Here is a 144179-nt window from a genome sequence, read left to right on the forward strand (position 1 = left end):
AATAAACCTTAGAAATTGCTATATTTCCTGCCTACTAAGACAGTATAATTAATTAAATTCATTTCAAGCCTCCATTCCATTTAAGCAAGCAAAGATATTTTCCAGGGTCATTATTTCATTCTCTCTGCTTTGTTATCGCTTGACCTTGAAAACTAAACACAAGCTCTGCAGCTTCATGTAAACAATCTTTCTCATCTAAAAGCAAGCTCAGTTAACCATTTGCACACATATATATACATATATACACATATATACATCTATATTTACCTAGTATTATACACCTTTAAACAAATAATGTGTACATACTTAACTTTCTCTGACTGTCTCTCTCTCCTCCTCACTCCAGCACTTTCTAGCAAACCTTGGTCTTTCAAGGCACGCTTCTTGGTCCTAAAGACCTCCTAGTCACCATACTGTAATCTACCGTGCGGGTCCTTGTTACACATTTTCATAAGAGTTTTCTTACATTTTACACATTGGAACTCCTGTCTCTCCTCCACCAATTGATCCGCACGGCGGCGGCCCATAAAGGGCTCCGTCTTCTTTAATAAGGTCTTACGCATATTAGAACAACAACAATAATAATAACACGCTCCATAGAGTGCATCCCTCTTAATTCCAAATTGTCAGCCCCTTATATACCGGCAAAACAACCGAGGGTCCCTTCTCCTATGGAACCAGCCTCACAGAATGCAACTCTCTGAAATCAAATCGTTAGCCCCATATATAAGGCAAAACAACCGAGAGTCCCTTTTTCTATGAGACCTATCTCATAGAGTGCATCTCCTCCTCAGCTAAACCATTAACTAACTAAACTAAAATCGAGGGTCCCTTCTTCCATGAGACCTATCTCATAGAGTGCATCTCCTCCTCAGCTAAACCATTAACTAACTAAACTAAAATCGAGGGTCCCTTCTTCTATGAGACAAAATGAAAAGTAAGAGGAAAAAAAAATTCTGCAGATACAACAAACAACCTTCACTATCGTTAAAACGCTACGGACTTCAAAGTACAAATAGACTACAGACTAGTTCCTGGGTGAGCGATTGGTGCGCATATCATGGTCAGTGGTCCATGATGGCAAACCCGAAGCCCACACGAGTTACCGTGTAGAACTCTTACCCAACCCGTCCCGTCACAAAACACAGATAGTCCCTCCTGCTGCAAGACTCGCAGTGTAAAACACAACATAAATATATGCTGGTCTTACCTGGAGTTCTGTAAATTGATCAGGCTCGGTTTGCAGCCGGACGGCTTCTCCGTGGCGTGGATCCGGGTGGACAGGGCTGCACGGCTCCGGTTTTGTCGTCCCGGGTTTCGGCACCAATTGTCAGGGTAATTCTAAGTACAGCACCAATCAGGCCCACCCCACTTGCCCCGCTGCCGGCGGTAAAGAAGAAAACACCACACGGAGGTCTGGTATAGTTCCTCACACGGGGACATGACTGCGCTGCGCCTTTATTACAGATTACATGAGATCTTATACCCTTTGGTCTCATAACTAGGAATGGGTGATGGGCTCATTGGCTGAAATTCACCACATAACCATATATGGGAAGTCCGGATTTCCAGCCTGAGACAGTGAAAGTTATGTACGTAGTTTAACAGTCGTTATCTTGATATGGCGCTTCTGGGAAAACGGCCAAGTACACGGCCTTGTGTCTGGTTCTTCTTTGCTGTACATTTTGTCTTCGCCTGGCAAGGCCTTTGGAATATCTGGTATAAGGCGAAGTATTAAGTTTTTCATAGAGTTAGTACATATGAGAATAAAGTTAGTATACATATAAAAAGAAAGGCACATAACTATATCTATATAAATGTATATATTCCAGTGTTTTCTTTTCTACCTACAAGGATATATATGTATCCTTCTCAGTAGGGGCGTCCCTGGTTCCACCGTAGTAAATGTTAAAGAGTGGTCACATCTACTCAGTCTTGTCACCTACTGTCTGTATACCATGTCCATCTCAGTAACTCTTTCACCTGCTCAGTCTTGCTTCTCTCTCTGCTCCACTGGGTATGTGGAGGGATCTCTGCGGTGGTGGGCAACTGCTTCTGAAGTTGCTGAGCCTTCTCTGATGTCAAAAGAGATGCTGAGCAAGTGATAAGAGATGAGATAGTATTAATATGGAGAAGCAAGACTGAGGAGGTGTGACCATATTTATTAAGGTGAACGGACACAGAAAGGTTTTTCAATAGAAATAGCAGGTGGTGCTATTCTAATATTAGTTGTGTAATATGTTAGGATAGAAACATTTTTTTAAGTGTAACTACAAATTTTTTTTATAATTTTGGGCTGGATTTAACTAGAAACCCCTTTTTTTCAGCCAGTAGCTGGTTGTGACCTTTTACATGGGACGACCTGTCGGGTGCAGATGCCCGATGGGTCGTCTCAGCGATGATCGTTCCTGTGCTTTTACACAGGAATGAGCATCGCTAATAAATAGAGGCGGAGCGGGCAAGAAATCGTTCTGGCTGCCCGTCCCCATTCACAATAAACAGGCAGTCATTCAAAGATGAACAACTGCCTGTTTACACAAGCTGATCCATTGTTCACTTTACTGCATGCAGAAAGTAAGCGACAAACAAGAAGCAAAAAAATTCTCGTTTGCTTGAATGATTTGTTTAATTGTAGGTGTTGCAGGGGGTAAAGGATACCGTTAAGGCCGCCTGCACACTGGCGGATTTGCATTGTGGAATCCAGAGCTGGCATCCACCTCCAGGTTCCACAGCAAATACCTTCCATAACATGTTAGTGCAAACAGATTGTGGTTTCCTCTTGCGTAGGAAAAATCACAGCATGCTACATTTTTGCGCAGATTCTGCGCGGATGGCTTCCATCGAAGTCAATGGAAATCGTTCGATCCACAGCCCTTCTGCTATTGACATTGCGGAAAGGTTGCGGATGCTGCCTCATGATCACTCAGGAAAGGAGTTTAAAAAAAAAAATCTGTACTGCGCATGTCCGACAGCGAGCTGTGCAAACCGTTCCCAGTACAAATGAAGAGAGAAGAAAGCAGGTATGTGCTGACATGCAGCTTTGGCTCCTTTTACATGGAGCAATACATTATTTGCAAGAGTGAGTGAATGATGACACAGTTAGCCCGTTCACTCGTGCAGCCTGTATACAGGCATAAAAATTGTTCGAATTGGGTTCACATATCGTTCAGTTGATTAAACGATCGCTGTTCACCCGCAACAACATGTGAACAAGCGAACGCTCTTCACAGTGTGTTAATACTGTCCAATGCTGCTTCCATCTCAGTTTTCCGTCCGCTATGCAGAAAACTGTATCAGGACAGAAGGTAGGATAGACACTGGATAGCACCATAGGGTTTAATATGTGAGATAGAGACCTCTTTGGGTTGTCTCATGCACTTTCTGTCCCAGTCAGTCTCTTACACTGCACAAAAGTGCACCAAGCTCAGCACTTTTTGGTACAGTATAAAAGACTGACAGCGAGTCTCACATATTAAACCCTATGGTGCTATCCAGGTTCCATTCCACTTTCCACCAACATACACTTTTCTGCATGGAAGATAGAACCCAGGGCAGATCCAGTGCTGCATTGGAAATCACAATGTAAAAGATACCCTAATTTGTTCCTTTGGGTGTTGTTTAGTTAGGGAGGCATCACCCCCAGCCGACCCGCACAGTTTAGGATATGTATCAACTGCACATTACAAATTAAAGAGCTTTGCAGTTATTTACACATGAAATAATTGCACAATAAATATGTTACAGGCATGTCTTCCTACACTGTAAAATTATAATTACACTTTGGATAATTGCAACAGTACATCTTTCCCTAAGTTCTCATTCACATCATCATTGTGTTACAATTGTGTGGGCAAACTAAGCACGGGGCCCACACGATCGTGACCAAAGAGGACTGGGTACGCACACAGGTTGCACCAGGGTCTTTACAAGGGTTTCATGCAAACTGACCCTGTTCTACATGGGAGGATGACATGGCCCTACCTGAGCGGGGACATTGCCCCAATAAGGGCAGCCCAGCGGTCTTCGGATCTCGGACCTAGCTGATCCTAGCAGCCACACACCAGAACAGGACGTATTCAAATGCCACATGACAGGGACTGAACAACAGGACACACAGAGCCAGAATACACAGCATACAGCAGCCACAATGCAAACACTAATAGCAGATGATAAGCTGAATATAAATGCGAGGTGTTAGTTGACATTTTGCACAAAACGTGAAAGCTAGCAGGCCACTTCACGGCTCCTGGTTATACTGCTAGTCTCTACACTAACCAGGAGTCCAGCAGCACTGGACACAGTTCCCACAGAATGCTGCAACAGGACAGGACACAGATAGCAGGTCACACAGCCAGCTAACACAAAACTGACAGAATATAAACGAACAAACGGACATGAACCGCAAGGCACAGATCACACAGCAAGCTGCAACAGCACACAGATAGCAGGTCACACAGCAAACTTCAACAGACAAGGATTCATGACTGCTCACCCTGAACACCAGACAGAGACTGACCAGGAGCTGGGTTTATATGTGAGCACAGACCCAGGAGATTGGCCAGCAGGAAGTACCACACCTAGCCAGCTCAATCAATTAACCCTGTGAGGGCTGTGCTGCTAGGAAGCTTAGAACTACAGATCCCAACAGCACACGTAACACATTGCCATTTTGCATTTCTGCCAGAGGAACTGCAAAATAAAAAAAAACAATTGTTCCATTTTAAGTCCAATTGATTCCAGTGGGATTTTCTGAGCTTCAGTTCAATTTCGTTCTGTTTGATTTCAGTTTTTTCTGCAGAAACAATAGCGCAGCAGTCTGCGTTATTACCATTTTAAAGCTTATTTAGACGTCCATATATCAGCCAGGTGTTCATACCCGGCCGATATACGAGGTCCCTTTCTGCAGTGGGAGGAGTCAGGCTGGGTCGGGAGCAGTGCACTGAGCTCCCGCCCTCTCTCCGCCACTATTTGCAATGAGAGGGGCAGGACGTGGGTGGAGCTAGGTTCCGTCCCATCCCTCCTCCCATTGCAAATAGTGGAGAGGGGGAGGGAGCTCAGTGCACTGCTCCCGTCCTGTCCCACCTCCTCCCCCTGCAGAGAGGGACCTCGTATATTGGCCGGGTGTGAAAACCCAGCCGATATACGGATGACTAAATAAGCCCTAAAAAGCATAAATCAAAAATGGATCATCTCTTTTAGCATTATAATTTATGAAAGGTTCTGTTTTTGATGCGAGTTCAACAGATTCTTTTTTCAATGCGCATGTGCAGAAGGTTCGAAAAACAAAAGAATAATAGACAGATCATTTAAGAACATGTAAACGGAAGCAAATGGAAACACACTAACAGAAACGGATAAGTTCTGTAACGCATCCGTCCTTTGGATCTGCTAAAGAAATGCAAACTACGTTTTCCGTTTGTTTCTGTTTAAATTTCATTTTGTAACCCGTTACATTAAAAAAAGGTATCCATTCAAAATGAAAATCAAAACACTGATTTGAACAAGTCCTAATATGTAATTTCAGTATGGAGCAACAAAGCAGATTTGTCACTTGTGTTGATTGTGGATTTCAATATGGTACCCAAGCTGTCTGAGTTCAGGCCTTGTAATAAACATGTAACTTACTCTGTGTGCGAATATTAACAAACAGCCACCAAGTTATAAACACCGAACATAATGTATAGAAATTTAAGATCTTTGCTAAAATCCTGTATAAAAACAACTAAAACAGTTGTGAAATACCCATGTACTATGGATTGGTGCAGTGTTTACATGACCTGATGCATTATCTTCATTTAACCCCTTAGTGAGCACACTTTTGAAAAAAAAAATCGTATCTCCTTATTTATCTATCGACGTCGCTGTATGAGGGCTTGTTTTTTGCGGGCCGAGTTGTATTTTTTAATGAGACTATTTAATGTACCATATAATGTACTGAAAAACTATTAAAAAATTCCAAGTGGAGAGAAATGAAAAAAAAGCAAAAACATTCCTCCATCTTTCAGTGCGTCTTGTTTCTACGGCGCGCAAACTGCAACAAAAATGGCACGGTAACTTTATTCTATGGGTCAGTACGATTACTACGATACCAAATTTGTATAGTTTTTTTTTTTCGCTGTACAGATAGTCTCCTACTTGAAAATGTTCGAGTTACAAACTTCGCAAGTTGCGAACAATCTGTCCTGCACAGTATAATGTAATGCTATGGCATTATATCATTCTGTGCAGGGACCGGACAGGCTTCTATTAAGTCTGTCCGGTCAGATAGGCCCTCTGCATAGGCAGCCGTAGGGCCTTTCAGAAGGCCCTCGGCTGCCTAACAACCGCACAGTGTCCCGCGATGTTATCGCGGGACACTGTACGGGACCCCTGAACGTTGGGTGCTGGCTGTTTCTTACAACGTACACTCAGCGGCCGCAGTTCTAACGAGCCGCACCGCTCGCCGGAACTGCTAACGCTTTAAATACCGCTGTCTATTTTGACAGTGGAATTTAAAGTGTTAACAGTTCAGATGAGCGGCGCGGCTCATTGGAACTGCTGCTGCCAGGTGGCCGCTGTAAGAAACAGCCAGCACCCGACATTGTATGGAGCCGGATCCACCCACGACCCCGCTCCATACAAGCATTTGTTCGGACATAGGAACAAATGTACTTGTGAAGAGGCTCCTGAAACGGAACCTGTCTGCTAGTAGGGGATATTCTGTACTACTTTTTAAAAATTATTTTCTGTCTCCATCTTCTGCACGCAATAACTTTTTTTGTCGGCATAGTTGTGTGCGGGCTCATTTTGTGCGCTACATCCTGTAGTTTCCATTGGTACCATTTTGGAATACATAGGACTTTTTGATCGCGTTTTTTATTAGATTTTTTCTTGGCAACAGGGTGACAAAAAAAAGCGCATTTCCAACGTTTTTTTCCGGACGACGTTTACCGTGTGCAGTAAATAATGCATTACTTTGATTTATCGGACTTTTACGGACACAGTGATGCCAAATATGTATTTTTGTTTTATTATTGAGATTTTTTTATTGTAAATAAGGCAAAAGGTTTTTTTTTAACATTTATAGCTTTTTTAAAATAATAATTAATAAAACTGTATTGTTCTTATTTTTCTTTTAGTCCTCCTTGGGGACCACAGCTAGCGATGCTTAGATCGCTTATGCAGTATGATGTAATACCATAGCATTACATCATACTGCATTCTGACAGGCAGCCTACCAAGCCACCCCTCGGGAATAGCTTTATAGGCATTCTGCCATGACAGACCTGGTGCCTTTTAGAAGGACCCCGGCTGCCATGACACCTGCATGGCTTTCCCGATCTCACTGCGGAGGGGCCGTATGGGACCCCCGAACATCGTTCGGGGAATTTAAATGCCGCTGTCAGATGACAGCGGCATTTAAAGGGTTAACAGTTCCGATCTTCCGCGCTGCAGAACGGGGCTGTTGCATGCAGGTGTCACCTGTAATAATCATCTGATACCTGTGATGTATGGAGGGAGATAGCCGCGCTATCTCCATCAATACATGTCCTGCAATGGCAGGACGTAAAAACACCATAGGGTGGTCACTAAGTGGTCAACAACATAAACTAGTAATGTGCAGTCGTACATATAAGCTTAAAGAGATTCTGTCAGCTGCTTTCACTATTTTAAGATAAGCTGTTGGCCGCTTTCACATGGGCCAGAAAATTGTGCGATATTCTCTTACGATGCGACAGCGCTACAAATCACATGTATGTGAAACCCATGCTTTTTTTAATGGGTTCCTTCACATTAGCAATGTTTTGTAGGCTGCTACATTGTGGCATGCTCTATACAGCCGCGATTTACTATGTTTTGTAGCCCATGTTTCCCTATGGAGCCTTCCTTTGTGTTGCATCACATGGCGCAAAAACACGGTTTTTGTGCGGTGCGATGCAAATTTTACAGTAGGAAGTCCTACTTAATGCGATGGATGCGATTGGTTTATCTAAGGTTGTAGTAATTGGCAGAGCCGCTGCACTCGAGAACCAATCAGAGACAGTTTTCTAGAGGCGGGGCTTTTGAACCTCTGACCAGGAAACATTGGTGGAAAACTACAGGCAAGTGTGCCGGAGCTGCAGAGAACAAGTGCGCCGCAGCGGACAGTGCCTGTTATGTGATGTATTGTTGTTTTTTTTGTTATTTTTTAAAGGCATATAGGTCTTATTTTTAGAATAGGGCTTATATTTCAAGCCCCCCTGAAAATCCTGACTCAAAACTATGTTATCGCCGCGAGAAAATGCTGTGATATCGCACAGAACACAGCTGCGATATCGCTATTTTCTCGAGGTACTATCGCTGTCGCCCACGTGAAAGAGGCCTTTAGGCTCAAAGTAGGTGACCTGCTGAGTCCAAGGATGTAATTTTTATACTTCCTTTCCCGACCGTTCACCCAATGTAAGCACTGAAAGCCACCACTGAATGCATTGAAGCACGTACTAAGTAGTCCACCCATTCTACGTTTATAATGGGCGGGCTACTTAGCACACTTCTCAAAGCATTCATTGGTGGCTTTCAGGGCTAACACTGGGTGAATGATGGAAAGGAAAGTATGAAACTTACATCCCCGAACTTAGTGGGTCAGTTACTTGGAGCCTATGAGCTTAGCTTCTAGGGCTGAAAGTTGCTGATAAAGTCTCCTTTAACCACACAGAAAGTTAAATTACATAGAAAGGGCAAATCCAATGACAACTAGCACAGACAAGTACATATTATACAGACCACAGAGCATAGAGATACGCTGAAAAACAATTTATAGGATTACTGAAGTCATGATAAGTCCCATGACAATAGGGCTCAGCAGATGTTACTTGGGTAAGGCTTGTAACAAGGTAATGGGCAAAATATTAGTGGACAGCTTCTCAGTTTTCCAATTACGAAGCCACTGTTGGGATCTGCTGAATGTTCCTGCTGTTTCGTCATCTCTTCTTGCTAGGTTGCTGTTGGGCAGTTGTTATGCAACTTTCTCACAGCTGATCCAGTAGTGTTTGCTCCAGAAGTGTGTTGCCCAGTAAAGTATATTCCACCATACTACCCATTCCATCAGTCAATGCCCATACCCTTCAATCGTCACAGCATGGGCTATGTGAGTCTTGGGGGAACATAGAAGCCTTGGAATTGTGTTTGTGCCTTCACTAGAGTTGTGCTTACATTTGCAGAACCTCTAGAGATGAACATTCATTTGGCTTTTTGCCATGTTTGCATCATGCTCAGCATATACTACGCTACGGTGCACCATGTATCTGTTGACAGTTGTAAGACAGTTGTCATGATTCTCTCTCATTTGTAGAAATTCCTACAAAGCTGTCCTACAAATGTTGTCCAATTTGGAACAGAGCTGTAATAGAATTAAATTTGGAAATACTCAAGTCTGTATATAATACTTTAGTGCTTGAGCTCAGCTATCTTGGGTCACTCTATTGAAATAGATGGAGTAGTAGGGCCCGTGCATTCATTCCTGTGAAGGAGCCCCTGGATGGAGGTCAGACCCTCTGGCAGTTTTGGAGATGGAAGGCTGGCAACTGCAAAAAGGTCTGGATTTGAACCCATCGGTCCTGGTAGTGGCGGGCTATACCTGGCATAATAGGCCTTATCACAGGAGTGTATCAAAATAGCCAGTGGCTTGCAGCAAGTAACAACCTGGAGGCCTGACATCTTGCGTCATAACCAGGGGCGTAACTATAGAGGATGCAGGGGATGCGGTTGCACCCGGGCCCAGGAGCCTTGGGGGGCCCATAAGGCCTCTCCTCTCCATATAGGAAACCCAGTACTATGAATAAAGCATTATACTTGGGGGCCCCATTCCAGGTTTTTCATTGGGGCCCAGGAGCTTCAAGTTACGCCTCTGGTCATAACTTTAATAAACAGTAAAACAAGTAACTGATGCAATCTCTGAATCTGCTGTATACATCTGATAATTCAGAAGGCGCGTGCTTGTAATGAACAGTCTGTTGCAAATATAACTCAAAGTGGATCTTGAATTCACAAAGGATTCCTTGGCTGCGACTGACAGTTCAACCAATACTAACAGTTCCTTGTAAGACAAGCAAACAGCAACTAGAGTCCTCCAGTATGACATCACACATGGCCACCACAAGTCACAATACAGACGGGGTGCGAAATTAGATGTACAATTTGGTAAGATTGCATAGAAACTTACTTAACTCCTCCAGACACACCCTTGCAGCTGTCCCTGCTGATTAGCACACAGTCAAGCCCCCCTAAAGGCTACTTTGTGTACTGCACTTCTACTATATGCGGCAACAGATTTGCATAACTCCTATTTCCTATTATTCCTTCACCAAAGAGATTAGCAGTAAGTAGTGTACAATAAAGAAAGGCAAACCTCTAGATAACTGTTCTCAATCAGTGCTTCTTTAACTCTAAGGCTGCCTGTCCATGGGCGTTTTTGAATTGCGTTCCCTGTGGCGATAATCCGGCACCCCTGTCCACGAGTTGAGAATCATAGCGATTCTCCACTCGTGGCCGGCAATTCGCAGCATGCTGCAAATTGCCGCGATTCTCCGCGGTCAGCTTATTTGTCACATAGGCTGATCGCAGAGATCCGCCTGCCGGCTGCTGCTCCTATGTGAGTAAAAGAAATGAAAAAGGAGGGTGGAGCAAGACCCAGTGAGGGTAGTGGAATATTTATGGAGTACAAAGAGTTTTCAATGATTGAGTATTTTGAATGGTGGAGGTGCTGCCAACCAGATGACGCTCCACCAGTGTGGGCGTAAGTGTAGCGAAAAGGATGTGAAAAGAACTGGTATGGAGGCGCAACACTCTAAGCTACTAGAAGATGTAGATCAAAGTCCAATGTGTGATGGTGAAAGCACTTCTTTTTTATTATTTTTTCAGAAATTAAAAACCAGCAATGGAATACGCGTTTCGGGGAAGAACCCCTTCGTCAGTTCGGCTGGATAGGACAACAGGATGCCTAGGGGTGACACGTTAAAGCATTTTTTTTCTCCCCTGTCCTCCTGCACACAGGACCTCCGACACATTCTATACATCTTTGGAATCGTGTCACCCCTAGGCATCCTGTTGTCCTATCCAGCCGAACTGACGAAGGGGTTCTTCCCCGAAACGCGTATTCCATTGCTGGTTTTTAATTTCTGAAAAAATAATAAAAAAGAAGTGCTTTCACCATCACACATTGGACTTTGATCTACATCTTCTAGTAGCTTAGAGTGTTGCGCCTCCATACCAGTTCTTTTCACATCCTTTTGGCTGCTGCTCCTAGGCAGCGTCTCCCGTGGCGGAGATTCGCCGTGGGATTTCACAACACCCCTGGACAGGAGGCCTAAGGTGGATCAAACAGTGAGGTGCCCCACAGTTTCTTGATGCAGTTGAGTACATCTCTCAAGGGTCCTAGAGAGTACAGGATAGACACATAGGAGGCATATCCGCTTAGACCGATATTTCACACGCATAAGTGCAATAAATGTATTAAGAGACCTTTGACACATCTGGTGGTACCTCCATCTGCCAGACTGATATCTACACCAACTTGAAGCAAACTGGCATAGGTTTGAGCTATAATTTATGCCAAACTTGGCATAAATTACAGAAATTCTGGTAATGGTCTGCATGCTCATGTCCTTTAATGCTAGGCCATGCCCACTTTAAAAAAATGCTCAAAAAGTTGCAATTTTTGGGAAATTGTCATTCTTTATGCCACAGTTCTGGTGCAGGCCACATAATAATTATGCCCCATTGTCCCCAAATGTGATTTTTTTTTCACAGATTTTTCATCTGTGAAGTTTGGCACAGGAATAGGAAGTTACACATTAATTACCTTCTTTCTGGGGGCACCTTAGCCAATAGTAGGGGACTGTAACGGGTAATCCACATACTCCTTTTTTAAATAGATATCGACTGCCATTTCAGCCCAGAACTGCACACTTTAAGAAACTAGATTGTGATTCTTCACAACAAAATTTTAGGTCATTTTAGCCATTAGCTAAATGCCAATATCAATGCAAATATGAATTGTAGTTATTTTTGTGAATGTAGAAAACAGATAGAAGACCAATAAATAAGACAAAATAATTTATTAACATTACAAAGTGAAAAAAAAATTAGTTTGGTACCTTTAGCCAATAGAGTAAAAAGTTACACCAAGTAATCTTGTAGCTATGATACCTTGTCAAAGCCTGATGAAGAATCTGAAGTAGATTCAAAGCTCGCTGTAACATCATTCTTTTTTGTTGGCAATCAAAAGGTATCACATCTACAAGATTACTTGGTTTAACTTTAAACGTAGTGAATGCATATGTAAAAAATGTATTTCTGTATATACAACAGGAATTCTGGATAAATAAAGAAGATGTTATGAATATTTTAGGACAATACATTTAATATCATTGGCTGTCAACGTATAGCAGTTTAATAAGTATAGTGTTGCAAGTCTGTATGTTTATTATATCGTGACTAAGGCCAGATTTACACAACCGGATTTCAATTGCGGAATCTGTGATCGTCAGCCACGCGGATGATATGCGGTATTCCATGCCTATTGAAAAAACAGACCATTCACGTGTCCGCTAAGATGAGCGGATAGCAATTGTGATTTCCATGAGTGGATTTAAAAATCGCAGCATGTCTTTGCATACTTGGATAAATTATTAACCAGTATGTAGCAGTGAAGACTTGGTACAGCACCCTTAAAGATCTTCAATTTTTAAGATATATCTATAAAACATTTTAGATTTTTTTATTAAATTGACCAAACTGATCAGAACCAACAACTGTGCTTAGAAGAATTGATGTAAGTGAGTATTAGGATGGCAAGCACCATAAAGGATGGATGATGTCACAGAAATAATGAAGATACCACTGATAAACCTGAGAAACTTACATTACTCATGAGTGCCTTAACTGATGTGATGCTTAAAGGCCTCAGTAGCTCCTACTTAAAAGCTTTATTAGCTAAAGGTAAAATCCCCTGGTGCAAGCGCCGAGTCATGACTGACATCACATTGTGATGTTTTCTTGTCAGATTGTTTTTGTGGGGTGGTTTTTCAGTGAACTTTACCTCCCAGCAAGCTGGGTACTCATTTTACCAACCTCGGAGTCAACCTTGAGCCAGCTACCTGAACCACACAGGGATTGAACCCGCAACCTTCAGGTCATGAGTGAGAGCTTTGGACTGCTTTTCTGCTGCCTTTAGCACTCTGCACCACATTAGGCTCATTAAGACATATGTTCTTCAGACAGTTTCATAAATCTACATTTTAATGTCCTTTGATTCCAGAAGCGGCTTTTTGCATGTAATTCTTATTTATTACTGCAAAGGAAGGAAACATTTATACAATTCGGCCTTCCAGCAGGGATATCTAGCTATCAATTCCTGGCTAAGCAGAGTCGCACATTGAAGACGATCAGAACTAAGCTGACTTAACCTTTAATACAACACACTAGAGTATCTTGCACACGAGCTGCGTGCGTGGGGAGCACCTAGTGGTACACAATGCGTTGTGTGCTGCTGCGTACCGACAATGTTTGTGTGAGGGAGCCCTAAGATAACTTACGACTATGCTAAAGATACTTCTGCTACAGCGTGTCTAACAGTATAAACTGTGTCCTTAGTACTAATGCGGCTTTTGCACAAGTGAACGAGCCAGTGACCTCATCGTTGACTTCCACCAGAATCGTTCAGTATCGTTCAGTATTTCATATTCGTTGCATGAGAAAATTGAAACACTGAACTATCAGGCCTCCTGCACATGAACAGATTTGCATTGCGGAATTCACAGTCGGCATCGGCAGCAAATACCGTTTGTTACATGCTATGGAAAAGTGCTTCTTCCTGTACATTTGCGGAATCAAATTGCAATTTCTACGAGCGGGGGAAAAAAAAAAATCACACAGTGTTCCATTTTAGGGCGGATTGAAGTCAGTGGAAGCCGTCCGACCAGCAGCCCTTCTGCAATTGACATTGCAGAAAGGTCGCAGATTCCACGTCATCGCCTATAAATGGCGCGGGAAAAATAGACAGTTAAAGAAAAAAATCTGTACTGCGCTTGTCCAATGGCGGCTCGCCACAGCCTTCTGCGGTAGAGATAAAGAAGAGAAAAAGACAGCTACGTGCGGACGCCGGCTGGGCACAGGGGTGGATTCAGCGGTGGGCATCAATGTTTAAACTGAACGATAAGTGAACGAGCCAACGATGATTTTTATGCCTGCAGGACGAATGAGAAGTGAACGATTTTTGTTCGTCTTTCAACAATTGGTTTGTGGTTAGACTGAATGATTATCAGTCACTTTCGCTCGTTTGAACGATAATCGTTCGATCTAAAAGCACCTTAAGGGCTGGTCTATAGATATATATACCAACTACCATTGATAGGCTGACTGCGTTAACAAGCATCCCAGCCAGCCTAGCAGCACTAGCACCAGGGAAAAGTTACTCCCTTGGTATCCAGCACTGAATGACACAGAGCATGCACCGCCCAGCGCATTACATGGCCCGGGGTGATGTGCTCATGTCACCTCAGACAACCAAGAAGTGATGGCACAGCCGGCACCAAAGAGAAAACGTGACAGCATCAGTAGTGCAAAAGACAAAAACTTCTTCTGTATTCCATCCAGACGAACAAAATAACAGCAACGTTTCGACTGACAGGATATAGACTCATGCAAGTTATTTTGTTCATCTGGATGGAATAAAGGAGAAGATTTTGTCTTCTGCCCTTTCTGATGATGTCACCTTTCTTCTTTATTGCTTGCATATCGAGCCTTGGATTCAGGCTCGGTTGTGGCTCTTCATCCTTGCTGCCCCACTGGCGATGGCTTAATTGACTGTGTTGTTGGCATCCTTTCTTTTCCATTTGGGCACAGCCAGCACTCTGACACCAATACTTCCAAATACATTGCTAGCTCATCTCATTCCTCACCTTTCTTTGGTAGAGAAAATGGCATTGTGACTATTGGGCCTCTAACAAAATAAATTTTTTTGTCTTACTGAGAGCAAGAACATTTGGTTTAAATATGTAATGTTGAGTGTTCCATTGAATATTATCTGTAGCTAAGGGTTTGGATATGGATAACATTTTTGTCCTGTATTCTAGTATGCATTTGATATGAATTTAATAAAACTAAATGTTTTTATTCATCACAGTTTGGGTGCTGGAGTCACAAAAAAATCCAAAAAGTTCCTGACATAATGTATCATCATGTAGGACGTGGCATGCTTACTCATCTCCATTTAATGGCTCACAGGCGTCCTGAACACAGTGTACTTTACATATTCCAAATGGCAATTTTCAAATCTTTCAAGAAGTAAATGTTTTACAGTTGATGATAATGTCCTTTTTGTTAATTCTTTGACGGGTTAAAGTCGGCCTTTCCGAAGCACCGGGCTTAAGATCGTCCGATGCCAACCAACAGTGATATCAGAAAGGCCACATTTCCACAAATGAAGATTACCAGTGCCACAGTCTCAGCCTGCATCTAAAATGGAAAATGATTTGAGTATTTAGTGTATATGCAAAAAAGGTTTTCGACCTCAACTTCAACATCTTATCTTAAAGGGAGTCTGTCATCAGGTTCATGGCGCGTGAACCACGGGCCACATGAACAAGGGGCAGAATGTAGGTGTTTTATTCTGAAAGGCTGCAGTGTCAGAATAAATACACTTGGAGAGCTGAGCTCTGAGTCACAGAGGCGGACTGCACCAGTCTTTCTCCGCCCACTGCATGAAGATGGACTGCTCCTCTCCCAGTTTGTGCATCGGGAGAGAGCTGTCCCTCTGCCTGTAGCGGGCGAGGAGATGCCAGGCTGACCCACTCCCATGACATGGAGCTCAACTCCAAGTCTAACTTCAAAGTGTACTTTTTTGAAATACTGCAGCATTTCAGAATAAAAAATCCACGGGAGCAAAAGGCACCCCTGCCTGTCCCAGGTTCATACTGCCCGTAGTTCAAGCAGCATCAACTTAATGACGGAATCCCTTTAAATATATGAAGTAGAATGCTCTTATGGAGAGGTTATAACTAGGGATGAGCGAGTATACTCGCTAAGGCTAACTACTTGAGCGAGTAGTGCCTTAGCCGAGTATCCTCCCGCTTGTCTGTAAAGATTCGGCTGCCAACGCGGGTGACAGGTGAGTTGCGGCAGTGAGCAGGGGGGGGGAGGGTAGGGTGGGAGAGGGAGAGAGAGATCTCCCCTCCATTCCTCCCCGCTCTCCCCCGCTGCTCCCTGCCCGCCGCCGGCCCCCGAATCTTTAGAGACGAGCGGAGCGGGAGGATACTCGGCTAAGGCACTACTCACTCAAGTAGTTAGCCTTAGTGAGTATACTCGCTCATCTCTAGTTATAACACATTTAATTAGATTTACATATGTTCATATTTTTTAAGTACTGAAGTTTACTTATATATTTGAAGGGGATTTTTTGTTATTTTTAATTATTTTTTGTTATTTTTAACTATCTTCCAAGGATATTTTGCTACTGTGTCAATGTATGAAAGCCTGCTTTTCCATACAGGCCACGCCTAAGGCCTTATTCACACCACCATATATACATGGCTATTTTAGCTGTGTTCAAAACCCACAACCATCTGAAGCATTGGATTCCAGTGTATCCATTCAGTTGAGCAATTATGAGTGCGTAAAAAGATTGCATCGGGAATAATAGGACATCGGCGGCTGAAAATGTTGACCAGTTTTATACGGTGCGTGAAAAGATAGATCTTGCCCTATCTTTTGACAAGATCCGCTGGAGGCTTCTATGGGAGCTGAAAAAAAGGGAGGGGGAGGGATTTTTCCGGCGTCCAACACTGGGAAATGTTTGGAGGTTGTATAGAGCCTTAAAGGGGTATTCTGGCATTTTTTAACTGATGACCTATCCAGAGGATAGTTGATGGGTGGGGGTCCGCCACTCAGGATCCCCATTCATCACTTGATCGTCTGGCCTGCTGGCAGTGCAAAGTTGCAGGACATGACCATCTGCGGACAGGGAAGTGCTGTGCTTCTATTTCACTTCCTGCTTCTGTTTTGGATGGGACTGGACATCCGACTCTGTCTGCATGAAAGATCAGGAAGCAAAATAGAAGCACAGATCTCCTATTGATTTCAATGGGAGTGACGCCAATGTGCCTGCTTACTCTTCTGTCCACTGATGATGACTGGCCCAGCTGCACTGACCGTATACCAGACGATTAGTTGATAAATAGGGATCCTGACCAGTGGACCCCTTCAATTACTGTAGATCACCTTATGTATAGTACTGTCACAGTGATCCGTCAAGTTACAATGGCATCAGGATGCAGTGTTTTCCACATATAATGGTCTTTCTTGGGCCAATTAACTTGAATTCAGATTCAACATATAATGTCACACAGTCCGGATCTGCGGCATGTGCACTTTACTGGAAAATCTAGCCAATCAGCATGAGGATTTCACTGATAAAGCATTATTAAAGTGCATGCACTGATTGGCTGTCTAGTAGCGCCTTTCCACAATATAGTGCGGTAGTACATGTTATCTACTGCCCTTTGCTTGTGTCTTTGGTGACTCCATTGTATTTTCTGGTATACTGTGCTTTGTAATGGGCCCTGAAGAAGCTCCTCTCTATATAAAGGGATTTATGGCTTCTGGCAGCTTTTTTAGACCATTGCATGTTAGGATTATTTATCTGCTATGATTTCTTTCATCTTCATTTTGTATTATTTATAGTTTGCATTTTGGGGTCACAGAATGGAAAGCACTGACTTATTGTACGTGTAGGTTAATCTTTTGGATAGGACGTCTCAAGAAATGCACAAAGACTATGGTAAAATGGCCATAATATTAATTATCATGTAGCTTACCTTTTTGCCACTAACTTCATATGTCTCTGCAGGGAAGAAAAACAGAAAACTTGACATTATCACATTAATGGTTAATTGTACAATGTTAGATTTTAATGACCAGGGTGATGAATTCTATAGTTGAGATTCCACAGTACAAACTGGATTTTGTAGATGTTTTCTTTTTCTGGAGGTCGCATGATCAATGGCCAACCATCTTCCATCGGAAAAAACTTAAGAGGAAATTTACTAAGCCCAGCATTTCCTGTGCCTGGCTTAGAACAACCCCCCTGGGCACTGAAAACATGAAGAGGCGCACGCCTCTTCATGTATACAGAGCATCCCAGGCTCCATTATGCGCCTTGACAGAGAGATGTACACCTGATCCTGCGATGCTGTACATTTCTGGTATAATTTATGTCAGGTAGTGGCACAAATTATACATAAACCTATCAGTCTGGGGCGCCCATGCTCCCTTCTGACAAGCCCCACCTACTTTAAAAAAATGCCATCAGAAAAGTCATAAAATTTCTGCGCAAGCGGTCCTTCAACAAATTTTACAACTTTTCTACACCAGAAAACAGGTGTAACCTAGTATGATAGGCCGAAAAAAGACAAACGCCCATCCAGTTCAGCCTGTTTCCACCCCCCCTTGTTGATCCAGAGGAAGGCAGAAAAAACCCAATGAGACAGAAGCCACTTTGCCTCTTATTTTTTAGGGAAAAAATTCCTTCCCGACTCCATAATGGCAGTCAAACTAATCCCTAGATCAACATTTGAAAAGTTCCCATCTGACTCCATGACTGTCAGTCGGAAGATACCCAGGTCATCAACCCTTCTAGTTACTTAGTGTCTAAAGAAGTCTTCGGAAATGTCTCCCTTGGTTTTTCGGCACCAATCTCAATATTAAAACATCTTTTATAACCATAAGTCTTAAGTAGGTGGTTTAGCAAACGCAATTCCTTTTCAGATTGAAATTGCCAGCATCTCGCTCCACCAGAAAACAGTTGACTTTGCTGTTAATTATACATTTTCCCTGCAGAGGATATTTCATGGGACATGCAGTATTACATGTGGCCAATCAGATGAACGACCCACAATAAGATATATGCACAATTTGAGGGACAATGACTGTTAGTGGCTCTTCACTTGAGCTCATAGAAAAGGGGTTGCAATGTCTATGAAGATCTAATAGTACTGTGTTGTCTTTGAGAAAGAATCCCTTTAAGAACAGAATAGGCATTTTAGTACAAGTATTCCAGTATCAGTCCAGAAGCTTTAGCACTGATGTAAATCAGAGATTAATGTCATTACTAACCTTTTCTGTTTAGGCGCATGTTGATTTCTAGGATGATATAAAACAGGAGTTCCCAAGCAAAAAATGCTCCCATCACCTTGGGCATCCATTGGGTTGGAGTTGAATCCACAAGTTTAAGACCAAGAAAGATAGCGGCCACTAGTAGTGATGTGAATATGGCATGATTAGTAGTAATAGAAATAGTAACCTATTTCTTATATGGTATGATCTTGGCCTATTATATTATTCTCTTACCTGCTAGGATTTTGATCACAACTGCATTCATACGATGTCCCAAGTTGAAGATGAAACGTCTGTAATTATAATAATACACATACAGTTAAAAAGGGTCATTATGGGTTACAGATTTAATTCCTAAAAGGGCTACATAAACAAATGTTGCAGTAGCTACATATCTGCGTCTGACCCTGTTAGTACTGATTGGACAGTGTAAATAAATACCCAATTGGCAAGAGATATGGTAATTTCCAGTCCGGTCAAATTACTCATAGATTTCCAGGAGTGATAACAGAAGAAGAAAAGAATTGTTCTAGAATTGTTATTTATTAAGGAACACAAATATTTACTAAAACTTTTCAGGAGAGCTGATTGGTCCTCACTAAGCATGGGCATCTATAACACTAAACTTGGTGTGCCAGGAGTTCCCACTATACATTTCCCAGAACCAGAGTAGCATCTGGCTTCCAGCTAAAACAGATATTTGGAAACCTCATTGCATCTTGCCGTTTGTTGGTCAGCTGAACTCAACCCATCGGCATCACAGGGTGTGGTCTCAGCCATACTATTCAGATGTGGGGAACAGACAGACTGGTATCTCACAGTGTTCTTCCTATGTCCCTTTCAGATAGATGAGTTGTAAAAACCCCAAACTTGGGAGTTCTTATCACACACTAAGTTAATGGTGCCCATACACTGTTCTATACATGTGTGTGCATGCATAAAAATCGGGATAATAAAATAAATCACTGCAAGAGGAGTCATCTCCTGAAATTGAATATGCCTGATCCTCCTTTGCCCAATATCTGCAGTCAGGGAAAAGTGGGGAACCCTCATACATACATGATAGCCGACTGCTGTCACCGAAATTGGTGGGTTTAGCGGGCAATTTCCTGTAACGTGTACGGGCACAGTAACATAAAGGATGGTATAAATGTCCTAGTTTACAGTTCCTCTATCATGACAGGTGCATTTCCTTTCCAGTTTGTTCAACTTTTTCATATTCCAGTAATCACAGGAAAATTGTAAGATAAGCCAGTTTAATATAGTATAGAAATGGGATGACGAGCAGTTGGCTAGAAGGACTTACCTTTCACTCTTAGGCTCTGGGCGGAAAAAAGCAACAATGGGCTGCAAGAATGACAATGTCATAACGATGCAGCCAAGGACTGGATGAGGTCCCTGTAAAGAAGAGGAAGAAGAATGAAGGCTGCATGAGATTCTATCATCGTAGTACCTCTCCTAGAATGATAACCCCCAAACATGGTCTCGAATTTTGAGTTATGTCTATTTATATTTCACTAAGTAGCCTGTGCACAGTGAGCAGGGGATTGAGAGTTTTATAAAATTTTATAAAATTATTGCACGCCCCTTTAATATTATATTATAAGATGTATTATTGTGAACATGATGGTAACAATAGGCACCTTAACTTTTGATAAAGGACAACTATGTCCAAATTTATTGAGCTCTGACTAGAGATGAGCGAGCATACTCGCTAAGTACAATTGCTCGATCGAGCATTGTCCTTAGCGAGTATCTCCCCGCTCGGAAGAAAAGGTTTGGCTGCTGGCACCGGTGACAGGTGAGTTGCGGCCATGAGCAGGGGGGAGTGAGGAGGAGAGAGATCTGCCCTCCATTCCTCCCCGACGCTCTCCGCCCGCAGCCGAATCTTTGCTTCCGAGCGGGCAGGTACTCGCTAAGGGCAATGCTTGATCGAGCAATTGTCTTTAGCGAGTATGCTCGCTCATCTCTAGCACTCACCAATCTTCATGGGAACTTCTTGCGAAGGCAAACCTTAAACTGGATATGGTTTGTGCAAACTGGAAGAAAAGGGGGTATTTACTTGTGGTTCTGGGCACAAACCTTGGCAGAATGGGTGGGACTTAAAATCTTGCTTTCTGGAATTCAAATGCTAGAAGCTATGTATTTCCATATCTCTTATTTCATTACACACAATGTAAACATTTCTCAATGTAACTTTAGATAGGCTGCACTGAATATGTTAGGCAAATTCTATTCGCTTTTGTTATTAGTTTTGGTAGAAAATACTTACACTTCGCCATGCAGCAATGCTGGCAAACACCATAATAAATGCTATTAGGGTTAGAATCACTGTTAATATCATGAGATAGAAATGAACCTGCAGACAGAAGAAAAGAGAATGATATATAAAACTTCTTATAGAAAAAATCCAAGAATTTACTGTATATAGTAAAGCCCTTTAAATGTGTACTGAATATGTTAAAAGTTATCATATTACTATGTAGGTTTTCAGAGGTCGATTACAGGTTTCAAGTCTACCATACAGGTTTCATTTTTATCATAGTGACACTGAGCGTTGTAGCAACCAGTCAGAATCCGGCTCTCTTTTTCATACTTCTTCTCGAAAAATGCTCAGCCAATCACAGACAGCGCTTAGCTGTCATTCAGACTAGACGTGCCTGAGCCCCGACAGAGGCGGAGAGGTGAGTATATATTTTTTCACACATGCTAGGGATGATTTTCAGGGAAGGGCTTATATTTAAAGCCCTTCCCCAAAAATCACCGCAGGCAGGGGCGTAACTATAGAGGATGCAGGGGATGCGGTTGCACCCGGGCCCAGGAGCCTTAGGGGGCCCATAAGGCCTCTCTTATCCATATAAGGAGCCCAGTACAATGAATAAAACATTATAGTTGGGGGCCCCGTTACAGGTTTTGCATTGGGGCCCAGAAGCTTCAAGTTATGCCTCTGACTGCAAGGGTTATCGGCAGCCTATTGCCATCAATGGGGCCACCGGTAGCAGCGGCGACCCCATTTAAAGCAATGGGAGAACATCATGATCTTCTGCCACAGCTGTGGCAGAGGATTCTTTACTCCCCGCTGGGAGTGACATCATTACTGAACACTGTGACAATGCTGTCACAGTGTTCAGTGACAAGGGGACTCCCCACGGGGAATATTTACATGCATCACAGACCCATGCGGTGCACACATATTCTATCTTTTGCAGGTACGTGCGTTTGCACACCTGTAAAACACAGACATGTGAACACACCATAGGGAAGCAATGGTTTTAATAGACGTGCGGTTTTGTGCGTACCTATGTATGCACATAAACACGTTCGTCTGAATGAGCCTTTTGCCTGAGACTGCACCAGTTGTCGATGTGTCCACAACATGTTTGTACCTGATTACCTGCACTCTTCCTCTTGTACTATTATTTGCTCAACAAAAAAAAAGGTGAAGAATAAAAAATACTCATTTTTATAAATTGAATGAACACTTTATTTGAGACACCTGCCCTCTAATGTAATTCCAGAGTGCAGCATAAAATAAACGAACAAGTTTTCTATGGATCAGTTTCAGTGTAAATCCAGATTACAATGGGAAAATTTAGCGATGTGAGCAACCTCAAAAGAGATTTAGTCATCGGTGCTAGACCGGCAAGGGCCAGTATTTTAAAAAACCATCAGACATGTGGAGTTTTCTTATGCAGCGATGTGGAGAATAAACCAAAAAATGGTATGACTGAGGAAAAACATCAAGCAATAGGGATCCTGTGAATACAAACAACCCATTGACAAAACAGGACAGGGGAGGATGTTAAAAATCATTCTGATGAACAGGCAGTGCACAGTTAAGCAAATTGCAGCCAAATGTAATGATGTGCCCTATCCAGCATATTTAAACACATGACTCGTCATTATTTAGCTCAGATGGGCTATAAATGAAAGCCCTGCGGAATAAGTTGGCGCTATGCAAATAAAGATTATCAACAGAGGATGACCAGTTTGAGTGCATTGCTGTTTAAGAAAAACACAAAGGTAAAACTCCAGTGGGCAAAGCGACAAACAAAATTGGCTCACTGAGCAATAGAAAAGCATCAGATGGACAGATAATTCCTGAAGTCTCTTGCACCATGCCAATGGAAGGGTCAGAATTTGTTGCAAACGGCACAAACCGATGAACCCTTCCTGTCAGGAGTCAACAATTGAAGCTTGGCACACCTTGGCATACCTGTAGAGGGACGTAAGAATGAATTGCTGCAGTCCTGAATGCCAAAGAGGGTCCAACATGCTACTAAATGGGTGTCTCTAATATGTTAAATGTAGCTTTGGATATGTATAGATAAATAAAATCATTTATTGCATAATGAAATAGTTAGTACCTGATATAATTAGCATTAAAGGGGTTGTCCCGCGGCAGCAAGTGGGTCTATACACTTCTGTATGGCCATATTAATGCACTTTGTAATGTACATTGTGCATTAATTATGAGCCATACAGAAGTTATAAGAAGTTTTTCACTTACCTGCTCCGTTGCTAGCGTCCTCGTTTCCATGGAGCTGACTAATTTTCGCCGTCTAATGGCCAAATTAGCCGCGCTTGCGCAGTCCGGGTCTTCTTCTTATCTCAATGGGGCTCCGTGTAGCTCCGTGTAGCTCCGCCCCGTCACGTGCCGATTCCAGCCAATCAGGAGGCTGGAATCGGCAATGGACCGCACAGAAGCCCTGCGGTCCACCGAGGGAGAAGATGCCGGCGGCCATCTTCAGCCGGTAAGTAAGAAGTCACCGGAGCGCGGGGATTCAGGTAAGCGCTGTGCGGATTTTTCTTTAGGTCCCTGCATCGGGGTTGTCTCGCGCCGAACGGGGGGGGGGGGTTGAAAAAAAAAAAACCCGTTTCGGCGCGGGACAACCCCTTTAACATTATACTGATAATTATCACCTTGGTAATGTCTTAGTGCAAGTAAATATATCAGTCATTATGTTGTACACGAGTGATATGAAATCTAGTCCATCTAAGAATTTATAGTCTATTTGTCTGTCTACACATTGTAATTTGCAAACCGTTTGCTGCAGAATTCATTTATGGCCTCTATCTCAGGTGATGATAAGATTGTTGGATACAGCCAGTAGTTTACACTTCTGTTCAGGTCATTGGGTACAATTATGTGCAGAACAAGTACACAATAAATGAAGGAGCTGAGATGGTGCCAGTCGATCATAAAGCCAGAGGAAGAAACAGTCATGAAACCAAGTAGGAATAATGCAAAACTGGCCCAACCACATAGTTAAACTTCAGGATAAGTTACTGTATTCAAAGTAAGAAAGGATATGATGGAATTTCTAGCTGTCATCTCCCTTTATTTCACCTGGAACCATGCAGCCTTCCCAAGGAAAGGTTTTCCAGCTGCATTCTTCATATAACGAGCCATAATCATCCCGATGCTCCCGGTGGTCATCCAGGCTATCAGCATGAGTGCACCTACAAAACACATAGGCCATTGTCTCACAAGTTTGGTTGCATTGATATAATTATTATCTGAGGCCTATAATTATCCTTATTTTTTCAGCAAATATTCCCATAAGATTCTTTCCCGTGTTTGCTCTGCTGGAATTGATTGATGTTTTGGGGCAAATAAGATGAATACTTCAGATTCATATGTAAATGCGGCTTTGACAGTCATAACCAGAAGTTCCTGGATCCCAAAGCAAACTCTGTAACAAGTCCCCAACATACCATGTCCTATTTATAATATTGAAGTCATTTGTGCCCTTTGGGCCCCATCAAGCACCAGGGTCTTGGTGTTAATGCCACACAATGGCATAGCTATAGGGATCCTAGCAGTCACAGTTACGACCAGCCCCCTAGGCAAGGGTAACCCACTGCCCCTCCCTGGGGCAGCCGTAACTGGACACTTACCATTTACACCAAGCAATATATTCTTATAATGAGCAAACAATGTCATTATTGTTCGCTTGGGCAGCCTGTTTATACAGGTAGATACATCGTTGGCTTGTTCAAATTAGAAATCATTCAGTCGTTCACATTCACTGTATAAGTGAATGAGAATGACTGAAGGATCGGTATTTATATTGAATGATTAGTGAACGAGCCAACAATGATTTTTTTGGCCTGCATAAAACGAATGATGAACAAAAAGTTTCGCTTGTTTGAACAATTTTTTGAACGATACTCGCTCTGTGTAAAAGGGCCTTAACCCTGATCATCTCTTCTACCTACATTCTGCCCCTTGGTGTGTACCCCTGTGGCTCTGACTTCGGCAGCAGAGTGGTCTCTGCAGTGCTACTGAGGTCACAGCAGTGTCCTATTGCTGCAAAGTCTACGAGCGGCTAAGTGGGGTGATCGAGGAGTGCTGCATCAGCTAGTGCTCTTCAGAGTTCAGTACTGATGCGGTACAGAGATGTCCTTGCTGATGGTGCGCTGATTGGCAGCCTGGCCTGAAGAGCAAGCTTTAGAGGAGGGACAAACCAACATGAAGAGGGACATTGTGGCCAAGACCATGAGCCCTGCAGCAGGGGCATGTTTGTTCTGAGCAGTAACATACATAGTAACATAGTACGTTAGGCTGAAGGGAGATAATGTCCATCTAGTCCAGCCTGTTTCAAATTCCCCCCCCTGTTGATCCAGAGGAAGGCAAATAAAAACCCACGTGGCAGAAACCAATTAGACCATTTAGGGGAAAAAATTCTTTCCCGACTCCATAAGGGCAGTCAGAATAATCCCTGGATCAACGTTTTGATAGTTTCTACCTGACGCCAAGACTCGGATCAACAACCCCTGTGGTTATTTAATGTCTATATCCTGTAATATCAAAGCGCTCTAGAAACACATCTAGTCCTCTTTTAAACTCCTCTATGGATTTTGACATCACCACGTCCTCGGGCAGAGAGTTCCACAGTCTCACTACTCTTACAGTAAAGAACCCCCTTCTGTGTTGGTCATGAAACCTGCTTTCTTCCAGAGGCAGAGGATGCCCACTTGCTACCATCACAGTCCTGGGTATAAACAGATCATGGGAGAGATCCTTGTATTGTCCCCAAATGTATTTATACATAGTTATTTGGTCACCCCTTAACCACCTTTTTTTTCCAGTAAGAGGGTAAGACACAGAAGTAGGGATGTCTCTGCTTGAACTGTGAGTGTGCCTGGCCTAGAGGATCAGGAGTCATCGAGAGTGTGACGGCATCATTCAGCTTCTAGTGTGTGGCCAATATTCACCAGCATAGTGTCCATAAAATACAAACCACTTGACTCCCTGCAGGAGTTCATTCAAAGTCTTGAGTTAGGAGATGTGTTACAGATTACGGTAGTGAGGGGATCGTGCAGCTTTCACACTGTATGCTCCCAGGGATTATGGGAGTAGGCCATGGATATGTAGGGATCTCCTAGCCTGAAACTTTAGACCCAACTTCTGCAGAAAGTTAGGTTATTGTTACATATGTGCAGGTGTCATTATCAACCCCCTTTTTTAATTGCCCATATTCACAGGATTTACTCTTTTTATGGGGACTAGCAATCTTTTGTAACAACTTATGAAGGTGATTGGTCATCTTTAAAGATACTTCTCATACTGTATTTAATAGAAATCCATTGGGTTACTGTAAAGCTGTGATTGCACTGTGTTATAAAGTTAATGTTATGTCACAAGAGCGGCTAGCAATACTATTGCCCTGTACTGTCCTTGGGTTGGAAAATTTTCTAGCTGCTGAGTACATTGGAAAACAAAACATACAAAAGGCAGCCTTTAAATCCCCACCCTAAAGTTTTGTGGTCCTCTGCAGGTCTCTGCTAACATTGCACCAGCGATCCCTGTAACAGTCATGTGCCTTTATGGCATGTCATTACTTTGGTGACATTAACAGAATCTGGAAGGGCACCAAAGTAGAATTGGTGTTGGATTGATGGAGAATTAAATCGGTTAATATGATCATGTTATTGCAACACATTCAGCTGGCAAAAAGTTTTACAACTTTTTCAATTTCATAATTGTCTATTAGACGCGGGTCCTATCTCTGAGATCTGTATGGAGAACAGGTGGCCACCATTTTTTTTTTATAACGCTGGGGTGGGCCCAAGCTGATTTGGACCCAAATGCCTTTAGCTACACCCCTAGTATGTGTAGGAGCTTTATAATTAGAACCAAGGAAGGAATTGCATTCTGTCCTGTCAGACTAGGAAAGTCTTTCCTAATGCTTTCTTTGGATAAGACTTTTCCAATCTGATAGGATGGGATCCAATCATGTCCTTGGCTCTACCTATTTATGGTATGATGTTGAAATGTGCTTATGTGGAGTCAGTAGATTAGCAGGTTTCTTTTATCATCTTTTTGCAAAGATATAACAAGGCTAAATTAAATTAGTCTGAACTAACGCAACCACAATTAACGTAGATAATTGATACATTCCCGGTATTAAGATAACTAGTAAAGAAAAGTGCAATGATACACTAAGTCCTAGTAGTCTATTGACCTCTCCTCTTATCTACAGTAGACTTAAGCTGCTTTTGCAGGAGTTAGAGATGAGCGAGCACCCAAATGCTCGGGTCTGCTTTATTCGAGTCGAGCTTTTCGTAAAATTCGAGAGCTCTACTTGAGTAACGAACCCCATTGACTACAATGGGAGACTCGAGCATTTTTGTATGTGGAACGCCGGGTCCTGAGCTTTTTTCTCTCTCTCTCTCTGTCTCTCTCTCTACGCTAATACTCGAATGAGCATCAAGCTCGCCTGAGGAGTACGTTCGCTCAACTCTAGCAGGAGTCAATCCGTTCAGATTCCTGCGATCCAGAGAGAACCTGAATGATTTCCGTTCAGTGTAAATGCAGGCACCGACTGAATGACGACGAAAAGTTGTTTGCTTCTCATTCGTCGATCCGATTCTGCATGCAAGAAACCAAATGTTGAATCAGCCTGGGAAAACAGGCAGTTGTTCACTTATTAACGACTGCCTGCTCACTGTGAATGTAGGCGGGCCAGAATGATCTCCAGCTCGCTCCGCCTCCATTTCCTAGCGATAATCGTTCCTGTTTAACTCCTTCCCGCAACAGGACATACCGGTACGTCCTGGGAATAGCGCGAGATCACATATGATCCCGCGCTATCCCGCAGCGGGAGCCGGCTGTCAGTCACAGCCGGCGTCCCGCTGCAACAGCGGGGGGACATCGGAGATGCGCCCCCCGCTGTTAACCCCTTCCCTGCCGCAATCTAAGTAGATCGCGGCAGGGAAAGCGTTCACAGAGGGATCGGACACGCTCTGTGTCTCTGGCCATCTCTCGCGATGACATCGCGAGAGCCCGGCCTGTCACCATGGCAACAGGATGCCAGACACTGGCGTCCTGTATTGCCTATGCCTATGCTCACTGTATAAGCCATAAGGCATTGCAGAGCAGTAGCTCTGCCATGCCTTATGACAGCGATCATCGGTACAGGGATGTAAGTCCCTCAGAGGGACTCAAATTATGTAAAAAAAAGAAAAGAAAAATGTAAAAAAAAGAAAAATGTAAAAAAAAAGTAAAAACCCCCCCATTTTTTATTCCTTTTCTAATATTAGCATAAAAAAAGGTAAAAAAAATTTAAAACCCCACATATTGGGTATTGCCGCGTCCGTAACAATGTGTATAAATAGTTGAACACACTTTTTATTTTGTACGGCAAAAAGCGTAAAAAAAACGCTACAAAACAGAGGCAAAATGCTAATTTTTAGCATTTTGCCTCACAAAAAATGCAATAAAAGTGATCAAAAAAGCCATACATTCCCCAAAATGGCACCAATAAAAACTACAGCTCGTCTTGCAAAAATAAGCCCTTATAGAGCTCCGTACATAGGAAAATAAAAAAGTTACAGGACTTTGAATGCAGCTATAGAGAAAAAAAAGATTAAAAAAAAAAAAGGCTTTTTATTGCAGAAAAGTGTAAAAACCTTAATAAAACATAAGAATTTTGGTATCGTTGTAACCGTACCGACCCGCAGAAAAAATTTAGTATGCTGCATGATTAACGCTGTAAGAAAAAAAAAAATCTATGGCAGAATTGATGCGTTTTCTCTCCCTGTTATCATAAAAAAAATAATAAAAGTTTTACGATATAGCCTATGTACCTAAAAATGGCACCGATAAAAACTACAGTTCGCCACGCAAAAAACAAGCCCTCATACGGCCGCGTCGACGGAAAAATAAAAAAGTTGTGGCTTTTGAAAAATGGAGATGGAAAAATACCAAAAATCGCTTGGTCCTCAACGCCAAAATAGGCCGTGTCCTTAAGGGGTTAAAGCAAAGGACGATTATAATTTGAAGAAAGTAGTAACGTTTAATAACTTAATGAAGAGTTAAATACTCACCGTGACCAATCACTGCCGAACTAATTCCACTCTGCGTACCAACTGTCACAAAACTTGTCAGGTCAACTTTAGTGCTGGATATTAATGTCCGTGTATGTTTCTGGATTTGTCCTGTGCACAATACATTACATTTATAAACATTTATGCCTTTTATTGAATATACGTTAAAGAAATGTATCTCCTATATTTTTTTTACTAATTCAAAGCAGATTCTGAAAGTTATTTAAGGGGTTGTCCAGGTTTAGAAAAATATGACAAATTTCTTGCAAAGGCAGTGCCACATTTGCTCGCAGGTTGTCTGTGGTATTGCAGCTCAGGCCTCAATAGAGCTGAGCTGCAGTACCAGATACAAACTATGGACAGGTGTGATGCTAATTAAAAAAAAAACATGTTTTTCTAACCCTTTACATCCCTCTAATTTCTTCTGATCTTCTAATTGCTCCACAGTCACGATAGCTCGATAGTAGGTAGCACTGATGCACACACTGGGTCCACAATTTTGGTCAAGATTATGTATCTTTTATATATGAGTGTCAGACTGATACTTTGCATGTCTTATGTATTGACTATTTATGCTTTTACCATACTATATTGATTGAAGATCATAATCAATATGCCTATGCACATATGAACCAATGACTTCGAGCTTGCTCGTTTGTTTAGGAGCTCCTCCAATTATCAAGACCTAAATATTTTAGTGAAACAACATAGACCATGTAGACCCGTGAAGGCGAACCTGTGACACGCGTAGCCATTGTCGCTGACACGCTCTTCATTGTAGACTAGTTAGAAAAGGTTTTTATTTTCCTCACTCACCAGTTTCATCTGATGGGCCATGGACCAGGAAGACATAATAGGTTGGATGGCCAGTTGATTGTTGTTGTATGGAGATTTCGCCTTCAGTAATGAAGGAACATCTTAATACGCCATCTATATAGGATGAGATTATTGGACCAACTGTGCTCTGCAATATGAATAAAGTGTCATTATAGTCAGCATTTTCAAAGATACTATTAATTGAATAGTCTTTCTCTTCAAGTGTAAGGTGAGTCTACACATTACTGCTCTATCACAGTTTTGCTACAATTTTCAAAGGAAAATGTGACTTTATATGTGGTCTCACTCTAAGGCCTCTTTCACACGACTGTATGCATTTTTACGCTCGGCCGATCACGGCTAAAAGAAGTATAGCCGTGATCAAGTCCTGATCATAATTAGCGTTTTCTTGTCCATTCACCTGGGCGGATGCAGCATATTGACGAAAAAATAATCTGCAGCACGGAAATCACTCGGTCGGCAGAATTCCTCGGAATGCCTATTAATTCTTAAACAGAGGATCCTGCATTCTTTTCTCAGTATTGGAAGCAGCCAAACTCCCTCCCTTTTTTTCAGCTCCCATAGAAGTCTATGGGAGCTGAAAAGATTATTTTGTGAAAAGATGGGGCAAGACCTATCTTTTCACGCGCCGTATAAAATCAGTTTCCATTTTCAGTTAATTTTTCCACGCACAATTTTTTTACACATCTAAAAATCATTCCTCTAAATCACATGTGTCAAACACAAGGGCCGCGGGCCGAATGCGGCCCGCGGCCTCGTGTTATGTGGCCCGCGGCGTGCCGACGCCGCTCACCACTAAAGCGATTACCAGCTGGGGTGCCGCAGCTCCTCGTGGGTAATCGCGCTGTTACCGCTGATCCCGGCTCACACTGACGTCAGTGTGCAGCCAGGATCCTCCTCCCCTGGGTCCCCTGCTCATCAGTTCCGCAGGAGAGGACTTAGGGAGGAAGCGTGCCGGGCGCACACACTGGTGTCAGTGTGCATCCGGGCTCAGGGCAAGCAGAGAGGGAGCGATGCTGACAAGAAGGAAGAGGTAAGTATATGGGTTGGGGGGGGGAGCTGCTTATTACTGAGTGGGGGCTGCTTATTATTGGGGGGTTGCTTATTATGGGGGGGGGGGCTGCTTATTACTGGGGGGAGCTGCTTATTACTGAGTGGGGGCTGCTTATTATTGGGGGGTTGCTTATTATGGGGGGGGCTGCTTATTACTGGGGGGTGGGCTGCTTATTACTGGGGCGGCGGCTGCTTATTACTGGGGGCGGCGGCTGCTTATTACTGGGAGCAGAGGGGCTTATCATTATTACTGAGGTGGGGGCTTATTATTACTAGGGGGAGCTTATTACTGAGGGGGGGGGCTTATTACTGGGGGGGGGCTTATAATTATAACGTTGCTATGGGGGTTAATATTACTAATTGGGCCACTGTGGGAGTCGTTATTTTTACTGATGCCACTATAGGGGTTACTATTAGGGCTCGTTCACACGGGTGTAATTGTATTTCGGTTGCACAAATACGCCGCGTATTTGCACAATCCAAAATCGCTTATTCCTGTATATTTGCGTACGTAAAAAGGAACGCAGATGGGCCCATTGAAATGGTGCACAAATATGCAGCGAATACACAGGTTTCCTGCGCATTCACAACGTATTGGCGTGGCCCATTCACTTCAATGGCTTATTGGGGTGCGTAGTACGCAACAAAATAGGTCAATCTGTGTGAAAATATACATCATGTGAATGAACTCATTGAAATCAATAGCTTCTATTCACTGCATATTATGTACGCAAATACGCTTGTGTGAACGAGCCCTTACTGTACTGTCTTAGGCCCCCTGCACACGGGCGGAAATTCTGCGTCGGGATTTCCCGCAGAATTTCCGCTCGTGGAAGCTGCCATAGGATTGCGTTAGAAAACGCAATCCTATGCAGACGACTGCGATTTGTCTGCGCGAAGTCTCGCTCAGAAAACAAATCGCGGCGTGCTCTATAACTGTGCGGGGCAGCCGGCACATCACAGAGCCAGAGCCGTTGGAGCAGGTGAGTGCCGCGCTGGTTCCTGCAGGGGCTCATGTTGTCTGCAGGCGGCCTTACAATCAGCCCATTAAAGGTCACCATAAGCCTGATGTGGCCCTCGGTGAAAATGAGTTTGACACCCCTGCTCTAAATGAATATATTGGAATCCAATGCTTCAGATGGTTGGGATTTTCTAACGCGGTTAAATTAGCCACGTATATAGGGTCATGTGAATAAGGCCTAGGAGCTCACGTATAGAGCAATCAACTCTAAACTAAGCTTCTACAGGATAAAATGTTATTTTACAGCTTAATCTCAAATATAACTAGTGTTAATAGTTAAGGGTTCTGTGCAATATTACAATTATTTTTAAATAAAATGAAACTAGGAAACTTAGCATTTTATCTTGAATAAAATGTAATACTACCGTATTTCATATACCGCTCCTCTGAATATGGAGGTGACGCAAAAAGCTCATAACTAAAGAGGTTTTCTGGGTCTGTAATATATTGACCTATCCTAAGGGGTAGGGTCTGCCCGTTGGGACTCCCACCAATCAGCTGTTTGAAGAGGCTATGGCACTTGCGTGAACAGTCACATGGCCTGAGTGCAGCTCAGTCCCATTCAAGTGAATGTCATTGAGGGGCCATACCAGGCAGTGCCACTATACAATATATACATTCAATGAATGTCTGTCATTGGAGCATCCAGCGCTGGCTGTGATTGGCTGAACTGGCTGTCACTCAGCTGACTCAGCCAATCAGAGCAATCTCTTGCTGGAGGTGGGGTGTTCAAACACGTAAAAAATCCTCTGTTGGCTTGACAAGTGCCCGGCAGTCAGGTACTATAAAAAAGACTAATTTCTGACCATTCGGCAAGGAATGATACTTTATCCCCTATAGTTCAATACATTCTTGTAGGGACTTACAGTGTTTTGCAGTGTTGGAGGGACATGTCCCGTGGTGTATGCTCTTTGTACCAAAATGTGCTCTGAAGAATTCTTGGTACAAATATAAACATCATCATTTCCCTGGACGATACAAAAGTATATAACTCATTGAACTGATTCTACATAACACCATGTTTAGCTATATGTTTCAGCATATGTTATGTTAAACTTATAGCAAATATATGTAATATTACCAAAAGTATGAAAAAGTTTTGTAAAATCACTTTTTCCAAAATGTTTTTGAATTCAAAGAGTAAAGATTGTATCACATAGCAGTTAATATTTTGGTATTGTAAAGCATCAATTGTTCTTTCATATATTTTAGTTACACAGTGCCGAAAACTTTTCATCCACCCATCTAAGTGTTCTACAAAGCTTCCGACTTGTATCTCTTTTTATTCTGATGATATTTCAGGTGGTCCTGACTTCTGAATCACGCTGTACATTATATTCCAGCAGTTCTTGAATGGAGGTGAGATTGAGTTGAGATTTCTGATTTGGATTCAGGTTTAATAATAAAATAGCAAACCATACAGTATTCTAATATCCTTCTATTTAAAATTCTACTCACATACCTTTCTTATACCCATGCCTTTGTGTCTGTACCACAGAATAATGGAATCCACAGATTAGCCCTGTGTAATGTATTCACAGAGTAACTGCATAGGGCTGGGCCAAAAAAAGTTCAACAACAATATAATATGTTAACTTTGCTAAGCAGAGTCTAGTCTTTCTGGCCCATGGGTTAGATCTCATGCACACCGGTGTATTATGGCTCTGTACAGATTGAACAGTGCTGTAATATAGTACCTATGGCAGTCTGTGATGCCATGCTATACTTCAATATGGCTCTGATTTTACATAGAAAATGGTCATGTGCTCCAATCAATGCCTATTACCGAAGTACTCTTCTCTAGAAGTATTGTTATAATACAGTGCTGTATGGAGCTGTAGGAACTTCAATTTTTGCCATATATATAGTACTTTTTACACATTTGTGTGGCTGGTTTCGTAAATATCAAAGAGATCCAACCAGCTGCATTTGGTTACCTCATTATAGCCTAAAGGCTTATTATGCACTTAGCTATATTATGAATGACCTGTGCAGTGTCCCTCTAATAGATAAAAGAAAAACTGCCATAAGGCCCATTTACACGCAAAGATACTTTTCAAACGATTGAAAGATTAAAAGTTTTAGCAATCTTTTAGCATAAAGTGTTAATGGCCACTGATGGCCATTAACATTTTATCATCTTCATTTGCATGTAAATGGGTCTCCAGAAGCTGTTTGCAGAGCCCAGCATGTGGTTAATCACAAGCCCAGCTGTGAGCATAGCTGCATTGTTCTCCTCGTGGGTGGCAGTCAAATACAATGTTAACTGCTGGCTCCCCACAGAGATAACAGCCTGCGGTCTACTGACAGATAAAGGTGTGTGCTTTATCTCCAGTAGTTCACCTTAAAATCATCGTTCAAACAATAAGTGTTCAATGCCTGCGTTTGCATGTAACAATCATCGCTCAAATTCGGTTGTTTGAACGAATTTGGAACGATAATTGTTGCATGTAAATGGGCCTTTATAACATTTGACAGTATGGCTATAAAATGTCTCTCTTGGTAGAAATATCCTGTAGTGTCATCAATGGTATGTAAGTCACTGCAGACAAAGGGAGGTGGGAGTCCATCATGGATTGATGCTCCAGTGAACTCTCAGCCTCTGGGGATAACCATCGACTCCTGTCCCTCAGATTGATTTTTGCCACAAACCCAATGATAGATGCCAAGTATAATATGATGTTGCTTTTTCGTCTTTTGCTGGTACACTATCTGTATATCCTGTTTATATCTTTTCATTTTACATGTCTTGCATGGTGATATCTTTCTTGACTTCTTGATTGTCTTTTGATCTCTTGCATGTATATCTACTTTTAGCACTTTAAGTAAAACTTGGTTAATATTTGGCCTGTGTTTATGTGAACCCATTTATTCTCGCCATGCAATCCACCATAAAACACCTTCAAACCTCAACAAAACATGTTTCATCACGGGAAGTGAAATATGTAATTTTGCTTCTACTCCAATGAATGTTAAGCTTTTATTGTAATCCATCCAGCTGTTTCCCTCTCCTCTGTACCCCTGTACTCCTTATGTTCTGATAATATTACATATTACTCTGTCACTATGTAGAGCTAATGGCAGAAGGTAGAATATTGGTAGAATGTTTCATAATCTGGGCCCCACTTTTAATTTTGCCCAGGGCCACACCATGTCTAAAGCTGAAATTGCTCCTAAAGAGGTAGATGATCCCTTTACTAATGTCACATATGCATGACTTCTATTGGAGAATATCTCTATGGACCCGGTACGGCAATCCATGGAGGCATTTACCTTTTCAGTTTATTCCATTGTACAGTATTTGTGTTTTTCTTGTGTATTTTATAAAAAAATGCAAAAATGTTAACTCACCATTTGTTGATCATCGGAGAACCCTATAGCTACATATCCAGATGTAGGGCCACTCATTTCAAACACATATCCATTGCTAGAGGGAACCGAGGACATAAAGACACAACTGTTGTCATTAGGACTGCAATTTATTGGAGAAGTGAGGCAGAACTTCTGGGAGCCGCAGGCGGCATTAGACATCTGCAACTGTAAGCAGGAAAGAATTATTGCCACTCCCAGCGCAGACATAACGGGTATGTATTCCATTAGGTATAATACAATGCAGATCCAGATGCATTCAGTTAATTCCCTCACAGTACAGGCTACAATCAGTTTATCGATCAGCCCTAGACAGTAAGTGTCATTCATGTACACTATTGTTTTATTATGAAGACAGTGTTCAATTCACAGGTACAATGAGGCATAACTATAAAACCACGTATGCCAGAATTCTGACACCAAAAGGTTGCAATTTTGCTGCAAGTGCCAAAATTACAACTTTTTGAGGCTTTACATTGGGTCCAAAATTTGAAGTGCGTAGGGCCTAGTGTTCAGGGGCATGGTCGCATGTAGCCTATTAGATTAACTGTAATATACACCAGAAATTGGTGTAAATTATAGCTAAAGCCTACAACAGCTCTTAGTTGGCATGGTAGGTTTCAGGCTGGTGCACAGACATGTGGCCAGATGTAACAAATGTATTAAGAGGCTTACATCGGTCTTAGTAAATATGCCCCAACCACTTTACTTTACCATTCATTCTTGCAACCTGGTGAAAGCCTTGCTCCCAGCTCTATGTACAATATATGGACTTACATTTGCTATAATATCACTCTCCACTCCAGCCCAAAAGGTGCTGAAATCCTTCAAAACTGTTGCTCTGAAATTCAAGAGAAAAGTTCACTTATATCAGTTGTGACATGCAGTGTATGCAGGTTTCTTGAGGTTTTATATAGACTAGTAATTATTAGAAAATTATAGTACCGGTGTTTCTGGTGGCGCAATGCACCACACAGCTCTGCTGCATGCACGTCACTCACACACAGCTCTGCTGCATGCACGTCACTCACACACAGCTCTGCTGCATGCATGTCACTCACACACAGCTCTGCTGCATGCACGTCACTCACACACAGCTCTGCTGCATGCACGTCACTCACACAGCTCTGCTGCATGCACGTCACTCACACACAGCTCTGCTGCATGCATGTCACTCACACACAGCTCTGCTGCATGCACATCACTCACACACAGCTCTGCTGCATGCACGTCACACACACAGCTCTGCTACATGCACGTCACACACACAGCTTTGCTACATGCACGTCACACACACACAGCTTTGCTACATTGCTTTCACATATGGACTGCACATGATTTATGAGCTTCAATGTTGTTGGTCAGTATGCACCGCCAGCTATGTATGTGGACATTTGTGAGGTGTCATTTATTGTAGTCTCCACAGAGGTGTCCAGCTGTCTCACAACCAGCTACAACCTTCCAGACTTAGTACTGCTGTATGCATAGCAACTGAGGGGCAGAGGGTTGTGGGGGATGTAGTTCGCCCATAATCCCTAATTCAGTGCACAAAGAGGATAAAGGACCTGTGATGATGTCACTGTCATGTGATCAGGGGGCAAAGCTAAAAGTCGGTAACTGACATCACAGGTGCTGTCAGGCTCTACATGTAACTCACACAGCACACACGGACTGACGGACAAGTGGTCGCTAGCACTTTGGTAGGAGCGAACCTAAAGTTCATGGGCACTGGTGCAAAAGTTCTGCTTGCAGCTGTCACTTTAGCCTATGTGAAGAGCAGAGAGGGCCAGCAAGGGACATAATGGTATTGTGGAGGGTCAGGAGGAGAATGTGTCATCCACGTCTGGTCCCTGTATGGTTTCACATGATCCCATGGGAGGGTTCCAATGAACATTTTCTCATGTTATCACCCCCACCCTCATCTGTTGGAGAACATGCCCTCTTTATAATTGTCACATGTGAAGGGTCTATTTTTCTTTAGCAAAGGAGTGAAAAGAAGACCATTTTCCAATCTAATCGCTGAAAGAATTTGATTTGGGTGGAAGCACTGGATGAGATACTTTCACAACAAAGTTGCCAGGAGGCAACAACAATTATCCATGTGCTCCATTCACCTTAAAACTTTCACAGGATACACCAGCTTTATCAGAGGTGTAGGACCAAATGACAATGGAAGACAGACAAGGAAGTTTATAAAGCCTAAAGAATATGAAATGCATAAACACACCCGCAATAATGGGTCAAAAGAAACACCCATAACAAATGACAATTTATTAAACTTGACAGAAATGGAAAGCATCCAATAACAATTATAAAGTAGAATCTTTAACCTATTATTCTTGCTTCTCCACTGGGGGGCGCTCTATGATTTTACCAGGAATTGTTTCCTTTTTCATTTTTAATTATATTAAAAGTTAATTTTTAAGGTGGATGCAGTATGTGGCTGATTTATGCTGCCTCCTGGCAACTTTGTTGTGAAAGTGTTTTCTCATCTAATCACTCCTCTGCGCTCAATGAAGGTTATCTATTGCTCTTCATGACCTTGCTGTTTAACCCTTCAGACCCCACAGTCAAGGCTGACCAAGCACCAAAGTGGTTTTATAGAAAGAAAAAAAATCTTTAACCTCTAACACAATTTTTTATTGGAAATTGAAAAAACAATTAAAAGAATTTAAAAAAACCTTTAAAGCAATGCCAGAATAGCAGTTTTCTGTGCATCTCACCAGGCAAGAAAAGTAAAAAAAGGAATGAAAAAGTCATATGCACCCCAAAATGGCACCACTAAAAACGACATGCTACAAAAAAACGAGTTCTCAAACAGCTTTGAAGTAAAATATGACAAACTATATAAAACTCTCATTCTTATAATTTGAATAACCTATAATAGAAAGTAGCACCTTATTTATACTGTACATTAAACGCCCTAAAAATAAAATCACCAGGATCACCTGTGAAGAAAGGGATTCTGCTAGCGGAAATTCTGCAGCATTTAGTGCCTGTGTGAATGAAACTTTAAGGCCGAATGCCCACGGACGAATTATTGCTGCAGAAATCGCAGTCAGACACCCACCGCGATTTCCGCAGCAATGTCCGTCCATAGACATGCTGTGTAAAACGATTCTCCTATGCCCACAAGAGGAAATCAGCTGCGATTTTGCGCTCGTGGGGGGAGAAGCGCAGCATGTTCTAATTTCTGTGGAAAAACGCACAGACGGCTTCCATTGCAGTCAATGAAAGCTGTCCGTCCCGTGATACCCCGCGCTGCGGGCACCGGCAGTATCGTGGGAATCCGCATCATACCTCAGCGCCGGCGCATCATGCGCTGCACTGCGTATGTGCTTTAGCTCGCCAGACGACACCCTCGCTGCACATCTGGTCTGTTAAGTATGAGGTTTCTGGAGAGTGCCAGGTCTGATTCCGCAGGCGAAATCCGATCCGGGCGTGGGCATCTGGCCTAAGAATATAGATGCCATTTGCAGTGCCTAGGGATGGTTGTCTGTTTGCTTTGGCAAAGATAATACAAGGTAATTGCAAAAGAAAAGATTGTGGCTTCTGGACTGTTTTGAAATCATACATTCCACTCGGCCTTCTTATATGCAAAGTAGTTGCACAATGTATTGATACATTTCTTATATCTCCATTTCCTCAGTGCAGCAAAAAGTTTAAATGAAAATAGTTTGGTACCGTGTTAGCCAGTAGAGCAAAATGAGATTGTTCTCAGTGAGAGAAACCAAGTAATCTTGTAGATCTGATACCTTTCAATGGCTAACAAAAATACATGATGTTATTGCGAGCTTTGGAACATACGCAGGGTTCTTCTTCAGGCTTAGTGGAATAGATCCGAAGACTCATACATATATATCCACATACATATGACAAGGCACAGACATGGTGTGATTAATTTGCACTTAAAACAATGCCAGCACAGGATGAGTAGAGGAGTAAATACTTAATTATTCGACTGATAAGGATGTGAAAGCTTTATGGTCTCTCAATTGGTGTTAGGGGGTCACCAGGCCTGTGTGTTATCTGTGGTATAGATTTCTCATAATCTCCAGTGATGCATGAAGCACTCTCTGATATTCAATCCATTTTTGAAAGTGTCAAAGATGATTATAAACTTGTATTCTCAAATTCTTCTATGACTTTGAGATTTGAAATAGCCTTTTAATATAGTAACTTTCATATGTTCTATGTTGTGTCCATGGCTAGAAAAATGCTCAGCCACAAGTAATTCTGTCTTTATTTCTTTAATTGTGTGACGATGAGATTTCATCCTGGTTGTCAGTTTTTGTTTTATGTTCATAGAACATATAAAAGTTACTGTATTAAAAGGCAACTTCAAATCTCAACATCATAGAAGAATTTGGGAGTACATGTTTATAACCACCTTTGACACTCTCAAGAACGGATTGAATATCGGAGGGTGTTTCAATGTTTCATGCACCACTGGAGATTATGAGAAGTCTATAGTAGAGATAACACGCTGGCCTGGTAACCCCAAACATCAATTTAGAGACCATAAAACTTTTAAATCCCTTATCAGTGGACTAATTAAGTATTTACTCCTCTACTCAACCTGTTTTGGTATTCTTTTAAATGCAAATTAATCACATCATATCTGTGCCTTTTCATATGTATGTGTATATATATATGAATACATCTTTGGATCTATTCCACTAAGCTTGAAAGCTCGCGATAACATCATGTGTTTTTGTTAGCCATTAAAAGAGATCATATCTGCAAGATTACTTGGTTTCTCGCTTGCTAAGAAAATTCACTCAGTAAAGAAATGATGAAACATCCTGCTTTACAAATAAAACAGACTAATGCACTGAAAAGTTAACTATGCAAAGTCTGTGTATGCTTAAGGGCTCAGTCACACGGGCTCATCGGCACCCGTACACCGGCGCCGATGCGCCCGTGTGACTGACAGAAGACGGCCGTACCTAAAGACAGCCGTCTCTCTCCAGCGCTGATCATAGAACACATGACCGGCAATGGAGCCGGTCACATGTTCTTCCTCCCGGCGCTGCAGAGAGACGGACGTCTTCAGGTACGTCCGTCTGCTGGTGTCAGTCACACGGGCGCATCGGCGCCGATGTACGGGTGCCGATGCGCCCGTGTGACTGAGGCCTAAAAGTCATGTCAGAAAATATCTATAGAAATCAGCATACAATGCACTCAGAAGGGAAATATATACATTCTTATCATCATATGTAATACAGTTGCAAAATTATTCGACCCCCATTGCAAATTAGATTTATTGGCCACATTTACAGACCTTTAGTTTGTACCAGTTTAAGTACATGTCTAAGGAAGAGTACATGCACGGCAGCATGAAAAGAGTTAGATTTTCAGATAGCGTGCGATCCTCACGGAGGGACACCATAGGAATAAGGGAGTATAAAAATGATTGCTGCTACAACCTGCTGCTAATGTGATGCTAGGCAAGTCACTAGCCTTTGCCAGCATTCCTGAGGAATCTTAACCTATTCCTCATAGGCAATGGGCTTCAGTTCACTAATATTCTTGGGTTTGCATGCTGCAACCCCCTTCTTCACATCCTATCAAAGATTTTTTTATGGAGTTCAAGTCAGGCGATTGTTATGGCCACTCCAATATCTTCCAGGACTTCTTCTGAAACCAAACCTTGCTAGACTTTGAATTACGCTTGGGGTCATTGTCCTGTAATAACATCCAATGACACCCAGGTTTCTGCTTCCTCACAGAAGGCATAATATTTTAATTTTAGGATTTTCTCCTGATATTTGATCAAATCCATCTCCAAAGGGTGCAGGTTTCCAGTGCCAAAAGACACGAAGCAGCCACCAAGCCACCCTCATGCTTCAATGTAGGCAGGGTGCTCTTCTCAGCATATACTTCATTATTCTTCTTCCAGACAAACCGCAGGTATACAGGCCTAAAAAGCTCCCGATTTCTTTTATCACTCCCCATAGTAGAATGCCAAAATGTCTGTCACTTACTGGTATAATTTTGAGCATATTGTAGCAACTTTTCAAATGGTAAAGGTGTATGTCTTGAGGTTGAAGAATGAAGACCTTCAAGTATGTGTTTCATCAAGGCCTTTATTTATGATAAATATAATATATAGTTTTGAGCATGTTGGAGCGACTTTTCTTTTACTTTTGGATTGGTAGAGGTGCATGTCTTGGAGACCTTCAGCATTAAGTATGTGCCTTAGGCCAGCTGCACATGACCAGGTTGGATTCCGGTTGGTGACCCTGTCTACCTGTCAGTTGTTTTCTTTTTTCTGTACTGCGGATGGTCTGGATGGCTTGCCATTGGGCATGCGCAGTACAGATTTCCGTGCACCCACCCTGGCTGGGCGATCATGCGGAATCCGCGACCTGTCCGCAATGTTAATTGCGGACGGGCCGCGGGTCAAATGACTTTCATTGACTTAAGTGGAAGCCATCTGTGTGGACACTGCATTAAAATAGAGCATGCTGCGATTTTTCCTCCACGAGTCAAAAATCGCTATTGATCTCCGCTCATGTACAGGAAAAAACACTTTACTATAGCATGCTATGGAAGGTATTTGCTGCGGAATCGGGATTCCACAATGCAAATTTGGTCGTGTGCAGCCGGCCTTACTTTGCCAAAGGGAACCTCAGGGCCTGCTGCCACCGAATCTTGCTACAGGTTTTTTTTGGAAGTCACTTTAAGGCTTTGCACCCCCTGCTTTCTCAGGAATCTTGTAGCATCTAATGACAGCTTCCTCTTTCTGCCATGTCAAGGTAATGTAGCCAGTGTTACTTTAACATTGAACTTGCAAATTATGCTTCTAAAGGCCCATTTACATGGGACGAATGTCGGGCAAACGATGCCCTACACTCGTCCCCGTGTGTACTCGCTCCCATGCTGTTACACAGGAGTGAGTATTGTTGGCTTATTCAGCAGGGAAGTGGGGCGGCTGGAGGAAATTTCACTACTCACTCTTCCCCGCCCCTCTCCATTCACTTAACACAGCGGCCGCTCAGTACTGAACAGCTGCTGTTTATACTGAATGATCATCGTTCAGGATTTTAGGCTGCATAAAATCCTGAAGTACCGAACGGCCGCTGTGTTAAGTGAATGGAGAGGAGCGGGGGAGAGCGAGGAGTGAAATCTCCTTCAGCCACCTGGCCCCCTGCTGGCCGCTCTGTCAGACAGCCAGCGATACTCGTTCCTGTGTAACAGCACGGGAGCGAGTACACATAGGGCATCATTTGCCCACCTTTTGTCCCATGTAAAAGGGCCTTAAGTGAATCTCTAAGAACATTCAGTGCCTTTTCCTTGTTTGTGCAAGACAATGATCTTTTCGCTTAACATTTTCAATTACTCACTTGCAATATTTCTAACATGACATCCAACATCACAATAAACAAAGCCCTAGGCAGTCCAGGAATTTGATGTGTATCTCAAGTACACCTGATGCAACTAACAAAAGCCATTGAGTGAATAAGGCCTCATGTCCACTTGCACCCACGTTTTCCACTGCTGAATCCTGCAGCGGTATCTATGTGTGCCCACGGACATGGAGAGAAAACGACAGTGTCATACCTCTCCGGATCCAGCACGGGTCTCCTCTGAGCCGGCCAGATCTTCTTTCTTCAGCACAGTGGATACGTCAGGAGCATCGGGCGACACGCCAGCACCATGCACAGTGCTTTCTCTTATGTTTTTGAATCTCCTGCTCTCCAGCAGATCCTCGGCACAGCCACAGTGACAGCTACGGGTGTGCCGCAGATCGGACAGCTTTGGGTTCTGTAGGAGAATGGAGCATGCTGCGATTTCTTCCCGCATAGGCGATCTGCACGCCAGGAAAAAAAAAATCTCATTTGCATGCTTTAAAATGCCCTGCAGATGCTCATGCATCCCTATGGATCAGAAGAGGTGCGGATTTCCCGCACGGGAGATGCGCGCGCATTTTATAATTAAAATCCGCCTGTGGACATAGGGCCTAATTCTATGACTGTAGTAGTTATTCAAAGTAGCAATTTGTGTTGAATTTGGAGAAACCACTTTTTATATTAGTTGTGTTGAACTATTTAAATTGTTCTTGTTTGCAAACAGCTGAAAATTATTACAATTTGGCAAATAAACCTAATTTGCGATGGGGGTTGAATAATTTTGCAACTGTACTTATGACTTTTGCTTATTTAGAATGATGACTGTGCAAAAGCAAATGTTCCTTACTCCGGGCTTTGTGCCAAGTACCCAGTACATACCTGAAGCGCACAGGTCCTGCCCCCTGTGGGGCTGTCCAGGAAACTGTGATGCTGTCTTTTACGTTACGATTCGTATGACTGACAGCTGCACTCTAAACAGACAAAAATAAGTACATGTTTCATCAAGGCCTTTATTTATGGTAAATATAATTATGTCCACATAAAGGAAATTGAGCACCAGTCCTTCTTTCCCACTAGACTTAATCTACCCATACACATAAGATAGCTGTTGATGGAACAGCTACCTCTCTCCACTCCCCCCCTACAAATGCATGCTTACCTCCTTGAGAACAAAAGCATCAAGAAGTTGAAATCTAACTGCTCACCTCTTATCTCCCTTGGACACCCGTCCTTGATAGAGCATTGGGAGACTATCATATACATTAGATGATTGGCTACACCCACCAAAATCGATGGGTTCAGCCAATTGAATTTGAAGGTATATAGCCAGCCTGAGGCCGCATGCACACGGACGGTGCGTAATCCTGCAGCGGGATTCGCCCTGGCAGCAGCGGCATCCGCATGTACCTGTTTTCCTTCCCTTTTTTCTGTACTGCGGATGGTCCGCATGGCTCGCTGTCAGATTTTTTTTAAACTCCTTTTTTACCTGTGGAATCCCTGGAGCATGCTGCGATTTTTCATCCGCTAACAGAAACCGCAATTGGTTTCCGCTTGTGTGCATGAAGAATCACTTTTTCATTGCATGCTATGGGCAGTATTTGCTGCCGAATCCGGAGGCAGACACCCGCTCTGGATTCTGCAATTTAAATCTGCCCGTGTGCATTCACCCTTAGGCTGCTGTCATATGGTAGCATACTGGCCAATACTTTGAATCAGTATTTCTAAGCCAAAACCACAAGAATAACCTACATAGAGAAAAAGTAAAATGGAAAAACTTCCACCTCTTCGGTGTTTTCGACCCACTCCTAGTTTAGGCTTTCAAATATTGATGCAAAATACTGAAACATGAAAACCACTAGATTTTGTGTTTGACAAAGGGGCCATGTTGAGCCCCAAAATGCGTTGCACCCTATACATCTGATGTCTGAGTCGAAGTCTCTAGCTGCCCTTCATTTACTGGAGGTTCTACGGGTTGTAAGGCACTCGGAAATACTACAGTGGCCGGGTAAGTATCCTTACCAGGGTCTTCCCCACGGGCACCAGGTAAGTTTCCTTCCTTTTATGTGATCACAATCACTTGCGCACTTCCCCACCCATTCCACTATAGGCGCTGTCCCAAACAATATACTAATAGTTATAGGATATGTCATCATTATCAGATTGGTGGAAGCCAGACTCCTAGCATCCCCACGATCAGCTGAGCCTCCCATGGAGCTGTGCCTAGTATACTGTGAAGGAGACAGCACTTACCGGAGTGCCATGACCCCTTCAGTAAACTGATTGTGTAACTGGAGTCAGATCCGCACCAATCTGAGACTGATGGCCTACCTTAAAGGTCAGCCATCAATATTAGAGTCCAGGAAACCCTTTAATGCATAATAAATGAACATGAATAAAATGTTTATTCTGATTGATGAACTTACCACTTGTGAGCCACATGTTAACAATTGAGTGTTAGAATCTAAAGTGTTAAAAGTTCCAGTAATCCCATTTCCTCCCACTAATCGGGCTTCAAGGAGGAATCCTTTAAAGTCATCTGACCCAGATTTGGACTTTATAGTCACTGAAATGGAAAACAGTGTAGGATTAGAGATCCGTTGGGGTCAGTAAGGGGTGGACTATTTCTTACAGTATAAGATATCAGTTCTGTATTATAGCTTCATACAAGCTGCTTGATGATATGCTAAAGTCCCTTGGTCACAACTGACGTCACAGTTTCTTGGCAGACTGCCTTCCCCAGTCATCTTTTACCCCCTGCAAGCTGGGTACTCATTTTACTGACCTCAGAAGGATGAGTCAACCCTGAGCCAGCTACCTAAACCAAGTGAGGGTTGAACCCGCAACCTTCAGGTCATGAGCAAGAGCTTAGGACTGCATTTCTGATGACTTAACACTCTGGGCCACATAAGGCTCATATAATGATATGATACAGTACCAATAGATTTAAAGGCTACCATACTGATGTTGTATGCCTCTAGATACGTAATTTGAGGGAAAATTGAATCTTGTGTCACCAGATGATGAAGTATTACATAGCACTGTCCTTCCCTAGAAGCTCTGTACATAAGAGTACATGGAGTACAAACTAGCTGTTAGTACAGAACTGCAGAAAGTTTGTGCAAGATGCCATTATTTGTAGAAGATTTGTTCATTGGTGTCGGCTAGTTTTACGGGTCAAGCAGGTTTATTGCAGCACATTATTAATATACATAACAGTCACATAATGACGGCATGAAAGAATTGCCGTTCTTACACAATGCGACATTACTGTTTTGCTATACACTTGTCTTGACCATATATTTAGATGGCCCCAGTTTCTGTCTGCGGTATATAAACCTGCATTATCTGTCCTACCTAGTAATGATCCAATTACTTCCTGCATCTCTAACAATGTGGAAAATGCAAATCTGATTTTTACCCTCTGGATTTTATTTTCCCCATTAAGGCTAACTTCAGACGGGCGAGCGCTATATGAGGCCACGAATCACCCCCCCATATCGAGCTCGCCACCATGTAAATTCCCCAGGGATGCAAGGCATTTTTATGGCAAAACCGCCTCTCATCACTTCGGACATGTAGCGGATTGCAGAGTTTCTCCCATTGTTGTCAATGGGAGACCTTGAATCGCAACGCATTGCGTGCACCTAGCAGGTGGTGCAATGCTGCCGCCGACTCCTTTGAAGTCAATGGGCGATGCGAGAGAATGCACAATATAGAACATGCTGCGATTTCTTTCCTGCATCATGTGTATGACCTCATTCAAAGGAATGGGGCTTATATTCGTAAGAGATTTGTGCGTCTCACAACACACAGATCTCGCACGATTTTATTGCCCGTGTGAAGCTGGCCCAACACTCAGATATATAAAGTAACCCTGAACCAGCAAAGTCCTAACAAAGTGGCTTCCGTTTTAATCTTCCTAAGGCCGGTTTCAGACGAGCGTATAATAATGTGTCCATAACATGTTTATAAGATGTTACTTCTGTATGTCATTAACTTTTCTTCCCTATTTGCCTCCATGTTTTTATTACGGTGTTTTATATGGATTCGTTTTTACCCAATATACAAGAATACAAATTAAAGTTAAAGTCTCGCATCGCAGTGCAAGAAAAAAATCGGCATGACGCCAGGATATCGGCATCACGACGACATATCACCAGTCTTTTCAATGGGGCCAGCGGCAGCAGTGCTAGCCCCATTGAAAAGAGATGGAGAATGCCGGGGACTTCTGCCACAGCTGTAACAGCTGTGGCAGGAGTTTCTTTCCTCCCCACAGGGACCTCGGGGGTAAAGGAATCCTCTGCCACAGCTGTCACAGCTGTCACAGCTGTGGCAGAAGTCCCCGGCATTCTAGCCCATTGCTTTCAATGGGATCGGCACTGCTGCCGATCCCATTGAAAACACTGCTTTCTGCCAAGCCCCGCGGAATGATTATTGGGGAAGGGCTTGAAATATAAGCACCTCCCCGATAATCTGCCAAAAGTGTGTTAAAAAATAAAAAAAATTATTACTCACCTCTCCTGCGCTCAGCCACGTCCTCCTGCTGGCTCCCCGGCACTGCTATTAAGCTCTTTCAGTAGTCAGGGATTTAAAAATCCCCACCTCCTGAAAGGGCTGTGCAGATTGGCTGAGGGCTCAGCCAATAGCAGCTACTGCTTAGCTATTTGCTGAGCGCTCAGCCAATCACACATAGCTCTTAGCTATTCATTCATGAAGGAAACTCCTGCCACAGCTGTCACAGCTGTGGCAGAAGTCCGCGGCATTCTCCCTATGCTTTCAATGGGGCTAGCGCTGCTGTCGCTAGCCCCATTGAAAGCACTTGCGATATGCCGGTTCTATACCGGCCTCTTTCTTGTGCTGCGATGCGAGATTTTTCTCATGCTCTCGCAGCACAAGAAAGAAAATATCGTCAGTGGGTGGGAGCTGTTAGTCACGATTTGGTTGTGGCTTCCTCTTGTTCATACGATGTTCGGCCGCGATGTGAAAATCGCAACACCCGTGTGAATAAAACTCAAGAAATAATTTAGTTTATCTGAAACTATGTAAAGAGGCAGGGAAGGGAAACCTGAAATTGATTAACCAAATCACCGCCAGTCCTGTCTATATCTAGCTGCAGACAACGGCATGCTGTAGGGGTTGTTTGCTTTAGACAATCCTCTGTTGGAATGGGCCAATAAACTGATCACACAGGGACCTGCGGCAGGGACACCAACCCAAGTGATTAGCTAAGAAGGAACCCGTCAGCAAGTATAAAATTCCCTTGCACTGCTTCCACAGGAGTCAAGATGTATTACATGATTTAACCTCTTAAGGTCCACGGTGTTTCAGTCCTAAAGGACCTGACACTTTTAAGTTATTTTACCCATGTGGTAGTTTTAAGGCCCTATTTTTTTCTTCAGCGGCCAAAATTATTTTTGCTGCATTTTTTTTGTGACATATAGGGCTATTTTTGCAGAATTTTTCGGATGGGCTTACATGGTAAGAGTTTTGGTTGGCGTCGATGGTGGGTAGTTTTCTTTTATATATATTTTTTTGTAACTATTTATTTACCATCTACAACCACATGACATCATGTAAGACGTCTGGGGATCATTCATATTGTCTTTTTGTTTTTCTATTTTCCACTGTAACTGGGGCATCTATAAGAGCCCCAATTACAGGGGAAAATTGGTCCGAATTGCAGAAGAGGCACTTTAACTTTCTCTACTAAAGCCCCAGGACCAAGTGTTGTATATTGACAATATATGGTCCTTACCAGGTTAAAACAATTCAAAGTGAAAATCTCCAGATCCAATGGATGGGAAAATAAGCATGAGGATTTTCTAGAAATGGGAAATTAAAACTTTTGGCTGATAATTTCCAGGCAGAGGCGTAACTTGAAGCTGTTGGGCCCAGTGCAAAATCTGGAACAGGACCCCCAACTATAAAGCTTCATCGATAGCATTGGTTCGCAATATGGGGAAGAGGACTTTATGGGGCCCCTAGGGCTCCTGGGCCCATGTGCGACCGCACCCTCTACACCCTCTATAGTTCTTATTGTATCCATCTGCCAATGATGGTGGCACACAGATGTGTCCTTCCTTACCTTTCCTCTTGGCTAGATATGCTCAGATGTGTGTTATGAAATAACCAGCTTCATAAATAAATGACTTTGTGATACTTTGTCACAAGATCTCTATCCTATATGTGTTTATCATGACTCCCCTCCCAGTGGTTGTGATGTGTATTGCAGACTTCAAGGGTCTTGCTGACATTGCAATGAATTGGTTTAATCAGAAATTACAGTCCTTAACCAAATTAGAGCTAAAACAACATTGGACCCATCTGTATATTGCGGTCAGCATCTCTAAGAAAATAATATCAGGAATCGTATTTCCACTTTACCTGTAATAACGTCCCCTGGAACAAAAGTTGTGTTAGACACAGTGATGATATATGGGGACACAGATGACTGAGGGACATTGGTCCCATGACGAGGAAGCATGCTGTCACAGGCAGCACTTATGGTTCCACCCGGATATCCAAAAACTGTACTGAAGCATCCAGCAACACAAATGAGTAGTGTTCTATAATGCTCCATTTAGACCTGCAGAGACACATGGAGGAAAATGGTCATAAACCAAACCTGGAAAATAATTTGCTGTGCTCTTATATATTATGTTTAGTCAGGTATCAACTTGCACCTATTTTTGGGAAAGAACAAAAATGAACAGAAATCCACACGACAAGCACAGACATGTGAAAGAGTGCCAGAGACAAAAACAGTTATTATAAATTCTAATAATTTAATATTTTGTCAACTTTTCGACAGATTTAAATTGGTCAAATAAGAAAGGTGTTTTCAAAATGGCGGATTAGGAGAACTTTATACTATGTTCGGTCTCTACTTTTTGAAAGGTATTGGAGAACATATGGCCAATTGTACACTTTTTAGTAGACAGTTATATTGAGAGGCATAGGTATCTGTCTTTTTGGCATACATACAATTGGGGAAAGTCTGGATCTAACAGCACCAGCTGTGCAGAAAAAAAGAATCTTTTTGCCTGTGTTTGTCCATTAATGTCTTTGGGTGCATGGCTATATACATGGAGATTTCCCCAGCTCATGCATTGACAGTGCACCATGGATGCCGCCCTAACCATCCTGAAAGTTTTACCTGTTTCCAACACTTTTAGGCTTTCTTCACACAGGGAGAAATTTACTGTGGCCGGATTCATACGAGCGCATTTCTGCTCGTATTTGCCTGAAACAAGTAATTTTGCACATGCTTCTTGTTTCTCTAGGTCTGTCTGGATTTGGCAATAAAGAGAAAGAGTTTTTATTTTACGTTGGGCCTACTTCCTTTTCCCTGTGCATCCGTTGTGGTTTCCAGAAAGTCCTTGCATGGGAGTGATTGCAGAGGAGCCGCTTTCTGGTTTTCATTTCCATTGATTTCAATGAGTTCGCTCACATATAAGTATTTTGCATGCTCATTTCGGTTGCACAAGGAAATACACAGCATGCTCACCTTTCCAATGCATTTGTATTCCCACTGCAGTGGCCAGGCTTGGTATTACAGGCAAAGTACTCATTTAATTGAATGGATGTAATGCCAAGTTTAGTCACTACAGTGGAACGGAGCTGTCTGCTTCTTGCAGAAATCAGCTCCATGCAAGAGCGCATCAACCCAGCAAACAGCTGATTATTGGGGGTTCCAGGCATTGGACCCCCTGCTGACCTACTATTCATGATCTATTCTAAAGGTGCTTTTACACCACACATGTCAAACACAAGGCCAAGTCTGTCCCGCCGCCTCATTTTATGTGGCCTGCCGGTCATGCATTAAATCTTAAAGCAGTTATTGAGACAGCGCCCACTGGGATACACCGGGGTCAGATCGGAAGCACTGCTCCGACCCCTGTGTAGTGATCGGTACTTGTAATTGCAGGCGCAACTCTCATTGAAATCAATGGGACCCCAGCCTGCAATTGCAAGTGCAGCTCCCATTGATTTCACTGAGAGCTGAGCCTGCAATTATGAGCAACGGCCACTACACAGGGGTTGGAGCAGCGGCAGTGTATCCTGGATAACCACTTTAAGGGAATTCTACCTATCCCACCTGCAGCTCCAGTCCAGTGGCACAGTGCAGAGTCTGTGACCGCTGAAGTCTCCTGACCATTGACGTTTGCGCCTAGGTGAGAGGTCAGCAGTCACATATTCAACAGCGGCTGCCACCGCCGGACTGGAGCGCCAAGCAGGCAGAGTGTAAAGCCTGTAGGAATGCTGCCTGGCCAGTGGCCAATAGCACGGTTGCTATTGACCTCTGGCCAGGCAGCATCCCTGGAACTACTTTAGGGGTCACTATTACTACTGGGGCCACTATGGGGGTCACTTACTACTATAGTCACTATGGGGGTCCCTATTACTTCTGGGACCACTGTGTGGGTCACTACCACTATGGGGGTATTGTTACTATTGCAACCACTATGGGGGTCACTATTAGAGCTCTTTCACACATGTGTAAGTGCAATTTGTAGAAATATGCGGCGTATTTGTATAACAAAAAATTGCTTTTGCCTGCACCTTTCGGCGCCCATTCATTTCAATGGCTTATTGCGGTATGTAATACGCACGAAAATAGGCCATGCTGAGTATCTTTTCACGTGATTACACATCACGTGAAAAAATGCACTCATGTAGATGAACCCATTGAAATCAATAGGTTCTATTCACTATGTATTATGCATGCAAACGTTGCGTGCGTAATATGCAGTGCAAATACGCTCATAAGAACAAGCCCTTTCTATACTATTAGCATTGATCATTTGACGGTAACCTTAAGGCTGATGTGGCCCTCGGAGAAAATGAGTTTGAAAGCCCTGTTTTACACAGAACAATTTGATAGAGTTATTACAGGCAGATAAATCATTCCCTCGCAAACTGTTCAGTCGTTCGCATTCACTGAACCTTCAGCCTTCGATTGTTCAATCTAATGCTTTGTCTATTCTCCTTCTTCCTAGCAGGATCAATAAGACCTTTTGCATATCCTCGCTCCCTTAGACATTTGCACACAATTTTCTGTTCTTCTTCCCACAAATACATCTCCAAGCATTTTCTCCAGTCTCTTACGAGCTCTTAAAGAGGAATTACTTTTTTGACGGTCAAGATGACACAATCCCGTATGTAACATGGTATTACCTAAATGCTTCTCGCATTGGGTGGTAGTAATACCTCTGCAATATTCAGGTCCAAGAAATGGATCTGAGTTGTATGTGTCTGCACACTAAATATCAGATTAAGATTATTATTAGAGATGAGCGAGCATACTCACTAAGGGCAATTACTCGAGCGAGCATTGTCCTTAGCGAGTACCTGCCTGTGGGTGCCGGCGGGGAACGGGGGGGGGGGTGAGATCTCTCTCTCCCCCCCCCCCCCCCCCGCTCCCCCTGCTCACTCCTGCAACTCACCGCTCACCCGCGCCGGGACCCCAATCTTTTCTTCAGGTACTCGCAAAGGACAATGCTCACTCAAGTAATTGCCCTTAGCGAGTATGCTTGCTCATCTTTAATTATTATTCTTATCATTGAGATATCTGATAAAGAACGGAACGGTCGCCACATCAATGACCCATATCATGACGAGGTCATCGATTTAACGACGATACCAGACCAGCATCTCTATGAAGCAGCTGTATAATATATAGAGTATACTCTGCAGCACCTCTTATACAGATAGACACTGTAAAAAACACAAGCCATATCGCATGGCAGATGTTTTTGGGAGTCAATGGGCAACATACCGTATGCCACTGTATGGCTATACAGTGCATACATCACAGACGTTTGTCGGAGGTATACATCAGAGAACACTTCTGACATATAACTCCAGTGGTAGGAACGGTAGAAAGAAACCTGAACTAAATACATCAGCGGCAGTACAAGTATTTCTCCTGTCCTACTAGTTTGTCCAAATAGTTTGATACATTTTATCTCCACTGATACATTGTATCAGCCTGGAATCCAGGTTTAGGCTGCATCCATACACAAGCGATGTTCCTGTTTGAGTTCAGTCCAATTCTGAGATGGACAGAACTCGCATGGGAAAAGAACCCATTCATGTCAAGGGGTTCAGTTACACAAGTGAGTTTTTTACCGATAGTTTTTGGGCTTCTGGCTATAAAGAAGATTGCTTTCTTTCATCAACATCAAATAAAGAATTTAAAAGCAAATTGTATTAAAAAGTTGCAGAACTTTTCATTATACAACAATTAAGCTTTAATTACATAACATCAGAAAATTCCTTTGTACCCTGCAATATTGTAATTCCTCGATTTGCTTCCTTATGTTTATCCCATTGTTTCTCCTGTATAAAGTATTTATGGTATTTCCAAGTTTACTCATGTTCAAATACATTTCACATTGTAAAACCTCAGATACTTGTAAGAAAGTAGAGTAAGTGACTTCAGAACACTCACCAGGATGCTCGTCCTTTCTGTAAAAGCAGTATGAAGAGCCAAGAGATGTGATACAGTGTGAGGATCAGCCTCAGGGCCAGAGAAGACGGGCTGTGCTAGATACTATCCTCCACCTCACAGGGAGTGGTATATGGAGAGGAAGCTGCACTACATCCCACTGACACCTCATTTATTTTATAAAGTCTTATGTCTATTGACAGCCACAACTATGAGAGGCTACATCACTAATACTAATATCTCATGTATCACATGGCGGCTGTTAGAGATTGTGTATTGTAACTGTTAGCTCAGGATTAGTTCACGGAGCACTTCCTCATTCATGCGAACATTTAAGCAACATAGTATCAGTTTACATGACTTCCTCGAGTTTGAAGACATCTGCGTTGTCTGATGTAGAAGGCTGCACTGCCCTCTATTCTCTGATGTGTGAAAGACTTGTAGGAAGTCAAATTTCAAAGGCACATGGTTCTGAATGATGAGTCGAACATAGTTATATAGTATGTAAGGCCAATAAAAGACATATGTCCATAACGTTCAGCCTATTACCCCCCAATTTGATCCAGAGGGAAGTAATAAAAAACCCAAAGAGGTAGAAGTCAATTTTCCTCATCTAAGGGAAAAAAATTCCTTTTTGACTCCAATCTGGCAATCGGAATAATCCCCGGATCACCATCCCTTCTGAAGTTATTAGTGACTATAGCATATAATATTGTATCGCTCAAGAGGCTTGTTTTAAACTCTTATCTCGAATTTGCCATCACCACGTCCTCGGGCAGTGAGTTCTATAGTCTCAATGTTCTTATAGTAAAGAACCCCCTTCTATATCGGTGTAGAAACCTTCTTTCCGCTAGCCATAGTGGATGCCACCTTGTTACAGTTCTGTGATATGTTAAATTCGAGCGCCAGGAAGACAAAACAGTGTTTGGCGATCCTGGTCTTTGTGGCAGATTGCCCTCTCTGTCCCCTAATAATTGAGTCTCCCACTACCGGGACATGTCTAGCCTGCCCTGCGCTCCTATTCCCCTTCACACTGTAGCAAATATACCCCTGGCGATCAGATGGCATGTCCTGCTGCAGCAGTGCTAACCTTGTAATGCATCCCCCTCATCTGCCAACTTTGCAAACTTGTTGGGTTGTGCCAGTTCAGGACTAGCCTCCCCCAATGTCTCCTGTCCACCTTTCCTTCTCATTTTCACCCAGCTAACTTCCTGCTCTCCCGAACTACCACTGTTTTACACTTCTCACTTCACATTTCCAAAGCCAAGAGATGAGGGACATGGCTTGTGTTGTGTAAGCTTTTTAGACAAATTTAGGATTTGTGACTTTGTAAAGCGTCACAAAATTTGTCGCAGTATCACTCCAATAGATGGGGGGTGCAAAAAGTGACCGCACATCTCTGGACATATTTAACGATGCAAGTCATTTATCAACAATACGTGGCACTGATATAAGTTTGTCACATATGTGAAATCACCTTTAGAATCTGTTCACATGTGTGTGTTTTTTTTTGCAGTGATTCGCAAGTGGATCCCATGCTTAAGAGCAGAGTCACACAGCTGTGTTTCCGCAGGTATTTGTGCACGTGAAATCTGCGTATGCTAAACTCAGAAAATAAAACCCATTGGGTTTGTTCTCATAAACGCCTGCAAAAAAATAGGTCCTGCTATATTTTCCTACATTTTGCGCAGCAAAAGTGCCATGTAAGTCTATGGGAGGGGAGAAAACACACAAGGGGAAGGGTGTGATGCTGCACAAAATGCAGGGAAAAGAACACATCTGGATCTTATTAGGCTTTAATTAGCCAAGAAATCCACAGAAAGGGTCTGTGATGCACATGTGATCCGGCCTTGCGTGCTGAAAAATGATATTTCAATGCTTTGATATGCGCACAACACGCAGATTATGACCTCTTCAAACCTTGTTCATGCGCAAATACACTGCGCTGTTGCGAGCGTTTTTGTGCATACGCTTGTGTGACGCTGCCCTTAATCAGCATCAACATCCATATTCTTTTTGCATCCAATTGAGTTCTATATAAATCTGCACTTTACTTCAGAGATGCCATTGTTAATGTTGTGTATTCTGAACAGAAGGATTATAAGCGCCCGACTTCCTTAACTAGTAAAATTCAGTAATGAACCAGCATGTAGGGTACAGAAAATCTTCAGAAAGCAGCAGAGTTCATCTCACCAATCCTTGCTTTATTGCCAAGATATTGCATACAACGGCGACGTTTCAACTGAACGCAGTCAGTCTTTCTCAAGCCAATAAAGCCAGGATTGGTGAGATGAACTCTGCTGCTTTCTGAGGATTTTCTGTACCCTACATGCGGCTTCATTACTGAATTTTACAACGTCATTTGTGAATGGTGGGTCCTCATCTGTTGATGCCTGCATTTACGCCCATGAGTGCTCCCCTCTTTATGGGGTGGTTTGAGAGAGTGCCGCATCCATACGTATTGTATGTTCAACTTCCTTAACTAGCATAAGTCAACTCAGATTTACAGCAACTTTTACACTCATTCCCAAATTGTTACCCTGGTTTCCATTAAAACAAGACACGTACACCGACATGGATTTAATGGCAGCTGTTTATTACAGTTATATTCCTGAAATTCCATAACTATAAAAACATACGCAAAAGTTATATCAGTAAGCCGCCAAACAATGAACGAGAACAGGACAATAGGGAAAGTCTTTGGAGCTACAGACAAGCGATACTCAGCATTACCCAACTTATCACCAGTGGTAACCCGGTTCAGAGGCACCAACAGGCCCACCTGCAGATGCCATATATTATTGCACTGAATGCCCCCGAAGGGGTAACAGCCTAAGGCTGGGTTCACACGGGACGGAATCCCACCGGAATTCTCACGGAATGAATGCACCGAAATTTGGTTAGAATTCTGCGGGAGAGCTGCAGCTTCAAAACCAGCGGCATTTTGTCGTGAGTTGTGGAGTGATTCGGCTGATGGTATTCCGCGAAAAAAAAAAAGAATTGACATGCCACGGAATTGAATTCCGTGCCGCATGTCCGTATTTGCCTGGATTTTCCACAACGGATTGGCCACCCCGTGTGGACGAGATTTTTGAAAAATCTTGTCCACATGGCTGGCTAATCCTGGGATTAGGGCCACAGGCGGAATTGTCGCACAGTAATTCTGTGGCAATTCCGTCCCATGTGAATCCAACATAAGGAGTCCCAACATTCTACCCATGACTATAACCATCTCCAATTAACTTAGGAGAATGCATGCCCATAATTCTTTCCCCTCCACAAATTTAAACACCAACTCCAAGAACTTCCACTGCAAAAGCTGCTATGACAAGTACTCTCTCCCTGAGACATTAAAAGAAAACTTAACTCTTAGTACCGAACATCCCATCAAACGCCCAAAAATTGTCCCCCAAAGTTATCGGAACCCTTTCCAACATAAATAGGTCGTTGACAAAAAAGCGGGTGGGTCAAAGGGATGTCTCTGCTACGCTGAGTGAACAATGACATCTGACTGGATGATTTGGATGCCAACTCCTTAGTCAAGTCTATGCCCCCCCCCCCACACACACACATGCCCTATTCCCAACCCACAGCTTCCAGCTTTTTCAAGAATTTTCCCTCTCTTCCCTCCTGCCTCTGTCATGGAGGCCTCCCCTGCACTGTCTCAGGTTCGATCAGCCTCTTCTATTCTTTTTAGTATTAGTGACATAGGGGAAGGTTTGATAGATAAGGTTTTCCTAATTGTTGATGACACAAAAGTGTGTAATAACAAAAGTATCTAATAGGGTTCATATTCCGGGTGGTGTCTGTAACATGGAAAATTATTTAGCTCTAAAAATGGCAAATCCTAGTCCATGTTTCTAAATAAAATAATGTATTTGTGGAGGAGGAATCATCTTCTTGAGTATTGCATTGGCAGTTCTGTGTTAGCTAAGACTTTAGAAAAACAGAATTTAAGGGTTCTGATTTCTGACAACTTAGAATGCGTTAACAGTGAGGATAGACAGTAAGGAAAGCAAGTAGAATGCATAGCTAGAGGTATAACCAGTAGAAAGAGGGAGATTGTGATCCCACTCTTTTAAAGATACAAAAATAGTGCCAGAGCAATACTGTCCATCAGGTCTGAACCGTTTTGGTATGGGGGGCTGTAGACAATATTAGACAGGTGGTTTAATATTACGACTGACCGATGGTAAATAGAGCTTTTGAAAAGAATTTAAAGAAGGTATAACAGTTGTCTCGTTTTTTTAAAAATTGAAGCCAACTGTTACCACAGGAGGGAACCACAGACGTCCGTATACTTCCTCTGTGAATAAACATATAATTATTCACATAAGTGAGTATAACATGCAATACCGTATTGCTCAAGAATGGAGTTAAGAGGGGTCTGGACTCTTTTCTTGAGTGTTAGAATGATGATGATTATCCGTTCAGTTACATCCGACCTTCGGTCACTCTATTGATCAATGTTCTCCACACATTCCTGTCTTTCACGGCTTCTTTCAGTTCGGTGATTGACATGTTGGTGGTGGCCTTGATTGTATCTAGCCATCTTGTTCTTTGTCGTTCTGATCTTCTCTTCCCACTGACCTTGCCAAGCATCAGTATTGTTTCCAGTGAGTTAGCGCGCATCACATGGCCAAACAAAGAGAGCCGCTGTCTGATGGTTTTGCCCTCTAGTGATATTTTCAGTTTGACGCTTTCTAACACTACCTTGTTCGTTGTCATGGCCGTCCAAGGTATCCGTCGCATTCTCCTCCAGCACCATGGTTCAAACGCATCAATTTTCCTTCTGTCTGTTTTCCTGAGTGTCCCACTTTCGCAACCATACGTTGTTATGGGAAAGGCGATGGCATTGACCAGTCTGGTTTTTGTTGCAATGCCAATATCCTTGCTTTTCTAGATTTTTTCCATTCCTTGCATTGCATTCCTACCAAGTGTAATCCGTCTCTTGATCTCAGCTCCAGATTGCCCATTGCAATCGATCCAAGGAAGATGAAATCTTGGACAGTCTCGACTTCTTCATTGTTGAGGTTTATGTTCACTGTCCCATTGCCTACCGCAGTCATGACTTTCGTTTTCTTGCTGTTGAGGTACAGTCCCATGCATTCACCTTCCTTTTGCACTCGTTGGATAAGGTTTTCCAGGCCCCTTTCACTTTCCGCAAGCAGGGTGGTGTCATCTGAATATCGGAGGTTGTTGGCATTTCTGACACCAATTTTCACTCCGATTTCTGAGTCGTCCAGATTGCATCACCTCGTTATCGTTTCTGTGTACAGATTGAAAAGGACTGGTGATAGAATGCAGCCTCGCCATACGCCTTTCTCGATTCCAAACCAATCCGTGTTTCCATAAGCCGTCCAGACTGTTTTAAAGCGACCTTATAAACTGTTCAGTACGTTCTGGGACGTCCATTTGCTTCAGACAATTCCAAAGCTTGTCACGTTCAACATAATCAAATGCCTTGCTTTAGTCGATGAAACACATGAACACGTCCTTTTGATGTTTTCGGGTCTTCTCCATGATCCAGTGCAGGTTCGCGATTTAGTCTCTGGTGCCGTGTCCTTTGCAGAAGCCAGCTTGAGCTTCCGCCATTTCCTTTTCAACAATTGTCGCAATGTGTTTTTGTATGATCTTTAAAATAATTTTGCTCGTTAATTGTAACATTCTTGAGCATCACCTTTTTTTTGGAGGTGTGACGAAGACAGATCTTGTGCAGTCTTTGCGCTATGATTTGAAGCTCCAGATCTTTTGACATAGATCGGCTAAGATTTTGACTGCCACTGGTTTGAGTATCTAACTGGTGTTAGAATACTACATGTTATAGTCAATAATTACTTTGGAAGGGTTGTTGATCCAGTGATTATTCTGATTGCCAGAATAGGAGTTGGGAAGGACTTTTTTTCCCATTACTTCATTGGGGTCTTTCTCAGGATCAACATTGGGGAAAGTGGGGGGGAATAGGCTGAACTGCATGGACATTTGTCTTTTTTCAGCCTAACATATTATGTTACTATGTTATAATCAGTATTTGGACAACAAAAAACACATGACCCTCCAGGGGAAAATATTCTTATCTGTTAGCCAACAGCAAAGTGTATATGCCTACCATAATAGGTAAATAGATACATGAATGGCTAAACGCTGTAAAACGCCTCCATTGATTTCAGTGGGGCTTTTCAGACAATCATTATCAGCATGGGTTTATCAAGGGTCAGTCCTGTCAAACCAGTCTGATTAGCTTCTATTAGGAGGTAAGTTCTAGACTGGACTGGGAAGAGTCTCTGGCTCTTGTGTATCTGGACTTCTCCAAAGCATTTGATACTGTGCTACATAAAAGGTTGGTACATAAAATCAGAATGCTTGGTCTGAGCGAGAATGTGTGTAAGTGGGTAAGTAACTGGCTCAGTAATAGAATGCAGAGGGTGGTTATTACTGGTACATACTCTGATTGGATCAACATTACTAGTTAGGTACCACCAGGGGTCAGTATTGCGCCCTATTCTTTTATATATATTTATTCATGACCTGGTAAAAGGATTGCGCAGTAAAATATCAATATTTGCAGGTTCAGAGATGGACAATTAAAGTAATAAATTGAATTGGCAGACTACAGTACCCATAGAGGTTATCTAATTTGGGGTAATTTAGTTTAGAAAGAATATGGCTGAGGGGCGACCTAATAACTATGTATAAATATATCAGGGGACAATCCAGAGATCTCTCCCACCATCTATTTATACCCAGGACTCTGACTATAACTAAGGAGCGCTCTCTACATCTAGAGGTAAGAAGGTTTCTACACCGTCATAGAAAGAGGTTCTTTACTGTAAGAGCAGTGAGACTATGGAACTCCATGTCTGAGGACGTGGTGATAGCAAATTCAAGAAAAGAATTTAAGAGGGGTCTGGGTGCCTTTCTTGAATGTTAAAATATTATGTTACAGTCACTAATAACTTCAGAAGGGTCGGTGATCCAGGCATTATTCTGATTGCCAGATTTGAGTCAGGAAGGATTTTTTTCCTTTAAATGGGGAAAATTGGCTTTGGCGTGGATGCCTTTCTTGAATGTTGCAATATGACATGTTATAGCAATTAATAACTTCGGAACATTTGTTGTTCTGGGGATTATTCTGATTGCCAGATTGGAGTAAGGAAGGAATTTTTTTCTCTCAAATAAGGAAAATCAGCTTATACCTCATTGGGGCTTTGCCTTCCTCTGGCGCAACATGGGGGTTGGGGGGAGTGGGTGGTAATAGACTGAACTGAATGAGCATATGTCTTTTTTCAGCCTGATACACTATGTTATGTCACCGTGACAGGCGAATATCCCAATAAATCAAACCAATAGATCACCGATGGGAATCACTGATAACTAAAATATAACTTTTAATGTATTTGTTTAAAAAATGCGCAATCAGAACAACTAAAATTAGTGCCTCTTTTTGTAGAAAAAACAGCACTGGTATATTTTATGCCTAAAGCTTAAATCATTGTGTCCTCATCACACCTTATATATTGGGAGTGGTACCCCTACACTAGAGTCCTCAACACGGATCATCCAGTGTTTGGTGTGAATTGAAATTTATAGGTAGTCTCACTTACGTACACCAAATCACACCACTAAATAAATATTAGTTTCGTTTGATCAATGGCCAGTTCTTTGCAGTAAAGTAAGAACTGCAATCAAACGCCCACTTGGGTCCCCCAAGTCAGATATAAGGTTATTGTTGGACACTCAATCCGGACACTCAAATGTCTGGGGCTGCGCTCACCCTATATATATAGCGCTATATTCCCCGCTGCAACATAAATGTCCGATATATTGTTCATTTAGTCCATAGCGGACACATAGACTGGACTAATCCATACGGGACACTACGTAAAGGGTAACTTTGGCAGTCTTAGATCCGCTATTATTTTTTTCTTTTTAGCGAATATTCAATCCCAAGTATACCCCAACAAAAGGGTGATTGACACCACTAATGATGCAAGGGCTCAATTAGCCTGATATATCAATATCATGGATAGTTTGTTATAAGTCCCTTATTTAGCTCCACTGCATCATTGTTGTCACCAGATCATTGGTAAAATGACTCCTATGATGCAGTGAGAGCTGGTCCCTGTATAGATCAATGGAGCTGCTCCCTTATTTAGCTCAACTGCATCACTGTTGTCACCAGGTACTTGGTAAATTGACTCCTATGATGCAGTGAGGGCTAGTCCCTATATAGATCAATAGAGCTGCTCAGCTCTTGTTCATTTTCATTGTTTATATGCTCTCCCTGGTAAGGGTATAATCATAGCCAGCACAGGACCCTGGTTATAACGTCCAGCAGGCTAGAATCCGCTCAGGAGCATGACACTACACTACCTAAGGAGTCCAAAAAAAGATCAGTTATATCTTCCTGCTTCTTTTTTTAAAGTCCTGCACTGGTTCTCTGTGGGAATGTGTAGGCAGAACACAATGCCACAGCTTATGGCATTGTGTCCTGCACGGTCCCATAGTGAAACATAGCCCAGACATCTTCCAGGCTATTTCACTATGGGCAGTGAAGCTAGTCCCGGAAAATTTCCGAACTGCCACTGAAGGGGTTAAATGATAAAATATCATGATGACAAATAGAGGGCTTGTAAAACAATGGTGACTGAGTTTGTATGATTAAATGATCATGATTAAAAAATGGTGCATGACTAAACTTACATTTGCATGAGTAAGCAAAAAACAATAGTGATTTGTAAATGATGATGTTTGAACTCTTACAAACCCCTGATCCATGTTTGATAATAGTTACCTATTAACTAGAAAGTTGAAACCATAGGAAAAATAGAAGCTATGTAAACTTTTGCACTCTTTTTTTAATCAATGTGTTTTTGGAAATGAAGACTTCTTGCAAGTGATTTTCATTAAACATTTCTGACTAATTTTACTGCTTGTATTCTTTTCCAAGGCACTGCAGACTAGAGGACAGAGTAAACTGACAGCTTCTTTCCTATCCTCCTTCCATGTTTGCATTCATTACCTTTCCATTTTACTATTACAGAGGTCTGTGTGACTGTGCCAGGAGATGGTGAAGGAGATCAGGAGGACAGATGGCAAAGAAATATAGTATTACAGAAATATAGTATTACAGAGGGCTGTAATACTTGCTGTAATGGTTTATTTTAGGTGAATTAACTGCTTTTATCAGTGGTGAGGGGGAACCACAGGCAGCTACCCAGAGAGAAGATAAGAGATAGCTGTGTAGTATTGAGTGGGCATGGTCATGCTACACAGCCTCTGAGCTGAGCTATTGTGCATTTATGTGAGAGAAGCAAAGGCAACAAGTTCCCCCCCCCCCCCCCCCCAAAATAAGGCTGCTTTCACACCTGCATTAGAGCTCCGTTCAGGGTGTCTATCTCTCTGCTACGTTTTTATAGGAGAGAAAATGATATAAAATGGGAAAAAAAGTAATCCGTTTTTTTTCAGTATTGGTTTCATTAGGGTTTCAAAAAAGCAGAAAGTAAGTGAAAAAACTTCTCTTTTCTTCCATTTCATCACTTTTCTGTTTATTTGGATGGAAAAGTAATTTTGACACATGGCATGAGAATCTGACTCTTTACAGAGCCCCATATGTGCACTCTCCTATACATACATAAGGCCTCTTTTACACAGGCTACAAAATCTCTCTACAAAATAATAGCTACAAAATGCATGTATGTGAAGCCCGTGGTTTCCAATGAGTTCTTTCACATGAGAGATGTTTTGTAGCCTGAAAGAACCCATTGAAAACCATGGGCGTCACACACATGCGTTTTGTAGCAATGATTTTGTAGGCTGTGTGAAACAGACCTTAAGGTGTTGTACCAAGATTGAAAGGTATCCTCTAGCTGCAGGATTGGGGATAACGTTAAGATGGCTGGGACCCTCACCAAGACAGAGAATGGGGATCCTGAGAGTTCCCACAAGGATGGAACAGAGCTACTTCATGGACTGCAGAGGCCAGGAGTGGCACAGGTGAGGATAACTAGATGGGGGGCCTTGAGGAGAATTAGTACTGATTGGAATCCTAAGAAAAGCATTATTACTAAGTGGGGGCCGTGAGGGGATTTTTATTGAGGCAGTATTTTTATTGTGTCAGGAGCCATGAGGGACAATATATCTGAATGAAAGCCAAGAAAGGCATTATTACAGGGTGGAGGGAATAAAGAAGGCACTGTCATTGAGTGAGGGCATTTTTACTGTTGGAGTAGCACTGAAAATGGCACTTATTATGTGGGGCCTACAGGGAGCGCAAGAATGGGGGTTACTGTTACTATGTGGGGCACTATGGTTGGGGAGATAATGTAAAGTTTTCGAAAACAAAGCCTGATGGCTGGAACATCTAGGAATCAAAAATATCTGTGTCAAATTCTGCAGAAACAAATTGTGACCAGAAGAAGTCATCATGGCGGTCTGAGAGAACGTCACCTGTGATATCCTGGTATTGTAGAGCAGCTGTGTAGAGCTGGTATATACCACTATGTGGTCACTGTATGGGGATACTAATGGTCTTTGTATAGTGTTTTTTCAGCAACACTATAGTGGTATTACGTTGTCATGATCTAGTGGCATAATTTGGCCATTATAGTGCTATTATTGGTAATGCAAATGTTTGTAGTGATTTGTATTCAGTAATAGTATGGTGATATTACTCATGGTGGTAATATGTGATCATGGTCAGGTAGTGGTGTTTGGCCCTTATATAATGTTTCTACTGGTAATGTTGACCTTGGTGTAGTGGGTTTGTACAGTGTGGGAAGACAGCTCGGTAGAGTGCCGGTTTGCAGCAGTCAGAGATGGAGACAAGTATTTAAAGTCCAAGTACAGGCGTGACCTGTGTTTATTTCAGTCCAACAAATCAAAAGCAAATCCAGCCTTAGCTTCAGGCATGAATACAATAGTCCTTGCCCTAGGATAATAGGCAGTGGTCGCTATTGACTGAAGCATCTAGAAAGTTAAATGACAGGGATAAGAGTTTACTTTTCAGTTTTTTTCCTGATCCTGGTCATTACAACTAGAGTTCAGCTGTTAGTCAACACAGGGCTCTCTCGGTGATCATGCAGGTACAGGATCCATGACATAAATGTCCATTATAGAGGCTTAAGACAAGCCAGTCTATGATGTTCATTCATGTCATAGTAGCTTAACAAATTTAAAAAAAAAACAACAAACATTGGTGGCACCTTAAAGGGGTTGTCCCGCGCCGAAACGTTTTTTTTTTTTTTTTCAATAGCCCCCCCGTTCGGCGCGAGACAAACCCGATGCAGGGATAAAAAAAAAAAAACGGGTAGTACTTACCCGAATCCCCGCGCTCCGGTGACTTCTTACTTACCTTGAGAAGATGGCTGCCGGGATCTTCACCCTCGGTGGACCGCAGGTCTTCTGTGCGGTCCATTGTCGATTCCAGCCTCCTGATTTGCTGGAATCGGCACACGTGATGGGGCGGAGCTACAAGGAGCCGCTCTCTGGCACGAGCGGCCCCATTCAGAAAACAGAAGACAGGACTGCGCAAGCGCGTCTAATCGGGCGATTAGACGCTGAAGATTAGACGGCACCATGGAGACGAGGACGCTAGCAACGGAGCAGGTAAGTGAATAACTTCTGTATGGCTCATAATTAATGCACAATGTACATTACAAAGTGCATTAATATGGCCATACAGAAGTGTATACCCCCACTTGCTTTCGCGGGACAACCCCTTTAATATACAGTATATCTCTAGTTTAAAGCTGTTCTATGCTTTGTAGAAAATTTGCTGTGGCAAGCGATTCACACCATGTAGGCTTCTCCACTCCCATCGCCAACATGGCTGTGGCTGGCAGTATGCTGACCTTTGCCTACTTGTGTTCACCCCACTTATTCCCGGATTTGGTCTACCTACAAGGGGGCACTTTGTAATATTTTTCCAATCTGCCCCTGACTGTAACCATCAAGCATTATGTACTGCTATGTTAAAGTTACAGTTATTGCAAGTTACATTGAGCGGGACAATAAAGGGAAAATACCCATGTATAATAAGAACCGCTCAGAATTGTTGTGCCACTGCTAAAAAAGAAGTTATTTGTTCTGTGGTAAAAAAATGTCTGCGCCTTTCTACAGGGGTGTAGCCCTCTTAAATTTCCTACAGGAAACATCACCACAATAAGGCAGGCTTCACATGGCTGAGAAACTTGCACGGGATTTGTGCGTTGTGAGACTCACAAACCTCAGACACATATGAACCTCAGTTATATACATGAGCTATCGTAGGGATGGAAAAAATCATGGCAAGTCCTATCTTTTCACTTTCCTTGGAACGCATCGCTCATTGTTTTCAATGGGACAATAAAACACATCGTACGCCATGTGATGTGAATGCAAGTGCGAGGTTTCCCATTGAAAACAATAGGATAAACTTGCCCATCCTCTAACGCGCCTGAAAACCACATTGGAAGATCGCTATTTCACAAAATTGATGGGACGCGTTTTTGCCAGAAAAACGCCTCACATCGGCGTGAAAATGCATGTTGGCGAGCGCGATATTGGGCCGAGTTTCTTAGTGTAAGTAGCCTAAAGCAACAGTCTTTTTCTCTTTTTAGCTTGCCATGATTTTAAATGCCAGGTTTCATTTTTTGCACCTCTGTTTATTTATCTGTGACAAATCTGTAATGTTTTGCCTATTCGCATCAATCTCACATTCCAAATGTGCAGAAACATAAAAGAAGAATGTTCTTGCAGTAATCACATAATGTTCTGTTTTCAAAGTGAAATGTCTAAATTTAGTATTTGATGTACATTGCAGTGTTAGTTTTGCCTGATTACTCATCCATGTGAAATGTAATCCAAGAGTTGAGGTGACAATACACAAAGCTGATGTAATTTGTAGATTCTTGAAATGGCGGCTAATGATAAGATTGCTGGAACACTTTAGGCTCAGTTCACCTTAGACCTCTTTCACACGAGTGTATATCGGTCCGCCGTTTTCACGGTAGGTCAATATATGCTAAAATCTAGATTCCAATGCATCAGATCACATGGCTGTATTCCCACTATGTAAAAGCGCCTGGCCAGGCCAACATAGCGCCGGGCGCTTTTACATCGAGCCCAAAAGATAGTCCTGGAACTATCTTTTGGGCCGGAATACGTCGGCCGCTGCATGGGCTCCTATGGGAGCCAATGACAGCAGCCGGAGAAGGGAGGTGGGAGGGAGTTTAGCAGCGTGACTGCTAAACTCCCTCCCTTTTCTCTCCTCCCCTCTGGCTGATTGCAATGGGAGGGATGGGGGTTGAGCTAAGCACCGCCCTGTCCCGCCTCCTCCCATTGCAAACAGCCAGAGGTGAGGAGAGTGGAGGTGAGCCGGGGAGGGAAGGGGAGGCAACAGCATAGTTGCTTCGGCGCATGTGTGCCGGGGCCCATGCCGTTTGAACGGATGCACAAATGTTAGATTTGTGCGCCTGTTCACAAGTTTTTACGCCTCAGATCGTAGCGTACATCGGCCGGCCGTGAAAACAGTGGCCAATATACCCTCGTGTGAAAGAGTCTTTACTGTGAGTATAGGCAGTAAATTAAGTGGGCATGCTAAAAAAGCTCCCTACATACACACTAAATATCAATATGGTTAGACTTATTCATATGATGTTTATGACCTCTGTTTAACGTATAATTCAGGATGTATACTTTAAATGGATGCTTCCAAAACATCATATAGTGATATCTGTTACTTATAGCTTAGCTTTGTAAAAAAATCCATTTAAAAAAGTGTGGTCTTCCACAATATGCTACCAATTTTAGCACTTGTATACTTATGTATACTGCCCAGACTACTCTTTTGGCCTCCATCAGGCTAATTGCTGTGACCTTTTCTTGCTGATGGTGAAGAACTTTATAGAAAACTGGTAAATGCAACCCTTTGTCATTTTTTTGTTGTCGCCAGAAGAATACACACAAAGTAATTCCTTAATCAAAGTTTGGACAGAAGTTGACCTTATAGTTGTAAATACCACATATACACAGGTGCTTTGCAGGTGGCATAGGTGATTTCAATACATTTAAATCTAGTTGACTCACAGATGATGTCTTCTTTGATTGGAATTATTCTCATTCTTTTTATTCTCCATCCAATCCAGACTGCTCTGATACACTTTTGTATAGTTTACTTATGAGACATGTTTGGTCTCTTCTGGAGCTATTTTCAACATCTATAGCAACATAAATTCAGTGTCCAAAGGGTACAAATAGGCTGACATTATACCACCCCTCTTTACATCATAAGTCCAACAGGAATAAATAGAAACACCAAGGTCTCACTGGACTAGGTTTCTGGTAATGCTCTGCAGCCCAAACAGTACATAGAACAATACTGCAATCATCAGATATGCCTAACGTCTTTTATTAAATGCATAGGTCTCAGGATGTGAAAGCTAAGACTGTGTACCATGACCTCTCTCAACAACTGCTCCCCGTAACCTCATCTCTCTCAGACTGCTCCCCTTGGCCATCTTCTTTCTCACAGACTGGTCCATACAGCCCCCTATTCTTTCCCAGCCTGCCCCCCATAGCTCCATACTTTCTCAAAGACTGGTCCCCATGGCCCTTTTTTTCTTACAGACTACTCCGTATAGCTCCCTCCTGTCACAGACTACTCCCCATATCCCCATCCCTTGAAGACTGCTCTTCATACCACCCCTCTCTCACAGACTCCTCTCCATACCCTCTGCTCTCACAGACTGCTTCCTGTGCCCTTCTTCTGTCAGGGGTAAGCCAGTGTGACCTGAATTGGGCAGTAGCAAGTAGCAAGAATAGTGAGGATGTCGAGTAGTGCTACAACTAAGTTGCCATGAGTGACTGCCCCAGACCCCATTTGTGTAAGACAACTGCCAAACTTGTGCCCTCTTTTGAGAGGCTGTTACATAATCACAATACATTTTGAACTGTAGATACTCTATTGTGTTTTAACTGTACATATTGGCACCAACGCATATGGTGGCCTATGCACAAAAGCATAGGTGGGCACACACAACAAAGGGGGAGAAACATAACAGAGCAAAAGGTGTGGACGTACCAACGGGGACAAAAAATGACCACAAAGGGAAGAATACAGTACCGTTAGGGGGAAATAAGGGTTGTTCCCCTTAGGCACATACTGTGGTCACTAATGACATCACATGTCTAGTTAAACAATGTTCCAAAAAACATATACATAGCAAAATACTATAACATAACACTAGATTTATTACTTACATGAAGAGCAAGAAACAGACTTGTATCTGTTACAAGAACTCTCACTATCATGATCTATGTGGTCAGTGATGTCATCGGGATCAGCAGTGTTGATGGCATGATGTAATCTTGTCTGGTAGATAATAAGGTGTTGGGTATCTTCCTGTTTACTAGTGGTGTTCTTGAGATTCACAGAGATAAGTCACTGCTTTTACTTGTTTAGTAATTGTTACAGCTACTCTAATTTTAATTTGAGAACGGAAGGGAATATATTCCGTATACTCCTTTCTACAGTGAAGATGGTAGGCACCACAAGATAGGCACTATTTCTTGTAGAGTTTTTACCTATAGGCCAGCTGTACACATTGACTAGCAAATACTGGCTTGGCTGACAGTTACATTCCTTCTCTTCCACGAATGTGTTTAATTCAATGTGTAGAGAGGAATCATTTATAAGAGCGGCCTAGAGCAGCCCACGGACCAGAGTGGTTCGTGGCCAGAGGCTGGTGCAAAATAAGGCTGGCTCTAGACACAAAAGATTTCTGGTGCAACAAATCAGCTTTACTTCAGGCAGCAGGATTGGCGGTTACAATATCTACAGTTCAGAAAATCTTGTGGTTTCTCAAAAGAGGACACAAGCTTAGTGGTTGTGTTACATGAATGGTGGCTGGTGGTAGGTAACTAAGGCCTCCAGCCCACGGACAGATATTTGCGCCCATAGCATGCTATGGGAAATAGATTCTTCCTGCACACTTGCAGAAACCAATTTCATTTCCGCAAGTGTTGGAAAAATCCTAGTATGCTCCATTTTTCTGCGGATTACGCGCAGATGGCTTCCATTGAAGTCAATGGCATTGCGGAATGGTTGCAGATTCTTTGGCATCACTAGGCGATGACACAGGAAAAGCAGGAGTTACAGAAGAAAATCTGTACTGCGCTTGTCCGATGGGGAGTCGTGTGGACTATCTGCAGCACAGATGAAAAAGACAGTAATCAGGTATGTGCGGACGCCGCTTGCAGTGCCGTTTCTTCAAGGAAAACAAAGAGCATTATTGTGGATCCCATTAATAGTCAGTGGGGTCTGTCGGTCCATTGTGTGACAGATCTGGCACCGTGTTAGGCTTTCCATTTTTAAGGGCTTAAACATGTGAACGTGAATTTCTAGCCTTATACAGCCACAATGATCACGGTTGTATAACGGGACAAAACCAAACCATTGATCTCTATAGGAGTTCAGCAGATTCGTTTTCACTGCAGGGATTTCTCAGCTGTAAATACCGCGGACGAGAAAATATAGGACCTGCCCTATCTTTCCCACATGTACTGAACACATGGTGTGGGGGAGATTGGGCAGCTGCTATCTTCCTGCCTCTTTCTTCAAAGTCCAGCGCTCTGGTACGGAGTTTGAACTGCCATGCGCAGCTATGCTCCGTACTGCCCAGTATATTTGCACATACGGCAATGTGTTTTCAGCCTAATTATATGCAACTGCAGGTGTATGAATGGTTGTTTAACAGTATTTTGCTCCTTTGATAGTTTCTCCATATAGCAGTTTGCCTGTCTGCATGCTATAGGGGCGTGCTGCATACCTACCCTTGTGTTTTTGTATCAGTATGTCCGTAAAGGCTCTTTTACATGCAAACGTTGCCCGACACTCGACCCCCGAACATACTCACTCTCCTGCTGCTGCACGGGAGCTAGTATCACTGGCTCACAGCAGGGAGGCTGCAGGAGATTTCTCTCTTCGTGCTCCCCTCTCCATTGACTTAACATAGCGGCTGTTCAGTACTGAACGGCTGTTATTTACACCGAGTGATCAGCCGATCGTCCATCGTTTATGCAACATAAACGATAGACGATGAGCAGGTAACTGATCGTTCAATGTAAATAGCAGCTGTTCAGTATTAAACAGGTGCTATGTTAAGTCAATGGAAAGGGGCAGGGGAGCACGAAGAGAGAAATCTCCTCTTGCCGCCCTGCTGTGAGCCAGCGATACTCGCTTCTATGCAGCAGGAGTATGTGCGGGGATGACGTTTTCCCGACATTTGTCCCGTGTAAATGAGCCTTAAATATTATATGTGATTCTCATGAACTCTTCTAATTAACTACTATTGCACCACAAAAAGGTGGGGGGTTTCATTTTAGTCAAATAGTTTAAGATTCCTTTCTGAATCCCTGCCATCTAAGGCTTTACACAGGTATAAGCATATTTACACACATTTGCCCTGTGTATTTGCTGGACGCGTGCACATGCCAGGTGTATTTGTATGCACAAAAAGAAAAGAGGCAAATATGCTCCCATTAATTTAACCGGGCAATTAGGTTTATTTTTGCGCAACTGAAATGCACTTACAAAAAAACACGTGACCGAATCCATTGAAATCAATGAGTTCTGTTCACTGCGTGTTGCGCACACAAAGTTTGTACATATAATACGCAGCACAAATGTGTTTGTGTGAATAAGGCCTAAGAGTAGTATTAACTAACAATGGAAAAATTTCACTGTGGGTTCAAATCGCATTGTGGATTTTCAAATCCACAGTATGCTTGATATGTTGTGGAAAATTCACTGTGGATTTCATTCATTTCAGCATAAGTGAAATCCTGCAGGTAAAGTTACTTACACACGGGTGAGCGCGATATTGCACTCGCTAGCGGGCTGTTTTATGCCAATGCCAGGCGTTTGCACACGGCCGGGTCGGATTCCGCATATGGGATCCTGCAGCGGAATCTGACCATGTGCCCAGCCGGTGACCCATGCGTACCTGTCTGCAGGCGTCTTTTCTGTATTGTGCCGGCCGTGCACGTGCGCAGTACAGAAAATGCCACGCCGTTCTATCTTGGCGCATACACTCCAAGTGCATGGCAATTGGCAGCACGCAGCAAGTATGCAGTGTCTTTGTGTACTTGCGTAAATTACGGCTATAAGATCTTGGCCTCTTTGTTTCTTTTTCTTTTGCTCTAAACATATAAAACAATCATAAATGAAGACATAAAAATATTGTGAGTCAGTCCACTACTGAACCCTGTGGCACCCTGCTAGCGACGGTGGCCCAATCAGAGTATGAACCATTTATTACCACCCTCTGCTTTCTATCTCTGAGCCAATTCTTTAGCCAACTACGCACGTTTTCACCCAATCCAAGCTGTCTCGTTTTATATATTAGCCTATTATGCGGCACGGTGTCAAATGCTTTAGAGAAGTCCAGATATACGAGATCAATAGACTCTCCCAGGTCCAGCCCAGAACTTACTTCATCGTAGAAGCTGATCAGATTGGTCTGACACGATTGACGCTTCATGAATCCATGCTGGTGAGGAGTTATACTGTTGTTCTCCTTGAGGTATTCTTCGATGGCGTCTCTCAGAAACTGGAATATTTTTCCAGTTACTGAACTGAGACTTACCGGTCTGTAGTTACCAGGCTCACTTTTGGACCCCTTTTTGTAAATTGGAACCACGTTGGCAATGTGCCAATCCAGTGGTACAACCCCGGTCTTGATAGTATCCATAAATATTAGATATAGCGGCCTAGCTATCACATTACTTCGTTCCTTTAGTACCCTTGGGTGTATTCCATCTGGGCCTGGCGACTTATCGATTTTAATCTTCTTTAACCGGTTTCGCACTTCTTCCTGCGTTAGGTATGAGATATTTTGTGAGGGGCTCATTTTATTCCCCTGCATCTCATGTGGCATTTCCTTTTCGTTTGTGAATACGCTGGAAAAGAAACTATTTAATAGGTTTGCCTTTGCCTTCAATGATTTCTCCTGCATTATTTGTTAAAGGGCCAGTGCTTTCGGTGCAAATCCTTTTGATGTTAATATAGTTAAAAAATAGTTTAGGGTTGTTTTTGCTCTCTTTCGCGATCAATCTTTCAGCCTCCTCCTTAGCAGTTTTGATCTTATCTTTGCATATTTAGCTTTTTTCCCTGTACGATTTTAGCTCTTCTTCGCTGCCTTCTTGCTTTAGTAGTTTGAACGCTTTCTTTTTTTCATTTATTGCCCCCCTTACAGTCTTGTCGAGCCACATTGGTTTCCTTTTACTCGAAGTTCTTTTATTTTTAAAGGGAATGAACTGCTCACATGAGGTGATTAGGATCCTTTTAAACTTTTCCCATTTGTCCTCTCTACTGATATTTTTGAAGATGTTGTCAAGTCCTTTGTCTCAGTTCAGGGTTTCACAGTCGAAAGCTAAAGGGCTATATGTGACTCTTGAACCATCAGGAATTTATCAGCCACCAAACTATTATGCACAGACAAAGAAGGGTCAGCGCTTTGTGAGATACATCTCAGTAAATGATCCTTTCAGAAAACATTTCACCTGATAAGACTAAAAAGAGGAATTTCAGAGGACAGGCTCAATGTAGAAATATAAGTAAAGATGCTGCAGAATTATGTTATCAAGAAGACGATAAACTAAAACAGGCATGTCAGAAAAAGTGCAGCTCAGCACCACGTATTTTATTTAAGTGTAGCTCTTCAAATCATGTAAGTCTAAGAAGTTTAAAGAAGTTTTTATTTTGAAAAATACAGAAACCTGATGAAATTTTTTGTTCCATTTAATTTCAATGTAACTAAAAATATCAGAAAAACATAATGAGTTCATCCTAGAAACCTCAATAAGTCATCAAAGCAATAAATATATTTGACATGATTTGGTGATTATTTACTAATGCTGTCTAAAATGCGGCAGATTATCATAGTACCTCTGCTGAAGGATAAATCTGTCAAATCTCAGACCACCAATTAATTGGCTTAGTTTACACCAAAAATTGCACCAGCAATTTGGCACAATTTTGGCGTAATTTAAGCCACACCTCTTTCAGAAAAGTCGGAAAAACTGTCTAAAAACACAGTAAATGTGGTGCAAAGCATGTAGGACAGTTTTCTGGCGTAATTTGCCCCAGAAAACTGTTGTATTTTGAATAGTAAATAAGCCCTACTAGGGAAAATTTACTAAATTTTCGATGCTGGGTTTAGTATAATTTTCCTCTGGCACACCGTGTGCTTAATACATGAAGAGGCATTCCGGCGCCTACACAGAAATGACATACAATAGCGTACATTTCTGGTACAATTGCTGCAAGCTTCTAGCGTAAATTATACATCTGTTGGTCCAGGGCAGCCAGACCCCGTTCCAACAAGGCCGACCACTTTTTAAAAAAATAGGCGGGGCAACACATAAAGGAGAAAAATTAGAAATTTTTGTGAAAATTCTTGAGTGCACAAAAATTTGCAACCTTGTTTACTCCAGAAGCTGCGATAAAAAGCTTTGTAAATATGTCCCATTGTGACTTGTATTGAGTTTCCTTTGTTATAGCTGCTAGGAATGTTGTTATATACAGCGCCATCAAAAATAGAAGAACCCCAATGGAATACTAATGGTCCTTTTGAGATGTCACAGCCTTAATAAGAATAGAGGTTATGGTCTTAGTTTGAACAGAGCCTAAAGCTGAACCTCAAAGCATCTGTTCATTTAATCATAGGACACTTAAAGGGGTTGTCCCGTGAAATCAAGTGGGGTTATGCACTTCTGTATGGCCATATTAATGCACTTTGTAATATACATCGTGCATTAAATATTGGCCGTACAGAAGTTATACACTTACCCCCTCCGGCGCTGGCGTCCCCGTCTCCATGGCGACGATGAAGCCTCTTCTCTGGTCGCACGAACAGTCGGGCTTGCGCACTGAAGGATTCCTCTTCTGTCTCCCTCCGGGCTCACGAGCTGCGTCCTGGCTCCTCCCTCTTCTCAGCGTCATCGTAGCTCCGCCTCCATCACGTGGTGCCGATCAGCCAATGAAGTGGCTTTAATCGGCAGTGGATCGCAAGACTGGAGAAGAAAATCCATGGTGCACCATGGGAGAAGACCCGTGGTGCACCGTGGGAGAAGACCAGCGGCGCCATCTTTGAAAGAAGAAAAGAAGCAGCTGCAGAACGGGGATGCAGGTAAGCGAATTAAAAAAAAAAAAAAAATAACAAAGGGATGCTTTTTAACTCTGCACAATGTGGGGGTATGTTTAAAAAAAATTTTTTTGATTTCGCCGCGGGACAACCCCTTTAAAGGAAAGCTAAAAATGCATGATTGAAATCTATACAGAAAATACTATTTCTGTCTCTCAGCCTTGATATGGCAAGCAGAATATCCATCACTATTTTTAGAGAGCAGGTCCGCCATACTGTACATCAGCTATTCAGATGGTGCGTAGAGCATAGATCAGCACAGTGCTGCAGAGTAGAAGTTGGCTGAAGGTAGGAGCCTGAAAAACAGAATATAATGTGAAGAAACAGACCTTTCCATATGTACGTTAGTACGAGTCCTATGCAATATGCAGGCTTCAGTTAATGTGGGAGTTAAATGGGTTAGCAACATATTTAATAATCATGTGGTGGTTTCCTTATATGCTGCTGTAACACTGCTATTCTATTTACTGAGGGGATACCAGACACCTCTTCAAAAATGTCCACCCCTCTTTAAACTGGCACATTTTAGTACTGGTAGGTATATAATGCAGTGCTGACATGGAACAGTATAGTTGTTGTAACATAGGCTTTGTGTGGCTGGTTGGATAACAGCTTGTAAAGCCACACACAGTTTACTTGAGTTTCATGGCTGGTATTGGTCATGTAAATTTATTTATACCATTTTATAAGGGCTCTTTCACATGAGCATAGCAAATTTTAGTTGTCTCTGTCATGGCCACAGCGCGACTGAAAATCGTGTGAACGGACGCACAAATCTGGCGTCTGTGCGCCCGTTCAGACGGCCCGGGTCCGGTGCATATACACCAAGCCCAGATTGCTTTGCTAAACTGCCTCCCTCTTTCTGCTCCCTTCTCATCAAGGGAAGGGGGCGGGAAGGGGCAGGAGCTTGTGTGCTAAGCTCCCGCCCCCTCTCGGCTGCCAGCAATTGGAGGAAGTGGGAGCTTAGCAACTAGCTCCCGCCTTGTCCCGCCCTACCATTGCAAGGGGTGGAGAAAAGGAGGGAAGGGGGTGAGAGTTTAGCAGACATGCTGCTAAACTCCCTCCCACCTTCCTTCTCCAGCAGCTACCATAGGTTCCCATAGGAGTCTATGGGAGCCGCCGCCGTATTCTGGCCAGGAAGATAGTTCCTGAACTATCTTTCCTGGTAAACGTAAAAGCACCCGGCTGAAATGTGCTTCTATACTCTATCTTGGTAAGCCAGGCACTTTTACGCCGCGGGAATACGCCCATCTATACTGATGCATTGTAAACCAATGCATCAGATGGGCAGCGTATATCGGCCGAGCATGAAAGCGTAAAAAAAAAAAATGAAACTGTATACATCTTTCACGATTCTCTTACCAGGAGATGCGGTCCTCCACTATTAAGTCGGATAGTTTCACTAAATAACTGCGTCCAAAAAATGGTCCTATTTTGCACCACTGTAGCACTAAAAGACATAAAAATTCATGCTTACCAACTTACATAGTTGAAATTTATTTAGAGAATGTTAGTTGTGCCCCAGCTGCCCGTCAGCCATTAACTTCTATAGGAGGTTTGTTTACACATAGTGGAGTTGGTACAGAAATCCGCAACAATTCAGAGACATTATAAATTGAAGAGCCTTGCTGCTTTAGCGCTGAAGAAAAACTGTCCAGTCCTGTTCTTTTCGTTTTAAAGCGACCCACACTGTCCGCACTGCTCTGATAGGTCAATGCTGATCACATGAGCGGCCCTGGCCAATCAGAGTAGGTATAGTGCATTATTCGGCTAACACTAACAATGCGCTGTGGGGTATTAAGTAGTCTGAATACCGTCTTGGATGGCTGAAAACAGGATGTGAAACTGGCGGATCACAGGGGTGGCAGAAGAACTGCAGGTAATATACCCCGCTATCCCTCTACTTCAGGGACGGAATTTGTCAAAAAATCGTAAGGTCACTTTAATGCTGATATAGTGATATTATTTTGGTCCATATATCAATCCTCATTGTAATTTACTTGACTACGGATGGTTATGATGTGGACATTGTTGCAGATTGAATTTTGGATACACAGAATTTCTCAATTGCAATGGTCATCCAAGGTGCAAGGATTATTGGAATGCTGATCAGGTCACTGAGCATTAACTGGAATCGGTGGTATCTCCTTGCCCAAAGAGACTTTTTTGTAGCGCTCACTGGAACTATAGTTTAAGGGTGCTTTTACACAGGACTACATGTCGGGCACAGATGCCCAACAGGTCGCCCCAGCAATAATCGCTCCTGTGCTTTTAGACAGGAATGAGCATCACTGAGTGAATGCAGGAGGAGCAAGCCACAGATCGTCGTGGCCGCTAGCGGCCATTCACAGTGATCAGGAAGTTATTCATAAATGTATGCCTACCTATTTACACTGGACGATCAGTCGTTTTATGCATGCACAAACTGAATGACAAACGAGAAGAGAACAAATTCTTGTTAGACGTCCAATTGGTGCATGCATTTAGACTGAGCGATTCATTGGCCCATGTAAAAGGGTCTTAAAGGAGTCTGTCAGGACAAACATGCAGATGCCTCTTTCCATTCAGAGCTTTTATTGCATAAAAAGTTTGTTCTGATATGCAAATTAGTGGTAATTGCCCCAGAGCTGGTCCCAGACCTTGAAAGTGTTCTAGGTCTCACGGATAAACTTCCCCAGCCCTTTCCCCTTGGCCTTGATTGATAGGCAACATTAGGCGATGTCACTATAAGCTCCATTGAGCTCCATCGCAGGTGCTGGACCATGAACAAGGGTGCACAAATGAAATTTCATTGGAGCTTATAGTTGTGTCATGTAAGTCTTACCCATCTATCAAGGCCGAGGGGAAGGTTTTTGGCAGTGTTAACCAGTGAGACCTGGGGCACTTGACAAGTAATCTGCATATCTGAATAAACCTTTCTTTATGTAGTCAAATTGCTATTAATGGAATAAGAAGTACGTGTAAACATGTCTATATGTGACCTACCAAGAGACTCTTTAAATTTATTGTCATAAGCAAAGGCACCCCTACCATGTGGTGACCTGAGCCTGCCACTTCAGGCTGCAGGACCTCAGAGGGGCAGCGCTGGGCTTGCCACCCAGTTGTAAATCACCGGCCCAACTGGTAATTAAGGCCGGTATCTTTTTTTACTGACCATATTAAGGGCCAGTAAAAAATAACTTCCTGCTGCAAGCAATTAACTCACTCGGTCTGTAACTTTGGTCTGGCAGCTGCCGCTGTTATCAGTCTGTGACACCTGACCCTTCCCATCTTAATGTCTAGATTCCTGTATGCAGTGCAGATGTTGGGGGGAGAGGCACTATTGAGACCACTATGGGGGTCATTATTACTATTGGGGCCACTACTGGGGTGGAGTAAGAAGGACACTTACTAATTTAGCCACTGCAGGGGGCACTTTAACTCTCTCAGTTCAGACAAATCTCAATGGTTCAAATATGTGTTGGGTGTCTTGTGAATTGGCACTTCGGTGACTATAAAATGTGTGTTTTTTTTCTTTTGCTGGGGGGGTTGCCCTTTCACATTTTGCCTTAGGCAGCATAAAGGCGTGGGGTACCTGTGGTCATGACATTAAAAGAATGTAAAACAGGATGCTCCAATGGGCCTGGATATACAGCACATATCTGTAACACTAACCCAATAACAACTACCATTACCTGAATCGTATGTCAGTAGAGGCTCTTTTTGGAGGAAGCCAAATCACTGATACATTTGATTTCGGGCTCGGAGATGTGTGACTCACTGTATCCTGTTGAAACATAACATGCGAGCAAATAAAATATAACTTTAGAATAAGAACTTGTTTCATACAGGGTTATTCAAAAAGGAGCAGATTCGAGGATTTAATTACAAATAAACTACAAAAGACAGATCCACAATCCGCACATCACTGAAAATAGGAAGGTTCAAAGTTTGACATACCATTAAGTTTCTATTTTCTGTCGCAGCGCTGTTTCTTATATTTACAGTTTATAGGAAGATGGCGTTACCACAGGAGAAATAGACGCCAAAAAAACAGACGCCTCGCCACAAGAAAATTTACGAATAGCACAGAAATTTAGTTGAACTTGGTTGCATATGCAAACAGAAAAACACTGGTCACCAGGGACCATAAAACTGAAAACAAGATATGCGGTGCTACAATGTGGCAGAGATGGAACTTACTGGTAGGTCATAAACTTTTAACCTTCCTTTTTTTCAGTGATGTGAGGATTGTGTAGCTGTATTTTGTAGTTTGTAATTAAATTCCCCAAACTGCTCTTTTTTGAATAACCCTGTATATAGTTCCATGATAACTCCTGTATCTTCTGCTTGGATGGCCTTGTATCCTGGGCATTAGAGATGAGTGAGTATACTCGCTAAGGCACATTACTCGAGCGAGTAGTGCCTTAGCCGAGTATCTCCCCGCTCGTCTCTAAAGATTGGGGGGCCGGCACGGGTGACAGGTGTGCTGCAGGCGGGGGGGGGGGGGGGGGGAGGGAGAGAGAGATCTCCCCTCCTTTCCTTCCCGCTCTCCCCCGCCGCTCACCCCGCCGCCGGCCCCCGAATCTTTAGAGACGAGCGGGGAGATACTCGGCTAAGGCACTACTCGCTCGAGTAATGTGCCTTAGCGAGTATACTAGCTCATCTCCACTGGGCACTAATTTAAAAATTAAATACTTATTATTTTAACTCACTCTAGTTTGGTATATCACTATTAGAGGAGCAAGGGACAGTAGTTAATAAAATACAAGCGCATAGAAAGGGTTGGTTGTTCCACTATGACTTATTGTACTTCTAAGAGGGTTGGACATTGAGGTTTACTGTCAGTATGCCCATTTCCCATCGCTGTATCCTTGAACTGTATATATTTATGATTGATGTTCTATTTTGTTGTGTCGCACTAGTACTATATTGCTCTGCTGAGGTAGAATTGATGTTGACATTCCAGTCTTTTCACTTTATTCAGAGGATGTTGGCAGGTAAATATATATTAATATACAATTAAAATAATTGCACAATGAAATTTTAAGGTGTTCGAGGAGCTAACTGGTTGGGACTTCTGGTGAGAGCGAAGAGCGTTTCCCGCTAAGTTGAAGTTAGCATTACAATTTCTAGGCTGTTAAATAGAATTTGAAGAAAGAAGTTAAGCTGGACAGGATAGTGGGCCCCTTAGCATAGCCCCTGACTTCGGGGTCACAGATCTCTTCGCTCAGGGTGGCCTTTAAAAAAAAAAGTTCCAGGATGATACATCATCCGTCTTTCCCCCAAAGGGAAGTCTCTAAATGGTGAGATAAATAGGGAATTATAGTGTGGGAGGAGGCTGCACCTCTGGAGGAAAAATGGGGACTTATACGTGGTAAGGGGAGTGCTGATAATGACTTAGTGTACGCTTATTGTATTTTCTGGACTAGAAGACGCATCCCAGATTTAGACAACAGAAAATAGGAAAAAAATATCTTCTAATTTAAGCTTGCCTGTTGTCTAAGGATCTGGAAAGGTCAATTTCATTAGCTTTGGTGCTCTATGGTAGTGCCTATATTCTTTGTATTCTAGATAGGTAAGGAGTTTAATCACCAACAGTCAACTTCTGTTAAACTTGCTGTGTCCTCATCTTTTGACCATTGAAACAAAAAGCAGTGGCACATGTAGATATCATATTGGATTTAACGATCCATGTAAATATCCGTGCAATCAGTCAGTCCTGCGACCAGCCTGACAACTCCCCTGCAGGAAAAATGTAGTATTACAGAATGGTCATTCACATGAATGGGTATTGTGTAATATCAGGACAGCAGAAGGTCTGCCAGAACGGGAGTCGCTCTTATTGAGTGGGTCTCTGTACTGTGAGAGTGGTCTCAAGCGAGAGACCCTCTATACTGTTTGTATGTCCTAAGAGGAGATACTATTTGGCACAATCCCTTTGAGTATTTTTACTGCCTTTATGACATTATTCACACCTATCCAGGACACACATGTATAAGCACACAGCTCACTTACTGTATATACACAGTACGTGTGCACTCACAACTCTGCTGCACATATCATATGCACACATTGCAAACACAGAGTACATGTAAAAATGTCCACATTATTTCCCAATGTAATAACATTTTGTTCCTGTTCACATGCTGCCCGGTTATGGCTCTTCCCTTGCCAGGCACATGATGGTGAAGTCAGAGAGGTACTTCAGACCTTTCATCTTCTTCACTGTTGCCTACCCGCTGTGTCATGGTCTGAGTCTGCTGACGTTAGGAGGATCTACCCGATAGCAGGTCAGTCTCTCCCACATGTTGTCTTCTGCAAGCACTGATCCAGCAGGAAGAAAGAACTGCAATTCCGTGCTCTGCTCAATTATTAAGGAAGTGGTTGGTTGGCTCTGGCACTGCTGGACACTCCTGACCTTTTTAGCAATATATTTTCAAAACAGCATGTGGTGAACTTAGCAGAAGTTCAAATAGTTCAAGTTAAAAATATTCAGAATCTGGCAAATGGTGTGAACAGTCTAGGGACAGGCTTTTGGCAGGTTGGTAGGCAGCAATGGGATACATAGTTGGGGAGGGGAAGCCTGAACACAAGGTACAGCTTGAGTAAAATGGTTTGAATGCTTTAAAAATGTAATAAAATTCTGCCTCGGCCTTCTTTACCCATCTTCCTGTGTTTGTGTTATTTTCATATTGAATATTGTGTGTTGAAATGCGAAGAGTAACCTGGCAAATTTGAAAATCATGCAATGCCGAAAGGCCAATAACTAGAATGCAGCTATATGTTAGGCTACGTTCACATATTATAGGAACCCCAGTGGGTCCCTCTGATTTCACGACAAGTTTCAAATTGGTTATTGAGAAGTGCGTGCACACCGATAAAGCCAAGGACACACAGCTGTATGAAAGATAATATGCTTTTGTTTTATTAATACCATCATTGTAGATATATACTCCAAATGATGTAGCAATAGAGCTACATACCCCAAAAATCATAGGAACTCAGGAAAGGCTCTAGTTCCTATTTCTAATGATTAACATATTTTAACGCCTTAAGGTGTATTTTACTACTAAAACATGTGATTTCTAATAGACAAAGAGAAACGAAACTTAACAGAGAATAAACTTATTAGCACTGCTTGGCCTGAGGAATGTAAAGGGATGGGGGAAAGAGCAGCTCCTCTTATCAGAATGTAGGTCTCTCTCATGAGAAAAGCCTGTGGGAGGTAAATACAAGAATCTAATACATTCTAGTGTATAATAAGAACAAGTTAACCATTACGCTGCTGCTATTTACCAAGAAGGAGGATATACCAATATTATAAATGTGTGTGTGTGTGTGTGTATGTATATATATATATATATATATATATATATGTATTTGCATAGGCTAACGTGAGAAACATATGACAGCATATATACAATAGAATACATATATTATTACTGTAACAACATCTTCATAGGAGGCTTTGCTCAGATCCTTCAGAGCAGATTTGGCACAAAATCTCATATGAAATAAAGCAGCATGCTGCACTATTATGCCCAGAAAAATGTCAGACCGCATGACTGAAGCCTGACAAATGGCATTAAAGTTAATAGGGACTGTCGGGCACTGTTAGTTTACATCATACAGAAAATGGAAGGCCCAAGCAGATGCAAACTGCTTCTTACTTTGCTTGATACCAACTTCATACTAAGTAATGCATTTGTGTGTGTAAACAGCTTACAATAGAGAAGTGACTTGGTAAGCCTAGACCAACTTACCTCAAAAGCAGAACAATTCAGGGTCTGTGCCAGTCCTTCTGTGTTATTGACCACAAATGTACCCTGGGGAATAGCACTACCTGGTGCGCGAGCCTGAATCATGAAACCTTTGAAGTCAATTTGACTAGGATTTTTCATAAGAGTGACTGCAATAGAAGACATGAAATATAACTATATACCGTATAACAGTGACTAGAATGACATACATTTACTATCAGAAGAATATCTGAGTAGGAGACTCCGGTAGCAGGACAGAAATATATAACTGGTAAATGTGATATAGCTCTATGTACTACAAGGATGAAGTTCAGCAACTAAATGCCGATTTTCAGAGAGCGGCAAGAAAGGATAAGGAAATGAACTGAAATGAGCATTGCAAACAACTAGAAGCAGAAGCCACAAAAGGCCATATGTGAGGCCTATTCTTGATGGTCAAGATGACCCAAAATCCTTTCTTGGCATGCAACAGGACAATTAAAGGCAAACATGGGAAGGAACTGAATGACCAACAGAGTATCAAGGATAGGTGGAGGGAATACTCAGAGGAACTATATGCCTGCAACCACATACCTGGAGCATTGCATGAGGTGGAGCCTGTGGACTTGGGAGCCCTCCATTATGGAGTTAGAAGTGGTTATGGGAATGAAACAACTCGCCAAAAATAAAGCACCAGCAATATATAACATGCTGGCAGAGCTATCGCTGCCAGTACCAGTGAAAACCATCACAGCACTGTGCCAGGTAGTATGGCATGCACACAATGGCCTGAGGACTGGAAAATATCTGTCTTCATCCCTCTACCAGAGAAAGGCGACTCCCAGAATTGCTCCAACTACCGAACAATAGCCCTCATTCCACATGCAAGCAAGATCCTACTCAAAATGATACAGGAGAGACTAAGATCAGTAGTTGAAGCGGCGCCCCCTGATGCAGAGGCAGAATTCTGGCGAGGATGTGGCACCTGTGACCATATTGCAAACCTGCAATGGACCATGGAAAAAGCTTGAGGATACCCAAAGAATATCTACATTGCTTCATCAAATACATCAAGACCTTTGAGAGCTTTGACCATGAAAAGCTATGGCACGCCCTATAAGAGCTGGGCATATCGGCACATCTAACCAAGCTGATAAAATCACTTTATACCAATCAAGAGGCCACTGTGAGAACACAGTAAGTGGACACAGATTGGTTTGGGATCGGCAAAGGCATCCAACAGGGCTGCATCTGCTCACCCTTCTTGTCTAACCTATATGCAGAAGTGATTATGCGTAAAATGAACCTAGATGAATTGGAAACTAGGGTGAGAATAGGTGGAAGAAACATCAACAATCTCCGTTACGCAGATCACACATCTCTACTTGCAGAAACAGAAGCAGGTCTAAAGCAGCTGATATGTAAGATTAAAACTGAAAGTGAAAACATGGGCCTCTGCCTGAATTTAAAGAAGACTAAAATTATGACAACTGCAAAAAATGGCAAAATTTAAATCAAAATCGAAAATGAGGTCATAGAATGCGTGCGATACTGCATCTTCCTTCGCTGAAAAATTGACCAGGTTGGAAAATGTATGCCAGAGATAGAACATAGGATAGTATTGAGGCGAAGCGCAATGCCAAACATGGACGAAATCTGGAAAAGTAGGGATATCGCCATAGCAACTAAATGCAGGATAGTACAAATCACTGTTTTCCCCATGGCAATGTATGGATGTGAAAACTGGACTGCGAAAACAGCTGATAGAAGAAGGATTGAAGCATGTGAGCTGTGGTGCTGGCGAAAGCTGCTGCGTATACCTTGGACGGTGAGAGTAACAAACAACAGAGAAGTCCTGAATCGTATAAGACCCGATATATCACTGGAGGGCAAGATGGCCGGGCTCAGACTCATGTATTTTGGCCATGTAACGTGAGCAGAGTCACTAGAAAAATCTATAATGCTTGGATAGATCAGTGGCAAAAGACCCAGCCGCCAAAGAACACGATGGCCGATACTGTCAGAGCGGATACTGGCATGGATATCACACAATGGAAAGAAGCAGTACAAAACCGAAAAGCATGGAGGGAGCTCGCCTTTAGAGTAGATGAGGGTTGTAAATGGTCAACAACAACAACTACAAGGACCAACACACTGCTAAGACTACATCCGCACGGGCAAAATTGGGCTGAGAAATGTGGCGTAATATGCTGCTTGCTAACGTGCGATTTCCATGGCGATGCAAAGCATTTTTGATTAAAAATTGCATTGCTTTTGTTGAATTGCGATCCTTGACTTTAATGGGAAACATCACATCTCACTCGCATGCACATTGCATGTGAGTTCCATGCAATGTTTTTCAAGGTCCCATTGAAAACAATGGATGACGGAATGCCCAAAGATAGTACTTTTTTTCCCCTTGCAGCGGATTGAATTAATCCATTCAAAAGAATGGATTTTGTATTCGTGCAAGAATATCGTTTGTGTGAATGCGCCTTTAAACCAAGAATTATGCTTCCAAGAGCCTGTTCATGGCCCTCCAGTCCTTCTTGCCTCTGGTGTAATATAAAAAAAGATCTGGTTATAAAACTGATCCCATAGTTTCCTATTTACTCAGTTTTGTGTCCAGTGGCAGTAGTCTCCCAGAGCTGGATATAGAGAAATATTGTGCAGTGACTGAGAACCAGGCCTTCGGCCGAGGGTACGAGGTGGCAGCAGTTCACAGTGGCTCTACCATCTACCTTTTCCAAAGGCTGAAGTATAGCCCAGCCCGGTCACTATCAAGGGAGATAAGATTTTAGCAGACTTGATTACCACAGTTCAGTCCTAGATTATTGTCGCGACCCCAGTGTCCCTAGATAAGCAATAAGTAGCTTGCGATTAATAAATGAATCCACAGACAAAGAGTACTTTTTAAAACCAGGGACACATGGTTTCCTTTTACTCACGATCCAACTTTGGTTTTCCAACACAGACAGTTTACTTGTACTTCTCAGCATGAAGATACATGCTTCTGAATAGATTTTTGAGCCCTACCTTTCCGAATACACTTGACAACAGAGTTATTTTTCCCAACACACACATCCTCAGTTGCTGTTATCTGAAGGACATTCTCTTGTGTTACATGGCCTTTCAAATCACTCTTACTTTAGCTGTCAGCGGTAACAGGTTCTGCGCTTCCCCTCTAGATGCAGATCAGCGGCGGCACTTGCATTCCCATACCAACTCTTATAGCAGCATCTCCTGTACTTGTGTCCCTGGAGGAGACAAACCTTCTAGCAGTAGAGGCATAACCATGGCTTAGCCCTGGCAGGATCATCTCGTCTCTCCTGCGCGCATCTCCTTCTCCAACCACACACAACTCACTTCTTCTCCATCTCTGTTACTCACTCACAACTACTCCCCCTACTCTCAAATTACCAATCACAATGCACTCATAGGACAGGGAGACAAACAAACTGACTTTAAAGACAAACAGACTTACAAATGATGGAGGGACCCTAGTCTGGGTCACTACAATTGCCTTCAACGTTTCTCCTCCATCTGGCTGTGGTGCTGTACATGTACACAAACTGTACATTCACCCACCAGTTATGGTGGCTCAGCAAAAGAGAGAACTGGCAAGACACTGAACGCAAATATCATATAGGAACATGATCTAACAATGATTAGCAAACCTTAATGTCTCACTTCCCTATTGTTTCCACACTTGTTTGTTACAGTTGCACACATGCTGAAGCAATACCTGGAAGGTGTCATAAGGTTTTTCTAAACTAATATTTGAATCTGTGTTTAAAACCTCAAGAAACCCAAATGCTCAATAACAACTTCCTAAATTTTCAGCTCATTAACTTACTCTATGATCAGTTTTGCTCATCTTGGAACCACAGTTTGTAGTCTACTTCTCGGGACTGGAGGAGTGGGTGGTTCAGCAGTCCGAACTAGAGTTGAGCAAACTTTTGAAAACTTCAATTTTGCTGGTTCACAACTTTGTCTAAAAGTTTGGTTTGGTCTGAGTTAGTTTTAACTGAACCAGAACCTAACTTTGCCAAAACCCATAAAACTGGTGCATAACAGTGTCTAAGAGCCATAAAACTTCTTCCTGTTCAAATCTGACCAAGGAAAACATCTACTTGGAGTCTGTATTTTAGAAAAGGAAGAAGCTCAGTAGCTCAGTAGTTAACACTGTTGACTTGCAGTGCTGGGGTCCTAGGTTCAAATCTGGCGAAGCAAATGTTGTCCTTGGTTGGATTTGACCCTTGGAGGCTAATATTCCAGCACTGCTAGACAACGGTGTCAACTTCTGAGCCACATTTATGGAAGGAGGAGAAGATGACTTTAGTAAATTTGGCTGAAAAGAACCACCTGAGGTTCAGGTTTGCATCAAACTGAAGTTTTAGCAAAGTTTGACCTGAAACCAAGGTCGACTGTTTCAGTTCGTTTAACACTAGTCAGAACCACACCAATGAGGACGTTATTCCCTATTCTGTGAATAGGGGATAACTTGCTTTTGTGGGACAACTCTTTTAAAGCCTCAGTGATAGACAATCAGTTCAAGAAATCACTGGGTGGGACCCCTAAAACGTAACCTTTATTGATTTATTTAATGATTGAAGGGTCCTATATTTGGGACTAACATGAAAAGACCACAAACAAATATACTTCTTCAATTTAGGCTACTAGCCAGTATTGAAGAAATGTCCAAAAAAACACAATGGAACCGCCCAAGGCAAAGCGGTCCTGTGTATTTGGATTAGTATTAGAGTGATAAACGTGTGTCAATTTAAGTCACTATAGAGCGCGACCAGACTAATACCCATCAGTGGTAGTTCTCTATCTATGATGCTGTGATAGAAATATGCCGGTTACCACGTAGATAGAGTACTGATATTCGGGTAAAGTTGTGTATACTCTTAGCACAACGGCCTTTGTACATGTAGCTCTGTTCTGTAAACATATCATTTTATATAACAAGTTCTACGCGTTTCATCATGTCTGACTCATCAGGAACCAAAATTGGTTTCAGAAACAGAACTGGTCATAAGAAATGGACACCAAAAGTGGCTCAATATAGCTTATGAGATGCCCACACAGGGTGAACCTCTACTGCTCTGTACTATGGCTAGCTATCTAGGTATAGGTGGGGTTAATCTCTGATAGTTACCGCAGTTGCTAAATTAGCTACCAACCTAACCTGTAGCTAGCTATCTAAGTTTAGATGAAGTTAGCTGAAGTGGCTATCTATGATGAATGTGGTGCATCAAAAGACTGCTTGCCCTATTAACCCCAAAAGCCTAAGGCCCAAAATAACAAAGCAGCAACAGCGCAGAGTCTCCTGCCCAGATCAGTTCAGGAGGCTGATCTCCTGGCTTTTATGCACTGTAAAGCCATACTATCAGTTATTTAGATAATGAATTAGTGAATCCTCGATGTGAAATACTGGTGAGACGCATCATAAACCTTCATCACAGCTAATTTATAAACATATGGATCACTTACCTCTAAATCCTAATATTCCTGTGTGGTTAACGCTGGAGATGCTGAGACTATATGGAGGAATGGAAGATTGCACAGCAGCGCCATGTTGCGGCATCATTGTTGTGCAAGCCATTTCCACCTTTCCATTTGGATATCCATTGGAATACATGGGAAGGAACATGAGCAACTGCAAGGTAAAGATTCTCGCAGACGGCTTCATCTTATCAATACTGTAGGGGAAAGAAATACAAAGTTTAGTACTCTGCATATCACAAGGGAACGCTACAGTATGTGACTCTGAATGTATAAGTTTGTTTTCAGCTCCACCTTTTGGGGCTTACTGCATACAGATTTATTACTGTGTTTCATGTGAGTTGTGCAGTAAACTCTCCCTGGTGTAGCTGCAGCAAATCCTGTTTTTATCTTTTATTTCTATGGCTCAATGAAGGAAAGCAAGAATTTCAAAGTTTTGCCACAGAAAAATAGAATTCTAACTCATAGTATTAGTGTTGAGTGAACTTTTGAAAAGTTCAGTCCGCCCGGTTACCCGCATTTCGGTTCATCCGAATTAGTTCAAACCGAACTAGAAGTTTGCCAATACCCTTAAAACTGGTGTAGAACACTGTCCAAGAGCAATGAAAATTCTCCTGCTCCTACACTGGCATTGTTAGCTTGCAACACCAGGGTTCTAGGTTCAAATCTGACCAAGGACAACATCTACTTGCTCAGATTTGAACCTAGGAGCACAGTACTGCAAGGCAACAGTGCTAACCACTAAGCCACGAGGAGGGTAAGTTTTTAGTGGTTTTGGCAGAGGCAAACCGCCTGAGGTTCTGGTTCGAGCCGAACCGAGCTTTTAGTAACATTCGACCTGAAACAAGGGTTGACTGTTTTGGTTCGCCTTAACACTATTTAGGATAGATTAATCAGCCCAAAATGTTGAATATGAAATTGTTTCTAGCTGGTAACTCCCAACATTTAAAGGACTACAAAGGAGACCCCGTAGATCCTATTAAATAGCTCTGCTTACTAGTAATCACGGTTCAATTAAATGTTTAACTCTGTTGCTTAAAAGTGTGATTTTGTTAGGAAAAGTTCCCACATTACAATCAAAAGCAGGTAGCAGTAAAGCAGCTTTCCAGTATGAAGTATAATCTTATACTATTCAGTACTCCAAAACAGATGAAAAGGTAAAGAAACTAGGTGAAAGGGAGACCAAAGTTTGTACCTTTGGTCTCTGGCTCATTGTCAATGGCTCTATTCAGGGTTAAGTTTGAAGGCATTCATATGGAACCCAAGGACAGAAAGGGTGGACAGGGGCTGTAATGCAAAAATCAGCAGATTTGGAAGAAGTTTGACTGTGTATTACGGGGGCTTGAACCTCTTCCTGCTACAGGACATAAACTTACATCCTGGATGGCAAGCAGTTCCTGCAACTGAACTTAAGTTTACATCCTACAGATGGCGCCATTCAAGGCAGCAGCTGTCTGTGATTAACAGCTGGACTCCTGCTGCAAGAGCGAAGATTGGTAAGAACACTCATCCCCGCTTTTAACACCTTACACGTTGCGCACAGTGTTGGTCACGGCATGTAAAGGGTTTACAGAGGGAGCATGCTCCCTCTGACATCATCAGCCTCCTGCTACATAATCGTGGAGGGCCGATGGGTTGCCATTGCCATGGCAACCAAATGCCAGACAATAGTGTCTATAGGTTTGCCATGGCCTATGAATCATTATTAGCGATAATACATTCCAGTACAAAAGTACTACAATGCATTATCATAGCAATCGTAGGTTCACAAGTTCAAGTCCCCTACAGGGACATGAAAAAAAAAATACTTTTTAGCACACTTTCTCCTCTTTGTTTAAAAAAAAGAAAAAAAAGGTTTAGTATGATCGAATCCGTAACAATCTTAAAATAGATTGAACACACTTTTTTATCCTGCACAGCAAATACTGTGTGGGAAAAAAGGAGCCAAAATGCTGTTTTGCTTATTTTGCCTTGCAAAAACGCAATAACACTCGTAACGCACAAAACAAGATCTGACACATCGCAGCCAATGGGAAAATGAAAACAAAAATGATGGGACTTTAAATGAAATGATGCAAAAACAAAATACAAAATTATGTACAGAAGTGAAGCCTAAAAAAAATCTCTAATTCCGGTGTTGTCACAATCTCCGGTGTTGTCACAATCGTATCAACCCATAGAACAAATTTAGCATCTCATCTATGCTTTCTAATTAACGCTGTAAAAAAAAAAAAACTATGACAGAATTGATGTGTCTTTCTTCCTGCCCTACAAAAAAAAGGGAATAACTTAAACAATAAATCATATGTACCCCAAAAATGCTTTTTTTTGTGTTGCGAACTGTAGTTTCTTTTATTGGTAGCATCTATTGGTGTAAAAGGTCTCTAGGGGAGTAGTTGCTGCTACCACCATGACCCGCAACCCTTTGCATCAGATGTGTGAAATGAACTGTGTTAACCCCTTAGTGACACGGCCTATTTTGGCCGTGCAACGATTTAAAAAAAAAATAAAAAATGATCTACACTTTTCAAGTGGTTCATTATCATATTAGCCAGACAGAATTACCTGTAGCAAAACTTTGTTCTAGTCATGGACATAACATAGAGCAGATGAGAGTTATCATACTGAAAGGCAACTTCAAGTCGCAGCGTCACAGAAGAATTTGGGAGTGTAAATTTATGGCCATTTTTGATACCCTCAAGAATGGAATGAACTTCGGAGTGGGATTCTTGCATCAGTGGAGAATATGAAAGGTCTGAAAGTGGTCAAGAGGGGTGTCCTTAAGGAGAGCACCGGGGGGGGGGGGGGGGGGGTGGAGACACCTGGGGAGTGAGTGGGATGGAGGATGGCATTGTTTTTCCCAAAGGAGAGCACCCAGAAGGGGTGCTATTCCCAATCATTGTTTTAAAGACTTGGTAAAAAGTCATACATTGATTTGAAGAAATGCTGCCATCCAATAGGTATTGTTCCATCTTCCTTATTTGCAGGTTTGAGGGAGAGATAACACACACAAGCCTGTGACCCCCTGTCACACCAATTTAGAGATCATAAAACTGTCACATTCCTTAGCAGTAGACTGATTAAGTATTTACTTCTCTGCTCATCTTGTCTGGTATTGTTTTAAGTGCAAATTAGTCTCGCTATGTCTGTGCCTTTTCATGTGTGAACATTTGTATTTATATATACCCCTTCAGATGTTTCATTATGCCTGATGAAGGATCCTGAGAGGTCTGAAAGCTCGCAATAAGATCATGTAGATATGATACCTTTTAATGGCTAACAAAAATACAAGATTACATGGTTTCTCCGACATATACTAGCACGACAAAGGCCCAAAGGACACTCTTTCTGGCCTCTTCAGGGTTGTCAACCACAATGTTTCATTTTTCTGGCCAACTTATCCAAAAATCCAAGACAACCTACATTTTTTACGAACACTATGGAAAACCGTAAGAAATTACAAAGATTATAAGCAACATGTTTGTAGTCAGATACTGATGTGAACTCATTACCAGCTTTACTGTGAGCTGAAAAAGGATAGTCCTAATAACCGGCTGAAGTACCAAGAGCTTTAAAAATATCACAAATGCATCCTTTTTTTTTTTTGGACACTGCAAAAAATTGCCCTATATTTACGGATTGTCCAGGAATTTTTGGACTATTGACAACCCTATGCCTCTTTCAGGTGAATGGGGACTTATGAATATATGACGTACTTTATAAACCAGCGTATACACCAAACGTAGGCTCGAAACATGACTGCACTGACCCGAGCAATGGGAAAGAAGGGTTACAGTTCTGAAGTGTGCGCTGCAACAATCCTATGAACTGCTGATGTCACAGCAAATGCATAGACATGAGCAGCGAGAAAGCTGGGTTACAGTCAGAGGATGCTAGTTTTTTTTCCAACTCCCACTACATAGTGTTGACCCCCATTTGCAGATGGTTATGTCAGATGGAGCACAGCTCAGCTTATCAGATATACGATTTTTTTTTGTATATCCTATGTAGTGTTGAGTATCGGCTGTAGCAGAGTTTAGTACATTTTACATATAGTAATCCTGAGTCACTTCTACATCTGACTGGACACAAACTCAGCACTGCTACATCTGACATACTCAATTCTCAACTTTCCTGCACCACGGCTAATGGGACACAGTGCTGAGACGATCAGATGTAGCAGAGCTGAGTGATGTAAAAGGTGATTTTATGAAGCTGTGAAGTAGCAATACCCCTGTTCTTCCTTCCTCTACCCTTGCAACTTACCTGCACCAAGTGTAGTCTCCAGGAGGTCGCTGCTCTGTGGACCCAACAGCTCTTGTCACACAAGCAGAGAGAAGATACTGAAGAAGTAGAGAGGATGGCAGTAGGTTGTGTCACATGTGGAGGGTGTTGGTGCAGTGACAGCCTCTGACAAAAAAAGGAGAAGCAGGGAGTGGTAATGTGCCTCAAGTGTGCAATAAAATATTGAATCACGGAATGATACCTTTAAAATGCAACCTTTAATCCCTCAGTAACCAGACTATTGTGTGACTTAATGATATACTATAACTGTGAACGGATCACTGAGGGGCACTACTACTATGGGTGGGTCACTAATGGGCATTATTACTGTGAGGGGATACAAAGGTCCACTTGAGGGAGAAGAAAAAAGTTAAATAAAGTTAAAATTAAAAATAGACCTGACTGAGGGTCTCTATTATAGGAATGTACCATGCTCAGAGTTTGGGTCAGGAGACCTGCAGTCAGATCGGGACGCAATTCCATATTATAGACACAAAACAGAGGCCACAATACTTCACCAGCTTTATAGTCTCGCAAGATAATGCTAAAATTACAACTCCCAACATGTGCTGAATGTCTGGAACCGTCAGGGCATATTGGAGGTTGTAGTTCTATCAAAATCTCAATAAATGGAGGAATACAGTTTGCTACAACTAAACCTCCAAGCATTTCCTGATAGTTGAAGACCAATAGCATGCTGGGAGTTCTAGTAGTTTGAACAGCCCCACGAACAACAGCATTTTCCCCTCTAATCATCCCTCCTCCACTGGCATTATCCCCCTTCACTCCCCTTAGACCTACTCTAGAGCTCCTCTCCTACTTAGAGGTCCTCTCTCACCTCCACTGCAGACTGTCGATGTCTTACATGATGAAGGACCTGTGATGGTCATGTGACTGTGATGTCTTCGCGGGTCCTTCTTCCATTGTAGCCTCGGTAACCACACTGATAATACAGGACTGGTATTATTAGTGCAGTTTATACTGTGTAGAATGGAGGATTAGCAGGCAGTCAGATGCTTCCTTTCTCCTGTATGATTGGAGGGGGAAGAGGATGGGACATGCCACTTGGGACTGTGGGACAGCATCCCAAATCTGGGACAGTTGGGAGATATAGCTATAATGTGGCTTACCTTCCTTTTTATGGTTGTATCAACTCCTTTTTGTATATCGGGTGTCACATCCTTTGATTGCATGTGACCTGTAATGGACTTTATTGATTACTAGACAGTATGCGCTGACATCATTGCTACTTATATGTGCACCTTAAAGGGAGCCTGTCAAATCCTTTGAGCCCCATAAACTGCATTATTGGGCTCAAAGGTGAGGTAATGAGGAATGTAGGGAGCAGTGAGTCATACTCTGAGTCCTCCATTCCAGTTCTGTGTCCCCCCTAATTTGGCATGCGCACACAGTGTGACTCTTTCCAGCTCGCTCGGTACGCGCTCTCCAATAGAGATGAATGAGAGACAGCGCACTCAGAGCTTTACAGGGATGCAGTGCTGGAGCAGGGCTCCCAGTCAGTATGAAACATGCTCCTCAGACTACCTGTTCCCCCACCTTAATGTAGTTTTTGAAGCTCCAAGGTCAGGACAGTTTCCCTTTAAAAGCAACTACTAGCATGCTTTGGCGTTACCCATTTGGCTGGTATCATTGTGCATTTCGTGGTTAGGCATCTTTACCTGTTGGTTTAGCAGCTGTGGCACACTAGCTGGCATGAGGTTGTGTATTTTTATGTGTTTTTAATAAACTGGTTTATTTTTTGTGTCTCTTTCCCCCCTTTTTCGTTAGTAAAGATTTTATTTCTTTGTGTGTAAACCTGCTTTCTCTTTGGTTCTTGTGTTTTTGGTAACCCTGTCACTAAGGCTAACTTCACAGGGGCGAGGGTGATATCAGGCAGTGAATCCCACACTCATATCGCACTCCCCACCATGTGAAAGCCCCATGGATGCAAGGCATTTTCATGTGCAAACAGCCTTGCATCACTTGAGGATACAGGGAGCTTTCCTATTGCTTTCAATAGGGCCGGCGCTGCTGCCGCCAACCCCAATGAAAACAATGGGGCTGCAATGCAAAATCACGCGGCCAGATAGAACATGCCGCGATTTGTTTCTCGCATAGTATCGTATCACAGTGTTTTTCAGTACAATATATAGTACCATAGAGAATTACAACTCATCCCACAAAAGCAAGCCCTTAGACAGCTACATCCACAAAACTCTCTGGGCTGGGAGGCATGCCTGCTCCATACATGGCGGGTATTGACGGTCTTTGACAGCCAACACACGCCAACAAGTGCTGCGATCAGAGAACACTCAGAATGTGGCTGTTAATCCTCTAAATGCTGCTGTGAATTGTGTCCCAAAAATCCCCACTATGATAAAATTGCGGGATTGCCGTCTAGGTGTCACAGCAGCCTCATGCCTTATGAAGGCTGACAGAGCTGCCTATAGCATGTCTTTAACAGACAGCCTGTTAAAATACAGTATAATGCAAAACCATAGTATTGCATTATACTGCATAAGCAATCAAATGATCCCAAGTTCAATTCCCCTAAGGGGACTAAAAAAAAGACTAGTACAAATAACTAAAATATAGATGCACCCCAAAATGGTACCAATAAAAACTACAGTTGTGCCAGCCAAAACAGGGCCCTCATACAGCCCTATCAAGGGAAAAATAAAGGGTGATACGCGTTGTGTATTATATATTATTTTATTTTATTTTATTAAAATCGTGGAACCTGTTCATCATTGTTGATCGGTGCCATTTCTGATACGCCTATTTGGATTAGGAGGCGCCTACCCTAAAGGCGCCTCCTGGAAGTAAGTGACATAACTTCAGTATTTTCAGTACATTCTATTTTCATTTATTCTACGGTGCGAGCGCTGAGGTTTTTTTCTCTTTTATCTCATTTAAGGGAAAAATAAAGTTATGGATGTCAAAAGATGCCGACAAGGCAATTTTTTCTTAAAAGGTATTTATTTATTTTTTTAAATAGTACCACATAAAAAAACTCTATAAATTTGGTAATGCTGTAATCGTATTGATCCACAGAATAAAGATAACATGTCAATTTTCCTCCACCGTGAACCCTGTGAAAACAGTCCTCCCCCAATGTTATAATTATAGATTTTTCCCCATTTAAATTTTTTTACAGTTCTCCCATACATTTATATGGTACGATAAATTGTACCCTCGTAAAATAGAACCTGATCCGCATAAAACAAGCCCTCATGTAGCTTTGTCACTGGTAAGAGAGAGAAGTTATGATTTTTTTGAAAGTGGGAATATCAGAACTGCAGAATAGACCTTGACACAGGATCATCAATGACCCTTTTCATGAAAGGGTTAATCATGCAAACTCAAAAACCATTGAAGCATGCACCAGTGTTTATTGAGTATTCATGCAAACTCACAGTCACAATTGTTTTCCAAACCTTCTTGTTACATTTGTGCAAGGCGCATGTACAACGCCCCTCATGAACGTCATCAACACGTCAGAGCAAGACATAGTAAGTCTCCACAAAGGACCAATACAGGCATATATTATATCACTAGAACATAGGGAAGACAAGGTAAGGTAAATAACAGTAACAGTAATATGGGGATACAAAAATATCCCTAAGCAACTTTGGTGTGGCAGACCCTGCCTAAAAGCAAGGCAATCACCCCACTAAGGATGACCCACATCAGGATCCTGGGGGCCTAGACTGTTGTTAGATGGGCGAAATGGAAGAGGTTAAATGCAGAAGGAAATAGCAATGTATTTAACACAGTATAAATAGCCACAGGTACTTAACTGACAAGAGTCTGCTGCTTCACCAGGCAGCAAAATAACTAGTACCCCTGTAGAGACAAGCCGGAAAAAATACCCCTCTATTATGGCTGATTGGCCGTCTGTGGAAAATGCCTTCATGTCAGCAAATCAGTCCGTACACCGCAAAAGGTGTTGTAGCAGAATTATGGAGTAGGATCCACTGAGGGATTTTTGACAGTTCTCAAGGAACTTCTACAGTGATAGGAAGAAGTCACTCATTGGTGCCCAGCGCTGAATGACAGTGTACATGTACCGAGGGGGCAGTCACATAGACCAGGGATGCCAACGCGATACCAGTTCAGCTCTACCTCCTGATTGCTGCCGAAGCACTGAATAGTACCTCCTTTCCTCCGAGGGGCCTCAGGACCCTTAGGACCTGGCCTGGAAGGATTTAATTTGTGAAACTTCCTAACCAAATGGTCAACATTAACATCACTAGCCAGGACCCAAGTCCTTTCCTCCAGATCATAACCCCACCAATGCACAAAATACTGCAAAGAGTTCCTGAAGTGCCATGAATCAAGAATCCAGCTGACCTCAGATTTAAGACTACCGTTCACCATAATCGGAGGGAGGCAGAAATTCCCTATTACCTTGACTCTCATATTTCTTAATTGCAGATTTATGAAAGACAACAGCAATTGTAAATGGTCTTGGGATCTCTAACAAATGCTTTAGAATCCTATAAAGGCTAATAAAATGTAAACCGAGTTTAAAAAATGGCAATTTTAGCCTGATGTTTTTAGTCGACAGTCAAACCAAATCTCCAACTTAGAAGCTAGACCCCACAGAATGATATTTGTCAATCATTCTTTTATACCCCCTTCACTGACTGCTTGAGATTTTTCTGAACCTCCACCCAAACTGACTGTATATTGGTTGAAAACTCATCGGGTAACTCAGATATAAATTTGAAAAAAGTACCAAAATTCGGATGATATCTGTTAACACAAAAAAGGAAAGGTTGCAGTTGACTTGAAAAACAAACTCTGCTGGAAGCAAAAACCATGTCCAGTCTTCCTAATTGTCACTAGCAAAACATGGGAAAAACTGTTCAATACTTAAGTTACATCTTTCTGTCTGACCATTGGTCTCCGGATGATATCGGGAACAAAAAGACAACTGGGTTCCTAACCGACTAGAGAGAACTAGAACTTGGACACAAACTGAACTCCATGGACTGAGATCATGTTAGACGGTAATCTATGCAGTCTAACAATTTGAGTTATACACAACTTTGCCATAGTCTTTGCATTTGGATGACCAGTTAAAGTAGTTAAATGACACATTTTACTGACTTCTCTAGGTATCTGGCCACCCCCCAAATAACAGTGTTACCGTCTAAGGCAGGCAATTCAGTGATAAAGTCCATGGCTGTAGTGCCACGCAGATTTATTGGTGATTTTCTCCATATGTTCCCCATATTGTATTTTGGAAGCCATTAGTAACATTTGATGTGACCTTTTTCTATTTATAAAAGATGTTTGCCATTTATTGACAATGTATGTGAGATGGGGGTCTATCTAGAGCAATGGGTTAGTTTATTTATGGTGTACATTAAGGTGCGTTTGGACGGAACGATTATCGTTCCAAAAATGGAAACAAAAGTGAACGATAATTGTTTAGCTTAAATGTGAGCCAACGAATGAACTATGAATGAGAATCATGCGCTTCTCTTTCATCGCTTAGTTTTGGTATAAAAATCATCATTGGCTCGTTAACTTTTCGTTGCATTTAAACAGTAATGGTTCACATAAGAGTGTGAAGCACTGAAAGATAAGTGAATGAGAAGTTCACAATTTGCAACAATGATTTGCCTGTCTAAACAGGCTGCCCGAGTGAGAACGAGCTGGTAATGACTCCAGACTCAAAATCTGTGTGCGCTAAACCCAGAGAATAGAACTCATTGATTTCAATGGTTTGTCCTCATAAGCACGTTTTATGTGTGCATTTCAATATCTTTTTGCATTTTGTGCAGCGAAATTGCCTTAGAAGTTTATGACAGGTGCGCAATTATGTAAGAAGAGAGGTGAAACACTGTGCACAAGGCAGGAAAAGAAGACAGCTGGCCCTTATTAAGCTTTACCTGCTATTCAATTCCACGGAAAGGGGGTGTCATGCGCGTGTGAACTGGCCCTGCGCTTGTAAAAATTATAGTAATATATGCAGACACGCCTCTCCAAACCTTATTCATGTGCAAATGGGTTGTGCAGAGTGTATTTGGGCAAACCCCTGTGTGAAGCCGTTCTTAATGTTTGCATGGCTGTCTTGAACCTCTCCAGGTATCTGGCCAATATTTGAAGATGAGCTAACACAGACGGATAAATATTAAGATAAGTCAGCACGAATGAACAATAGAATGTATATGTGCAGGTAGGCATGTAAACTACTTTTGTAAATAGTATAACAGATGGGCTTCAGATTACATGGTTAGGATGTTTGCCAATGATCTGATGAGATGCCTGCAACCTCTATCCTGTAGACGTCACTCTTGCCTCAACTGAAGTCAAGGGCTTTCCCCGTCTGATGTGCCTGCCAGGATGTAGAGAAAATTACATCTAATTGGTGATGTATTCTCTTATGCTTTTCTAAGTCTATATCCATTGTATGGCTCGTACAATAACAAGACTACAATTGTATGATTATAACTGTGCCTGAAACATCTTTTCTACTCGTATCCTGACTTGGCAAAACCATGGCTTCTTAGGCATCAACAGAGGCAGCAACTTCTCAACAGGGAAGAGATTTGGCTCTAGAACACACATAGTAGTATGGGGAAATTCACAGTGTGCAAAGACAAGTTGTGGCTGAAAAGAGTCATCATGGCGGTCTGGACCCAGATAGAGAAGAAACGGGAAAGTGAATAACACCAATCAGTGAAGATGTCACCTGGAAGAGTGACATCCTGGTTGTTCCAAATGTCTTCCTTTTAAAAATTATGGTGTTCACTATGTTCTTGGCTAAATTTCAAGTGTCATACCAGACGGTCTGAATACTTAAGTCAATACAAAATGTTAGTTTATTACTTTCAGAAATTTATAAAGATTTCTAACATTCGGTTGTGACATTGTCATTATGGGGTATTGAGTGCAGAATGATGGGGAAAAACTTTGACATTAATTTGCACAAAGCCACAACATAAATTGCAAAAGCGTCTGAAGATTTTCTGGACCCAATGTATCAAAGATGCTGGTGAGATTAGGGGGTGAATGCACTCACCATCAGGCACTACCTGCTGCAAGTTAACTAGATATGTACTTTCCAGTCACTTTCCTTCTCTGGGGGCTGCTCCTGCGGTAGCCCAGCGCAAGCCTTAGACTGAGGACAGCAGGGAATCACAAAATGGCTGTCACGGATGGCTCTGCTGCTCCGTTCTGAAGGTCGGGCACTGCCCGGCTCCGCTACCCGCCAGTGGTAATAATTAACGGTCATGTCAGTTTGTGACGCCAGTGTCCCAAAAATAAAGAAGAGTCCAGAAATAATATCACCTTTCAAAACCGGGGAAACTCCATTTACTCAGGATTTAATCACCTAATTCATAAACACAGAACAGTCTCTTGAACTTTTTGCAAAAATACAGTTTCTCATTACTTCCCGTACTTTATTAGTCTTGACTTTAGGGTTTTGTAAAACACTTACGCCCTCAGTCGCTGTTATCTGATGGACATTTTCTTGCAACAGACACTTTCAAAATGCTCAGGCTTTCAAGCACATTCACTTTTGTTCCTTGAATTGCGGTTCAGTGGGGAAGCACTTTACACAGACATTCTTGCACTGTTTCTTTTGCTTACCACCCCCAGGAGGGGGAGAACCTTTCACATGGGAAGACATGATCACAGCTCGGCACCAGCAAGAGTCGCCAGTCTCTCCCACATTTCAATCACCTCTGACTATGACAGCCGTCATCTCACTGTGCTCTACAATGTGTCCTTTCTCCTTAACTTTCAGACATCAACTCCTCCTTTCTAACTCCTCCTTCTTCCTTTACATCACACAAAAAGAACACGCCCATGCAGAACGTTACTCAAGACAAATCATGCTCTAAAGCACTCACCAATCATTAACCCTCTCACGACTAGACACCAAAACTCTCTCTCTTTTTAGGACTGGGAGGGCCCATAACTTCGGGCCACTACCCTCCTCATATTGCTGTCGACAAGATTCCTTTTCCTGGAGGCAGGTCCCTCACTGGTACATAACAGACTGGTGGTCAATGCTTGTAATGCTCTCTCAGCACAGCTCCTTCACACTCAGCCCGGTCTACTACATCACACACGGGTGCACGGGAAGCACTTCTGGTTGGGACATGTGACCTTCATGGACCTTTGAAAAGGTTACTATGTACAGTTCAGCCATATGTGCAGCCCATTGTGATCCTGGTTATTGTCGTGACATGTGCTGTCACAGGAAATCACATGACCGCTGCACCATTACTGCTCATTCTCACAGCATTGGCACTCACATCCTGAGTGCCATGATGCCAGGAGTTTAAGAATATAACACTGTAGCCTCTCTTTAGCTGCAGTGGTCATGTGATTTTCTGTAACATTATATGTCACAACCATCACGGGGACTGCAGCGAGCCATGGGGGCTAAGTATACTTCTATTATTTAAATTCAGGCAGTGCAACTGAAATCAGGCAACCCCTTTAACTTATCTATTTAAGCATAAATACAGCACCAGGACCAAGCTCATAACATAAATATAGAACCAGAACCAAGCTCTTAACATAAATACAGCACAAATCAAGCTCAGTAAATAGATACACCACCAGAACCCAGTTCTGTACATATACAGAACCAGGAACTATATTTCTTTCCTATATACCCAGTATCACACAAATGTATAAAGGGCGCATTTTACAGGTGTGTCCCAGCCTGGCCGTTAGTCTACTGATCCGAACTCACAGCATAACAGGAATTTATGAGGTGTATAAGTGTATGAGTGGGCTGAGAGTAGAATCAGGGGTGTACAGGGAACTGTTGGGACCCCATAAAAAATCTCAGTGTTTGCCCTGCTTCCCCGCGGACAAAATATAAATATATGGTATATTATATCTATACATTTTGTATTTGACAATTTTTATAACACGGCAGGTATAGATAAAACAGATCAGCTTTAGTATACCTCTAAATAATACAGTTATTATATAATGTACTCAAATACTGAATCTACACAGTCAGGCTTTTTTCACACAGGCGCTGCGATTTTTGTCTGCCTGCATCACGGTCGAAAATCGTATGAACGAGAGGCAGCCACAACCAAGTCACAGCTGCATCTCCCGTTTTCTTGCCCATTCTGATGGCCGGGCTGTGGGGTATATATGCCACAGCCCAAAATACTGTCGGCCGGGGTTAAAGAATTCAGCTCTGCTAAACTCCAGCACCCTTTCCTCCCCTTTTCTGCCCTTGCCAGCTGTAATGTGCCCGCTGTATTCCCAATAAGTAATAGTACCCCTGCTATGATTACACTATGTAATAGTGTCCCCTCGCTGTGGCCCCAATTAATATGACTCCCAAGTGTGGCACTAATCAGTCTCAGTGCTGAAGCCGGAGAAGATGTGAGGTTTGATTCATTTACATAAATAATGAACTCATAAACACATTCTTATGTGTAATTATATGTGAAGTAATTGGAAAAATAGGTTTATAGTGATCTAGATAGTGTGGTCTTGGCAAGTATCATCCAAAAGAAAAGTTAAAATAATCCGAACAGGAAATATATCCATAGAGCTTGGCTTCCCTTCACATCATCATTGAGTGAAATCCTAAAACACTAATTACTTGCAGTTGCCACAAGGAGGAGCTCATTGAATACAGATGTTTACAGCTCCAAATGGGTTCACTGTGCAGTGGCCCGAAGTTAAGGGCCCTCCATCACTAGATGTGTTTTCTTTTGTATGTTTTGTTGGTGTCGGTCTTGTATTGTTTTGGGAAAGTGAGCTGTGATGTCTGGCAGTGAGAGGATTAATGGTTGATGAGGGTTTGAGAGCATGAATTGTCTGAGTAACATTCTGTGTGGGTGTGTTCTTTGGTGTGACGCATGGAGAGAGAAGGAGAAGTTAGAGTGAGAGAGTTAGCGTCTGGTTGTTGAAGAGAGAGGACATGTTGGAGAGCACGGTGGTGCGACGGCTGTCATAGTCAGAGTTGATGGAAATGGAGGAGAGACTGGCGACTCTTGCCGGAGCCAACCTGTGATCATGTCTCTCCCTTTGAGAGGTTCCCGCCCTCCTGGGGGTGGTAAGTAAAAGAAACAGAACTGGAATGGTCACAAGAATGTTTATGTGAGGCGCTTCCCTGCTCAATCGCAATTCAAGGAACTGCGAGTAACAGGTGTGAACGTGTCTGGAACCCCGAGCGTTTTGAGAGTGTCTGTTGCAAGGAAAACGTCTATCAGATAACAGCGACTGAGAAAGTAAATGTTCTACAGAGGCCTGAAATCAGGACTAACAACCAACTGGAAGGAATAAGAGACTGTGGTTTGCAAAAAGTTCAAGAGACTGTTCTGTATTTGTGAATTCAAGTGATCTAATCTTGAGTAAATGGAAACCGAGTGTCCCCAGTATGGAAAAGTGATATTATTTCTGGACTCCTCTTTATTTATGGGACACTGGCGTCACGAACTGACATAATTGTTAAATATTACCACTGGCAGGTAGCCGAGCCGGGCCGTGTCCAACCTTCGTGACAGCCATCTTGTGATTCCCAGCTGTCTTTCGTCTGAGGCCTGCATTGGGCTACCTCAACTGGAGGTAGTAAAAATCCATATGCTGTAAGCTCCATCTATTAGTGTTACTTTCATAAAGCTTATCTTCTTGTTACATGTCTACAGTAAAACATGTATTTTCTCCTTTAAAACCTGTTTCCCATTACTGTAATGTGAAGATGTCTATCCTTTTATATCTCTCATAACCTATGAAAGAAGTTGGCTAGTCTGCGCATGAAATGATGTGAGCTGAGATCTTTCTAAGTGCTAATATGACACCATCTCCTCAAAGACTGATAATTACAGACAACCCAGTTGTTGCTAAACACAGTTCCATCCAGAGTTGCGCCATCACTAATGTCTTCTTTCTACAGGGTTGGCATGTTTACTACGTGTGTAATCTTCCTGTTAGTAAGAACACAGGAACTAACAAGTAATTGTAGGTCAGATGCAAGTTTTTCCTTTCTTGTGACATCTGGGAAATGTTGTAATTTGCACATCTACTATATAACAATCAGTCTATCCACTGCCGTACATGTCCTCTACTGCACCTGTTTTAAAGTTTCTTAAAAAGTAACAAGATATTGGAAAAGAAACATTTCAGTGTCAGTGATTGCACAGACACAAGGCTTTACATGCTGGAACCAGATGCTTCTAGCACCGATTCTTCCTTGGAAAGCAATAGGTTTGAACATGTTGAAATCTCTGATTGACCTCTTATGCAGTCTCTGTACATGCTAAATAATAAGCTGGATGAAGCCACTAATAAAGTTGCTTTGTGCAATTTTTATATAATTATAGACCGTATATAAACAACACTAAGATGATTCTGACTTCCTGTCCATGTAGATTATTGCGACTCGCTGTTGATAGGCCTCCCCTGCCCCAGACTCTACCCCCTCCAATCCATCCTGAATTCGGCAGCTAGGCTCATCTTCCTGTCCAACCGCTACTCGGATGCCTCTGCCCTGTGCCAGTCACTGCACTGGCTGCCCGTCAAATACAGAATACAATTTAAAGGGGTTGTCTCGCGAAATCAAGTGGGGGTATACACTTCTGTATGGCCATATTAATGCACTTTGTAATATACATCGTGCATTAAATATGAGCCATACAGAAGTTATTCACTTACCTGCTCCGTTGCTAGCGTCCCCGTCGCCATGGTTCCGTCTAATTTCGGTGTCTTCTTGCTTTTTTAGACGCGCTTGCGCAGATGGATCTTCTCCCTTCGGCTCGGCTCGACAGCATCGGCGTTTTTGCTCCGCCCCCTTGTACGCGTCCTCGCGTAGCTCCGCCCCATGACGTGTGCTGGTTCCAGCCTCCTGATTGGCTGGAATCGGCACGTGACGGGGGCGGAGCTACGCGATGACGCGTACAAGGGGGCGGAGCAAAAACGCCGATGCTGTTGAGCCGAGCCGAAGGGAGAAGATCCATCTGCGCAAGCGCGTCTAAAAAAGCAAGAAGACACCGAAATTAGACGGAACCATGGCGACGGGGACGCTAGCAACGGAGCAGGTAAGTGAATAACTTCTGTATGGCTCATATTTAATGCACGATGTATATTACAAAGTGCATTAATATGGCCATACAGAAGTGTATACCCCCACTTGATTTCGCGAGACAACCCCTTTAAGCTCACTACTCTCATCCACAAAGCTCTCCACATCACCGCCCCTCCCTACATTGCTTCCCTCATCTCTATTCCCCATCCAGCCTGCGCCCTCCGCTCTGCTAACGAAATCAGACTAAATGCCCGTCTAATTCAAACCTCTCATTCCTGCTTCCAAGACTTCTCCAGAGCAGCAATAGTCCTCTGGAATGCACCAAAAAATATCCGGGCAATCGCTGACACATTAAATTTCAGGCGTGCTCTAAAAATGCACCTCTTTAGGGAGGCATACCATATCCCCTAAATTGATTCCGCCACTATACGGCCTGACCATTGTCTGTGTATATAGCATCCCTCACTCTACACCTTGCCATACCGTGCACATCTCCAGCCCCTTTACCTTCTGTATCACCCCATCATCTGTAGTATGTAAGCTCGTCGGAGCAGGACCCTCACCCCTACTGTTTCCATCAATTGATTACTTCATGTAACCGTGGTCTTGTTTTATTTCCCCGTTCTTGTAAGTGCTGCGGAATATGTTGGCGCTATATAAATAAAGATTATTATAATTCTTCGTGCTTTATTAGCTAGTCTTACATTTAGGGCTCCCACACACTTGCGTTTGCGTTTTTTGTTAACGCAATTGTCAATGGGACTTATTAATGTTAAAAACGCAACGCAATGCACCAAAAACGCAAGTTGCATTGCGGGGTGTTGTGTTTTTAACATTAGAAAGTCCCATTGACAATCGCGTTAACAAAAAACGCAAACGCAAGTGTGTGGGAGCCCTAAAGGCTTTCTTCCTGAGAAGCAGTTGAGATAGGATGACCGAGATCGCTATCACATAAAAAAACTAAATCTAAGTTTAGAATTTGTTGCAGTATCAGATTTTATCCTGCAGCCTCTGCTGTGCGAAATAAAACTTACTTGGTAAATGCAGTAGTCACAGAAGTTCATCCTGTAAAGTGTTGTGCAAAATAGTTACCTTAGGCCGAAGCAGAATCCGACCTGGTGCTTGGCCGGTGACTTCTGCAGACCCCTGTGTACATGTCTGGATAATTTCTCATCTGTGCTGCGAATGTGCGCTCAGATGACGTCACACTGTCGCTAGGCAATGACGAGGATTTCGCAGCTGTGGACGGGCCGCGGATCAGATGGCTTCCATTGACTTCAATGGAAGCCGTCCATGGGAAATCCACGCCGAAATAGAACATACTGTTATTTTTCCTCCGTGATCGGAAAATTGCAAGTGATTTCTGCTCATGGACAGGAAAAAGTGATTTTCTATAACATGTTTAAGGGCAGTATTCACTGCAGAATCTGGCAGCGGACGCCCGCTCTGAATTCTGCAATGCAAATACGGCCATGTGCATTTGGCCTAAAAATAATTAACGGAGATTTACTAAGAAAAATACATAATAAATTGTGCTCAATAAATATAATACATGACTGCTGCCAAATTTATAATTTAAATTATTTTTAAATTAACCTCAACCATTTTGAAAAGTGTATAGAAATGATCTATTTATCTATCATTGGTGTCTAACATAATGAACTACTGCATTTCCCATATCACATGTGCCTTTTGGAAACATTTAAAACAAATGCCAAAGGCAACAATAACCTAATACTCTATTAAGTACTGTATTATTCGAAGGGCATTAGCAGTCAGCAAATCGAAAACTCCCAATAAACCAATTTACGCTAATAATAGGGCTCAGCATGCCACCTCCCACCAGGGCCTCAGATATTATTCACATGTTTTCTGTAAAGCCTTAAGGGTTGTATGAGTGTCTGATTGTTCACTGGTGGAAAACACCTGCAAGACTTCCGCATTTAAGTCCTGCAGGTTAATACTTTTGGATTGGAAGCCTGGTATTATAACATTGAGCAAAATATATATAAATCGCTAAGTAATCAGCAGGGGGAAAACTTCGGGAAGTGTTATTAACTACCAAGTGTATAGGAGCCAAAAAAAGAGCAAACATAAAAGCCCCTGAAAATTGAACAACTTCCAAAAGCTGAACAAATGGCTCAGGACTAGAGATGAGCGAGCACCAAAATGCTCAGGTGCTCGTTGCTCGAGTCGAACTTTTCGTAACGTTCGAGAGCTCGTTTCGAGTAACGAACCCCATTAAAGTCAATGGGGGACTCGAGCATTTTTGTATGGGACCGATGCTCCGCATAGCTGATGACTTGTCAAACACCAGAAAACATCACAAAGTCATGAAAACACCACAGAAACGGATAGGGAACGGCTGCGGCATTATGCATGGCTGCATCTGAGGCTCCCAGGTCCCACTATTAAGCCAAAATGTGGGCAAGAGTCTGGTGTCACCCCCCTAACAATTTACTTTGGATAAACCCTCATTAGCAAGGCACACCTTAGCTAAGCACCACACTACCTGCAACCAAGGACAATCACTGCCTGCGGGTGACACCGCTGCCTCTTCTCCTGGGCTACATGCTGGCTTTGCTGTCCAACCCCCCCGCATGACCCTGCGTCCACAGCGCACACAAAAGTGTCCCTGCGCAGCCTTCAGCTGCCCTCATGCCACACGCTGGCCTCATAGCCACACCACCCTCACGTCTATTTCTAAGTGCGTCTGCGATGAGGAGGAACCGGAGGCACACACTGCAGAGGGTTGGCAAGGCCAGGCAGCGACCCACTTTGAAAGTGTGGGCGATAGCCCACAATGCTGTTGAGAATTGATGATAGATTGACGTACGATCATCATTCCAATCCCGTGCCACCTCCGTCACAAAATTGTCAGGAGCTGCAAACGTGGATATAAAGGGGACTCAGGTGCCAGCACTTCTACACATCTCCACAATGCAGTAGCACATACTAACACCAAAGATTGGTTTGAAGCAGGAGGTGTCGCAAAAGTAACCACCACAGGTATACAGTGACCCTGTGAAAGTCTCATGAAATCACTAACGCTTCCTGTGAATGCTCCAATCCTGTAGCTCGGATAACTCTGGTAATTTGTAGCAGGAGAGATAATACATGCCAACCAACGCAGATCCCCAGACCCCAAGCAGGAGGAGGAGGTGGCATAATAAGCCAGAGAAACCATGACCGAGGTAGGACCCGCAATACTCTGTGTGGGAAGCATGTGAGCGGGCCCTGGGTCAGGCTCGGTACCAGCCTCCACCTTGTGTGACCCAAGGTGCCATGAGTTACATAGCTATGGGAAATCCATGTGTCCCCACACAATTCATTCTGTGTAGGTGTCAGATAGCTGAACACCACGCTAGGAAAGCCGTCTGTGGCCTACCCAAGTCATTCGGTGTATTTGTGCCAGATAGCTAAAACACCACAATGGGAAATCTTTGGGCACCCACAGCATAGGCGAGCCCATGGAACCCAAGGAAAGTATTAAACATGAAGCAATTATGGTGCCCAAACATGGCAGACTTTCACTCCGCCGAGGACCCAGACCTCTGCACACACCCTCAGCAATCGTGGGCATAAAGCGGACTCCGATGCTAGTACACCTGTGAGCGTCTCATTAAATCAGTTACGGTTGCTTTCATCGCTCCAAAGACTGGATGAACAAGGAAGAAGTTCCACGGGCTAAACCCGGCGCAGTTGCATTTCCCCCAGGACTTCGTCCTCTGCCCACACCCTCAGTAATCGTGGGCATGAAGTGGACTCCGATGCTAGTACACCTGTGAACGTCTCATTAAATCAGTTACGGTTGCTTTCATCGCTCCAAAGACTGGATGAACCAGGAAGAAGTTCCATGGGCCAAACCCGGCGCTGTTGCATTTCCCCCAGGACTTTGTCCTCTGCCCACACCCTCAGCAATCGTGGGCATAAAGTGGACTCCAATGCTAGTACACCTGTGAACGTCCAATGCTAGTACACCTGTGAACGTCTCATTAAATCAGTTATGCTTTTTTTGTTTGGCCCAAACCAGTGTTGCCCAGTGCTGATCCCCTGACCCCAAGCAGGAGGAGGAGGTGGCATAACAAGGGCAAGAAAACATGACCGAGGTAGGACCCGCAATAGTCTGTGTGGGAAATATGTGAGCGGGCCCTGGGTCAGGCTCAGTCCCAGCCTCCACCTTGTGTGACCCAAGGTGCCATGAGTTACATAGCAATGGGAAATCCATGTGTCCCCACACAATTCATTCTGTGTAGGTGTCAGATAGCTGAACAACGCAATGGGAAAGCCATTTGCACTCTGCACCCTACCCAAGTCAGTCAGAGTATTTGTGCCAGACAGGTAAAACAAAGCAATGGGAAGTCTTTGTGCACCCACAGCATAGGCGAGGCCAAGGAACTTAAAGATGGTATTACGCATACAGAAATCACAGCGCCCAAACATGGCAGTTTCACCCACCAAGGTCTTTGGCCCACATTTCTACCCTAGTCAGTGAGTGTATTTGTGCCAGACCGGTAAAACACTGCTATGGGAAGTCTTTGTGCACCCACAGCATAGGCGAGCCAAAGGAACCCAAGGAAAGTATTACACATAAAGACATCACAGAGCACAAACAAGGCAGTTTCACCGTGCTAAGGACCTTCACCTTGGCTCACACCCTCAGTAATCGTGGGCTTAAGGCGGACTCGGATGCTAGTACAGCTGTGAACATCTCATTAATGCAGTAACGCGCCTTTTGTTTGGCCCAAACCAGTGTCTCAGGTAACTGTGGTAACACGAGAGCAAATACATGTTACCAGTGCTGATACCCTGACCCCAAGCAGGAGGAGGAGGTGGCATAACAGGCCAAGAAACCATGACCGAGGTAGGACCCGCAATAGTCTGTGTGGGAAGTTTGTGAGCGGGCCCTGGGTCAGGCTCAGTCCCAGCCTCCACCTTGTGTGACCCAAGGTGCCGCGAGTTACATAGCAATGGGAAATCCATGTGTCCACACACTATTCATTCTGTGTTGGTGTCAGATAGCTCAACACCACAAGAGGAAGTCTTTCAGTTCCTTGGGCTCGCCTATGCTGTCAGGGCACAAAGATAGTATTACACAGGAGGAAATCAGAGTGCCCAAACATGGCAGAGTTTCACCCCGCCAAGGACCATGGCCTCAGCCCACATTTCTGCCCTAGTCAGTCAGTGTATTTGTGCCAGATAGATAAAACACCGCGATGGGAAATCTTTGTGCACCCACAGTATAGGCAAACCCCTGTAACATTCCTGTAGCAAAGGTATAGGCAGACCTCAGTAACATTTCCATAGTAAAAGTATAGGCGGACCCCAGTAACATTCCTGTAGCAGAAGTATAGGTAGACCCCAGTAACATTCCTGTAGCAGAAGTATAGGCAGACCCCAGTAACATTTCTGTAGAAAAAGTATAGGCGGACCCCAGTAACATTCCTGTAGCAGAAGTATAGGCAGACTTTAGTAACATTTCTGTAGTAAAAGTATAAGCAGACCCCTGTAACATTCCTGTAGCAGAAGTATAGGCAGACCCCAATAACATTCCTGTACTAGAAGTATAGGCAGACCCCAATAACATTCCTGTACTAGAATTATAGGCAGACCCCAGTAACATTCCTGTAGCAGAAGTATAGGCAGACCCCAGTACCATTCCTGCAGCAGAAGTATAGGCAGACCCCAGTAACATTTCTGTAGAAAAAGTATAGGCGGACCGCAGTAACATTCCTGTAGCAGAAGTATAGGCAGACTTTAGTAACATTTCTGTAGTAAAAGTATAAGCAGACCCCTGTAACATTCCTGTAGCAGAAGTAAAGGCAGACCCCAATAACATTCCTGTACTAGAAGTATAGGCAAACCACAGTAACATTCCTGTAGCAGACGTATAGGCAGACCCCAGTACCATTCCTGCAGCAGAAGTATAGGCAGACCCCAGTAACATTCCTGTAGCAGAAGTATAGGCAGACCCCACTAACATTCCTGTAGCAGAAGTATAGGAAGACCCCTGTAACATTCCCATAGCAGAAGTATAGGCAGACGCCAGTAACATTTCTGTAGTAAAAGTATAGGCAGACCCCTGTAACATTCCTGTAGCAGAAGTATAGGCAGACGCCAGTAACATTTCTGTAGTAAAAGTATAGGTGGAGCCCAGTAACATTCCTGTAGCAGAAGTATAGGCAGACCCCAGTAACATTCCTGGAGCAGAAGTATAGGCAGACCCCAGTAACATTCCTGTAGCAGAAGTATAGGCAGACCCCAGTAACATTTCTGTAGTAAAAGTATAGGCGGACCCCAGTAACATTCCGGTAACAGAAGCATAGGCACACCCTTGTAACATTCCTGTAGCAGAAGTATAGGCAGACCCCAGTAACATACCTGTAGCAGAAGTATAGGCAGACCCCAGTAACATTCCTGTAGCAGAAGTATAGGCAGACCCCAGTAACATTCCTGTAGCAGACGTATAGGCAGGCCCCTGTAACATTTTTGTAGCAGAAGTATAGGCAGACCTCTGTAACCTTCCTGTAGCAGAAGTATAGGCAGACCCCTGTAACATTCCTGTAGCAGAAGTATAGGCAGACCCCTGTAACATTCCTGTAGCAGAAATATAGGCAGACCCCAGTATCATTTCTGTAGTAAAATTATAGGCGGACCCCAGTAACATTCCTGTAGCAGAAGTATAGGCAGACCCCAGTAACATTTCTGTAGCAAAAGTATAGGCAGACCCCAGTAACATTCCTGGAGCAGAAGTATAGGCAGACCCCAGTAACATTCCTGTAGCAGACGTATAGGCAGACCCCTGTAACATTCTTGTAGCAGAAGTATAGGCAGACCCCTGTAACATTCCTGTAGTAAAAGTATAGGCAGACCCCTGTAGCATTCCTGTAGCAGACATATAGGCAGACCCCAGTAACATTTCTGTAGTAAAAGTACAGGAAGACCCCTGTAACATTCCTGTAGCAGAAGTATAGGCGAACCCCAGTAACATTCCTGTAGCAGAAGCACAGGCAGACCCCATGTAACATTCCTGTAGCAGAAGTATAGGCAGACCCCATGTAACATTTCTGTAGCAAAAGTATAGGCAGACCCCTGTAACATTCCTGTAGCAGAAGTATAGGCAGACCCCAGTAACATTCCTGGAGCAGAAGTATAGGCAGACCCCATGTAACATTTCTGTAGCAAAAGTATAGGCAGACCCCTGTAACATTCCTGTAGCAGAAGTATAGGCAGACCCCAGTAACATTCCTGTAGCAGAAGTATAGGCAGACCCCATGTAACATTTCTGTAGCAAAAGTATAGGCAGACCCCAGTAACATTCCTGGAGCAGAAGTATAGGCAGTCCCCAGTAACATTCCTGTAGCAGAAGTATAGGCAGACCCCTGTAACATTCTTGTAGCAGAAGTATAGGCAGACCCCTGTAACATTCCTGTAGTAAAAGTATAGGCAGACCCCTGTAGCATTCCTGTAGCAGACATATAGGCAGACCCCAGTAACATTTCTGTAGCAAAAGTACGGGAAGACCCCTGTAACATTCCTGTAGCAGAAGTATAGGCGAACCCCAGTAACATTCCTGTAGTAAAAGTATAGGCAGACCCCTGTAGCATTCCTGTAGCAGACATATAGGCAGACCCCAGTAACATTTCTGTAGTAAAAGTACAGGAAGACCCCTGTAACATTCCTGTAGCAGAAGTATAGGCGAACCCCAGTAACATTCCTGTAGCAGAAGCACAGGCAGACCCCATGTAACATTCCTGTAGCAGAAGTATAGGCAGACCCCATGTAACATTCCTGTAGCAGAAATTTAGGCAGACCCCTGTAACATTTCTGTAGCAAGAGTATAGGCGAACCCCTGAAATATTGGTGTACCATGAGTGTAGGCGAAGGCCGGAAAAATTAGTTAGATAACAGTATAGGCGAGGGCCAGAAAAATTGGTGTACCAAGAGTACATGTGCACCCCTAAAAAATTGCTCAACCGCGAGGGTAGGTGAAACCCATAAACATTTTTTAAAGATACAGCTCGCGGTTGCTTAATTTGTAACAGAGCCTGGAGGCAGCCCTGTGAAAAAAAAAATGGTTTATGTTAAAGTATCAATACTTTTGAAACTTTGAAAAATTGTACAAAAAATTTTAAACAGAGCCTTTTGGGCCGCAGAAAAATTGGCAGTTCAGCGTGATGACATGCTGCTTTAGGAGGAAGAGTAGGAGGAGTAATAATATCCAAGAGTGACTGACAAAGCTAATTCCCCCTTTTTTCTGGTGATAGAGAAGGCTTTTTTCTCCTGTTGCAGCGAAAAGAATCATTAGGTTCCGTTGCTTTCCGCCGGTGGAGAAAAGAAGTCTGGGGAAATCCAGCTTTTGTTCATCTTTATGAGTGTAAGCATGTCGGCATTGGCAGTTGACAGGCGGGTACGCTTATCCGTGATCATTCCCCCAGCCGCACTAAACACCCTCTCTGACAAGACGCTAGCAGCAGGGCAGGCCAGCACCTCCAGGGTGTACAGCGCTAGTTTGTGCCACATGTCCAGCTTTGACACCCAATAGTTGTATGGAGCAGAGGCATCACAGAGGACGGTGGTACGATCGGCTACGTACTCCTTCACCATCTTTTTACAGTGCTTCCTCCGACTCAGCCTTGACTGGGGAGTGGTGAAAAAGTCTTGCTGGGGACCCATAAAGCTGGCAAAGGCCTTGGAGAGTGTTCCCCTGCCTGCGCTGGACATGCTGCCTGATCTCCACGCCTCCCCTGCTACTTGGCCCTCGGAACTGCGCCTTCTGCCACTAGCGCTGTCAGATGGGAACTTTAGCATCACCTTTTCCACCAGGGCCCTGTGGTCTTGCATCACTCTCGTACCCCTTTCCTCTTTGGGAATGAGAGGGGAAAGCTTCTCCTTATACCGTGGGTCGTGAAGGATGTACACCCAGTAATCCGTGTTGGCCAGAATGCGTCTAACGCGAGGGTCACGAAAAAGGCAGCCTAACATGAAGTCAGCCATGTGTGCCAGGGTACTAGTACGCAACACATCGCTGTCCTCACTAGGAAGATGACTTTCAGGATCCTCCTTCTCCTCCTCTTCAACCCATACACGCTGAACAGATGAGAGGCAAGCAGCATGGGAACCCTCTGCAGTGTGCCTAGCTGTCTCTTCCCCCTCCTCTTCCTCCTCCTCCAAAAAGCTGAGATATAGACATGAGGGTGGTCTGGCTATCAAGCGACATACTGTCATCCCCGTCTCCTGTTCAAACTGCAAAGCGTCGGCCTTTATGCTTTGCAGCGAACTTCTCAGCAAGCATAGCAGCGGGATGGAGGCGGTGAACGGCCTTCGTCTCACCTTGTGGGGTGCTTGGCCATCATATGCCTGCGCATGCTGGTGGTGGTGAGGCTGGTACTGGTGGCTCCTCAGCTGATCTTGGTGCGACACAGGTTGCACACCACTGTTCATCGTTCATCCGCGCTCTCACTGAAAAACATCCACACCTTTGAACACCTAGCCCCCTGCACGGAGGCTTGGCACGAGGGGGTGCTTTGGGAAACAGTTGGGGGATTCTTCGCTCTGGCCCTGCCTCTACCCCTGGCCACCGCACTGCCTCTTCCAAGCTGTCCTGCTGCTGCACTTGCCTCCCCCTCTGAAGCCGTGTCCTCAGTATGCTTAGCAAACCAGGTGGGGTCAGTCACCTCATCGTCCAGGTGCTGTTCCTCCGAATCCTCTGTGCGCTCCTCCCTCGGACTTACTGCCCTTACTACTACCTCACAGATAGACAACTGTGTCTCATCATCGACCTCCTCCCACACTGAAAGCTCTTGAGACAGTTGCCGGAAGTCCCCAGCCTCATCACCCGGACTCCGGGAACTTTCGAAAGGTTGGGCATCGGTCACGACAAACTCCTCAGGTGAGAGAGGAGCCAGTTTTTCCCACTCATGGCAGGGACCCGAGAACAGTTCCTGGGAGTCTGCCTGCTCATCAGAATATGTCATTTTCATGGAGTAAGGAGGCTGGGAGGAAGGAGGAGCAGCAGCCAGAGGATTCAAAGTTGCAGTCCCTAAGCCGGGAGTAGTGGACTTCTTAGAAGACTGGGTGGCCGATACATTGCTGGATGCATTTTCTGCCATCCACGACAGGACCTGCTCACACTGCTCTGTTTGTAATGAAGGGTCCTCCACACGAACCCATAAATTGTGATATGAAGCTGGGGACCTCAGAATTTTGCCTCTCTCCTAATCCGGCAGCAGCCGGCTGTGATTCACCTGGACCAGGAACTCGGCCTGTGCCCACACCCTCGCTTGGACGTCCGTGTCCACGTCCTCGACCCTTACCCCTACTCCTCATCATGGCAGATTAAGAATAGAGCAGGGGCCAAGTAAATTACCCCACTGTACAGCACTGACAACTGGGCCTTAATTCACCGCACACAGAGATTTGTAGATAGCGAAGGCTCTATGCTATTACTTGAAAAAAGTAACCCGCTGTCTTGTGCTGATACCTAGGGGTAATTTATTGCTCGTAGAGACTTGTAGATTATAGAGGCTGTGTGGAGTGGGAGAAGACTCTAAAGGCAGTGGATAGTGCTGGTAAATGCGGCAATCTCAACCCCACTAACGGAAATGTTATTGTGAGTCGCTCTGCACAGCGGCTGAGCTGAAATACTTTGCAGTGGCCCCAGAAATATTACAGTACTGTTTAGCGGTGAGACCGCTGTCTAATTCACTGCAGACAGAGAACGGTATAAATAAGTATGTTCGCAGCAGGCTAGGAATTATTTGCGTGCACTTTCACGGTGAGAGCGGTATTGTGCTGCACTACAGCCAGGAAAATATATTACGAAAGGCTGCAAACAGGCCTAGCTGCGTAATACAAAAAGGGAAGCACTACAACTCCCAGCAGCCACCAAGTAAAATGCACACTGTGAGATGTAGCCCAACGAAGGACCGTTGGGGTTCTTGAAGACAGGATCCTACACTAACACTTTCCCTATCTCAGCAGCACTTTCCCTATACTCTGTATAATAGACTGCAGACTGAGAACACTATAGCTGTAATGGCCTGCACAGCCCGAGATGAAAAAAAAAATAAATTGTGCCTTACTGCTCCCAGCCAGCCACAACAGTAATGCACACGGTCAGATGTAGCCCTAAGAAGGACCGTTGGGGTTCTTGAAGACAGGATCCTACATTACCACTTTCGCTATAGCAGCAGCAGCACTTTCCCTAATCTCTGCCAGCGTGTGTTTGAGGCGAGCCGCGGGCAGTACTGCTTTAAGTATTCGGCGGTCACTTGATCTCACCAGCCACTCACTGCAGGGGGGTGGGATAGGGTGGCACATCACAGGAGGAAGTGGTAATGCCTTCCCTGCATGTCTATTGGCTAGAAAATGGCGCTAAACATGTGGGGAATACCGCGTGGTGCTCGTCTCGAGTAACGAGTACCCTAATGCTCGAACGAGCATCAAGCTCGGACGAGTGTGCTTGCTCATCTCTTATAGATACCATGGATAGACAGATATGAGATAGATAGATAGATAGATAGGGAATAGATTTTTTAGATATGAGATAGATAGATAGATTTTTTAGATATGAGATAGATAGATTTTTTAGATATGAGATAGATAGATAGATTTTTTAGATATGAGATAGATAGATAGATGGATAGATCGATAGCATGGATAGAGAGATATAAGATAGATAGATAGAAAAATAGAGAGATAAATATGAAACATAGATAGTAGGAAAAATAGATATGAGATATAAATATAGATAGTTAGAAATTGAGATACCATAGAAAGATAAGTAACTGGGGGATAGATAAATTGATAGATATGAGATAGATAGATAGATAGATAGATAGATAGATGCCGTAAATAGACAGATATAAAAAAGTTAGATTGATAAATATATATATGAGATAGATAGATAGGAGACATAAATACATAGGCAGATAGATAGATAGATAGATAGATAGATAGATAGATAGATATGAGATAAAAAGAAATATAGATACCATTGATAGATAAATAAATAGATATGAGATAGATAAATAAATATGAGAAAGGCCGCCTGCAGACGAGCGGGTCGGATACGGCGGCGAGAATTCTCGCCGCGGGACCCGACCCGAGCGCCTGCAGAGACGAGCGCGTAATCACCTGCGCCCGCCGGCCCTGACTCTTTCATGTGCCGGCTGCCAGGCAGCCGGCGCATGCGCAGACCGGAGCCGGCGGCCGGGTGAGTGACGTTTCTGTGCGAGGCTCTGCGAGCCGCGCACAAAAATAGGACATGCCGCGGTTTGCTTGGCGCGTGAGATTTCGCGCGGCCAAACCGCGGCCGTATGCATAGGAGTGCGTAGTGTAATGCACTCCTATGCAGGCTTTTCCCGCGGGATTTCCGCCCGTTTGCAGGCGGCCATAGATAATCATTAAATAGATTGATAAATGGATATGAGATAGATGCAGCCCATTCTTAAAGTCATTGCGTATGGGCTGGGGGTCGGATGGCCTCCACTGACTTCAATGAAGGCCGTCTGTGGCAAAATAGAGCATGCTACGATTTTTCTCGTCGCACATAATGCACAATTCATATTCAAATGTGTGAACGAAAAAAGCTAAAGTACATGCCTTTCAATGCCTGCGCAATTCAACTCCGTCCATCTAAGCCTGACCTAATGCGCAGCACCAATCTGACATTAAGGCCTCCTGCATATGGGCAATTTTGTGCGCAGAAAAAAATTGAAGGAGCCGCAACTATTAAAACCCATAGGTAGTGTATGGGGGTTGTCGGCACGCAGCAAATGTTATTCATTGCGTAATTGCTGGGTGCTCCTGCGCGGCAGATACACACACAGAAAGCACTTGTGTAAGAGAGCCCCATACAGGTGAAGGAGGTCTGCGATTCTCAGGCTTGCAGTTCTCAGCTCCATAGCAGCTCTGCGTTGGGACTCCAGCTGATTTTTGCAACAATGTTACATTTTGCAGCCTGCAGAGTTCTAAGAGCAGAATAGAATTGGTACTTTACTGGGCTGCAAGGATTTACTAAAGCAGGCTGGTTTTCAACAAAAATATTCCTGGCACAATCTAAGTCCGGTCATGTCCGCGATTTGCTGCAGACTGTGCTATTTTAGTGTCCAAAAGAACGGAAATCAGAAGGAATGGAAGCAAATGGGAGTCTTTCTGTTTACTGGCCTTTTTTTATAGAATAGATAGATGAATACATATAAGTTAGGTAGATTGATAGATATGAGATAGATGAAGTGACAGATAAGTAGATAGATAGATATCAGACAGATAGATATGAGATAGATAGATAGATAGATAGATAGATAGATAGATAGATAGATAGATAGATAGAAGATAGATAGATAGATAGATAGATAGATAGATAGATATGTGATAGATAGATAGATAGATATGGGATAGATAGATAGATAGATCGATAGATAGATAGGAGATAGATAGATAGATAGATAGATAGATAGATAACATGAAAAATAGCTAGATGGATAGATATTAGATAGATAAATAAATGGATATGAGAAAGAAGGATAGAAAGATACCATGGGTAGACAGAGAGATAGATAGAGTGATAAATAGGAAACAGATAGATAGATATGAAATAGATAAATAGATTGATAGATATGAGAAAGAAAGATAGATTGATAGATGGTTGAATAGATATAAGATAGATAGACAAATATGAGATAGATATGAGACAGAGGAATAAATATCTATCCATCTCATATCTATTTATCTATCTATCTATCTATCTGTCTCCTATCTATGGTATCTATCTATCTATCTAATTCCTATTTATCTCTCTATCTATCTTTCTATCTATGGTATCTATCTATCTATCTATCTATCTATCTATCTATCTCCTATTTATCTCTTTATCTATCTCTCTTTCTATCTATGGTATCTATCTATCTATCTATCTATCTATCTATCTATCTATCTATCTATCTCCTATTTATCTCTTTATCTATCTCTCTTTCTATCTATGGTATCTATCTATCTCCTATTTATCTCTTTATCTATCTCTCTTTCTATCTATGGTATCTATCACACTATTTAACAGCCCAAAAGATGAGCGATGACGATCATTGCTCAAAGTGCAGTTTAAACACCTGCCATTCCATAGTGAGCGGCGCCTGTGTTATGTGAATGGAGAGGGGCAGGGGAGCGAGAGGAGAGAGATCTCTTGCACTGCCCCGCCCCCCTGCTGGCCGCTTCATGTGTGAGCCATCTCTGCTAGCTCCACGGGAGCGCAGGGATACAGGGACGAGTGTCGGGCATCATTTGCCCGACACTTGTCCAATGTAAATGGGCCTTAACTTCATTCAGCGAAGGCTTCATTTGCACACCTAATTGCTCTTAAGTAGCTGAGTAACTACTTAATAGTTTATGCAAAATGATTGCTCAAAGCTGTCACTCAAACTGTTGTTTGACTGATCTTTGAGCGATCATCAGCCCGTGTAAACCAGCCGTATCTCTATATAGGCATTGAAAGGCATGCACTTTAGCTTTTTTTCGTACACTCTCATAGATAGAAATTGCGTATTCCACAAGAGGAAAAAAATCACAGTATGCTCTATTTTGCCACGGACGGCCTTCCGCATATGGAATCCGGTTCACCCATGTAAGCCCAGCCTTACGCGGTAAAATAAGCTCATGTGTGAAAGGTTATAGGGCTAAACCAGATGAACGCGGGGAATAGAATTGACTTTAATGGGATAATTTTCCGGCTTTTTTGGGGGGTGCAAAAAAATAAGACCTGTCCTATCTTCTGCATGTTTGCACATCAGAGAGCCCTATAGAAGTTTATGGGAGGCGTGCACACACACACGCATATCTGCCCTTTCTGGTATATACTAAGCCGCAATCACTGGCACCATATGAAGCTAATTAGCTTTTTAAATCAGGACAGGGTGATTTCCCCGCCCGTGTAAACAAGTATTGACTGCGCAAATACGCTCTGTATTTTTGTGCAGGCATGAACGCAAAATATACTCGTTCACTGCAAAAATAATTGCGTAGGAGCAAACGTATTGCATAACATGCTCGTCTGTAAAAGTTGTGCCAAAATCTGGCTACAAAATGCATATATGTGAAGTTCGTGGTTTCCAATGGGTTCTTTCACATGAGATGTTTTGTAGCCTGAGAGAACCCATTGGAGACCAGGAGCTTCACAGACATGCGATTTGTAGCCATGATTTTGTAGCCTGTATAAAAGAGCCCTTAGGCTGGCTTCACATGGGACAGAATTGCCGCACAGAAATTCCGTATTGAATTTCTGTGCCACAATTCTGCCCACAGCTGCTTATTCCAACATTATGCTGGTGGCGGAACCTCTCCAAAACCCGTGGCGAAATGCCTCAAGTTTTGAAGCTGCAGCTCTCCCGCGGAATTCTCGCGGAATTTTGGTGTGGTCATTCCACGAGAATTTCGTCGGGAATCCGTCCCATTTTAACCCAGCTTTAGGCTTCTTTCCCACAAGCGTATATGAGCCGGCCGTTTTCACAGCTGGCTGATATACGCTGTGATCTGATGCATTGGATTCCCATCAGCCAGTGTGAAAGTATATTTATTTAGGCCACTCCTCTGAAGGGCCGCCGGTTATTCATCTTCACTGTAGAGTTTTGGTCCTGGCGTCAGGAAACTTTCACATAAGTCCCCGAAGCCTTTACTTATTTGACTGGTTTAAGGACATCTGTTCCTAATGCTGCGTTGTCAATTATTACTTACATCTGTCAATTGTCACCTTATCTATCACCATCTAGGGACAGTCTAAATAGCTCCCAGGTTCCAGATGGGGCAGCCCTTATCAGGGTGCTTGACCAACTTTAGGCAGGTTCCGTCACGCCAGTTTGGTTAGTGTTAGCATTCCCCTTCACATTTTTGTTATCGCTATTAATCTGTTTTATATGTCTGCATTCTTGTTAAAATTAGAGATGAGCGAGCGTACTCGGAAAAGCACTACTCACTCGAGTAATTTGCTTTATCCGAGTATCGCTGTGCTCGTCCCTGAAGATTCGGGTGCTGCTGCGGCTGACAGGTGAGTCGCAGCGGGGAGCAGGGGAGAGCGGGCAGGAGAGAGGGAGAGAAAGATCTCCCCTCCGTTCCTCCCCGCTCTCCCCTGCAGCTCCCCGCTCCGTGCCGGCACCCGAATCTTCAGGGACGAGCACAGCGATACTCGGATAAAGCAAATTACTCGAGCGAGTAGTGCTTTTCCGAGTACGCTCGCTCATCTCTAGTTAAAATATGTGTTTAGCCCCTTAGTGACCAAGCCTGTTTGCGCCTTAATGACCAGGCCAGATTTTGGAAATCTGACATGTGTACTTTAACATAGAAAAGCTCCGTAAAGGTTTTGCATATCCAAGTGATTCTGACATTGTTTTTCGCCACATGTTGTGCTTCATTTAGGTGGTGAAAATTGTCCGATATAATTTGTGTATATTTATTAAAAGTGCCAATATTGGGAAACTTTAGAAAAAAATATCGTATTTTCACATTTTGAATTGTAATATATCAAATATGTGCAAACATACTGTACAAACTTTTGCTAAGATATATATTTCCATCTATTTACTTTATTCCGAATGCACATTTGAAAAACTTTTATGTTTTTTTAACCATTTAGGAGACGTACAAATTTAACATTACTTTTAAGCATTTTGAGGAATACTTTGTTTTCTTGCACCAAGCCAAGAATGGAAAGGCTCATAGGTTTCAGAATAATAGATACCCCCACAAATGACCCTATTTTAAAAACAACACCCCTTATTGTATTCACTGAGGGGTGTCATGAGTATTTTGACCCCACAGTTTTTTTTCAGGAATTAATTCAATTTAGAGGAGAAAAAGTAAAATTTCATATTTTTGCAAATAAAGACATATTTGTCATTTTAAAGACATCTTTTTTCTATAGTTTACATGAAAATGAGGATTTACACCCCAAAATGGATCCCCCTGTTTGTCCTGTGTTCAAAAATATACCCAGTGTGGCCCTCATCTTATATCTGAGTGCACAACGGGGCCCAAAATGAAAGGAGTAGTCAGTGTCTTTCAGAACAGAAATTTTGCTTGAAGGCGTTTTAGGTCCCATAGCACACATCTAGGTTCTTGAGCACCCAAAACCATAGAAAACCCCCACAAATGACCACATTTTAAAAACTAGACCCTTTAACGAATTTATTTAGGGGTGTACTGTCCATTTTGACCTCACGGATTTTGAATGAATTCAAGCAAAGCAAAAGGAAAAAATAGTGATTTTCGTTTTTTTGGCAATTCTGTCATTTTAAAAACAGCTTTTTTTCATACAGCACACATATAAATGAAGACTTGCACCCCAAAATGGATACCCCTGTTTGTCCTGTGCTCAGAAACCATTGTGGCCCTAATCTTCTATCTGGATGCACAACGGGGCCCAAAATGAAAAGAGTAATCGGTGGTTTTCAGAACATAGATTTTGCTTGAAGACCTTTTAGGCCCCATAGCACACTTGTAGAGTTCTTGATAACCCAAAACAATAGAGAACCTCCACAAATGACCCCATTTTGAAAACTAGACCACTTAACGAATTTATCTAGGGGTGTACTACCTATTTTGATGCCACAGTTTTTGAATGAATTCAAGCAAAGCAAAGGGGGAAAATTGTGATTTTCATTTTTTGCCAATTCTGTCACTTTAAAAACAGCTTTTTTTGTACAGCACACATATGAATGAAGACTTGCACCCCAAAAAGAATACCCCTGTTTGTGCTGTTTTTAGAAATATACCCATTGTGGTCCTAATCTTATGTCTGGATGCACAGCAGGGCCCAAAATGAAAGGAGCAGTCGGTGGCTTTTAGAACATAAATTTTGCTTGAAGGCCTTTTATGCCCCATAGCACACTTGTAGAGTTCTTGAGCGCCCAAAACAATAGAGAACCCCCACAAATGACCTCATTTTGAAAACTAGACCCCTTAATGCGTTCATCTAGGGGTGCACTGTGTATTTTAACCGTACAATTTTTGAATAGATCTAAGCAAAGCAGTAGGAAAAATTACGATTTTCATTTTTTGGGCAACTGCATCAATTTAAAAACAGGTTTTTTTTTGTACAGCACACATATAAATGAAGATGTTCACCCCAAAATGGATACCCCTGTTTGTCCCGTGTTCAGAAACATACCCATTGTGGCCCTAATAGACTTACAGGACACATGGCTAGGCCTATAATGAAAGGAACACCCGTTGGATTTCAGGGTACAACTGAATAAATTCCAGGCCCCATCGCCCACTTATAGAGCCATTGGGCGGCCAAAACGATAAGGAACCCCCTCAAATGACCCCATTTTGAAAACTAGACCCCTTAACGAATTCATCTAGGGGTGTACTGCGTATTTTACCCCACAGTATTTGAATGAATCTAAGCAAAACAGAAGGAAAACTTACGATTTTCAAATTTTTTGGCAATTCTTCCAATTTAAAAGCAGTTTTTTTTGTACAGCGCATATAGGAATGAAGACATTCACCCCAAAATGGATACCCCCGTTTGGCCCTAGTTCAGAAACATACCCATTGTGGCCCTAATCTACTTACACGGCCCATGGCAAGGCCTATAATGGAGGGAACACCCATTGGATTGCAGGGCACAACTGAATAAATTCCAGGCCCCATTGCTCATTTGTACGGAATAAAAATTGACTCCCTAAAAATAAGCCCAGCCCCCCCCCCCCCCCCCCCACACACACACACACACACTCACTCTGCGCCCTTTTCGGCTTTCCCCAAATCTTAAATAAAAGTAATAATGTGAACTGTGTGGTATTTCCGAAGACAGGGGTAATTACGGAGGCTGGTTGGAATGGGCACATGGGGCAATAAAACCGGGTATCCCCCCTCCTCTCATGGTTTTTGGGGGTCATTTCTTGACCTCAGTGGCGGGTATCGGGTGTAAAAAGTGGCGTTCCGTGAGTCTTTGTAAGCTTGCGGAGGTGCGGCAGTCTCGCACAGAAGGCGCTCAACAAGCTGCTCCTGGAACTGCAGGAAGCCAAGCGTTCCCGGGGCTTCTTGTAAAATACGTATTACAGGTAGCGGTCTGAATAACGCCGGTCTCACGCAGCCGTAGGCGGAATCCGCTTGCGGAGGCCTGCAACGGATCCTATCTGTGAGCCTGGCTGTGACCCTGCGTACGTCCGCATAATGTACTGCGCATAACTGCGTACTCACACAGGCGGTCATTCGCAGTACACCTTTTTCTTTTTGCTTGTATTTCCCGCACCGTCGCTTAGCGATGACGCGGGTACCTGCAGCCCGTATACAATGTAGTTGCGTATGGGCAGCGGGTATATCCGCGACCATGGTGCACAATGGGCTCTATGCTGTGGATAGCCGCGGTAAAATAGAACCTGCTGCGTTCTCTTTTCTGCGAGTGGATTACACAATTCCAACCCACTAATGTGAGCGGAATTGTGTAATCCAATGCGATTGATCTGCGTATTACCGCAGATCAGACGCATGCGGAATCTGTAATTCCTATCCGGTCATGTGAGACCGACCCATGTTAGATTGCAACTTTTTTATTACGTGACCGAGGAGCGCTCAATGAGGCCACCCGTCACTGCTCCAGGCTCTCGGTGACCGTTGGTCGCTGAGAGCAAGGAGATTTTAGGTTTCCTGGGCTCCCCAACTCCTGCGCATGTGTCCGATATTTTGCCGGCGGTCGCATGTGAAAATCACCGCGTTCGAGCGCATGTCTGCAAGGCTCCATTGAAATCAATAGGAGCGTTATACTGCGAAAAACCATCTGTAACACATCAGGTATCAAGGTAATGTTTGCTACAGTTATATACCGCCAGTCATGTCCATCAGTAGTGGAGTCTGTAGGATGTGTGTTTAATGCTGATGATGGATCTAGGCTCGCGTCACATCACATTCAGAAAGCCCATTGGAAGTGATGTTGTAGTAGACATAATAATTAGTATAAAATGTCTATTGATTTGTATAAACCAAATGTATTATGTTATTGTAATGACTTTTAGCTCTGTGGAGTGTAATGGCCACACAATTTCATCATGGTAGTTGCTGGACAATGGCATGGAGAAAGATGTGTGGTATAATGTTAGCTGAATATATATATAAGTTACACAAGCAGCCTCTAAGAGTTAAAGGTCCTAGTGTTATACATATATATATATATACCTGTATTCAATATTGAGTGTTTTCCCAGTCCCTCCCCATCCCCCACACAGGACCTTCTCCAACAAAGGGATATCTACTTTCACTTTCAGATTTGGACACATGTTAAAGACAAAGGCTTCTACTTGAGAGAGTTGGGGAGAGGGGGAGGCGGGGAATTCTATATAACCCAGCGAATAAGAATATATATATGTTACTGATGTAATCTGTTAAACGCCCATAAAGGGCAGGTGTTATACTTTTTCAATAAAAGGCCCTATCTGGATGTTCCTCCCAGAAGAGCCATTTTTAACATGAGATTCATACCTTGTGTTTGACTTGGTCAGTGTGCGCATACTGCTTCCACACAATTAGGAAAGCTGCAGAATACCCTGAAGCCTGCTGGAGAAAACCCTATTCCAGCTCAGTGTCGTCCCTTGGTGAGCGGTGGATCTGTGAGGTCACAGCCTGGAACGTATAGAGACCGGCAGATAGCACGCGGAACTCAGGGGCCCAAAAACTACAGAATACGGTAAGATTGCTTTATCTACCTGTGTCAAAACTGATTTCTAACTGCTAAATCTGCCTGTATCTGATCCAGACTAGACCTTCACTGAAAGACAGGTAATAACTCTAGTTCTGTCCACCCGAAAAACCACCATGTTACCTGTCTAGGGGTATTCTGTATGCTGTTGCTGTTGTGTCTGAGACGGTTAAAGACTGTGTACCTAAGACCAAGAGACAAATTCTGTGAGGATTAACCTTTTGTGTGTAGAGGGGCGGACTCGAGTGTATAGCAGGACATAGTCTGTGTTCCTATACGCTTTGAGGGTGCACGCCCGAGGGCCACGCTCCCCTAGGTAATAGGGCACGGTTGCTCTAATACGCTTGGAGAGCGGGCAGGTAAATTTGAAAAACGCGTATTCATTTTTGTATGATTGAGCTCGGTATATGCTCTTGTACAAAGGGAGGAATACGTCGGAATTTTAGCCGTGCGTTGTGACGGCTGACGGCTCCGGATACTGTTGAGGTCTTTGGTCAATGAATATAATCGTCAGTCTCTGTATAGTTAAATGTCCTGTCCAAACTGTGTTCAGGGAGTGTTGTTGGGGATTACAAGTGGAGGGTGGGCTGTTGCTAAGGTAGGTGAGCCATATACCTTGAGCCGTTGTGGGTATTCTCCAGTAATCCCGTCTGTACCGTTTGTTCGGTGTTATAGAATTAATGTGCATTGTGATCTGAGTGGGAAAGAGGGGTTATATTGGAAGGATTTGAAGAAAGCAGATTTTACAAGAGGAACATTACTGTGTCCAGAAACTTCGGATAGGATAGACTTGGTAGGTAGGATAGAGTTGAGCAGATTGAGAAGGTTAGGCATTGACGCAGGTTGTTTAGAAAATGGGGAACAAAGTGAGCAAGGACAAAGGTCATAGAGCTTGTGATTTGGTTGCTGAAAGGGAGGGAGCAGAACAATGGGAGAGGATCAGAAAAGTTGCAGGATGGGAAAAGATTAGGGGTGGTAGATTACAGCCAGAACAATGGAGGAAAGTTTTGAAGGACAAAAAGGGGGCTCTGGCAGATAGGGGGGTGCTGCAGTCTGCTGAGGCGTGGTATAGAGTAGCAAAAGGGATACACGAGCAGAGTTGGGTGGAGGAGGAGGTGAAGGAGGGGGGGATGTGTATTACTTGTATCATGAACAGTGTAATGCCTTTGTGTCCACTATACCCCCTCCCTATGATGGCGGCCATCCCTGCTGGACTTGCCTTGTTTGTAATGTTCAAAATCCCACATGGCGTGAGGTCTGCAGTAATTGTGGGGCGCCCCGCCCCTACCGTGATGTTACTTCTTCCTTTGTGTCCACTTCTAGTGTCGGTAACATCACTTCCGGTCCCTCCCCATCAGGGACAGGACCTGGCCCCGCCCCTTCCTCCAGCGGCCATCTTGCCTCACCTGGCCCCGCCCCTTCCTCCAGCGGCCATCTTGCCTCACCTAGGACCGCCCCTTCCTCTAGCGGCCATCTTGCCTCACCTGGCCCCGCCCCTTCCTCTAGCGGCCATCTTGCCTCGCCTGGCCCCGCCCCTTCCTCCGGCGGCCATCTTGCCTCACCTGGCCCCGCCCCTTCCTCTGGAGGCCATCTTGCCTCACCTGGCCCCGCCCCTTCCTCCGGCGGCCATCTTGCTACACCCGGGAATCCTAATTCTCTGACATCCCTGTATCCAGTGCTACATGCAGATGGCTCTTTTCATGTGCCATCCAACACTGTGCCTCTATCCCTAGAAGGCACTGTAGAACAAGCTAACCAGTTAAATTCTGGCAGCCTTCCTCTCATGATGTTAGGGGAAGATGGTTCCCCGAGCGTTGCCCCTGGCTACGGACTCCATCCATGGGCAGATCCATCCCCCGCTAGTGCCAATGTAGCCCGTAGCCTCTTGGGGGAGTTCCAAGGAGTACAGAGAGATATCCGAAGTGCGCAGGATCGCCTTGAACACTTCATTAACGCAAGTGGAGACCAGCGGGCCCGGATGCCAGGGCCCGCACGTTTAGCCCACAGCCAACAGCCTCCCAAGTCCGCGGGAGTCCGGCTTCCAGCTGATGCTCCTGTGTTGTACGTTTCTTTTACTCCCACTCAGGCGTCTACCCTTAACACCAGTCTCCCTGACCCGGAGAGACAGCCGATGCCTTTTTACCGGAGACTGGTGCAAATTCAGAAGAATTTTAGTGCTACCTGGAAGGACCTCCAGGCCCTTACTGAAGTTAAAGCAGGAGACACCTATTGGCCAGTGATTGAAAAGCACCTGGACCCACTGAAGGTGGAGAGCGACGTTACATATGAATCCGGTATTCAGTTCTGTGAACAGATCAAGGTGTGGGCCCAGGATCGTCTTGCAGATCAAGCGACCACCATCCAAGACGTCACCCAGGAAAAGGGGGAATCTGTGGAGAAGTACCACACTCGCCTGATTCAGTTGTTTAATGACCTAGGCTTCTCCACGCAAACCAAAGCGCATGCCCAAATGCTTTCATCTGCCTTTGTGTCAGGACTTCGTGAACCCATACGGAAAGGCCTCATCACATCTCGTCCGAAATACAAGACATTGTCCATTGATACACTGTTACTGGTAGCAAAGGGGCTAGAAGGGAAAGGACACACACTTGCAATGCTGGCAGAGGACCCATCCCTGCAGAGATTTCGGGTGCCACAGCCTGGACAACCAGATCTGCGTACATGCTACAATTGTGGTCGCCCTGGACACCTCCGCCGTGACTGCCGCGCTCCAAGAAGGCGACGTTCCGGCCAAAGTACCAGAGAGCAACTTCCTCCCCCACCTCCTCCAGCCACTGACCTTCTACAATAGGACAGTGGCAAGCCTGCGTCCATTATGGCCATGTCTCAGCGGGATACCAACATTGATCTGCCGGGTCCACAAGCCCAGGTTACCCTCTCCGTTGCAGGCCGTCCCACTACCTTCCTCCTGGACACAGGTGCAGCCAGAAGTGTGATTAAGGAAGCGGATTTCCCTTTCAAGACCCTGCTGGACAATGTCAAAATCTTGACCATGGGCATAGAAGGACGTCCTACCTCTCACCCCCTTTCAAAACCCCTACAGATTGGCTCTCTCCCTAATGTGTTAGCACGGTTTGTGATCCACAAGACATCTCCGCTAAACCTGCTGGGAGCAGACCTGCTATCCAAGCTACAAGCCACCATCACCTATACTGAGGATGGAGGAATAAAGGTGTCATCGCCTTTGTCGGAAGAAGATACGATGATTCTGGCATCAGAACCTTTACTCCTTGCAGTCAGCACGGAAAACCCTAATACAGTGCCGGCTGATGTCCTCCAGCGAATTCCAGATAAACTGTGGTCCAAAGGCCCGGAAGACATTGGTAAACTCCGAGTGCCACCTGTGGTAGTTAAACTGAAACCTGGAGCCAGCCTACCACGTCGGCCGCAGTATCCACTCAAGATTGCTGTCTCACAGGCTATCGCAGGGCAAGTGAAGGCACTCTTGGAAAATGGGGCACTCATACCCTGTGAATCTCCCTGCAACACCCCGTTGTTTCCAGTAAAGAAGAAGACACCCAAGGGGATGCCGGTGAAATACCGTATGGTGCAGGACCTCCGAGCAGTGAACGAGGCCACCATTTTGGACACACCCCTTGTGCCTAATCCACATACCCTGTTGGCGGGGGTACCGCCCACCGCCACATACTTCACAGTCGTGGATCTTGCAAATGCCTTCTTCAGCATCCCGTTGGACTCGTCCTGCCAATTTCTCTTTGCCTTCACCCATGATGGCCGGCAATATACATGGACCGTGATGCCTCAGGGGGCCCAGAATTCTCCAAGTCAGTTCGCGAAAGCCATTGCGTCTATCCTCGCACCATGGCAATCTGAACACACTACGGTGGTCCTCCTACAATATGTTGATGACCTCTTGCTGTGCGCCGATGATCTCCCCACAGCTGAGGCGGCGTCGGAAAGCCTGCTTTACTTCCTGGCCGACCAAGGTTGCAAAGCATCTCTATCCAAGCTCCAGTGGTGCTCCACTTCGGTGGTTTTCCTTGGTCACTGCATCACGCAGGGGGCCAGGCACCTCACCCACGAACGGATACTGGCAGTCCAGAGGATACAAGTGCCAAACTCCGCGCGGGCGTTACAGGCTTTCCTTGGCCTAATCTCCTACTGCAGATCATGGATCTCAGAAGCCTCTCTACTGATGCAACCTCTGTACGATGCTTTAAAGATGGATCCATTTCTTCTAGGACCGGAGGCGCTTGAAAGTTTCTATCTTTTGAAGACAGCCATCTCTACAGCCCCTGCATTGGGCCTGCCGGACTATAACAAGGACTTCCACCTTTTCGTCAGCGAACGGCAGGGACATGCGACGGGTGTCCTTGCCCAATCTCACGGCCCCAGAATGAGGCCAGTTGGCTACTACTCTGCACAGCTAGACACAGTAGCCCGAGGAGGGCCCTCCTGCCTAAGGGCCGTTTTTGCTGCTCAGGTCCTGTTGGACAAAACCTCGGACCTTGTTTTGGGACACTCTTTGATTGTTCAAGCTCCTCATGACGGCCATCCTCAATCAAACGCAACCCAAACATCTTTCGGCAGCAAGACACCTCAGACTGCAATGTTCGCTCCTCCTGCCGGATAATGTGACTCTACGCCGATGCCATATACTCAACCCCTCCACTCTCCTCCCACTTCCTGAGGGGGGTGTAGAGTCAGAAGAGGAAAAAGAAACAAATGATCTGGGGGTGCCTGAACATGATTGCTTTGAGCTTATGAAACAACAAACCTCACACCTACCTACTGTCCTAGATACCCCACTGCAGAATCCCGAACTTACAATTTTTATTGACGGTTCCAGGTACGCGGACAGCAAGGGAAGGTTTCACACGGGGTATGCAATCACTACGGAAGACACCATCCTCCAAGCTCAGAGACTGCCTTCAACGATGTCTGCACAAGAAGCAGAACTGCAAGCCCTAATTTCAGCCTGTAAATTGGCCAAAGGGAAGACTGCAAATATCTACACGGACTCCAGGTATGCTCTTGGAGTGGCACACGACTTTGGACTAATATGGAAAACCAGGGGATTCCTGACGACAGCTGGTACTCCAGTGAAACATCATGAGGCTATCGGAGAACTGATGGATGCGCTACTTCTACCTACCCAAGTGGCTGTGCTGAAAGTCAAGGCTCACGGAAAGTTAAATTCACCAGAAGCTAGAGGAAACTATCTAGCCGAAAAGGCAGCTAAAGAAGCAGCAGCAGGTCCAGACGAAGGAAGTGAGACTCGAGTGGAGGATCAGCCAATGGAAATGGTCGCTCGGACGGGACCAGAAGTGCCTACCACCCCAGATGTAAGAAGTCTTTCAGAAGCACAGGCGAGAGTTACGCCAGAAGAGCTGAAAATCTGGGAAGATAAGGGGGCTACCAAAGACAGAAGAGGGCTGTATCAAATCTCAAGGAAACCCTGTCTTCCAAGATCTCTGTACCCGGCAGTGGTACAATGGGCTCATGGACCCACGCACTTATCCAAAATGCTGATGAACGCCCTCATTCAGAAGTACTACGTGGCCCCTGGAATCTCGGTTCTGACTGACCGATACTGTAAGTCGTGCGTTACTTGTGCGGAATGTAACCCAGGACGTATGGAGAGGGTTTCTGCAAAACACCTGGCCAGACCCATGTATCCCTTTCAACGGATCCAGATTGACCACATCCAAATGCCAAAGAGCGGGCGATACGAATACGCCCTAGTAGTAGTAGATGTCTTCTCCGGCTGGCCAGAAGCATACGCAGTGAGCAATATGACTGCAAAGACTACTGCTAAGAAACTACTCTCAGAACTCGTCTGCAGGTTCGGAATCCCAGAGGTCATCGAAAGTGACCAAGGTCCAGCGTTCACTGCCAACGTCACCAAAGAAATTTGGCAGGCCCTTGGTAGCAGTCTGCTGTTCCACACACCTTACCACCCCCAGAGTAGTGGAAAGGTAGAGAGACTTAATGGCACACTAAAGAGCAAAATGCTCAAAATGACGCAGGAAACAGGGCTACCCTGGACAGACTGTCTCCCAATAGCCCTGTTCAGTGTGAGATATACACCCAGGGGGGATCACGCACTATCCCCCTATGAGATCCTGTTTGGGTCAGCCCCAAGGTTAGGTTGTTACTACCCCCAACAGTTACAACTGCAATCTGATGTGTTGACTAAGTATGTGACTTCCCTTGCCAAAGAACTAACCAGGGTCCATGCACAGGTGTTCTCTTCCATTCCAGATCCAGAGGCGGACACCGGGACCCATACCTTGAAGCCTGGGGATTGGGTGTATGTCAAGAAGTTCCTCAGGAAGCACTCCCTCGAGCCTCGATTTGATGGTCCCTACCAGGTGCTTCTGACTACTGCCACAGCTGTGAAACTAGCCGGAAGACCCACCTGGATCCACGCTTCCCACTGTAAGAAAGTTCCAGATCTGGGAGACCAGGTCTAGTCATGCTGTGGACATTATTCTGGTTGGGACTCGTCAGAGTGGGAGGTGGGTCTCGAGCAGTAATCACGAGAGAGGAGGGTGGCAACTGGAATCCTTGGTCGGAGGAATATGAGGGTACTGTTACCTTTTGGTATAACTCATCCAGCACTCAGGTGGCCACATATTCCTTCGACTATTGTACTGTGGTCCCATGTCTAAAAACAAAACCCCACCATGGGCCGGATTTAACCCGATCCAGTTGGTTATATGACTTGTACACCCGGGGAATTCAATATATTTGTGTTACTGATAACGTCTGGGGAGAAGACTGTCGCTATTGGGGATCAGTGGGATGGAACACAGGAACAGACTGGTCCTACAAACCGCGAAGTGCCGTAAATAAAAAAGATAAGAGCGGGAAATCCCTAATTAGTCGTATGACCCTCCTTAAAAATAATAAGGATAGTGGGAACTGGAAGGCTGAACTCATCATGTTGCTTGGCTTTAATATGGTTCTTACACTAACCATAGAAAATCCAAGCCCGGGAGACGAGGAGACTTATTGTTTGGGGACATACCGGTACGGGAGGACAGATCCCTTAGGGAAGTTTAAAATAAGGGATATGGTAGATGCTCCCGAATGGAGGCCTTCACCTAGCCCCGTGCCTATATTTAACCCCCTGCGCCCCAAAATAAAGACCTTGACGAACATGATGGCCATAGCCGACCCTACCTTTGAAGACGTCATGACAGTAGAGACTGGCTACTCTGACCAGAATCTCTGGTTAGAGTGGATGAGGTACAACGCCAACAAGAGCAACAAGTCTAACTGTTACGTGTGCGGTAGTGCCCGACCGCACTTGGGGACGGTCCCACTGAATCTCCCTGTAGATGTTGAAAAGTGTTTCCTTAGTCTCTTCACGAACGTTTCCACCAATCACACTGTTTGTGAGAAGTGGAAAAAGGAATACCCCATAATCACCCAAGTGCCTCGCCCCGGGGAGAGTATTACAATCTACCCCGGAAACTACACCTGCTATGCAAACCGACAAGGGGGGAGATTTTTGGGGAACTTCACCAACGGGTATTGCTCCTCCTACAGTACACTGGGAGGGGAATGGACGCAGAATCAGGTCCAGTCCTTAGGAGACGTTTACTGGCTTTGTGGAGACATGAGGTTGAGGACCCGTCTGGAAGGTAATTGGACAGGGGAGTGTGCCTTAGCAAAAGCCCTTATGCCCCTCCACATCCTGTCAGATAACATTGAGGATAATGAGGTTACCCCCAATAGTTACCATAGAGTGAGACGAGAGGCTCCTGGCGGTAGTTTCGATTTACACGTGTACATTGACGCCATAGGACAGCCAAGGGGGGTACCTGACGAGTATAAAGCTAGAGACCAAGTTAAAGCTGGATTCGAGTCAATTTTCCCAATCATTACGGTAAATAAAAACGTTGACTGGATTAATTATATTTATTATAATCAGCAGCGATTTATAAATTACACCAGAGATGCCTTACAGGGACTAGCTGACCAATTAGGACCTGCCTCGACTATGACTTTTTAAAATAGAATGGCTTTAGACATGATTTTAGCTGAGAAGGGGGGTGTCTGTAAGATGATAGGGGAGACTTGTTGTACCTACATCCCAGACAATACAGGACCCACGGGTAAAGTCACAGTTGCCATTAAAAAGTTGACCGCACTATCGGAAGAATTAAAAAGAAACTCAGGGATAACTGACCCTTGGGACCAGTACTTTTCATGGATGAGCGGGTGGCAGAGAATTCTGGTGCAGATAGGCATTGCTGTTCTATGTGTACTGATTATCTTTTCTATTCTAGCCTGCTGTGTTGTCCCCTGTGTCAAAAAGACCTGTGAAACTGCTGTTGAAAAAGCCACTCCCACAATGAGTTTACTGGATGCATCCCCAGATGGAGTGGACAAGTCCTACACCCCCTTGAAGACTCTAAATCCAACCTACAACGCGCTCCAGTTATAGGGTCAGACCACCCTCCTTGGAATTACGAGTTGGTGACTACGGGGGACCCAGGCCAGCTGTGGTCCAGTCGCAAAATCCAACCTACAACGCGCTCCAGTTATAGGGTCAGACCACCCTCCTTGGAATTACGAGTCGGTGACTACGGGGGACCCAGGCCAGCTGTGGTCCAGTCGCAAGGGCTGTGAAGAACCCGTGGTTGGCTTAGAGAGCTTACCTTGGTATGCTCGATGGGCCTGCCTAGATTTGGGACCCCAAGGAGGGTCACTCGCAGGGGATTTTGGAATTACTAGGGAAAGTTAGAGAATAGACATTTCAAGGGGGGATTGTAGTAGACATGATAATTAGTATAAAATGTCTATTGATTTGTATAAACCAAATGTATTATGTTATTGTAATGACTTTTAGCTCTGTGGAGTGTAATGGCCACACAATTTCATCATGGTAGTTGCCGGACAATGGCATGGAGAAAGATGTGTGGTATAATGTTAGCTGAATATATATATAAGTTACACAAGCAGCCTCTAAGAGTTAAAGGTCCTAGTGTTATACATATATATATATATACCTGTATTCAATATTGAGTGTTTTCCCAGTCCCTCCCCATCCCCCACACAGGACCTTCTCCAACAAAGGGATATCTACTTTCACTTTCAGATTTGGACACATGTTAAAGACAAAGGCTTCTACTTGAGAGAGTTGGGGAGAGGGGGAGGCGGGGAATTCTATATAACCCAGCGAATAAGAATATATATATGTTACTGATGTAATCTGTTAAACGCCCATAAAGGGCAGGTGTTATACTTTTTCAATAAAAGGCCCTGTCTGGATGTTCCTCCCAGAAGAGCCATTTTTAACATGAGATTCATACCTTGTGTTTGACTTGGTCAGTGTGCGCATACTGCTTCCACACAATTAGGAAAGCTGCAGAATACCCTGAAGCCTGCTGGAGAAAACCCTATTCCAGCTCAATGTCATGTGCTGAATGTATGTCTACAACATATATGTAAGGGCTTAAACAGATTGGAGTGAGAATCACGACCGCATAACGGGCTGAAATAAAACCATTGATTTCAACAGTTTTGTTTTCACTATCAGAAACTAGCACAAAGTTTGAATAGGCAAAAAACGGTTCATGTCCTAACTGTGTTCCCCTGGAGTTCCCACTTAAAGAAATGCATACCCTGCAATATGCTTTTAAAGGGATTGTACAACAATTAGGGCTTGGGCCCCCTGTCCATTGGTCTGACGGAATATCGCTAGCAATATTTCGCCGCAGGGGAGCAGATGGGAGAGCTGTCAGGTCTCTGCTGCGATTTGAATCCCGCGAGCGGAGAATGGCTATGACTAGAGATGAGCGAGCACCAAAATGCTCGGGTGCTCATTACTCGGGACGAAATTAACGCGATGCTCGAGGGTTCGTTTCGAGTAACGAACCCCATTGAAGTCAATGGGCGACCCGAGCATTTTTGTATTTCGCCGATGCTCGCTAAGGTTTTCATGTGTGAAAATCTGGGCAATTCAAGAAAGTGACGGAAACGACACAGCAACGGGTAGGGCAGGCGAGGGGCTACATGTTGGGCTGCATCTCAAGTTCACAGGTCCCACTATTAAGCCACAATACCGGCAAGAGTGGGCCCCCCCCTCCCAACAACTTTTACTTCTGAAAAGCCCTCATTAGCATGGCATACCTTAGCTAAGCACCACACTACCTCCAACAAAGCACAATCACTGCCTGCATGACACTCTGCTGCCACTTCTCCTGGGTTACATGCTGCCCAACCCCCCCCCCCCCCTGCACGACGCAGTGTCCACAGCGCACACCAAACTGTCCCTGCGCAGCCTTCAGCTGCCCTCATGCCACGCCACACTCATGTCTATTTATAAGTGCGTCTGCCAGAGGAACCGCAGGCACACACTGCAGAGGGTTGGCACGGCTAGGCAGCGACCCTCTTTAAAAGGGGCGGGACGATAGCCCACAATGCTGTACAGAAGCAATGAGAAATATAATCCTGTGCCACCGCCATCAGGAGCTGCACACGTGGGCATACCAATGGGGAACCTATGTGCCACACACTATTCATTCTGTCAAGGTGTCTGCTTGCCCCAGTCAGACCGCGGTTTTTTATGAATAGTCACAGGCAGGTACAACTCCGCAATGGGAATTCCGTGTGCACCCACAGCATGGGTGGGTGCCAGGAAGCCACCGGCGGTACATAAAAATATCCCATTGCATTGCCCAACACAGCTGAGGTAGTAATGTCGTGCTTAAAGGGGTTGTCCCGCGCCGAAACGGGTTTTTTTTTTTTTTAAACCCCCTTCCCGTTCGGCGCGAGACAACCCCGATGCAGGGGTTAAAAAAACCACCCGCACAGCGCTTACCTGAATCCCGGCGGTCCGGCGTCTTCATACTCACCTGCTGAAGATGGCCGCCGGGATCCTCTGTCTTCATGGACCGCAGGGCTTCTGTGCGGTCCATTGCCGATTCCAGCCTCCTGATTGGCTGGAATCGGCACGTGACGGGGCGGAGCTACACGGAGCTACACGGAGCCCCATTCAGAAAAGAAGAAGACCCGGACTGCGCAAGCGCGGCTAATTTGGCCATCGGAGGGCGAAAATTAGTCGGCACCATGGAGACGAGGACGCCAGCAACGGAGCAGGTAAGTATAAAACTTTTTATAACTTCTGTATGGCTCATAATTAATGCACAATGTACATTACAAAGTGCATTATTATGGCCATGCAGAAGTGTATAGACCCACTTGCTGCCTCGGGACAACCCCTTTAATGCAGGTGGGCTTCGGCCCACACTGCATGCCCCAGTCAGACTGGGGTTCTTTAGAAGGGGAAACAGATGCATTTACAACTCCCTGTGCACCCACAGCATGGGTGGGTGCCAGGAAGCCACCGGCGGTATATAAAAATATCCCATTGCATTGCCCAACACAGCTGAGGTAGTAATGTCGTGCTTAATGCAGGTAGGCTTCGGCCCACACTGCATGCCCCAGTCAGACTGGGGTTCTTTAGAAGGGGAAACAGATGCATTTACAACTCCCTGTGCACCCACAGCATGGGTGGCTCCCTGGAACCCACCGGCGGTACATAAAAATATCCCATTGCATTGCCCAACACAGCTGAGGTAGTAATGTCGTGCTTAATGCAGGTGGGCTTCGGCCCACACTGCATGCCCCAGTCAGACTGGGGTTCTTTACAAGTGGACAGATGTAGTAACAACTCCCTGTGGACCCACAGCATGGGTGGGTGCCAGGAAGCCACCGGCGGTACATAAATAAATCCCATTGCATTGCCCATCACAGCTGAGGTAATGTCGTGGTTAATGCAGGTGGGCTTCGGCCCACACTGCATGCCCCAGTCAGACTGGGGTTCTTTACAAGTGGACAGATGCAGTTACAACTCCGTGTGCACCTACAGCATGGGTGGCTCCCTGGAACCCACCGGTGGTACATAAATATATCCCATTGCAGTGCCCTACTCAGCAGAGCTAACGTCAGATACAATACAGGTGGGCTTCGGCCCACACTGCATGCCCCAGTCAGACTGGTAATATGTACCTTAACAGTAACCTCGTTGGTGGTAATGTGGTGGTGACTGCGGACCTGGTAGCACGGTTTTATGTAGTTGGTTTTCGGAATGTGGCCAGGATTAAGTGGGCCGTGGCGGGGGGATGGTGGTGGTGCTCTCTTGTTGTGTCGTTAAAGGTGAAATTCTTGGACTGCCACCAGACGGACCAATGCAAAGGTATTTGCCAAGAATGTTTTCATTGTTGGAGGAGGAGGGGGATGTTTTGGAGGCACTATGTGTCCTCTACACGTGTCCGTGGTTATATGCACCTTAACAGTAACAGCGTTGGTGGGAAATGGCCTCGCCGCCATCATGTCTTTGTGAAGCCTCTGTTTCCACACCCCAGTGACATACCATTAGCAGCGGTATAGGCAGAGCCCAGAATTATTAACATTTCAGCGGTAGCATTAGGGACAGGCCCCACTAACATATCACTTGCAGCAGTATAGGGGGAGCGCAGTCTTAGTTCCATTTCAGTAATAGTAGCACTCAAGACAGGCCTCAGTAACATTCCCATTGCAGCAGTTTAGGGAGATAACAGTCTCTTTCACATTTCAGTAGCAACAGTATAGACAAGGCCCCAGTTACATTTATGTAGCTAAAGTGTAGGCCAACCCCACACACCTTTCTGTACCATGAGTGCAGGCGAAGAACATAGAAATTACTATGATTACACTGTAGGTGAGGGCCCAAAAAAATTGGTGTACCAACAGTACTAATGTACCTCAGAAAAAATTGGCCATGCCCAACCAAGATGGCAGGTGAAACCCATTAATCGCTTTGGTTAATGTGGCTTAAGTGGTAACTAGGCCTGGAGGCAGCCCAGTTTAACGAAAAATTGGTTCAAGTTAAAGTTTCAACGCTTTTAAGAGCATTGAAACGTATAAAAATTGTTTAGAAAAATTATATGAGTGAGCCTTGTGGCCCTAAGAAAAATTGCCCGTTCGGCGTGATTACGTGAGGTTTCAGGAGGAGGAGCAGGAGGAGGAGGAGGAATATTATACACAGATTGATGAAGCAGAAATGTCCCCGTTTTGGATGGTGAGAGAGAACGATGCTTCCATCCGCGGGTGCAGCCTACGTATTGCTTAGGTATCGCTGCTGTCCGCTGGTGGAGAAGAGAAGTCTGGGGAAATCCAGGCTTTGTTCATCTTGATGAGTGTAAGCCTGTCGGCACTGTCGGTTGACAGGCGGGTACGCTTATCTGTGATGATTCCCCCAGCCGCACTAAACACCCTCTCTGACAGGACGCTAGCCGCAGGACAAGCAAGCACCTCCAGGGCATACAGCGCGAGTTTAGGCCACGTGTCCAGCTTCGACACCCAGTAGTTGTAGGTGGCAGAGGCGTCACGGAGGACGGTCGTGCGATCGGCTACGTACTCCCTCACCATCCTTTTACAGTGCTCCCGCCGACTCAGCCTTGACTGGGGAGCGGTGACACAGTCTTGCTGGGGAGCCATAAAGCTGTCCAGGGCCTTAAAGAGTGTTGCACTGCCTGTGCTGTACATACTGCTCGATCTCCGCACCTCCCCTGCTACTTGGCCCTCGGAACTGCGCCTTCTGCCACTAGCACTGTCGGATGGGAATTTTACCATCAGCTTGTCCGCCAGGGTCCTGTGGTATAGCAACACTCTCGAACCCCTTTCCTCTTCGGGAATGAGAGTGGAAAGGTTCTCCTTATACCGTGGGTTGAGCAGTGTGTACACCCAGTAATCCGTAGTGGCCAGAATGCGTGCAACGCGAGGGTCACGAGAAAGGCATCCTAACATGAAGTCAGCCATGTGTGCCAGGGTCCCTGTACGCAACACATGGCTGTCTTCACTAGGAAGATTACTTTCAGGATCCTCCTCCTCCTCCTCCTCCTCCTCAGGCCATACACGCTGAAAGGATGACAGGCAAGCAGCATGGGTACCATCAGCAGTGGGCCAAGCTGTCTCTTCCCCCTCCTCCTCATCCTCCTCATGCTCCTCCTTCTCCTCAACGCGCTGAGATATAGACAGGAGGGTGCTCTGACTATCCAGCGACATACTGTCTTCCCCCGCCTCCATTTCTGAGCGCAAAGCATCTGCCTTTATGCTTTGCAGGGAACTTCTCAAGAGGCATAGCAGAGGAATGGTGACGCTAATGATTGCAGCATCGCCGCTCACCACCTGGGTAGACTCCTCAAACTTTCCAAGGACCTGGCAGATGTCTGCCAACCAGGCCCACTCTTCTGAAAATAATTGAGGAGGCTGACTCCCACTGCGCCGCCCATGTTGGAGTTGGTATTCCACTATAGCTCTACGCTGCTCATAGAGCCTGGCCAACATGTGGAGCGTAGAGTTCCACCGTGTGGGCACGTCGCACAGCAGTCGGTGCACTGGCAGATTAAACCGATGTTGCAGGGTGCGCAGGGTGGCAGCGTCCGTGTGGGACTTGCGGAAATGTGCGCAGAGCCGGCGCACCTTTACGAGCAGGTCTGACAAGCGTGGGTAGCTTTTCAGAAAGCGCTGAACCACCAAATTAAAGACGTGGGCCAGGCATGGCACGTGCGTGAGGCTGCCGAGCTGCAGAGCCGCCACCAGGTTACGCCCGTTGTCACACACGACCATGCCCGGTTGGAGGCTCAGCGGCGCAAGCCAACGGTCGGTCTGCTCTGTTAGACCCCGCAGCAGTTCGTGGGCCGTGTGCCTCTTATCTCCTAAGCTGAGTAGTTTCAGCACGGCCTGCTGACGCTTGCCCACCGCTGTGCTGCCACGCCGCGCGACACCGACTGCTGGCGACGTCCTGCTGCTGCTGACACATCTAGATTGCGAGACAGAGGTTGCGGAAGAGGAGGGTGCTTTAGTGGAGGAAGCATACACCGCCGAAGATACCACTGTGAGGGTATATATATATATATTGCCATATGTGTTTTTTATGCTTTTATACCTATATGCAAGTTTTATTCAATTCCAAATGAGAAAAAACTTAAATGTCGCCTTACATCAGATATCCCAAGGCTGAGAGAGATGTTCTAAGAAATTCAGAGAAGATACGGAACCAGACACAAGGCCGCATGTACTTGGCCGATTTCCCAGAAGCGCTGGAACAAGATATCAAGATGTTCAAATGTACATGACTGTTATATGATTTTCACTGTCTCAGTCCGCAAATCCGGACTGCCCATATATGGTTATGAGCCCATCACCCCCTAGTGGTGAGAGGGCAGAGGGTATAAGATCTCATGTAATCTGTAATAAAGAGCGCAGTTTTTTGTCCCGTGTGAGAAACTATACCAGACCTCTGTGTGGTGTCTATTCTTACGGCCGGCAACGGGGCAAGTGGGGTGGGCCGGATTGGTGCTGTACTTAGAAATTTTAACCCCCATAAATGGCGCAACCAACTGGGGCGGTAAAATCGGAGCTTACAGCTCAATTCACCCGGATCCACGCTACTGAGAAACCGTCCTGCTGCAAACCGAGCCTGATCAACTCACAAGAACTCCAGGTAAGACAAACATATATTTATGTTGTGTTTTACACTGCGAGTCTTGCAGCAGGACTGACTATCTGTGGTTTGTGACCGGACGGGTTGGGTTAAGAGTTCTACACGGTAACTCGTGTGGGCTCCGGGTTTGCCGTCATGGACCACTGACCGTGATATGCGCACCAATGGCTCACCCAGAAATTAGTCTGTAGTTTATTTGTTGTTGAAGTCCGTAGCATTTTAGCGATAGTGGAGATTGTTTGTTGTATCTGCAGAATTTTTTCCTCTTACTTTTCATTTTGTCTCACAGACGAAGGAACCCTCCGTTTGAGTTTATTTAGTCGTTAATGGTTTAGAGGAGAGGGAAGCACTCTGTAAGACAGGTCCCATTGACGAAGGAACCCTCCGTTTTAGGTTAGTTTAGTAGTTAATGGTTTAGCTGAGGAGAGGGATGTACTCTTTGGGACTGGTTCCATAAGAAGAAGATGCCTTCGGTTGTATTGCCATATATAAGGGGCTGACAATTCGGGTCAGAAGGATTCACTCTATGGAGCGTGTTATTTTTATTATTGTTGATGTTCTAATATGCGTAAGATCTTATTAAAGAAGACAGAGCCCCTCAAGGGCCGCTGCCGTGTGGATGAATTTGTAGAATGTAAGAAAAATCTAATGAAAATGTGTGACACCGACCCGCACGGTAGATTACAAAATGGTGTCTGGGAGGAGGTCTTTAGGACCCAGAGGTGCCTTGGAAGACCAAGGTTTGCTAGAAGCAGAGAGAGAGACAGTCAGAGAAACTATGTACACATTATTTGTTTAAGAAAGTATCCGTAAGTGAAATGTTGAAAAGTACAGTAAGTGATCAAGAGGGCGTCAGGAGAGTGTCTATTGAAGGTTATATTGGCAGTTAGGTAGGGGAGAGAAGTATGAGTAACAGGCAAAGTCGATAAGTAAGTTACAATGCACGTGATTTGTTGGTAAAGAGAGATGGAAATGTGTATAATACAAGATAGATAATAGATAATATGTATAATCCATACTAGGTGGATATATGTGTGTATATATATATATACTGTATGTGCAAATAGTTAACAGCTTGCTCTTAGGGGAGAAGAGTCTGTTGACATGTAGCTGTGAGCTTGTGTTCAGTCTCCAAGGTCAGGAAGATAACAGCGAGAGAGAAAATACAATAACATCCTTGGTTAATATCTTGGCTTGCTTGCAATGAATTGAAATGAATTTAATTAGTTATACTGTCTTAGTAGGCAGGGAAATATAGTAATTTCTAATATATATTCTTACTTATACAGGGGTTGAAAATGAATGTTGCAAGGTCCCAGCATATGTGTTAATTATGATTTCAAATGTTTTTTCAATAGTTTAAGCTAAAACTGTGTTTCATATTCGCGGAGAGATAACAGTCAGGGTCACAAGGGGGGTTGAAAAATACCCAGAGATTCTAAAACACTTCAGCGTTTAATACAGCATATAATAGCTTCAGTAGATAAGAAATATAGAATATTTCAGTCACTCAGCAAAACTTTTTTTCACATAATTTGTCAAAGATAGCGCTCATTCACAATCTCATCTCAATAGAATAATGTACTTTATAACATTATAGCACTCACCTCGGTGTTTTTCAGCTGATGTATGTATGTTTGTCAAACTTTTTTTGTCCGTGCATCTGCATGGACTGGTACACCTTCAAGGGGGGCGACGGAGCAGACTTGAGAGCATGGATGGATGAGAGTTGGTGATGTGGACGTGTGGACGGTTAAGCTGAAATGGAGTTGAGAAGACGGACGCAATGTGCCAATATCGAAGGGGTGGAGCTATATGATGTAATAGTACGTAATAATGTTTCATCCCTCCTCTTGCACGAGGGAGGGGGTGAGGATTTTGAGCAGCTAGTTTTTTTTTCCTGTTTTGTTTTTTTTTTCTCCTGTCTCAGATTTGATAAGACTGCAGGCAGGAACAGACTAATAATGAATTCACTTAAAGGGATATCACATTTCAAATATTAGTAGAGGTTTTGTAGATTATTCTTCCCCGATGTAACTCATGTTTCTGCTAACATCTTACAGGCCTTATCTGCTTCCATCAAATCTTTTTACAATGTTATAATAACTTAAACCCGGCTACTATTGTTCCAATTGCGTACCCTGGTTTAAAGGGGGGGGGGAGGAGAAGGCATAGGTGATCTAGGTATTGCAAATCAGCCATTTTTAAATTTTTTGCAAGCCATTTTTTAAATTTTTTAAATTTTTTGCAACAAGAATCTAATCTTTTTGAAATAAAATATCAGCCTGATTGTCTAGCAGTAATGCAACAAGAAAATTTAAGTTTTAAAAAAGTTACTGAAAGCCCTTGCTAATAATGCATATTTTGAGTTGTTTTTTATAGATGGTACCCAGGGTGATTAACGACTCCACACTGGATATACGGTGGTTACACAACAAGATGTCCTAAAAAGCAGAATGTCTCCGCATGTCGCAGTACAAGAAGCGGAATTAAAAGCACTCACGGAGGCGTGTGGAGTGGCCACAGGTAAGACGGCAAACATTTACACTGACTCCCGGTATGCATTTGGCATAGCTCATGATTACGGCCCAACATGGAAGGCCAGACAGTTTTTTTACCACAGCAGGACAGCCAATTAAGAATGTTGCAGCGGTGCAGTCTCATGGAGGCCCTACTTCTACCTGACAAGGTGGAAAGCTCACACCAATTCCTACACCGGAGAAGCAAGAGGCAACGCCATCACAGGCCACACAGCAAAAGCAGCGGCCCTTAAGCCGTGGAAGAAAGAAGAAAAGAAGAATTTGACAATAACTTTGATAAAAAACTTGGACTTTGATAAAAAACTTGGACTTTGATAAAAAACTTGGACTTTGATAAAAACATTGGACTTTGATATGCTAATGACTTTACAGTTAAGATAAAGACAAATGGACTAAAAAGGGACGGCGTATGGTGAACAGTCAACAGAACTTGCTTACCATAGTCCCTGTGCCTCATAATGGCCCAGCTGACGCACGGAAAGACGCACCTCTTAAAGCAGTAATGATGACGACGCTTGAACAAGGACGGGTGGCTCCTTGGTTTTCTGTAGCTGCTGCATCATTTGTCCAATTTTGCATGATCTTTGCCGTAAAGCAACAGGGCAGAAGTAAATTTGCCACATCACGCTTGCCTAGACCACTCTACCCATTTCAGGGATTGCAAATTGGCTACACTCAGCTCCTACTTGTTGGGAAGCATGAATATGTGCTTGTTGTTGATGTTGATGTTTTTCAGGTTGGAGACCTACTCTGTTACCAAAGTAAATAAGCAGGTAATCGCACAGAAGCTCATGAATGAGGTAATCCGCAGATACGGGGTACCAGAAGTGATTGAGTCAAACAAAGGTACACACTTCACAGGTGAAATAATGCAACACATCATGTCTGTTTTGGGTATATTCCAGGCTTTTCACACACCCTACCATCCGCGGAGTAGGGGGAAAGTAGATACAAAAGACAATGGAGGAAAATGGTAAAATTTTGAATTGAGTGTTTTCCATTAGTTTTTCTTTTTTTCCAGGAGGATACATGCCACAGTAGCAGAGTTTGGGGAATGATTTTCTTGTTAATTTTGTCATAGGTTTCTCCAAGGAATTGTTAGTAATGCATTCTGTAGTCTCTGCTTTTCTCCCAGGTCCTACAGATGAGTGTCACAATCTAAAACCAGGTGACAGGGTCTATGTGAAAA

The 144179-nt window shown here is 43.7% G+C and overlaps 2 protein-coding genes across 2 annotated transcripts; both read right to left on the reverse strand.

Annotated features, from left to right (window-relative positions):
- Window positions 1–12057: 12057 nt before the first annotated feature.
- LOC136621621 (putative ferric-chelate reductase 1) lies at window positions 12058–53723 on the reverse strand. The gene is made up of 16 exons (XM_066597240.1): window positions 53552–53723; window positions 49483–49684; window positions 45522–45661; window positions 43978–44069; window positions 36521–36584; window positions 35726–35911; window positions 33241–33342; window positions 30280–30427; window positions 29464–29574; window positions 24479–24591; window positions 21401–21487; window positions 20435–20526; window positions 19363–19421; window positions 19129–19266; window positions 17832–17857; window positions 12058–15474 (listed from the first exon to the last, which is right to left on the reverse strand). Exons 2-16 carry the CDS (start codon window positions 49676–49678, stop codon window positions 15385–15387), a joined length of 1644 nt encoding a protein of 547 aa, XP_066453337.1. The 5' UTR covers window positions 49679–49684; window positions 53552–53723; the 3' UTR covers window positions 12058–15384.
- Window positions 53724–73199: 19476 nt separating this feature from the next.
- Window positions 73200–92336, reverse strand: LOC136621622 (defense protein l(2)34Fc-like). The gene is made up of 6 exons (XM_066597241.1): window positions 92232–92336; window positions 87954–88162; window positions 82479–82624; window positions 78408–78499; window positions 76096–76183; window positions 73200–75029 (listed from the first exon to the last, which is right to left on the reverse strand). The coding sequence occupies exons 2-6, from the start codon at window positions 88150–88152 to the stop codon at window positions 74964–74966; spliced, it is 591 nt and encodes a 196-aa protein (XP_066453338.1). The 5' UTR covers window positions 88153–88162; window positions 92232–92336; the 3' UTR covers window positions 73200–74963.
- Between the last annotated feature and the right edge of the window lie 51843 nt (window positions 92337–144179).

The sequence above is a fragment of the Eleutherodactylus coqui genome, chromosome 3 (genome assembly GCF_035609145.1).
Source record: "Eleutherodactylus coqui strain aEleCoq1 chromosome 3, aEleCoq1.hap1, whole genome shotgun sequence".
NCBI lineage: Eukaryota > Metazoa > Chordata > Amphibia > Anura > Eleutherodactylidae > Eleutherodactylus > Eleutherodactylus coqui.

What these genes read in the sequence shown, in the direction of transcription:
- LOC136621621 (XM_066597240.1), bottom strand. Translation starts at nt 49,678, where the DNA reads ATGGAGCATTATAGAACACTACTCATTTGTGTTGCTGGATGCTTCAGT. An exon ending in TAACATGTGGCTCACAAGTG is followed by an intron (nt 44,070 to 45,521) that starts GTAAGTTCATCA and finishes TTGTCTGTTTAG; the next exon opens with AGTGCAGCTGTCAGTCATAC. An exon ending in CTCCAACACTGCAAAACACT is followed by an intron (nt 30,428 to 33,240) that starts GTAAGTCCCTAC and finishes TTCATATTGCAG; the next exon opens with AGCACAGTTGGTCCAATAAT.
- LOC136621622 (XM_066597241.1), bottom strand. Translation starts at nt 88,152, where the DNA reads ATGAAGCCGTCTGCGAGAATCTTTACCTTGCAGTTGCTCATGTTCCTT. An exon ending in AGGAATATTAGGATTTAGAG is followed by an intron (nt 82,625 to 87,953) that starts GTAAGTGATCCA and finishes CTTCTATTGCAG; the next exon opens with TCACTCTTATGAAAAATCCT. An exon ending in GTGGAGGACCGCATCTCCTG is followed by an intron (nt 75,030 to 76,095) that starts GTAAGAGAATCG and finishes TCTGTTTTTCAG; the next exon opens with GCTCCTACCTTCAGCCAACT.